Source organism: Dromiciops gliroides, chromosome 1, assembly GCF_019393635.1.
Source record: "Dromiciops gliroides isolate mDroGli1 chromosome 1, mDroGli1.pri, whole genome shotgun sequence".
Taxonomy (NCBI): Eukaryota; Metazoa; Chordata; class Mammalia; order Microbiotheria; family Microbiotheriidae; genus Dromiciops; species Dromiciops gliroides.
This window is the reverse complement of record NC_057861.1, coordinates 673,037,436-673,170,880: the sequence shown is the minus strand read 5'-3', so window position 1 is coordinate 673,170,880 and position 133,445 is coordinate 673,037,436. Positions and strand designations below refer to the sequence as shown.

General features: G+C 37.5%; 1 protein-coding gene across 1 annotated transcript; it reads left to right on the top strand.

The window, feature by feature from the left end:
* The first annotated feature begins 13,303 nt into the window (after nt 1-13,303).
* PRKAR2A (protein kinase cAMP-dependent type II regulatory subunit alpha) lies at nt 13,304-131,001 on the top strand. The gene is made up of 11 exons (XM_043964100.1): nt 13,304-13,910; nt 61,376-61,411; nt 67,323-67,372; nt 68,487-68,570; nt 73,115-73,221; nt 86,276-86,429; nt 100,799-100,900; nt 104,349-104,423; nt 115,647-115,712; nt 124,834-124,966; nt 126,765-131,001. Exons 1-11 carry the CDS (start codon nt 13,709-13,711, stop codon nt 126,896-126,898), a joined length of 1,143 nt encoding a protein of 380 aa, XP_043820035.1. The 5' UTR covers nt 13,304-13,708; the 3' UTR covers nt 126,899-131,001.
* The last annotated feature ends 2,444 nt before the right edge of the window (nt 131,002-133,445 follow it).

Sequence of the window (133,445 nt, the reverse complement as noted above, 5' to 3'; positions counted from 1 at the left end):
TGGTGTCCTTGTTCTTTCTGTTATTTGTTGATAAGAGTTTAAGGCCAGAAGCTCTGAAATCAACCAACTCATGTCTCTAGCTTCTTTCTCTAGTGGGAAACTCTCCCTGCAGCTCTTCTTGGCTTTATCAGGCCCCCTGAGGATGCCTGTGGGTGGGGGCTTTCCCGAAACCACTGCTTTTTCCCAGCCAATGTTTTAAGGTCACTTGTATTCAAGCCAAATGCCAGCTCTATTCCATGTCCCAGCACTGTTTGCTGGGAGAGTTGGGTCTGAAATCCATTTAGTCTTTTTCTAGCTGACAGCTGGGTTTTTTGCTGTGGAAGACAATGTAGGAATGTGAAATGTTTTGCAAACCATAGGGTACTATTTAAATGTGACCTGCTATAATCATCATCATTGTTACTATTACTACATTATAAAAGGGAGCATTCGTAATCCTCAAATACAACAGTTTTTTTGCTCCTTTGGGTGCTTGATGGATGATAAGTCTAAAAAGGAAAGCATTCTGGGAACATGTCTGAATGGCATCAAGCAGATGGAGGGAGTAACTTCTCCCAGGCCTCTGGAGCAGAAGCCTTCTTTTTATAACTGCACTCTAATGCTAGTTGGAGATATTTTCATTCTCTTCCTCCAGGAAGGGACTTGCCACCTCCCCAGCTTCTGTCACCTCCCAGACAGTCTCAGCGAGAATCCAGACAGTGATTATGAAGGCAACAGTGTAGCAGTTAAAGTCTGGCAAGTGATAGAAGATGAATGAAACTGGGTTAAGTTTTAGTGACAATTGAAGGGTCAGCAGGTTTCTCTCCCTAAGGGACAATGGCCTATTTGTTTAAAGCAGTCCTGTTTTTATGCTAGGGAAACCAAACTGATTCTCACACAGCCTTCTGATGTCAGTTGGGAAGGGGCATCATGTCACAGAAAGAGCGTGGGACTTGGAGTCAGGAGACCTGGGTTTGAATCTCAGATCTTCCAATTATTAGCTATTGACTTTAATTCAGTGACTGAGAAGTCAGGCCCAAAGAGAAGGGGAAGGGAGGGATGTCTAACTTACTGTGGTATTTCTTTTGAGGCCCCTGCAGGGTGGAGGGTACTAGGACATCAAGAGGCTGGGTGAGATTCTCGCTATTCAAGGCATGTCATGATGAGCCAGCCCCCTCCCTCTAATGACCTTCTCATTGCTGGACCTACCCCAGGCATGTGCTTCCAGACTCTCTTGCTCCAAGAGCCTTTACCCTTAGCCACAAAGGGTGAAGGATTTTGGCTGGTGCTTCATGCCTATCAGCTTTCCAGGCAGAAGTGGAGCTGGCTACCAGTTGGTGCCACCTACCATGATTTATTGATGGTTCTCCTATATAGGGCAATGGGTTTGTGTGTGTGACATGAGGAATGTGACCAGAGGGGACAAGATTAATTTGGTTTTATCTGGGGGTGGGTCAGAGACGAGAACTACAGGAGGTATCCTTATATTTTTGACAAGTTCCAAGACTGGATAAGTATGTGCAATTTTACGTGAATTCCTCCCCAAAAGGAAATTCAGTGAGGATAAGGAAGGGGGAAAAGCTGTCAATCAAAGTGGCTTCCTATCCCCAGTGTTGTGGGGGTGCTGATTATTCCATCCATTCATTCATTCAGCTGTTGTTTATTATGTACTTGGTATGTGCAGAGCAGGTTCAGATATTAATACCCATTCTTTATGTAGTATTTAATTTAGGAAGCACTGCATACAACTCTTTGATGTTTACAACTACCCTGTGAGGTAGAAAATAGAGTTAGTTTTATCTCATTTTACAGATGAGTCCAAGACTAGGTGAAATGAAATGACATGCTCTAAGATCTTATAGTTAATAAGGGGCAGAATCCCTTATTAAAAATACCCCAAAGATCAGAACATAATATGAGTGGTATCAAGGAAAGAGAGATGAGTTTGAAGTCAGAGTAACTAGATCCAAATCTCAGCTCTGCCACTAACTCCCCATGTTACCTTGGGCAAGTGACTTAACCTCATGCTGTTCATCTGTGAAATAAAAAGGACTTGGGCTGGAAGACCTCTAAGATCTTTTCTACCTTTAAATCTATAATCCTGTGGGGGAAGGCCATTCCTTCCCAGTTGGGGTCAGGGAAGACTTCACATATAAATCACCTTAAAGCTACCTGTAAAGACAGCAAACCTTTTGCAGCCCAGTGTACCTCCAAGGAGGTGGATTGAGATACCACAATACTAGGTCAGGGGCTTGGGCACAGGATGGCATCTAAAGACACTGCTGCCCAAAGTTAGCCCTTAGAGATGCGGGGAGGAGACCACTGCTCCCTTCCCTCCCTTGAGAACTGACTGGGTTGCTGGGATCAAGCCCATACTGGGAAGAGAGTGCCACTTAAGATGAGCTGACACTGGTTAGTCCCAGCTCCAAAGCCTGTTACTAATAGCATTTAGGAGCTGGGCAGCTTGGTGCTTTTTTTAACTATGATGCAAGTCTCTCAACTGTCTTTCCATGTCAGAATGCTCCAATCAGCTGAACATACCACATGGCTTAATGTAGATGTATTATTTGATCCAAAGACCCCCAGCATGGTCTGGAGCTGATTTTTTTTCTCCCCATGTGGGAGACTGTTTCTCTGTTTGCTTCTCAGGCATCTCTGTTTATGAATATGGGAGTTGGGGGATGATAAAGGGATAATGACATCCCTAAGGAATAAACTTCATTTTTGTGTTTTACTATCCTCAATGAATAATAATAATAATAATAACCATTCTCATCTATAAGCTTCCCAGTACCTGTTTGGTAATCATTTTATCTGAGCATGAAGCAACATGATTTGGTAGAGTGTTACCGTGTTGGACCTGAAGTCTAGAGACCTAGATTTGAATTCAAGTTCTAAATTTATTAGCTTTCTGGATAAATCCCATCTTTTTGAGCCAGTTTCCTGCTTTCTAAAAATGGGAGATCATTAATATTGGCACTGCTTACTTCGTGAGGTTCAGATAGGGGAAAGCATTTTGTAAACCTTAAAGTGGTATATAAATGTGAATAAAACTATCACCATCTTACAAATAAGAAATCTGAAGCCTAGGGAAGTATCGTGATTTGCTCAGAATCACACAACTAATCTGTGGTAGAGGTGGGATCTATACCCAATCTCCTGACATTTAGTGCAGTGTTCTTTCTACTTCTCCATCAAGTTATTGAACACCCACTATGTGCCAGGCACTAAGCTAGGTGTAGGAGATAACTGCTACAAAAGTGAGATTGAGGAGGTGCTAATCATGTCAACTGCTTTGAATGAGATTGAAGAATTGAGAATGACTTCTAGGTGAGCCTTGGTGACTAGAAGGTTGGTGGTGTCCTTGACAGAAACAGAAATTAGGAGGAGGGATGGGTTTAGGAGAAAGAATTCTCTCTCTCTCTTTTTTTTTTTTGGTTTTGTTTTAGTGAGGCAATTGGGGTTAAGTGACTTGCCCAAGGTCACACAGCTAGTAAGTGTTAAGTGTCTGAGGTCGGATTTGAACTCAGGTCCTCCTGAATCCAGGGCCCGTGTTCTATCCACTGCGCCACCTAGCTGCCCCAAGAATTCTCTTTTGAGGACAGCTAAGTGGCACAGTGGATAAAATACCGGCCCTGGATTCAGGAGGTCCTAAGTTCAAATCCAGCCTCAGACACTTGACACTTACTAGCTGTGTGACCCTGGGCAAGTCACTTAACCCTTATTTCCCCCCACACACACACACAAAAAAGAATTCTCTTTTGGACATACCGAACTTGATAGGCCTATAGGAACAAATGAGAGCAAGAGAAGATGTTCAGAGAGAAGAAAAGGGCACAGGATAGAACCCTGGGATATACCTATCTATGGGGACATAACGTAGGTCATGTCCTTCGAAAGAGACCAAAAAGGATCATTCTGATAAATCGGAAGAAATCTAGGACAAAGCAATGTCATTGAAATTCACGGAGGAGAGCGGATATAGAAAGAAAAGACCAACAAAAGGACATTAGATTTAACAATAAAGAGATCACTGGTGAATTTGGGGAGTCCAGTTTCAGTTGAGTAGTAAGGATGGGAAGCCAGAATGCAAGGGGTTGAGAACTTGAAAAAGTGGAAGCAGCTTTCCAAAATGGAGGAGTGATTTAGGATGATAGCAGGAGGGGATACTAACATTAAAAAAGGATTTTATTTTTTAAAGAACATGGAAGGGGCAGCTAGGTGGTGCAGTGGATAGAACACGGGCCCTGGATTCAGGAGGACCTGAGTTCAAATCCAACCTCAGACACTTAACACTTACTAGCTGTGTGACCCTGGGCAAGTCACTTAATCCCAATTGCCTCACCAAAAAAAAAAAAGAAGAAGAAGAAGAAGAAGAAAAGACCATGAAAGATGTGGGTATGTTTGAAAGTATCAAGGAAGGAGACAGTAGATAAGGAGAGGATGGAAACTGGGGAGAAAATGATGACTGAAGGGGCAAACTCCTAAAGGAGACAGAAGGAGATTAGGACAATGGCAACAATTAGAAGAATTAGCATTAACAAGAAGGGCTGCCTCATCCTGAGACTGAAGCAAAGGATGAGAGGATGGAAGAGGAGTGTGATGCGGTGATTTGAAGTGTGGAATTGAAGAGGAAAGGGAATTCTTGAAGGATGGATTTAATTTTTTCAGTGAAAGTATAAGGGGTAGTCCTCTGCTGAGAAGAAAGAGGAGTGGTGGAGAGAGTTTTGAAGAGAAGGCTCGGATCAGCTGTTCACAGCTGTCATGGAATAGAAGGTCAGTCAAGCAAATGTAAAAAGATTGCCTTGCTTCAGTGAGAGTCCAGTTGCCTCTATGCAGAATCTAAATGTAACCTTAATGTTATATGGAGCTAAATGCATCCTGCTGCATGAAGCATTTAAACAAAAATCAATACACATTTGCTAAGCATCAATCAATTAGCATTAAGCAATATTAAGCATGTATAATGTCACACAGTTGCAGAGCTTGGACCAGAACTAGATTCTCCTAAGTCCTAACTCAGTGGGTCTTACCTGTGCCTTAGATAACTCCCCTCTCCTCTCTCCCCGACCCCCACTCAGGTATGACCCTCCAGTTCTAAATCCTATGGTCCTATGTACTTTCTCTGACTGTCCTTGGAGAAAGACACAGGCTGTGTCAAGAGCTGGGGGCACGTGGAGGGAGGCCAAAACCAAACACTGGCTGTATATTTGGAAGGAAGGCTAAGCATTCTAAATCAGGCTGAGTAGGGAAGGAATTGGATAACCCAACAGGTGCTGCAGCGTGTCCAATGGATGTCCCATCTCTTGTATCACACACTTTTCCCCAGAGGGCTCTGCATTCAGCTCTTGTTCAGCCTGGGCTTGGGCCTGTTCAGAACTGGGGTGGGGTGAGGGTCTGAGACCACTTGAGCTGTCTGAACAGTAATTAATTTGGGTCTTCTTTGTGTGGAAGCTTTAATCTTTTTAATGTCATGGTCAGTTCTCAGAATGTTTTTCAGTTCATAAAATAAAACACACAGGATTACAAGGAAGCCAATATTAAAGTACAGTTATCAAAATATTTTTTAAAAATCCATTGGACCCCAGGTTAAGAATTTCTGCCGTAGTGCTTCAAAGACCCTAGTGAGGTGGGAGCTGCAGCTTGCCTCAGAAGGTCCTTAATATTGCACATGGTTTGAACAAAGGAGTCTGAAGTTTCATGTGAGCCCGGGGCTGCACACAGCTGTACCATGAATTAATTGCACTCCGATGAATGGATCTGAATAAATGAGCTCCCACAGACTGAAGCTCAGTGCAGCAGCTCAGGAGAAAGGAGGGTAGATGAATGTTAGTGTGACTAAGGGTAAGGCAATTTATGAGTTGCTCAGGAAGCCTTCAGGGAAATGTGTGGATACAGAGGGGGAAAAATCCAACCTTAGCCCTTGGACTCAGGGTTCTTCTATGGGGATCTGTGACCCTGGCTCTGAGGAGCCCCTACTCTGAGTGGAGTAAGGGCCAGGCACAATGCTCTTCCACTTTTAATTATTTTAATTTAATTTTTTCAATGAACAAAGTCCACTTCTCCATACCTTTCACCACCCCCATTCAAAAAGAAATAAAAATGAAACCCTTATAACAAAAATACATAGTCAAACAAAACAAATTTCTGCACTGGTCACGTCCCCCAAAAATGTTTCAATACTCACCCTGAATCCATCATCTCTCTGTCAGGCGGTTAACATGTTCCCTTATGAGTCCTCTGGTGTCATGGTTGGTCATTCTGTGCTTCTTTTCTAAGCATCAGAACAGAGGAATTCCAAAGGCCTTGCCTATACACCCAGCTTAAACTGTAAGCCTGGGACCCAAAGCTGGAGTAGAAAGAAATGTTCATGACTGGTCCAATTCAATGGTGCTCCACTCCAAGGAGAGGAGGGGTGGTATCCTAGGGGTTCAGTGGCCATATTTACCATATAAAAATTGTCATGAATGATATGCAAAAGGTATTTGTTTCCAAAAATTTTTATTATGACCCTAACTGGACAAAACCAAATATACAAAATAACGAATATACATTATGCAATAAAACAACTCCAGCCCACAGTTTGGTAAAGGAAAAAATATAAACTAATAAAATGATAGCAATAAGATAATATTTGCTTCTACTTCTCTTTCTGATGATATTCTTTTTTTAAAAAAATGGTGTGGGTTTTTTTCTGGTGACTTTTACTTTTATACCACAGGCCACACTATGGGGAGGGAAGGGAGAGGGGGCTAGCAATCCAGTGGCAGGTGCAGAAAGCAAGAGAATTTCAAGCCTCCTGATAGGAACAGGCAAATTCCCAACCTATAAGGGCTCACCCTCCTAACTCCTCCAGTGGATTAAGAATTCATACCTGGACACATGAAGGTAAGTATCTGTCATGCTGGAGAACATGCAGAAGAAAGCAGCCTATATTCTGAAGGGCCCAAGATCATTCGGCAGGAGTATCAGATGAAAGAACTGGGAATTTTTAGATGGAGACGAAATGATTTAAGGGTATACTTAGAATATGATTTGATAGGTATTTTGGAGGAGGAACATATCTTGTTGCTTAGAATAAAATTTTTGCACCCCACAAGCAAATTCTGTGCTGCTGCCAGTCCAGGGCTTGGAAAGGATACATTTGAGGTTCTTCTGTGTAAGGCCCTTGGAAACAGTTTCTGCTTTTCCATACTGCCCTATGTGAAAGCTGTGCTCAAAACTCATTGGTTCAAGACAATTGGAGCTCTTTTAGGAGGGCACTTCTAGTCACTATGGTCCAAGAGAGGTTTTTGATATGGTTTTTAATTAATTCTGTAAAACTGCTAGGCAGTTACCTTCCTCACAACTGCCTGCTAACTTTCCAAAGCAGGATTATCCTGTAATATGAAGTGGTTCCCAGCCTGGGCATAAAGAGAAAAAGTATATCCAAGATTTGGTGATGGTTGTGAAGGATGGTGAAGGCTGGGTTTCCTGTGCTAACTCCAGGGAATGTGGATAATTTTTTAAATCTCTTCTATTTTATCTTTGAATACATTTTCTTCTATTCACATTAATAACAATTGTGAAGAAATGACCCACAGATGATTCTGTGCAACAAGCCACATTCTCATCATCCTACAGTTCACTTAGAGGTGTGGAGAAATTTAGATCCCAGAAATCAAAGGCAGAATTATAAGGGACCTTAGAGATCATATAGTCTTCTCTCAAATTTTAAGGATGAAGCAAGTAAAACTCAAATAAAGAAAGTGACTTGTCTAAGGTCATAAATTAGCAGCTGAGCCTGAACTATATCCCAGGTTTCTTGACTCCCAGTTCAAAACATTGCTCTCTTGTGCTTTGTCAATTGTTGATTGCTTACCAAAAAAACATTTGGCTTCCTTGAGGAAAATACATCATGAAAGACTCTCTTCCATGGACATGTTGAAAGAATACAAGGTCCCATGACAGTTATATCCCGAAGGAAAATGTTGAATTAACATCATCAAGGTTTGCCTGAGGTTTGCCTCAGGTAGAGAGAGGTTCACCAAAGGTGTCCTCTAGAAAGTGTTCTGTGCTGTATTCAAATAGGAGAAACCTTCCAGATGTTTTTATTTGTAGATGATGTGATGCTGGTTCTTCCATTGACGTCATCCATTGATGCTTCCTCATGGTGTAGAGGCGACCTTGGGTTCTTGAAGGACGTTCCAGCAGAGCACAAGTTCTAGCAGGTCCTACAAAGCTGGAAAGATTTAATATATGGGTCCAACCAGAGGGCATACATATATCAGTCGTCTGGTGTTGAGTCTTGCTGTGTTTGGAGAGGCTGGCCAATGTCAGGGCAATAAATTCTTAAGCCATAGCAAGTTTCAAAGACCATCTACTAAGTTACAAAGGAGTTGTGATTTATAGTTTTGAAGGGAGTGCCCAAAGCAACGGAATTACAGATCCTTGAGATGTTGTGCGGATGGCATTGAGCCCTGGAACACTAACAGACCTCAGTGAGATAGATGTGGTCACTCAAAAGAGCCTGGCCTCGAAATCCACACTGAAAAAACAAAGGAGATGAAGTATACACATTGCCTAGATTGCAGAATGTGGGGTTGGGTAAGCAGCCCCTTGCTTGAGTTTATCAGGAAGTGGGTTTTGGACAGACATGGCAGATTGACAATGAGCTGGGTCCAGGCTTGAGGAGGGAGAGAGCAGGCTATATTACTCTTGATAGACTGTGCAGCTTTTAGTGATCCCAAGGTGCAATTCTTGAAAAATCCTCTCTTTTCAGGGCGGTTAGGTGGCGCAGTGGATAAAGCACCGGCCCTGGATTCAGGAGTACCTGAGTTCAAATCTGGCCTCAGACACTTGACACTTACTAGCTGTGTGATCCTGGGCAAGTCACTTAACCCCCATTGCCCCCCCCCAAAATCCTCTCTTTTTGACCCATATATTCTCTTGAAACTATATGGCCAGAAATCATGGAATACCAAGATGTCAGAAGACTAACATGTAATAGGTGATCTGAAGGTAACAGAAAGATTCATGGTGTGTGTGTAAGCTGGCTGGCTGTACCTTACTATCAATGTTGACTTGTGTTAAGCGTGGTGTAAAAGATGTCAAGAGGGTGTATGATTAGTAAATTGGATAACATATTCTGCAGAAAAAATTGGAATGGTATTAGGAGAAACACTAAAATGTCCATTTTACCCTTTGACTCAGAGATCTCACTGCTGAACATATGCCACAAGAAGATAAAAGGTAGGAAGAAAGGCCCGGTAGACAACAAAATATTTAAGCAGCATTTTTTCTATTGGCAAAGAAGTGGAAACAAAGTAAATCCCATACATGGGGAATAGTTAATTTGTGATATATGAATATGTTGGGTCATAATAAAGGATGGATATGAACAATGAAGAGAATAGAAGACTTATGTGACCTGATACAAAGTGAAGAAAGCACATCTAGGAAATAATCTACTCCATATACATTTATGGAAAGAACAATACTCCAAAACTCCATAAAATGTAACATTGTGTAATTATTGTGATTAAGCATGTTCCTGAAGAAGAGATATGAGAAAACATGGCTTTTTTTTCTTTGCAGATGGGGTGTAACTATGAGTATTCAACCATACATATACTGTCAGATTTGGTTTATGTACTGGTTGGTTTTGCGAAACTGCTGCCTCACCTTTTTTATCTTTTGTTTAAAGGTATGGCTATGGGTAAGGAGGGAAAAAGGGGATATATTAGGAAATTAAGAGGCTGTAAAAAGAAAATTAAGGTGGGGCAGCTAGGTGGCGCAGTGGATAAAGCACCGGCCCTGGATTCAGGAGTACCTGAGTTCAAATCCGACCTCAGACACTTAACACTTACTAGCTGTGTGACCTTGGGCAAGTCACTTAACCCCCACTGCCCCGCCAAAAAAACCAAAAACCAAAAACAAACAAACAAAAACAAAAAAAAGAAAATTAAGGAATTGTAAAAAGAAAGGAAAATATGACTAAGAAATAAGATAAGTTCATTGAGTAGACAGGGGTGAAAGATAAAAGGTGTGTGACTGAATTGCTGCTCTCATGCATGCTGAGTAGTAAAAGAATCTTCCTTGGAAGATTTATGGAAAGGCAGGGATGAAGAAGGTCTGTTCCAGGCACTGGAGACCTTTTAAGCATATCACCTGTTCTAGACTATTACTGCAACTTGTACTCACTATCTGCTGCCTTCCCTTGGCTTCTTTTAAATCTGGACTAATCTCATCTACAGGAAGCCTCTATAAATTTATCTTCTTTCTAGTGCCTTCCCTCTGTTAATTATTGCATTTGTCCTATTTACAGCATGTTTGTACATTTTTTTGGTTTGCTTTTTGTCTCCCCCATTAGATTGTGAGCTCCTTGAGGGCAGGAACTACCTTTTGCCTCTTTTTATATTCCTATTGATTCGCACAGTGCCTGGCACATAGTAGGTGCATAATAAATGCTTACTATCTATCATCACATCTGACTAAATCAGCTATTTAAAGCCCTTCAGGACGTGACCAATTTTCAGCTAGCAAATCCCAAGATGACGTCTCTGATTCCATCAGAGAAAGGTACTCACACTTTATAAAAGACAATAGGATCTTTATATTTCAATAATGCAAGAATATTTAGTTAACTCTATTACCTGCCCCTATACTTTCTGTAATTACATCATGGAGGGGAAACGAAATATTTCCCACTCCTTACATACCAGCAGAGCCAGGAGTCTGGAGAATTCAACATGAAACCCCAGGTGGAAAGGGTAGTAGTAGAAAGGGGGGAAAAAAGGGGATAACAATAGTCTAGTTTGGCTGTAACCTAGAGGGCATGGAGGGAAGTAAATTGAGATAAGGCTGTACAGGTGGGTTGGAGACAGATTGTGAAGCACTCCACAATGGTCTTTGGCCCATAAGATAGGAAGGGAAAATAATTCAACTAACTCTGTTTTTCTCCATCTCCCTGGACTAGTATAACATAGTGTAAAGCAGTTTGTCAGTGGGAAAAATGCTGGATTTAGAATCAGATTTCAGGATTGAACAAGTCTCTTCTCTGTGAACTACTCTGTCCACTACTCTGTAAAATGAGCAAAATATGAGAAAAGTACTTTGGAAAAATGGGGCCTATAATTATCATCTGTATTTTTTGTTTACAACCTTTGTTTTGTCCAAAAAGAGTGAAATCTTCCTACTTAGGATCTAATTCTGTTCAAACAGGGGCCTTTGAACAGTTCAGGGTAAATTCAAGTTTGTAGGGTTGTAGAAACAATCATAATGAGAGGGAATGGGAATGGCCTTTGGTAAACCTCAGTATAAGTGGAAAGAGCCCTGAATTTTAGAGTCAGGAAGCCTGGGTCTAAGGCCTGTCTAGTTCTGCTATTCAAATGAACATCAAAGATCAGAAGTGGATTAAACATTTGGACGAAAAATGTCAGAGTTAAAAACCACTTGAATAATCCCCTAGTTTACACCCCTTATTTTGTAGATAGAATAAGGACACAAACATTTTGCTCTCACAATAGGGTTGCCTAAAGCAGGTTCCCTGGGAATAGTCATTGAGAGCTGTTGTTTTCACTTGTTTGAAAATCTTTCAGAGAACCATAATTTATATATTCCAAACTGGTAATCCCAGAGGAAGATTGGACAGAAAACTGTTTAGAGAATGGGAATAACCCTCTGAAACCCAAGACTCAGAGGGAAGTGCTGAAATGAATAGGAGGCATGCCGTCTCTGATATAGGAAGAAGGCAAATTTGGGGGGGATTCAACATGCAGTGACTTGGAGTGGAAAACTGATCCCTTTGACCAATCCAGAATATGTAAAGGATGGGCAAATACGACCTAGGTATTTAAAAACAGGTTTCAAAATTGGAAAGTACTGTGGTATTGGATGCATATAAGAACTGTAACACTTATCTGAGGTGCTAGGGAAATCCCTTCATGGGCCAGCTGCTTCCAACCTGGTCTTCTGAAGAGGATTATGGAGATAAACACCATCTTGGTACAGAAGAGCAGCAGAATGTAAGGGATCATTAAAGCAAAGCTGAGTGATGCCATTAGAAGGAAGACTAGCACGAACTAAAGAAGCTATTGACCATAGCACCGGCAAAGAGGGGGATACTGGACATCTGAAGTAATGAAGAGCTGTATCTGAATACTAGTAGAGCATTGATAAGGATCTGCATCTAGAGGAGAACGATTTATTGGAAACCAAAAGGGCCTTAAAAGGAAGCACTGGCCTGAAATAAACCCAAACTTCCTCTGCTGGGATCTCAACCAGGGAAATACCATAACTGTACAGGTTTCTGAATGGAGGGTATCTTAACTGCAGAGCAGATTGTCAGGAGCATCAAGACAATCTCAGTGGGCTCAGATGAAAGGCCATTGGGTGTCCTTTAATTTTTAAACAAAAGTGTTCCAAATCTTGACCCTTGATTAGCAGATGAAATGCATATAAAGAGAAATATATCTACCCTTGTGGGATTACCAGATATTCTTATATTCTCCTTGGGTGCAAACTATGAGCCAGAAAATCAGGAAGCAAGCATCCAAAGTGTATCTGGGCTCTGTGCCTCTGCCCGATAGAGGGGTTATGCAAATGAGGAAACATGCCCATAGAGGAAGTGACTTGATTGAGGGCGCCCTGAGAGATAACAGGTAGCTGAGCTGGACTTTGAAACCAGGCCTCCAGACTGCAGATCTCATGCTCTTTCCATCACACCAGATTTCCCCTGTACTTGCAACTTGTTTTCCCTTGGGTAATTCACTTGACTTTCTGGGTCTTAGTTTCTGGAGGAGGCGGTGTAAGAGTTCTGGAAAGAGTCTAGACTTGAGTCTGGAAGACCTGGGTGTGAATCTTACTTCGGACATTTCCAGCTGTGAGCTCTTGCTGTTAAACTGAAATTTCAGTTTCCTTCTCTTTAAAAATAAAGACAATTACAATGCCTCCTTCCCGTATCTCAAACGAGATAATGTATGTAGGTATGTATGTAAAGGGCTTTGCAGTCGGTAGGTATGTTAATGTCAGTGATTCTAATATTATCGTATTGGAATGATACTATGATTAATTAAGTATTCCAGGCCGGTAAAATGAGGGAGCTGTACCAGATGATCTCCACAGGCACCTCCTGTTCTAACCCCTCCGAGAGTACCCGGCCTTGGGGCAGCCGCTCCTCCCAGCTGCGGGCTGCGGGAGCTCCCAGGCAGGGGAGCCCGCCCAGGGCGGGGGAGGGAGGCTGCGGAGGCGCCCGCACGCCGCCCGGGAGCGTGGGGAGACTTCGTACGCATGCGCCGCCCCCTCCCGCCGCACTAGTCCTGCCTTTCCTCCCTCCTGTCGCTCTTCCAGTGTGACAGCGGCGGCTGAGGCGCTCGCAGCCCGAGCCCGCGGTGAAGGGAAGGGGGCGGCGGCGGCTCGGCGGGGAGGAAGTACTGAAGGAGGAAGCCGAGGCGGCCGACGGGCACGGGCCGACGGGCGCACGCTGCGTCCTCGAGGAGAGCGAGAGCGGCGGTCCGAGCGAGGCCCCGGCCCGCGTGCGAGGACGAGCCGCTGCCCGGCGCCTGGGCCCGTGCTGCGGCTGAGGAACCGCCCCCTACGCGCCGGGAGGAGCGGCGTGTGAGCGCCTCGGCCTCGGCCCCGGCCCCGGCCCGCCCCAGCGTGCGGAGCCGCCGCCCCTGCGGCCCGGCCCCGACTCCGGCCCCGGCCGCGTGTGAGGGAGGCAGGCAGGCCAGCGGCCCCCGCCCCCGCCATGAGCCACATCGAGATCCCGCCCGGGCTCACGGAGCTCCTGCAGGGCTACACGGTGGAGGTGCTGAGGAACCACCCCGATGACCTGGTGGACTTCGCCGTGGACTATTTCACCCGCCTCAGGAACAGCCGCGGCCTCAGCGTAGACGGCGAGAAGGGCGAGGGGAAAGGCAACGAGGACGAGGAAGACGAAGACTTTGAACGTAAGAGTCGGGGCACAGCCCTCGGACCCCCGGGGCGCCGGCCCCTCCCCCCCAGCCTCTCTCCTCCCGGCCGGGTCCGCCCTGGCAAAGCAGCCTTCTCTTAGGTCCCGGGACCCCCATCCCTCCGTCCTCCCTCCCTCCCCCCTTCCCTCCTTCCACTGTCGTGGGGACTTCAGGGTCTCCTCCCCTCTTTCTCAGCCTCATAGTCCGCCTCCCCTCCCCCAGACTATTCTGAGTTCCTCAACGTTCTGGCAACGGCTTGTGCCCCTGGAGCCCAGAGAGCCGGGTGCCCCTTGGCACCCCTCAGGGAGGGAGAGCTCGCAGGTGGCCCCACGCAGCCCCCAGAGTGACCTCGCCGTGTCTGACAGCCACGGCCTCCGTCCCCCACGTACCCGAGGACCCGCTAGTTTGAGATGAATGCACCATGTGTGGTGTTTAAAATGGGGAACTCCAAAAAAAGCAGACCCATTTTCCGTATTAGACTATGTCATCTTTTGTCCCCGAGGCTTGGGGGCCACAAGGTGGGGGGTCCTCCACGGGAGTGTTTTGTTTTCAGAAAGAGCAAATGATAATAGGTAGCTAGCTGGAGGATTGGATTAATGCCCACCTTCCTAACCCAGGCCTACGGTTGGCATGCCGTGAGAGAAAGCATATGTAATCAGCGGGGGAAAAAATCTGTCAAAAGGACCAATTTAAAGACCTGATGGAACGTCTGGCAGTGCAGGTCTTAGCAGCTCACCATTTTGGAATTAACAAACATGTAATATTTAGGAACCCTGGTGTAGTTTAAGGACAATTTAAAATTTGCTAGTATTGAACCAGACCTTAGGTACCGTTTAAATTTTTAAAAAATTATAATTTTTCTTAGCACATTTATTTGGTTGTTTTAAGAAGGCCTTTGGAACAGTTGTGAAATATTCACTTGATTTTTGCATGTGTGTTCTGGTTCAATATTAATGAAACCGCAGGGAATTATACATTGAACAGTCTTTCAAAGCCACACACATTCATGTTGCAAATATACAGAGCTAGGTATAACACATACTTGACTCTTAAAACCCCCCAAATTTGCTTTCTTCCTTTCCAGGGCCCTCAAATCATGTCCCCCTCCCTTTTTTTTTAACACACCAACTAGGAACTAAAATACTGTCTAAATAGATGAATTAAAATTCTAAAATTTCAATCTCTTCTTTGGTTTTATTTTGAGATAATTAGGCACTGCAACAGGAAAAGCTTGTGCATTCTTTGTTTACATTTCTATCCCAGAATCGACTTGATTTGTTGCAATTTGAGAAATCTGGTACTGTGATCAGTTTTTTTCCCATTAACAACCACACGAATTTATATGTAGAAATTTCTCTTAATAAAATTTGGCTAATGTTTAACCAACTTGTTTAGTGCTTATAGCAGAAGAAAGGAGAAAAGCAACATTTAAGATGTCAAAAAATAAATTAAGTAATTCCTGGATTGCTTCAGAATATTTTATGGAGAAGGTAGTATGGCTTACCTTGAGAATAGATTTCAGGAGGGACATGTATTTTCAAGGGTGCGATTATCAACCACTGTCAAACTGTTATTTTTCAGGCATTTATATAGTAGTGTAAAGAGTATTTGGAGTTAGAGAACTTGGAACTACTTAAAAGTTATTGGTCAAGTTACTTCTCTCTTATCTTGTTCTTCATGTATAAAATAAGAACTTTGGTCTAGATGATTTCTGTTTAAGGTCCTATACTGTTTTAAATTCTATAAACCTATGAATTGCTAAGTTTTTAAGAAAACTGTCTAGAGGTGCTGTGAACATGGGCTAAAGTTGCCAAGTAGTTACTTGTTGATTGGCAGAGATTCAGTTTGAAAGACACGATTACATTCATGCTACGAAAGTCTTTAAAAAAAATGTTAAAACATTTAGGAGACCTTTAGCTTAACCAAGCAATTTTATGAGGTGTTTTTCAGAAGAGTGCCTGAAGTCAGGAGTTTCCTTGTTCCAATTCTGGCTGTTCCATTTGCTTGGTGTGTGGCCTTGGACAGGTTGTCAAACCTGTTCTTATTTCAAATTCCCTTATCTGTAAAATGGGGATAGCTCTTTTTGAACCTCAGAGCAATGCTTTACTTTAGGATTGTTAAAATTTTCCTTACTATAATTTTAAAAGTTTTTTATTGATGCCTCTTGTTTTTATAGTTGTCATTTCCACGTGATCCCCTATTGCTCCACCAAATGAACCCTTCTCTGTAACAAAAACAAAACAAAACGAACAAGGGGGCAGCTAGGTGGCGCAGTGGATAAAGCACTGGCCCTGGATTCAGGAGTACCTGAGTTCAAATCTAGCCTCAGACACTTGACACTTACTAGCTGTGTGACCTTGGGCAAATCATTTAACCCCCATTGCCCCACCAAAAAACCAAAAAAACCCCAAAACGAACAAACAAAAACCCCACAAAACCCTGAGACCTCATCTGGATAATGTATGTAATATTTCCCACCTTTAATTCCCCACTTCTCTACTGAAAGGAAGAGTAGCACTTTATCTCTTCTCAGGGTCATGGATTTTTTTTTAGTATTATTTTGATTTACATTACTGTGGTCATATTTTTCTCCTGGTTTTGCTTACTTCATTTGATAACATTTTAGAGAAACACTAGAAGACTAAATTCCTCATATTTATTCACTTATGGCACAATAATATTCTTTACATTCAGATATTATAATTTGTTCAGTTTCCCATTTGGTGGGTACATACTTTTCAGTTTTTTTCCCTTTTTCTTGCTTTTTTTTTTTTAATTGGCTGGGCAATGAGGGTTAAGTGACTTGCCCAGGGTCATACAGCTAGTATGTGTCAAGTGTGTGAGGGCAGATTTGAACTCAGTTCCTCCTGAGTCCAGGGCCGGTGCTCTATCTGCTGGGCCACCTAGCTGCCCCCTATTCTTTTTTTTTTTTAATTAAAAAAGTCTCTCCTATGTTATTTTGAACTTTACAAACATTAACAAAACATGACTGTTTTCATATATAAAGAAGAATAGAAAAGGAGTATTGCAAATGAAACCATGAATTGCTACCATGTACAGTTTTTACCCTTTTAAAGTATACAATAAAGTTAACACATGAATTTCAGAGCTGTTCTGCTTGTCTGTGGCTCTCTGAAAGGTGTAACTTTTTTTAAAAAACCCCAAACAAACCCCAACAACAACCTGATTTTCCCAGAATTTATCTTTTTTTTTTTTTTTAGTGAGGCATTTGGGGTTAAGTGACTTGCCCAGGGTCACACAGCTAGTAAGTGTTAAGTGTCTTGAGGCCGGATTTGAACTCAGGTACTCCTGACTCCAGGGCCGGTGCTCTATCCACTGTGCCACCTAGCTGCCCCCCCCCCCCGAATTTATCTTAATAAAAAAATTAGTAGTTCCTTAATTATAAAACCATTGAACATTGTTCTTTAATTTATTTTAAATGTTTTATTTAAGAAAAGCTCAGTATTGAGTTTTTGCCTGTATCAAAATGAGGTTGTATTACTTAGTATCAGAAATATTAATGCTTTATATAAGGCTTTGTATGAATATTGTTGAGCAATTGGCAAAAAAAATAGGAAAATATCAGTAATAAAGAAAAGAATTTTTAAAACTTTACCATTTAACTTATTTTGTTGTTGTTTTTTTTAACTAATGATTTTTTTTTTTAAGTGAGGCAATTGGGGTTAAGTGACTTGCCCAGGGTCACACAGCTAGTAAGTGTTAAGTGTCTGAGGCTGGATTTGAACTCAGGTACTCCTGACTCCAGAGCCAGTGCTCTATCCACTGCGCCACCTAGCTGCCCCGATTTTTGTTTTTTAAGCCATAGCATCCTTAGGTCTTGGAATTAGGAAGACCTGAGTTCAAATTCTGCTGTGTGACGAGGCAAGTCACTTAAGTTTTTCTCAGCTTCATTCTGTAAAATGGGGATAATAATAGCACCTAATTCATAGTATTGTAGAGAAGATCAAATGAGATAACATTGGTAAACCCAGTATTTATAGTTTAGTTTTATAAACAAATCACTTTAAATGCATCTTCATATGACTTGTAAAATGGTGTGCTATATTGAATCCTTTGTATCGTTATAGTTAACCTCTTTGATCAACTATAAAATTTTTTCTTGGAATCCGTTCATGTAGGACACTGTCATAAGGACATGAAAATTAACCCAGAATGAATTCTGTGTTTTGGGAGTCGGAAGGGATCATTGTTTTAAAGATTATCTATTATTTATATTTAATACATCTGGCATGATCATCTGATTTCTTTACTGACTATATGAAAACTATAAACAGGTGGCAAACTGATTTGAGGCCCATGCTTTGACAGCAAAATATCTTTACAGCAGAAAACATTCTGTGTTTTTTGCCTCTGTTTATACTTATTTATATAGCTCTGAAAGTAATCTTAAATTTTATTTTAGCTTAAATTCTTTAATGCTTAAGAGGGCTTAATAAGGTGATTATATATTTTACTCTCTTTTTCCTTTTTTTTTTTTTGACGTTGGAAAGTAGTTGTTAATTCCTAGGAAATGATCATGGAATTTGTTAGATACATAGGTTTAGAACAAAAAGTAAAAGCTGAAATATAAAACTCTTAGAGGAGAGGGCACAAAGTATTTGTGAAATACGTTCTTTATTGCTCTTTGGAAATAAATATATGTACATGGCACAGAGCCTTTGGGCAGGAAATTTTGTGTTTCTAATTGAAAAAATATTTGAGTATATAAAGGGAAACATTCACAATACTATGTCAATCTTTGCATTATGCTTTGTGCTACAAAAGTTGGTAATTTTCTTCCTGGAGATTAATTATTGAGAGATTAACAGTGGTTGTTAAATTTTGTTATCTTATAACACTATATACCACAATATACTGTGGTATATAGTGAAAAGAGAAGTAGACTTGGAGTTATAAATCCTATGCCACTTACTACTAGTCTGACCTTGAGCAAATTTTCTTTCCCTTTCTGTAACATCTGTTAACATGAGGTGAATGAACTATATTATCTCTTGAGCTCCTTTCTAGCTCTGACTTATATGGAACCCCTTGTATAGGTCATGCTCACCACAATGTAGTAATTTAAATGAGAATGGTAGTTATTTGATACATATGCTGTCATTCGATCTTCCCAAACACCTTGTGAATTAGGTGCTATTGCTATCCTCATTTTGCAGATGAAGAAACTGAGGTTGAGAGATAGTTAGTGACTTGCCTACAGTCACAAACAACTAAAGTCTGAGACATAATTTGAATTCATGTTCTCCTGACTCCAGGTTCAGCATTTTCCCCCTCTGTCATCTAGCTAGCTGCTTTTTAATCTGGACCTGTGATTTGACTGGTGTGTAGAATTCCCAGTGAGAAAACTCTTTCTACCATTGCTGATGGCAGCTATCCTGTAACTTAACATCTTAGTTTCCTGGGACAGGGAGAAATTAAGTCATTTGCCCAGGGGTTAGATGGCCACTTTGTGTTAGAGGTGAAATGTGACCCCAGTTGTCTCTGACTCCAGGGTTAGATGTTTATCCACTAAGCCAGGGGTTGACACACTAAGGCCCATAGGCCAAATTTGGCTAGTTGCTTGTTTTTGTATGTAAAACACATTCTTTGTGGGCCACACAAAAACAGGTTAGATTTGACTCAACAGCTGTAGTTTGTTGACCCCTACACTATACTATCCTATGCTGTCTCTTAAAACTTTCTTTTCATGGTATGGGTGACCTTGTGTTCCTGAGAGCTTTGTCAGTGGAGCATAATTTCTGGCAAAACTTGGCAAAATGGAAAAGCTTTGAATATGATGAACTCTTTTTTTTTTTTTTTTTTTTGGCGGGGCAATGGAGGTTAGTTAAGTGATTTGCCCAGGATCACACAGCTAGTAAGTGTCAAGTGTCTGAGATTTGAACTCAGTTTCTCTTGAATCCAGGGCTGATGCTTTATCCACTGCGCCACCTAGCTGCCCCCGATGAACTCTATGTTTTTGCAACTTAAGTCTAACTAAATTTGGAAAGAAATGTGTAGAGGTTGTTATCTGCATTGGAAGGAATACCCAGATCAGTAAAATTGCAGATCTTTTAAAGTATCAAAATATTTCTGTTAATCTACGTAACGTGGAACTAAGGTTTGTTGTGGTTTTTTTTTCTTTAAAGCAACTATTCAGATGCTAATTAATTTATTGGTAGAATTTTCCTACCCTGCTGGCAGTCTAAATAATGGGAGAAAACAGAGTTATTAGCTTTGTCTACTACCATAATAATTCTGTCATTGGCAGGGGGGGAGGTCTCATGCATTCTCTTTTAAAATTAAATTTTTATTGTTAATCTTCTGAACTTATCCTGTCCCTCTTCGGAGATCCTTATACACAGCGATTTATCTTTTAACAGAGAATAAAAAGGGGGCAGAGAGAAAGAAGAAGCACTCCAGCAAAATTAACCAGCATTATCAACCCAAGTCTCACAGTGTATGTCATATACTGTGTCAGTGTCTACACCCATAGTGCCCCACTTCTGCAAAGAAGATAGTTGTTGAATAGTCCTGTCCAAATCATTGTGACTCCATGTGGGGTTTTCTTGGCAAAGATACTGGACTGGTCTGCCATTTCCTTCTCCAGTGGATTAAGGCAAACAGAGGTTAAGTGACTTGTCTAGGGTCATACAGCTAGTAAGTGTCTGAGGACCGATTTAAACTCAGATCTTCCTAACTCCAGGCCCAGCCCCTCTACCCACTGAGCCATTTAGCTACCTCTGCAAAGAAGATAGGATAGTGCAAAGAAGATGGAATAGTATGTTTCATTTTATTTTTCTCTTCACAGAGGCCAACCTTGTTCACCATGACCACAGTGTCCCCCCCCTCCCCCTATTTTTATTGTGGTATTCATTGTGGGTTTTTTTTTATCTGTTTAGTTTTTATCAGTTTATCTTGCTTTGCTTCTCAATTTTTCATATTCTTTATTTCTTACAATACATTGCATTCATGTACTACTGTTTGTTTAGCTATTCCCCAGTTGATTGGCATCAACTTTGTTTCCAGTTCTTTGCTTCCATAAAAAGTAGTTCATAGGGGCAGCTAGATGGCGCAATGGATAGAGCACTGGCCCTGGAGTCAGGAGTACCTGAGTTCAAATCCGGCCTCAGACACTTAACACTTACTAGCTGTGTGACCCTGGGCAAGTCACTTAACCCCAATTGCCTCACTTAAAAAAAAAAAGTGGTTCATTACCTTTGTCCACTTATTCAGTGAAGAAATTATTCTTGGTCTCAAATATTTGTATATTATCACTGGTAGACTTCTGTACGGGCTAATTAATATTTTCCCAATTGACAGCTTCCTTTCTTATCCTAGTTATTGTAATTTTGTATGAAACATTGCACTGTGGCTAATGTGGAAATACATTTTAGATGATTTCATATGTATGATTATCATATTGCTTACCTTCTGAATTTGTGATGGAGGCATTGGAGGAAGGGAGAGTATTTGGAACTCAAAATGTAAAAATGAATAAAAAAGAAACATTTTGTTAAGCATTGAACTAGATAACCTCCCACTGCCTTCATAGAGCTTCATCTGATAGAGGGTTGAGTCTCCCATTAGAAGGTTACAAACTAGAATGTTTCATGAGATCTGGAGGAAGGTCAGTGATACATATCTTTTGTCAGTACCACCACCACTCTCCCAGGCATCCCATTGAGAAAGCTTGGAGTTTTCTCAAACTCATTGTCTTCTTTCATTTTCTATATCTAGCCAGTCACCAAATTTAGTTATTCTTTTCAAATGATTCATCCATTCTTGCTGCTACAATTCTAGCACAGACCTTTGTACAAAAGTGGGATACTTCCCACTCCCATGTAGCTTACATTAGACTAGGGGATACAGCGTGATCATAGATGAGTAAATACAGACAGTATACAAAAAATTCAGTGATTTGTAGGAAGGGGCATTAAATAAGGAGAATAAGGAAAGGGCTCTTGGAGGCAGTGCTTGCTCAGCCTTGAAGGGGAATTAGGATTTAGAAAAGAGTGGAGGTGAGAAAATAGGCTGAAGTAAAATTCAGTCAGTCAGAAAGTATTTATTAATGCCTAATATGTGCCAGGCACTATGCTAAGTGCTAGGTATATAAAAGAAAGGCAAAAGACAGTCTGTGCCCTAGAGTTCACAGTCTAATGGGAGAGACGACATTCAAACAAAGGTGTATAAATAGGCTATAAACAGGCTATATAGGAAATAATCAACAGAAAGAAAGCACTAGAATTAAAGGGGATTTGGAAAGACTTCCTGTAGAAGGTGGGATTTTAGCTGGGACTTCCCTTGGTAAAAGATTGTATGTGGGGGTGAGAGATAGGAGTTGAGGAATATACCCTAGTTTGGGAGCCTAGTAGACTGGGAAAATGGTGGTGCCCTTGACAGTAATAGGGAAGTTTGGAAGTAGGCAAGTCTGGAGGGAAAGCTAATGAGTTCAGTTTTGTACCTGTTGAGTTTAAGATGTCAATAGGACATCCAGTTCTAGATATCTGGTAAGTAGTTGGAAATGTGAAATGAGGTCAGAAGAGAGGTTAGGACTGGATCTGGAGCTTTGAGAATCATCAGCATTGTGATGATAATTGAATCCTTGTAATCTGATGAAATCAACAAATTAAGAGGGAGAAAAGGGAGGGCCCAGGACAGAGCCCTGTGGGACACCTTTGGTTAGCTGGAATGACTTGGATGAAGATCTAGAAGAGGAGATTTAGGAGGAATAGTTTGATAGGTGAGAGGAGAATCATGGAGAGAGTAGGGATCAACAGTGTCACAGTGTCACTTGCAGAGTGGTCAAAAAGGATGACTGAGAAAAGCCCATTGAATTTGACAAGAGATTATTAGTAATTTTAGAGAAAGCATTTTTAGTTGAATGATGAGGTTGAAAGTAACTGTAGACCATAGGTGGCACAAAATGCTTGGAAATATACCTGCCAAGACAAATCCTAATGAACATAATTATAAAACACTTTTTATACAGATAAAGTAAAATTTAAATAATTGTAGAAATAATAATTGTTCATGGGTAGAGTCAGTATAATAAAAATGGCAATTCTACCTAATTCACTTATTCAATGTCATCCCAATTAAACTACCAAAACATTCTTTTATTGAGATAGAAAAAAAAAATAAAATTCATTTGGATTTAGCAATAAAGAGATTAGTGGTGACCTTGAGAAAACAATTTCAGTTGAGTGGTGGGGCATAGAAGCAGATTACAAATTACTGAGAATTAGGGAGAGAGAGGAAATGATTGAAGAAGTTCTTGGATAAGACTGGGGAGGGGGTCAGAGGCAGAAGTAGACAGGTTAATGTTGGCAAGAAGAAAGGCACCTTCCACTGAGTCTGAAGCCAAGAAGGAGAAATTAGGGTGTGATGCTCAGGTGCTTTGAAGTATTCAAATAACCTTGTAGTTGAACTATATAACTACACACTTTCTTTCCTTTAATTCATCTTTCATGTGCATACCAGATTAATCTTCTGTTAACATGCTGTTGTCATATTATTCCTTTTATGTTGTCATATTATGCCTTATTGTTGCTCTGTTACTTGTGAAATCTAATCCAAACTGTTTCCTGATTGATATAGCTGACCTATAATCTGGTCCCAACTAAAATCATTCAATCTTTCTTCCTTTCTTCCTTCCTTCCTTCCTTCCTTCCTTCCTTCCTTCCTTCCTTCCTTCCTTCCTTCCTTCCTTCCTTCCTTCCTTCCTTCCTTCCTTCCTTCCTTCCTTCCTTCCTTCCTTTCTTTCTTTCTTTCTTTCTTTCTTTCTTTCTTTCTTTCTTTCTTTCGTGAGGCAATTGGGGTTAAGTGACTTGCCCAGGGTCACACAGCCAGTAAAGTGTGAAGTGTCTGAGGCCGGATTTGAACTCAGGTACTCTTGACTCCAGGGCCGGTGCTCTATCCACTCAATCTTAGAAAGATTGAATGATTTGGGGGCAGCTAGGTGGCACAGTGGATAGAGCACCGGCCCTGGAGTCAAGAGTACCTGAGTTCAAATCCAGCCTCAGACACTTCACACTTTACTGGCTGTGTGACCCTGGGCAAGTCACTTAACCCCCATTGCCCCACCAAAAAAAAAAATTAACTTTTAATGTTTTAATTTGCCTTTTCTTACATCACTATTGTTTCCCGTGTCTTTTCTCCTCACCCTCTCATAGAGCCTTCCCATATAACAAATAGTTATATTTTTCAGAAAAACAAAAAACACACAACATAACTGATCAATACAATAAAAAGCTTGAAAAGATATGAAATGTGTACTACACTAGAGAAGGCCACCATTTGAAACAAATATACATGTAAACTATATATAAAATATATGTGTATAAATATATACAACATACAAATAAATATATAAACTATATGTAAACTATATATAAACTACACATATATGTAAACTATATATTAACCATATATATGCATATTTAGCTTTATCAGTTTGTTCTCTGGAGGTAGACAGCATCTTCCTTCATAGGTTTTTTGTAGTTGATTTGATCTTTCATTCCTTCATTTGTTAGTTTATCTTTTTAGAATTAATTTATTTTAAAATTTTAATTTAAAATTTTTTTCCAATTACATGTAAAGATTTTTTTTGAGTTCCAAATTTTTCTCCCCCCCCCTCCCTACCCTCTCCCCATCAAGGCCAGCAAGCAATCTGATATGGGTTATACATTACAATCATGTTAAACATATTGATTTGAGTATTTATAATGTTCAGGATAACTTAGTGGTTCATAGTTGATCATTGTACAATATTGCTTCTGTTAATATTTATAATGTTGTTCTTATTCTGTTCATTTCATTTTGCATCAATTTGTGTAAATCTTCCCAGATTTTTCTTAAAGAATTCCATTCATTATTTCTTTTTTTGTTTGTTTTTTTGTTTTGCAGGGCAATGGGGGTTAAGTGACTTGCCCAGGGTCACACAGCTAGTTAGTGTCAAGTGTCTGAGGCCAGATTGAACTCAGGTACTCCTGAATCCAGGGCCAGTGCTTTATCCACTGCACCACCTAGCCGCCCCCCCATTCATTATTTCTTATGACACAACAGTACTCTATCACAATCATATACTACAACTTGTTCAGTAATTCTTCAATTGATGAGCATCTCCTAAAGTTTCAGTTCTTTGTCACCACAAAGAGATCTGCTATAAATATTTTAGGATAAAATATTTATAATAGTGGTATTTCTGGGTCATTTCCCCTTTCTGTTATTTTAGCCAATCTGAATGGTATGAGATGACATGTCAAAGTTCTTTTAATTTGCATTTCTCTAGTCAACAATGATTTAGAGTATTTTTATATGACTATATATAGTTTTGATTTCTTTATCAAAAAACTGCCTCTTCCTATCCTTTGTCCATTTATCAATTGAGGAATTACTCATTTTCTTGTAAATTTGACAAAATTCAGGGGCAGCTAGGTGACGCAGTGGATAAAGCACCAGCTCTGGATTCAGGAGGATCTGAGTTCAAATGTGGCCTCAGACACTTGACACTTACTAGTTGTGTGACCCTGGATAAATCACTTAACTCCCATTGCCCCCCCCCCAAAAAGACAAAATTCTCTATATATTTAAGATATAAGACCTTTATTTGAGAAATTCTCTAAAATTTTTTCCCTTAGTTTTCTGCTTTCCTCCTAATCTTGGCTACATTGATTTTATTTGTACAAACATTTGTACAAGTGTAACTAAAATTATCCATTTTACATTTCACAATGCTCTCTCTTATTTATTCATAAATTCTACTCTATCCATAAGTCTGATAGGTAATATGTTGAATGTTTTTCTAATTTTCTTATGTTATCTCCCTTTATATCTAGTTCATATAGCCATTTTGACCTTATTTTGGTAAATGGTGTAAGATACTGGGTTCTACCCAATTTCTTCCAAACTGCTTTCCAGTTTGCCCAGCAGTTTTTTACCAAATAGTGAATTCTTATCCCTAAAGCTTAAATCTTTACATTTGTCAAATACAAGGTTACTATAATAATTTACTACTGTGTATTGCATGTCTACTCTGTTCCACTGGTCCACCTTTCTATTTCTTAGCCAATACCAGATAGTTTTGATAATTACTGTCTTATAGTTTTTTGTTGTTGTTGTTTTTTAGTGAGGCAATTGGGGTTAAGTGACTTGCCCAGGGTCACACAGCTAGTAAGTGTGAAGTGTCTGAGGCCGGATTTGAACTCAGGTTCTCCTGACTCCAGGGCCGGTGCTCTATCCACTGCGCCACCTAGCTGCCCCTGCCTTATAGTTTAAAATGTGGTATGGCTAAACCTCCTTCCTTTACATTTTTTCATTAATTCCTTTGATATTCTTGACTTTTTGATGTTCTAAATGAATTTTGTTATTCTTTCTAGCTCAGGAAAATATTTTTTGATATTTTAATTGGAATGGCATTGAATAAATAGATTAGGTAGAATTGTCATTTTTATTATATTGTCTCTGCCCACCCATGAGCAAGTAATATTTCTTCAGTTATTTAAATCTGACTTTATTTGTTAAAAAAAAAAGTGTTTTAAAGTTATTTTCATGTAGTTCCTGGGTTTGTCTTGGCAGGTATACTCCCAAGGTATTTTATGCTGTCTATGGTTATTTTAAATGGGGTATCTCTTATGTGAGATTTAAAATTTGATATATGAGCATTAAACTCCCCCTTTTAACTTTTCCCTTATATATCTCCCAGACCATTAAGAAAAAGAAGCCTCTGAGCTTTAATTAGTGAGGGATTAGTTTTTATTGTTTGGGAATTAATTAGACAACAAAAGGTGATACCAATTAGGGAAACAGGAAAGTAGAAATACAAATGAATAATCTTAGATCTAAGCTTAGTCTATATTCCTTTATAAAACTCACCAAATCCCAAACTGCCTGCCAGGCCGAGAACCAGCACAGAACACCAAACAGGTGTGCTGCCACTGCTAAGCTGAAAAGCCAAGAGAGACCAAACTTCCATTCCACCCTCAGTTTTAAGCTGGTGTGCCAGAAGTTTGTTGCAGACTCCACCCCAAAAGGGAGGTCCTTCAAAAGCCGCTTCAATTGTATGCACTCAACTCTCAAATGATTCCCCTAAAACTTCCATTTTTTACCACACTTACTATCTCTTCTTGCAGGGTTTTGTTGGTAATATTTAGAAATGCTGATGATTTATGTGGATTTATTTTATATCCTGCTACTTTGCTAAAATGGTCTGCAAAAAGAGATAGTTTTGTTACCTTGTTGCCCATTCTGATTCCTTCCCTTTCATCTCTTATTGCTATTGCTAGCATTAAAAAATTATTTTAATATTTTCCAGTTACATATTACATATAAGGATAGTTTTCAACATTAGTTTATATTGGATTTTTAGTTCCAAAGTTTTCTTTTCTCCCTTCCCTCCCTCCTCCCCAAGACGGTAAGCAGTCTGATATAGGTTGTATATGTACAGTCACATCAAACATATTTCTACATTAGTCATCTTGTGAAAGAAGAATCAGAGCACAAAGGAAAAACCTCAAAGAAGAAGGAAAAAAAACAGTCCAAAAGTAGAAATAGTATGATTTAATCTGCATTCATAATTCATAGTTCTTTTTTCTGGATGTTGAGAATATTTTCTATCACGAGTTCTTTGAAACAGTTTTGGATTGTTGCACTGCTGAGAAGAGCCAAGTCTATCCCCATTTTTCATCACACAATGTTGCTGGTACTGTGTACAATGTTCTCCTGGTTCTGCTCCTCTCAGTCAGCATCAGTTCATGTAAGTCCTTTCAGGTTTCTCTGAACTCCTCCTGCTCATCGTTTCTTACAGCACAATAGTATTCCATTACATTCATATATCACAATTTGTTTAGCCATTCCCCTATTGATGGGCATTCCTTCGATTTCCCACCACAAAGAGAACTGCTATAAATATTTTTGTACATGTGGGTCCTTTTCCCTTTTCTTTGGTCTCTTTGGGATACAGACCTAGCAGTGGTACCACTGGGTCAAAGGATATGAACAGTCCCATAACCCTTTGGGCATAGTTCCAAATTGCTCTCCAGAATGGTTGGATCACTTCATAGCTCCACCAACAATGCATTAGTGTTCTAATTTTTCCACAGCTTCTCCAACATTTATTGTTTTCTTTTTTTGTCATATTAGCCAATCTGATAGGTGTGAGGTAGTACCTCAAAGTTATTTTAATTTGCATTTCTCTGATCAGTAGTGATTTAGAGCATTTTTTCATATGGCAATAGATTGCTTTGACTTCATCATATCCTTTGACCATTTCTCAATTGGGGAATGACTTGGATTCTTATAAATTTGATTTAGTTCCCTATATATTTTAGAAATGAGGCCTTTAGCAGAAATGCTGGCTGTAAAAATTGTTTCCCAGTTTTCTGCCTCCCTTCTAATTTTGGCTGCATTGCTTCTGTTTGAACAAAAGCATTTTAATTTAATGTAATCAAAGTTTTCCATCTTGCTTTTCATAATATTCTCTATCTCTTGTTTGGACATAAATTATTTTCCTCTCTATAGATCTGAGAGGTAAACTATTCCTTCCTCTCCTAATTTATCTATGGTATCACCCTTTATGTCTAAATCTTGAACCCATTTTGACCTTATTTTTGTATAAGGTGTAAGATGTTGGTTTTTTACTAGTTTCTCTTCTGTTCTTGAGAAGGATTCTAGCTTATCCCCATTACAAGTAATGCTTGCTGATGGTTTTAGGTAGATTATTCTTATCATTTTAAGGAAAAATCTATTTATACCTATGCTTTCAAAGGTTTTTTTTTGGGGGGGGCGGGACAGTGGGGGGTTAAGTGACTTGCCCAGGGTCACACTAGTAAGTATCAAGTGCCTGAAGCCAGATTTGAACTCAGGTCCTCCTGAATCCAGGGCTGGTGCTTTATCTACTGTGCCACCTAGCTGCCCCCTCAAAGTTTTTTAAAAAATAAGAATGAGTGTTTTGTTAAAAGCTTTTTTCTGAATGTATTGATAGGATTTTTGCTACTTTTGTTATTGAAGTAATCAATTATGTTAATAGTTTTCCTTATGTTAAACCACCTCTGCTTTCCTAGTTAAATGCCACTTGGTCACAATATATAATCTTTGTGCTATATTGTAATCTACTAGCTAGTATTTTATTTAGAATTTTTGCTTTCATATTCATTAATGAAATTGGTCTATAGTTTTCTTTCTCTGTTTTTGCTCTTTCTGGCTTAGGTATCATTACTGTATTTGTTTTATGAAGGAAGTTTGGTAGAACTCTTTTTTTGTCTTTTATTCCAAATAATTTATTTATTATCAGAATTAATAAGAGTTTGCTGGTGAATCCATCTAATTCTGGTGATTTTTTTCTTAAGAAACTCATTTATGGCCTGTTCAATTTCTTGTTCTAAAATAGGTTTATTTAGATATTCTATTTCTTCTTCTCAATCTAGGCAGTGTATATATATATATATTTTTTTTTGTGAGGCAGTTGGGGTTAAGTGACTTGCCCAGGGTCACACAGCTAGTAAGTGTTAAGTGTCTGAGGCCGGATTTGAACTCAGGTACTCCTGACTCCAGGGCCGGTGCTCTATCCACTGCACCACCTAGCTGCCCCTGCAGTGTATATTTTTGGAAGTTTTCTCCCACTTCACTTAAATTGTTAAATTTATTGGCATATAATCTGGCAAAATAATTCCTAATAATTGGTTTGATTTTATCTTTATTAGTGTTATATTTACCCTTTTCATTTTTATACTAGTGATTTAGTTTTTCTTCTTTCTCTCTTTTAATCATACTAACTGATGATTTATATTTTATTGTTTCCCCCCCCATAATACCAACTCCTATTTTTATTTATTAATTCAGTGGTTTTCTTTTTTCTTTTCTTTTTTTTTTTGCGCGGCAGTGAGGGTTAAGTGACTTGCCTAGGGTCACACATCTAGCAAGTGTCAAGTGTCTGAGGTCGGATTTGAACTCAGGTCCTCCTGAATCCAGGGCTGGTGCTTTATCCACTGGCCATCTAGCTGCCCCCTAGTGGTTTTCTTAAACTCAGTTTTCTTATTCTCATTTTTAATTTTTAGGTTTTTCAATTTGATGTTTAATTGGGGATTTAAATTTTTTTCTTTATACCCAACTCGCTGATCTGCTCTTTATTTTTTTGATATAGACATTTAGAGATATACATTTTACTCTGATTACTGCTTTTGCTGCATCCCATAAGTTTTAGTATGTTGTCTCATTATTATCATTCTCTTTAATAAAATTATTTATTGTTTCTATGACTTGTTTTTTAACCTACTCATTCTTTAAGATTAGGTTTAGTCTCCAGTTAATTTTTAATCTTTCTCTATGGTTCCTTATTTTTTTTGTTTGTTTGATTTTGTGGGTCAATGAGGGTTGAGTGACTTGCCCAGGGTCACACAGCTAGTAATTGTCAAGTGTCTGAGGCCTGATTTGAACTCAGGTCCTCCTGAATCCAGGGCCAGTGCTTTATCCACTGCGCCACCAAGCCACCCCCTATGGTTCCTTATTAAACCTAATTTTTATTGCATTATGATCTGAAAAGAATGCATTTAATATTCTTCCTTTTTCATTAACTATGAAATGTTTATGCCTTAATGTATGGTTAATTTTTGTAAAGGTACCATGTACTGCTGAGAAAAGGTATACTCTTTTCTATTCCTATTCAGTTCTCTCCAGATATCATATCTTGTTTACTTAAGATTCTATTCATTTCCTTGGCTATGCTATCTAAATCTTAATCATCTTCCAAGGCTTAAGTTGTTTCTTTTGCTTGAAGCATCTGATTACCTCATCCTTCATTGATCTCCTTTTTTGTGTTCTTATGATATTTTGTTTGATCTGCAAATGTATCTTATCTGTCTGTTTATTCATCTATCTGTCTAGAAAATCTTTCTAACCATGCAGGTCAGTATCTTCTCTGCAATTTAATCTTTAAAGAGTGTCCTACAGTACTGAGAGGTAGGTTAAGGGGTTTCCCATAGTTATGTAAGTTAGAAGTGGGACTTAAATTCAGGTCTTTCTGGCTCCAACTGAGCTCTTTATTCTCTACATCATTGTTGCCTCTTGTTCCATATACTTAGCACATAATTATAAATACTGCCTTGTGTTTACTATTTCATATTTGTTCATATAAGTATTTCCACATTTCTCTGAAATCTTCCTGCTTATCGTTTCTTACAGCACAATAGTATTCCATCACATTCATGTACCACAACTTGTTTAGCCATTCCCCAATTGATGGGAATTCCCTCAATTTCCAATTCTTTTCTACCACAAAAAGAACAGCTATAAATATTTGTGTTGGGGGGGGGTCCTTTTCCCTTTTTTATGATCTCTTTGGGATATAGACCTAATAGTATTCTTGGATCAAAGGGTATGCACAGTTCTATAGCCCTTTGGGCATAGTTCCAAATTGCTCTCCAGAATGGTTGGATCAGTTCACAGCTCCACCAACAGTGCATTAGTGTTTAAATTTTCCCACAGCTTCTCCAACATTTATTATTTTCCTTTTTTTGGTCATATTAGCCAATCTGATAGGTGTGAGGTGGTACCTCAGAGTTGTTTTAATTTGCATTTCTCTAATCAATAGTGATTTAGAGCATTTTTTTTCATATGGCAATAGATAGCTTTGATTTCTTCATCTGAAAGCTGCCTGTTCATGTCCTTTGACCATTTCTCAATTGGGGAATGAATTGGATTCTTATAAATTTGATTTAGTTCCCTGTATATTTTAGAAATGTAGGCCAAATATTTCTAAGCAGATGGCTGGTCCCTCTGAATTTTTTTTTAAAGTATGAATGAGCTTTGATTCTTATTCTATTAAAACTGATTCCCTTCCTCCACACATTCTTTTATGTAAAAATGAATGACAGGGGGCAGCTAGGTGGTACAGTAGATAAAGCATTGGCCCTGTATTCAGGAGGACCTGAGTTCAAATCCAGCCTCAGACACTGGACACTTACTAGCTGTGTGACCCTGGGCAAGTCACATAACCCTCATTGCCCTGCATTTAAAAAAAAAAAAAGAATGATGGACTTCCTGCTCTTTTACCAATGAAAGGGGTTGATAAGCAACCTTTCCATTCTCAAAAGTGTTATGTGTTTAATGGTAGGTGAATTAAAATAATTTAACACATGGCAGTTTTACATGTTTTTACATGTTGACATATCATTTGATGGCACACTTCCCACAGAAAGTGTTAGATTAAATCTGAATTAGAGAAAAGGTATTTTGGTAAAATAACTGACCAGACTCCCTCACAAGGTGATGAGGCTCTACAATTTGATAGGTAAGAGGTTTCATGAGCATATCATGAAATGCTTATAGCCATAAGTAAAAAAGAAAGCTATGATTGATTTATTTTCTCTCCAGAATTATTGTTTTTGGTGATGCCACTGAAGGGGATTTTCTAAGACCCAGTTGTTTGGGCAACAAATATTAAGGATTTGATCCACAAAGATTTTCTGTTTGCAGGACTTTTATAAAAATCTGTTATCAGGAAATAGTACAAAAGTAACAGTTAATTTATTATCATCTTGGCCATGTTATTTGGTTTATATTTTAGTTTCTCCAGCTGTAAAGTGGAAATATAATTAACTGCTTTATCTCCTCTGAAGATATGTGAAGATACAATAGGATACTATATATGAAAATATTTTGGAGACGTATAAAATATTTTACCATGCACAAGGCATTATTTATTGTACAGTCTCAGCAGATCTGGTCTATCAGAGATGTTATTTTCTTCCAAATAATATTGAAAAGTGGGGTATTTCATCATTTGCTTTATTTGTATACCTGCTGTGATTGTAAATTGTCAGGCTTAACATTTTGTTATTGGAGTTGAATCTCACATTAAACCATTTATTTGTTTACAGGTTTTTTTTTTCAAAATTTTATCTATTTATAACATTAAAAAATTTTTTCTTCCAAATTCTTTCCCTCCCTCTTGCTTTTCCCCCACCCACTGAGAAGGCAAGCAATATGATATCAATTATACATGTGAAATTATATAAAACATATATCCATATTATAGTTGCTTACTATTTGAAAAGAACATTTATCCAATGCTGGTCCAAGTTTTGAAGTCATTATTGCCCACTAAAATTTTTTTTAAAGCCTTGGAGACATTTTCCCTTCTGTAAAATAAAGGAGATTGAATATATTATGTCTGAGCTCCCTTCCTCCTGAATTAATTCAATATATGTTCTTTGTTAAAGAAAAGCTCTATGGGGCAGCTAGGTGGCGCAGTGGATAAAGCACTGGCCTTGGATTCAGGAGGACCTGAGTTCAAATTCGGTTTCAGACACTTGACACTAGCTGTGTGACCCTGGGCAAGTCACTTAACCCTGCCAGAAAAAAAAAAGAAAGAAAGAATGAAAAGAAACGCTCTAGTCAAGTATGCTTTATTAAATTATTTTAAATAGTCACTTTAGCTATTAGAGATTTTTTTGATTAAATTTTAATTTTGGGCCATGATGCTATAGAAGAAGCCTGGATGAAGTTGTAACAGCTTTCTTATATTAAATTAAAATGTTAAGTGTTTTCATATGTTTGCTTTAACATTTTCCCTTCAAAATAAAATTTTATACCAATTGATTTGAAGCCCTTGGAATTGTTTTTTCTAGCACTTGCTTTATGTGGTTATTCTGCATTAACTAGGTAAGAAATTATATTATCTTGATAATATAAGAATATAAGAAATCCAACATGGAGTTACTGTGAGATGAGAGAAGTCATATACATGTAATTACATTCTTCATGGCTTGCTCAGCAGTAGTGGAGTGCAAGTTGAATTTTGGTGTAGTCCTAAGTGGCAACATAATTAGAAGTTAGGAGCCCTGGGTTCATCTTCTTCCTTACAAACTACCTTTGTGACCTTGGCAAATCATTTAACTGTTAACATATATGTAAAAAGAAAGGGTTGGATTTTTATAATTTCTAAAAACATATGCTGATCCTAAATTGTATATGCATTCCCTATGTGCCTCCAGCACTGTTAGTTATGGTGAATAAAAACCCAAGGCTAATAGCAAATATTTGTCCCTCATCTAATCTCATAGCACTTAATGCTCCTTATATGTATTTGTTTCCAGTTTGTATTATAGTTGTCAGTTTTTGTTCAATTCTACAAATATCTTTTTTTGTCTGCTAAGTGAAGGGTTAGGTTAGATGGCAACTAAGGTTACTTTTTTTTTTTTGGCAGAGCAGTGAGGGTTAAGTGACTTGCCCAGGGTCACACAGCTAGTAAGTGTCAAGTGTTTGAGGTCAAATTTGAACTCAGGTCCTCCTGACTCCAGGGCTGGTGCTCTATCCACTGTGCCACCTAGCTGCCCACCCAACTGTTTTCACATAATCAATTACATGGTTGATTTGAGAGACCTCTGGTCCACCTGAATCCAGGGCTGGTTCTTATGCACTATGCCACCTAACTGTTCCAGGCATATTATAATTCTAAATGAATAGTGAAACTGCTCAGTGGAAAAAAGGTTTCTCTAAAGCCCAAGTAAATATAAGAATCAAGAGTTCAACTCTATTTTTAAAAAATCTTGGTGCTTTTAAAGATACCAGCTTTATTTCTAAACATTCTTCCCTCTCCCTACAGAATGAGCCATTCTTTATGATAAAGATTTTTTAAAAAGATGAAAAACAGTTGTGCAAAACCAACCAACATGGGAGGAGGGATCCCTGGTGCATTTTCTCAACTAGACTCTGGGACTAGGCTTAGTCATTATAATTACACAGTGTTCGTTTTTCTTTTCTTTTTTTTTTGTTCTTTCCATTTACATTGTTGTCATGTTTCCCATTAACAATCAACCAGAAAACGCAGCTCTTAGCAAAGGCAATTACTGAAATGGCATGGCAAGAACAGTAGCACAAAATTTGTGTTTCATTACCATCATACTTAGACTATGTAGGATACCCATGTGGCAAATGTAGCTTGCGGTTTCCTGCAATGCAAGGCTTGCAAGTTCATTCTGTCTTTGTATATTTTTCATGTGCTCCATTTGGGTTATTGCTGTTTTAGTTGTTCAGCTGGATTCCTAGGGTATGCTCCTCTTTTTTATTTATATAATATTTTAAATGAATATATTATTTATATTTTATTTTCCTCCAATTACATGTCAAAACAATTTTTTAACATTTAAAAAATGTTTTGAGTTCCAAGGATACCCTCCCTTCTTCTCCACCTTCCCTATGCACCTCTTGACAGTCCAACTCTCTTCTTTACTGTCAGGGATTATGATTCTTGAAGCAATTTCCTCCCAAGTGAAACAGACACACACAGAATTGAGGGGAGTGGGAACCCCCTCCCTTGTACTAGAAATGGTTTTAGACTGTCTTTCTCTAAACCAGGGGGTCTTAAACTTTTTTAACCTTTTGGCAGTCTAGTGAAACCTCCTTCTCAGAATACCTTTTTTTTTTTTTTAAGTGAGGCAATTGGGGTTAAGTGACTTGCCCAGGGTCACACAGCTAGTAAGTGTTAAGTGTCTGAGGCCGGATTTGAACTCAGGTACTCCTGACTCCAGGGCCGGTGCTCTATCCACTGTGCCACCTAGCTGCCCCTCAGAATACTTTTTTAAAACTCATAAGATAAAATACATAGTTTTACAAAGGAAACCAATTATATTAGAATCCAGTTATCAAAATATTAAAAAAAAACATCCACCCAAGTTCCTGGACCCTAGGTTTAGAACCCCTGCCCTTAACCCAGAATCAAATTGTATTTTCTTCTAACAAGGATTGGAAATAGAATATCAAGAAATCTTGGCCACTTATTTCCAGGTTTTCTCAGTGACTTCCTCATCTTGGTTACTTTTTTCTGTTTTTTCTGTGACTTCCCCATAACTACTCTTTTCCAATTAAAAGATTTTCTTTTATCTGACTTTGTCATTTGCCTTCTGTGCTTTTTGAAACTTAGAGGTGGTTCTTTTTTTAATCTGTCAGTTGCTTAGTACCTGTCTAATTTAAAAAGACTAGAGGGGCAGCTAGGTGGCACAGTGGATAAAGCACCGGCCCTGAATTCAGGAGTACCTGAGTTCAAATCCGGCCTCAGACACTTGACACTTATTAGCTGTGTGACCCTGGGCAAGTCACTTCACCCCCCATTGCCTTACTAAAAAAGAAAAAAAAACAAAGACTAGAATGCTTCACTTTTTTTTTTTTTTTTTTGCAGGGCAATGGGGGTGAAGTGACTTGCCCAGGGTCAAACAGCTAGTAAGTGTCAAGTGTCTGAGGCCGGATTTGAACTCGGGTACTCCTGAATCCAGGGCCAGCGTTTTAACCACTGCGCCATCTAGCTGCCCCCAGAGTGCTTTACTTTTTATAAAAGACTTTTCTGTTAAAAGAGCTTAGAGTTAGAATAATTCCCATCTGTATCAGGATTTCTGAAGTCCTAATCAAATAATTTCTCATGGTGGTAGAGATAAGCCTGGGTTTTCTAAGGTCATGCCACCAGAACATAAGCTCTGGAAATTCCTATATTAATTACCCCTAGGGAATCAGCTAAAGAGACTCATCACCCATAAGTCTGGCCATCTGGTTGGTGATCACTTTCAGTTAGAGGCAGAAATATAACATTGACATGACTCCTTCCCTTTTCCCTTGAATTTCTTCAGTCCTTCAGGTTGACATGGCCCTATATTAAAACTGTGTCAAATGCTATGGGAAGTGAAGTATTTCACTCAGTATTTCAGTAATCAAGTTAAACATGTTACTAGCATCTGTGCTGATTAAACAGCTCTTAAAATTCATGCAAAACCTTTTAGGGCTTGCCCTTTATAGGATTTGAGTTTTCCTATTGAACCATAGAGAAAGGTGAAGGGCATCATAAGCTAGCCTCTGGGTGGTTTTTCCTCTCTTAAGAAGTAGATGCCTGTAGAGAACAAAGCAACCTTTCCCTTGCCAGCCCTTAATGCAATTTAGGGAGCTGCTTTTGCTGATCAGCTTCCAGAATAATAGTATTCCTCCAATCAGATGATTTCCTTGCATCAGCTACAGAGCATAGCTTTTAGCTGTACCCTGTTCCTGTCAGCTTCTCAACTCCTTTGGCTTTTTTTACCTTCTTTTAGCTTTTCTGCTCTCAGCTCTTTAGAATTCTGAACTCTGTCTCCTTTAAACAGCTTCTCAGTGTTTTCTCAAGCTTCTCATCTGATTTCTAATGCCTCAAATCATGGCCTCTTCCTGTGTAGTAACCTATCTCAAAATTAGGTTAGGAAACCCCAAATCCACTTTTCTGTTAGAAATGACATCGTTATTATACAATATTTCCATAGCTCCAAAACATTTCTTGTATTTAGAGTTTTTCCAGCCATAAAGTCCTGAAAACAGCCCTATTGAAATTAGTTGCTGGTAAACAACACACTATAGCCTTCTCTAACAGCAGTAATTTCACTCAGGTCCTTTTATCTGATAGACTTTTCCTTCTCAAATGCTTAGAATTGTTTGTTTTTCCTCAAGCTGCTTTTCTCTGTGTTTATTATAGGGATATCCTTTTCTTCCTCTTTTAGTAAATAAAACATATAAGAAAATGGCAATGTTTTATTGCACTTAAAACATGAACTTTAGCTAGTACATAGCTGGATTTTTTAGTGATTACTTTTATGGAAATTAGCAGTATTACCTTGAAATAGTCCATTTTTGTTGTTGTTGTTATTGTAAACCTTATTTAAAATTTTTGGTTTTCCCTTTAAAATGTTATCTTAGAACCATCAGTTCTTTCTCTGTAGATGGATTGCATTTTTCCTAAGTCCTTCTGATAGCATCCTGCTCATCATTTTTATTTATTCATTCATTTATTTATTATTTATTTATTTTTGGTGAGGCAGTTGGGGTTAAGTGACTTGCCCAGGGTCACACAGCTAGTAAGTGTTAAGTGTCTGAGGCTAGATTTGAACTCAGGTACTCCTGACTTCAGAGCTGGTGTTCTAGCCACTGTGCCACCTAGCTGCCCCTCTGCTCATCATTTTTTACAGCACAGTAGAGTTCCATCCTAATCTTATCCCACAATTTGTTCAGCCATTCCCCAATTGATGGGCATCACTCCAATTTCGAATTCAACTTAAAAAAAAATCTTTTAGCATACCAATCTAGTAGTGGTATTGCTAGTTCGAAGGGTATGCATGGTTTTATAGCCCTTTGGCCCTAGTTCCAAATTGCTCTACAGAATATTTGAATCAGTTTACAACTTTACCAAGAGTGTATTAATGTCTCATTTTCCTCATATCCCCTACAACATTTTTTTTTTTTTTGGTGTGTGTGTTTTTGTGTTTTTTTTTGGTGAGGCAATTGGGATTAAGTGACTTGCCCAGGGTCACACAGCTAGTAAGTGTCAAGTGCCTGAGGTGGATTTGAACTCAAGTCCTCCTGAATCCAGGGCCAGTGCTCTATCCACTGTGCCACCTAGCTGCCCCATCCCCTACAACATTTGTCATTTTCCTCTGCTGTCCTGTTAGCCAATCCAGTAGGTATGAGGCAGTACCCAGAATTGTTTTGACCTGAATCTCTCCAGTCATTAGTGAGATAGAGCATTTTTTTCATATGACTATAATAGGTAGCTTTGATTATTTCATCTGAAAACTTCATGTCTTTTGATCATCTATCAATTGGGGAATGGCTTTTATTTTAACAAATTTAACCTTCCAGAAGGTTAGTTAAAACTTGCAGATTCTTATTGTGCTTTATATTAAAAAAGTATATGTTATACGTTGACCTTAGTGTTTAATCAGGATGATTTTAGTTGTTTCATAAGCTTTTTTAAAGCTAAAAGTACATTTCATTTTCATGTTTTTTAAAATTTTTAAATTTAATATCTTATTCTCTTCCCCAGTTGAAGTACATTTCCTTTATAGGTAACTGTGTGCACAATAAATTAGATTTCATTTTCTGTCTTTGCTTCTAGGAGTGTTTCCAGAAAGGAAATATTAAAATGTTGGTTTCTTTTTCTAATTCTTTTCTTGAAATTGGTATCCTTTTTAGCCTGTAGCTGGTTGTTGTGGAAACATACCCATAAACAAAAGGATTATGATCTGAATTATGAGAAATAGCATTAGCTTGTGAAACCTTAGATTTGATAAACTATTATGTTTTTCTTTTAAAAAATGTTTTTCTTTATATGGTTTGCTTTTTGTCATCCTCATTTCCCATTCTCCCTCTTCCATTTCCAGAGAGTCATCCTTTATATGAAAGAGTTAAAAAAAAGGGGGAAAAAATTTCTGTAAAACTAACCTACATATTAAAAATTTCTAATATTATATGCAGTATTCCATACCCATGGTCCCTCACTTGTACAAAGAAATGGGGAGAAATATTTTCTTATGACCAAGCCTGGTCATTATAATTTCACAACATTCAGTTTTTCTTTAATATGTTTTATTGATCTTTTTTGTTTTTACACTATCTAAATTCCCCCTGTATCTCCCTCCCATTGACTCTAATGAATTTTTTTGTAAAGGCAGAGGCAGAAAAAATTAGGTAAAAGCCAATCAACACACACAAAACCAGTGTGAAACAGTAATATTCTACACCTGGGAATTTCACTTCTGCAAAGGAATAGGTTCTTGTCTTGTATTTCTTCCTTAGGGCAGAGCTTGGTCTTCATAATTTCACAACATTCAGTATTGATTGTTCATTGGTGGTTCTCTCCTTTTAAATTGGTATGGACATTGTGTATATTGTTTTGCTAGTTCTGCTTCTCTCACTTTGTATCAGTTCTTAAAATCTTTCTGTGTTTCTTTGTATTTACATTTCTTAGAGCATGATAATATTTTAGCACTTTGATGTGCCACAATTTGTTTAGCCATTCTTCAGTTATGGCACATATTTTATTTCAAGTTCTTTGCTACCATAAAAGTGCTGCTATTAATTTTTCAGTGTTTATGGAGCCTTTCTTTCTTTTTTTCTTTCTTTTGTCAGTAACCTTCGCGGAGTATATTTGTGGCAATAGAATCCCTAGGTCAAAAGATATGGATATTTAATTCACTTAATTGGCAAAATTCGACATTATTTTCCAGCTCTACGAACATGCATTAGTAGCCTTGTTTTTCCACAACCCCTCCAATATTGACTATTTCTGGGTTTTTTTTTCCATCATTTTTGCCACTTTGCTGGACAGTGAGGAACAACCTTAGGCTTCTTTTGATTTCTATTTCATTTATTGGTTATTTGGACAATTCTTTCATGTGGTTATTGTATATTCTTTTGAGAACTATTTTTCCATAAACTTTAATTATTTAACTATTGGGGAATGGCTTTTTAAAAATCTTACATATTTCAATTAGTTATTTGTCTTTTGATGTATACTTTCTCTTAGGTAACAGCTTCCCTTCTTATCCTAGTTGCATTACTTTTCTTCATACAAAAGCTCTTCAGTTTTATGTATTCAGTTATTTCTTTTATCTTTTTAAATAGCTTCTCTATTCTTTTCCTTGTTTGGCTATGAACTTACCTTGTATGTACATTTTTGAAAGGTTTACTTTTAAAAAAAATATTAACTGCCTTACTAATCTGTAAACTGCTGGCTGTCTGAAAAACTATAGCTGGTAAAGCTATTAGCTGGCTATTAGCTGCCTAAGCCAGTCTGTAAGGGCTGTTTTAAAAAAATCCCCCAACTGCTTCTCCCAGACTGCTAAGAAACAGCCTCTTTTCAAATAAACAAAACAGAGGGCAGCTAGGTGGCTCAGTGGATAAAGCACTGGCCTTGGATTCAGGAGGACCTGAGTTCAAATCCAGCCTCAGACACTTGATACTTTCTAGGTGTGTGACTCTGGGCAAGTCACTTAACCTTCATTGCCCTGCAAAAAAACCCCAAAACAAATAAACAAAACTGAGTTTATTTATATGGAACAAACTTAGAGGTAAATACAACCTGACTGCGTTTTAACTTTCTCCCTGTTGCCGTGAAATTTCCTCCCTTCTCTCTCGCCTATGGGTGTGTCTGGCCACTCTGCTGTTGCAGCCATGCCTCATTCTATGTCTCTCCTTCAGTCCTCTAGCTCACCGCTTGTGCTTTCTCTACTTCATCTCTTGGTCGCATTCCCCTTTCTCTGTAGCGTCTCCCTGCATCTCCTTTCTCAGTCCTCCCTCTCACTGTCTCTTTTCTCTTTCATTCCTTCCCTTTCCGTCTCTCCCTCTCTCCCTCCCAGGCTATATAACCCTTCTCTCCCCTCAGAAACCTCAGGCCCAGGCTGCCCCCACCCCCCAAGCTAATTTGCTGACTGAGCCCAAGGGAGGCTGAGGCACTGAGTCTCTGTGCAGAGTGGGCCTGGAGCTGGGGGATGGGCAGAGGAAGCTGGCGAATGCCTGAGGCTTCCTGTGCGTATCCCCTCTTAGCAGGGCATGGGAAGTCTTGCTGGGGGAGGGGCGGCTCGTTCGGGGCGCTGAGGCTAATTTTAGCCTCTTACATACTTCTCTTCCAATTCTTTTATGGTATGAAATTTAAAATAGATAAAAAATGTATTAAATGCTTCTCCCCATACTAGTGTTTTTGAACCTTCATCTGTCATTATTCAAATACTGTTCTCTATTCCCCTCACCAGAAGTTCCCTTATTCCTACCCCTTCCATCTACCTTCCCCACTCTGTAAAGGTACTCACCCCTTCCATTCTGTTCTTTGTTATACTTGCTCTGCTCTGGAAGCAATAAACTTGCTCTCTTAAATATTTTCCTTTCCTACTCCTTCCTTCTTTCTCTCACTAAGAGCTGGTTCCCTTCTAATAACAGCCTCCCCGTCAGCCCTTTCCAGTACTTTTATTTATCCCATCACTGACTGGTTGAAATGGGGGAGTTGGTAGGCATAGACCAACATCTTACACTGTATACCAAAATAAGGTCAAAATGGATACATGATTTAGACATAAAGGGTGATACCATAGGTGAATTAGGAGAGGAAGGAATAGTTTACCTCTGAGATCTATAGAGAGGAGAAGAATTTATGACTAAACAAGAGATAGAGAATATTATGAAATGCAAAATGGATGATTTTGATTACATTAAATTAAAAAGGTTTTGTACAAATAGAAGCAATGCAAGCAAGATTAGAAGGGAAGCAGAAAACTGGGAAATAATTTTTATAGCCAGTGTTTCTGGTAAAGGCCTCATTTTCTAAAATATAGGGAACTAAATCAAATTTATAAGAATGCAAGTCATTCTCCAATTGAGAAATGGTCAAAGGATATGAACAGACGGTTTTCAGATGAATAAATCAAAGCTATCTATTGCCATATAAAAAAATGCTCCAAGTCACTATTGATTAGAGAAATGCAAATCAAAACAACTCTGAGGTACCGCCTCACACCTATCAGATTGGCTAGGATAAAAAAAAGGAAAATAATAAATGTTGGAGAAGCTGTGGGAAAATTGGAACACTAATGCATTGTTGGTGGAGCTGTGAACTGATCCAACCATTCTGGAGAGCAATTTGGAGCTATGCCCAAAGGGCTATAAAACTGTGCATACCTTTTGATCCAGGAGTACTACTATTAGGTCTATATTCCAAAGATATCATAAAAAAGGGAAAAGGACAAATATTCATAGCTGCTCTATCCACTGTGCCACCTAGCTGCCCCCTAAATAGACTTTCAAGAAAGATACATACAAGATAATTTGGGCAGAAAAGAGGAAGCCTAATGTAGGGACATTAGGAAAGACATGGCACATGTGCTAAGCCTTGAAGCTGGGGATTCTAAGGGAAGAGAAGATTGGGGCAGGGGTGGGGATGGAAGAGGAGATGAGTTCCAGTCATTCTTGATAAAGACCAGAGGGAAGACGTAGGTTATTTGGTTTTGGCTAATGGCAGTTAAGGTCTTTGGAGTAATACAGGTGTTATATCTTGTAGAGCCACCAGGTGGCACTCTTTTGAGTTGTTTCATCAACCCATTTTGTGGCCCACACAATGGGCACGCCTACCTTTTGATAGCTTGCAATATTCTCACTGGCCACTAGATGGTGTGCAAAGCCTGGAAAAAGTCCAGCAGGGGCATGAGCTACTTTTGAATTAGGCAGGAAAGTTTTTGAAACTACTATTTCCCAGTTTCTAGTCTAGGGGATGAAATACGAATATTTAAAATAATTGTTATAATTATCTTGGCTCTGGTTCCTACCTTTTGGAAGAACTGTTTTCTCTGTACTTATTGATTCAGATGGGCAACACATGGTTCCACTTCAATTTTAATATATGTGCAATTAAACAGGAAAAACCAAAGTTCCCTTACAGGCAGAGGTAGTCATCATTGCCAATTTCTTCCTTTTCCTTTTCTTCCCAGTCTTCTCTGTGGAGGGTAGGAAAGGGCTTTTGCACCATACCTCAGGGAAAAAGGAATGTGGGGAGAGCAAAAACTCCACAGTTCATCAGTTTGAAGACTTGAGTAGGTTACTATTCTGGAATGTCTGGATGGAAGTTTTGGTGTGATATTTTCTACCTATATGGTTCAGGTCCCCTCAGTACTCTGAAATCTCCTTCTGCTGCACCATTGGTTTTACTGCTCTGATCTGGATTTGACTATGCCAGCTGGACACAGTGACATCTTGCTTTTACTATTAAATAACCTGGCCCATTTTTTTTGCATCATCTAGAGGTAATTTGCCACTTAACCTCTTTCAAATGATGATAAATTAAATCATTTAAATAAATTAGTCTTCTTAGCATTGATAGATATCTTACTGAACTCCTTCTTAATCAATTCAAAGGCATTTATTAAAGACCTGCTTTGTGTCAGGCACTGTGGTATCCACTGTGGTATTCTCTAACAAGAATCTAACATCAGGGATAACATGGATAAGTATGTGTAAAATAAATGCAAAGAGGGGGTGGCTAGGTGGCGAAGTGGATAAAGCACTGGCCCTGGATTCAGGAGTACCTGAGTTCAAATCAGGCCTCAGACACTTGACACTTACTAGCTGTGTGACCCTGGGCAAGTCACTTAACTCCATTGTCCTAAAAAAAAACAGAGAGAAAAAATGCAAAGTAATTTTGGGAGGGGAATGCACCAGCAGCTGAGAATATTAGGAAAGCATTTGTTAAGCTTTATTTGCAGTCTGATTTGCATTTTGGATTGTATTGCTGTTAATATTTTGTATTTCTTTAATTACTTTGGCCCATAATCTTTGTTTTAATACTAGCAAGAATTTTTCTTACTGAAAATGTCTTTCTTAGTATTTGAGCTCTGCTAGGCTTTCTCACCAACTGTTTTTATTTTGGATTGAGTCAGTATAGGTGGCTTCACCGTCATTAATCTCTTTTAATCTATTTATTTTAACTCCCTACTGGTCACCTCTGCACTGCTGCCTCAGACTAGCTACTGAATGAGTTTACAGGTACTTTACACAATATCTATAGTCTGATCTGCGTATTTTTAAAGTATGTTCTATGATGATAAGAACTGTGATTTTATTGGTGATAGAGGGAACTCTGAGTGAGAAAGCTCCTTCTACCAATGTATCTACAACTGTTTTGCTAAATATATTCTTACCTCATTGCCTGTGGTACTGAGAGGTTAAATGACCTCCCTACTGTTTGTCAGAGGTAGGACAGCACCCTCTGTCTTCCTGACTCTAAGGTCAGCTCTCTTTCCATAAAGTACATTTTTGTAAATTGAATTATTTTTCTATCAATTTATGTCAATCAACTTATATAACTGAAGGTATATATACCACACTGGAGCTTCTGATCCCACTAGTGCTGATGCTGTTATTATTAACCTAGTAAATACAGGAAATATATAAGAACTAGTTTTCTTCAATGGTTTTATTGCCCAAAATAACTCAGAATAGTGTTAACTTTATTCTAGTTCTTTCTTTACCTCAATGGATCCCTATTTGCTTCTTACTGGACTATTTAAGTAATCTTTCACTTGGTCTCCTTGCCTCAAGTTTCACCACACCCCAGTCCCATCCTCCATTCAGTAATATTCCTAAACCACAGGTCTGATCATCCTATCACCACCTCCTGCCCCCAACTCAAGAAACTCCAGTGGCTTCCTATCATCTACAGAATCAAGTATAGAATCTGCTTATCTGTCTAGTCTTCTTATACTTTTCTCCCCTTTACATTCTCTACAAGTAGGCAACACTGACATTATTTACCCTTGAACATAAAACTCTTCACAATTCAATGGTTTTCACTGGCTCTCCCCCATGCCTGGAATGTTCTCATTTCTACCTCCTGGCTTTCCTGGCTGTCTTCTAGTCTCAAGTCTGCAAGAAGCTTTTCCCAGTCTCATTCAATACTTGCACCTTCCCTTTGAGATTACTTAGTTGTTTGTGTCATGTGAGCTCCTTGAGGGCAGGCTCTGTTTTGTCTTTCTTTGTATCTTTAGCATTTAACACTGTGCCTGGCACATAGTAAGTGCTTAGTGAATGTATAGTGACTTGACTGTTAGTTGATTCAAAATCCCAAAATATAAACTTAGGTATGATTAGAATGCTGTAGCTTTAAGAGTCCTCAAGTTGCCATCTGTTCCAACCCCATCAGTAAGCAAGATTATAGCTTTAGTCATAGAGAATAGCTAAACCAAGCAGAACATGAGTGTTTAGTCTTTAATCCTTCATATTTTATAAAACCTCATTAAATTCAAACCCCATTTTCAAGCACATAATAATTTGGAAGACAAAATGACAGATTTTTACTTTACATTTGGAAAAAGTGTTTACTAACAAAATTTAAAGTAAACAATTTTGGGGGGAAATTTCAGCAACTTAAAAATGACAAGCTATTGTAAACAGCACAATTTACAGATAATGACTTATTAGAAGTAAACATTGTCAGTTCATTAAAGCAAGTACAAGAGGACCTCTTATTGGTAACAAACCTGCCCTTTTTTTTTTTTTTTGTGGGCTGGTGCTTTATCCACTGAGCCACCTAGCTGCCCCATGATATACATCTTGCCATTGGACCCAGATGGTTCTGGAGGAGAGAGTGAGGTTGGTAACTTTGCACAATTTACTGCAAGTCATGACATCACCCCAATGTTATAGTCCTCTTCAAGAATGAAGGACAAACAACATTGATACCACAGCTTGTTCTTCCATTCCTCAATTGATGGGCATCATCTCAGTTTACAATTCTTTGCCACCACAAAAAGAGCTGCAATGGGGGCAGCTAGGTAGCACAATGGATAGAGCACCGGCCCTGGAGTCAGGAGGACCTGAGTTCAAATTCGGCCTCAGGCACTTAACACTTACTAGCTATGTGACCCTGGGCGAGTCACTTAACCCCATTTGCCTGTACATCTTCCTACTGCTCCAATAGCTTGACTGCTCTCTACTGACACCCCCATGCTTTTTAAGTTCTGTGATAACCGATATCCACAATGCTTCCCTGTTGTGTGTACTGCATGATCTTCAAGTGACTAGGTTGTGTAATGAATGGAATCCCTATTTCTGGGGAGGTTAAGGTTGGTAGATCGTTTAAGCTTGGGAATTCTAAGCTTTAGGGGGGCTAAAACTGATTCTGTGTGATTCTGGCGCCAGTGGAAAGACCTAGGGAGCAGAAGTTCTGAATCATTAGGTTACATCTAAGGAGGAGTGAACTGGCCCAGGTCAGAAACAGAACAGGATAAAGCTTCTATGCCACTGGTGAGCAGTGGGTTTGGCCAATGAGTGGCCACTGCACTTCCAATTTGGATGAGATAGGGAGACCCAGTCTCAAAGACTAAAAAAAAAAACATGTTTTAATCTTTGTGTCTGAATCATTCAAAATTATCTTTATGATTTTAATGTTTTATATTTTAGTTGTTTTATATTCTAATTATGTGAAAATTGTAGTATACCTATGCTATATATGTGGTAAATACATTAACTAGAATATTTAGCTCATAGGAATGTTGCCCTCTTTTTTTTATTCATTTGGATTTGCTTTATTGTGTCTTGGTTTCTCATAAAGTCACTGGCTTTTCCATTTGTTCAATCCTCATTCTTAGGCAATTATTTTCATCAGAGAGCTTTTGTACCTCCTTTTCCATTTGGCCAATTTGACTTTTCAAGCTGTTGACTTTTTTCTCATGTCTTTCTTGCATCACCCTCATTTCTCTTTCCATTTTTTCCTCTACCTCTCTAACTTTATCTTCAAAGTCCTTTTTGAGCACCTCTATGGCCTGAGACCAATTCATATTTTTCTTGGAAGCTTTAGATATAGGGGCCCTGATGTTGACATCTTCCTCTGAGGGTTCCCCTCGGTCTTCCTTGTTACTGAAGAAACTTTCTATGGTCCTCACCTTTCTCTGTCTGCTCATCTTGCCTTTCTTTCACTTGACTTTTAGCTCCTTAAAGTGGGGCACTTTTTCCAGACTGCAGTATCCCAAGCTTAAGAAGTCCCAGGTGGTATGATTTAAGGAGGATCAGGTTCTTCACTCACCTGGCCTGTTCCCTGGTCCTTAGATGACCCCAGACCAACTTGCTAATCAACCAGCTTTGTGTGTTGTGGTTGTTAGCTCTGACAAGCCTGTGCCCCTCCCCAACCTGGGCCACTGCTACTTAAGCCTACCTCCTGGTTCTCAGCAGGGGTGAAAAATCCAAGTTCTGCCTCAGCATCAGCATAGACCCCTGTAGTTTCCCTGCCCAGGGCTCTCACCAGACTGTGAGCTTAGTTCCAGATGACACCAGCATATGCTTAGTAGTAAATATTAAAAGCACTAAGAAGTAGTTACGGTTGATCCCTAAAACAAATGGATACACAGCTCGTTTACTTTTATAATTATGGTATTAGTCCCGTTGCCAAAGTTTGTCATTTTGGAAGAGGAGATCAGTTTAGAGTAAAAACTACTATTTAATCAATTTAGGCGCAAAAATGTGAACAATTTCTGAGGGGTTTTTTTGGAGGAGGGGAGGCACTTGGGCTTAAGAGACTTGGCCAAGGTTACACAACTGGTAAGGCTATGAGGCAGGATTTGAACTTGAGTCCTCCTGACTCCAGGGCCAGTGCTCTAGCTGTCCCAATAGTTTCTAATTCACCCCCCCCCCCCAGTTTCTAATTTAATTAGAATGGAAACTCTTAGGATGAGAACTTCATTAGTGAACATAACAGTTCATCTGTGATTTAATCGATGAGTTTTAGGAGTTGTTTGAGACACTACTTCAAACTTAACCAGAGTCAGGAAGTGTCAAAGGAAGGATTTAAACCCAGATCTTTCAGACTCTGAGCCTAACACTCTATCTGCTATGCCATGGTGCCTCTATCCACCTATAACTGATGACTCATCTGATGGAATTGTTTTGAGTAATAGGGCAACAAGGATTTAGGTGCATTATTCTTTCTTTAGTATTGATACAATTTTTTTGCTTTCCCATATGTTCTGCTTTGGTACTTCAACAGATTCTACTTTGAAAGAAATAGATTCCTAAAATCTAAGGCCAGTGTAAAAGTTATTCAAAAGGCCTTTATTTATTGCTTCCTATGTACAAAACACTGTGCCAAGCACAAGAGATTCAAATAATGGCAAAAACAGTCCCAGGTTTCAAGAAGCTTACATTTAACATGTAAATAATAGGGTGCATACAAAATATATACAAAGTAGATATAAAACAATCTTTGATAGTAAGGCCATTAAATAGCTGTTTGAGAAGGAGGGAACACAAAAAGTCCTTCTCTGGTTGATGACATTTAGGCTGAATTTTGAAGGAAGCTAAGAGGCAGAGGGGAAAAGAGGAGGTTGGAAATTCTTCTCAAGGGGAATAGAGTTGGGAGGGAGTTCTGTGTATGAGGAATAAGTAGGTGGATCATGAGAGTATGTGGAAGAGAGTGAAGTGTAAGAAGACTGGAAAAGAGGAAAAGGGAGCAAGTTGTGAAGGATTTTAAATGCCAAACAGGTTTTCTTTTATATTTGATCCTGGAGGTAATAGGGAGCCAATGAAGTTTGAGTAGGACAAAGATGTTTCTAATCTTAGACTTGCTTGCAGCTAATAATTGTAGGTAAATTTACACTGTTTATTTGAGGACATAAATATCCTTATCAGAGAGCAGTTAACCTAAGACAAACTTAGATTTCATTTAAGAAAGGATAGTAGATCAAATTTTAATAAGTTATCATTGAACTTAAATATAGCTAATTTCAAATTCCATTACTGAATTGTAAGCTAAGAATTATAATAAACACATTTCTCTTCTCTTGTTTACTTGACAGGTAAGCAGTGTACAGCTTATTGACATCAAATCAGTCTTTTGCAGTCTATTACATCAAATCAGTATATCTTTTGCAGGTAATTGTGGAAGTTTTATGGCTACTTTTAGAGAGAGTTAGGTTATTTAATCTGTCTGCCATTTAGCAAAGGAAAAGCAAAATTTGCCCTAGACTTTATGGTTAGGACTTTATTGTTATTCACATATTTCAAATAGGCTGCAGTGATTGTATGGTAATCAAGAACTATAATGTAAATTAATACAAGCCCTCTGGAGGCTTACCTTTGCAATATCTTCTCCCATCTGCCCTGTCCTTTCCAATCCTACTACTGCTTCCCTGATTCAAGCCTTGACCACTTCATTGATCGCTAGATTACTGTAATAACTTTGTAATTTGTCACTCTGGCTACTTTCTTTCAAATATTAATCAAGCACTCTACTCAAAAACAAAACAAAAAACCCTTTTCATTTGCTCCATATTGCCTGTGACATAAAAATTCCACCTTGGATTTCAAGACTTTCCACCGTTACAAACTTTTAATTCCATTTGTCTACATGATACAGTCTAGTCTAGTTTATGCTCTCCCAGTATTGCTTTTCTTTTCTCATCTGGATGGGAATCAGGTAATTAAGATGAGTTTGAGGGATAGGGAGATAATGATGATGGCCTGATTTGGTAGAGAATCATACTGACTTCCTTAAACATTTGTGTCTACACTTTTTTTATTGTGTACCCTGCCAGTAAAAAATTTTTGCATGCATATTCCCAATATACGTCTTTATTTATAAATTATTTAGAAGTGCAACTAAACTAGTAATGATGTACATTATAAAATCTAACCAAGGGCTAGTTTTTTTTTTAATGGGCAAGTAGCATAGTCACACCTATTTTTTAGGAAAATCATTTTGCCAAATGTATGGTTAGATTATACAGGAGAGAGACTTGAGGTAGGGAGACCAATTAGGAAGGTGTTGTAATAGTTCAGGTGACAGGTCATAATGTCATGAACTAGAGTGGTGGTTTTGTGAGTAGAAAGGGACAGATGAGCGAGTTTTTCTGGAAGTAGAGTTCACAAGATTTGGCAACTGGAAGAGGGAAAGTGAGGACACTGGAAGGAAATATGCAAGTTTGGAAGAAAGGTAGGTTTTTTTGAAGAAAGATCATATGGTCACCACTCGTGGTAATCTGGTGAAACCCTCTCAGAATGTTTTTAAATGCATGAAATAAAATAGAGGATTTCAAAGGAAACCAATTATATTGAAATATAATGATCAAAACATTTTTTTAAAGTTCACAGACCCCAGATTGAGCCCCTACTTTGTACCATTGATTTATGATGTAATAAAGTATCTGCCAAAATTCTTCAAACCCTCAGTCGCCAATCCACTTCTGCTTTTTGGCATTTCAAGACAAATGATCTACTCTGTTAAAATCTGGAATAAAATTCCAAATAGTTTGATATTCTGGATAGGAAAATTAAGAATTTAAAAGCATAGACTCTGCCTTGTGAAGACTAAAAAGAATGTTTATCACCAGGTTATTGATAAGACCAAGATACTTAGAGGAGGAATAAAGATTTAAAACAACAACAACAAAAACACCTAGGAATACCTACAGAATTGATTAGTGGAGGATTATTTATGTGCATCAGATTAGAGGTAGTGTCTAAGAATTCTTAGCGGAATAGAAAAAAGAAGTTGGTTTTGGAAAATATTTATGGGGATTTAGGGTGGGGAAGAGTCCTACTGTGCTATAGTTTCCTTACTGACACCTGCAATGGACAAAGGGGATCTTAAGATTTTAAGATTAAGATTAAGAGCATATCTGACAAGGCAGTGGCAGAAAGTGCCTAGAGGGGAGAACCTGGATTGGATACCTTGGAAGCTTTGATTGCATGAGTAATACAGAGAAAAGAGAGAGATAAAATAATTTTAGAGGTCATAAATCAGAGAATGTGTGTCTAGACCAAAAAAAAAAAGAATGGATAATGAAGATAATGAGAGAAATTATTTCGAGGAAGGGGCACAAAAATGAGTTTAAAAAACCCTGAGTGAGGGGCAGCTAGGTGGCACAGTGGATAGAGCACCAGCCCTGGAGTCAGGAGGACCTGAGTTCAAATCCAGCCTCAGACACTTACTAGCTGTGTGACCCTAGGCAAGTCACTTAACCCCAATTGCCTCACCAAACAAACAAACAAAATGAACAAGACAAGAGGAAGGAGTAGATCTAGTTAAAGGAAAAAAGGTAAAGGGAAGAATTAAATAACCAGATAAAAACAGGAAGGAAAAAAGTAATTGAAGCAACATGATATTGTTGTATACAGTGTTCTCTTTGTTCTGCTCACTTAACTCTGCCTCAGTTCATGTAAATCTTTCCAAGTTTTTCTGAAATCTGCCTGCTCATCATTTCTTTTTTTTTCCTTTTTTTTTTTAAGTGAGGCAGTTGGGGTTAAGTGACTTGCCCAGGGTCACACAGCTAGTAAGTGTTAGGTGTCTGAGGCCGGATTTGAACTCAGGTCCTCCTGACTCCAGGGCCGGTGCTCTATCCACTGCGCCACCTAGCTGCCCCATATCATTTCTTATAGCACAGTAGTATTCCATTACAATCAGATACCACAACTTGTTCAGCCATTCCCCAGTTGATAGGCATCTCCTCAATTTCTAATCCACCATAAAAGAGCTATTTATAAATATTTTTGTACGTGTAGGTTCTTTCCCCACTCCCCTCCCCCCTTTAAATATCTCTGGGATACAGACATAATAGTGACTGTATTACTGGATTTTATAGCTCTTCAGACATAGTTCCAAACTGTTTTCCATAATGGTTGGATCAGTTCACAACCCCACCCTCAGTGCATTAGTGTCCCAATTTTCCCACATCCCCTCCAACGCTTTCCTTCTCTGTCATATTAGCCAATCTGATAGGTGTGAGATGGTACCTCAGAGTTGTTTTAATTTGCCTTTCTATAATCAGTAGTGAGTTCAATCTTTTTTTTTGTTGTTTTGTTTTGTTTTTGGTGGGGCACTTAGGGTTAAGTGACTTGTCCAGGGACACACAGCCAGTAAGTGTCAAGTGTCTGAGGCCAGATTTGAACTCAGGTCCTCCTGAATCCAGAACCGGTGCTTTATCCACAGAGCCACCTAGCTGCCCCCAATTTCAGTCATTTTTTATGTGAATAGAGATAGTTTAGATTTCTTCATTTGAAAACTGCCTTTTCATATCCTTGAACTATTTCTCAATTGGGGAATGACTTTTATTCATACAAATTTGATTCAGTTCTTGATATATTTGAGAAATGAGACCTTTATCATAGGTACTAGCTGTAAAAATTGTTTCCCAGCTTCCTGTTTCCCTCCTAATCTTGGCTTGTTTGCAAAACCTTTTTAATTTAATATAATCAGGATTATCCATTTTACATCTTAAAATGTTATCTCTTTTTTTGGTTGTTAAGGGCTAAAATTCTAGCTAGTCTGTCTAAAATATCTAATGAGCGGTCGCCAGTAAATTATAAGCTTTAGCAAGAGTTAGACTTTTAAGCATTTATTAAGGAGAATAAGAATTTGGTAAAGAGAGAGAGAAAGGCCTAGATTTCTATCTATTAAAGGGAGAGAGCATTTCTAGCTCCACTCTCCACCAGTGTCCTCAGGAAAGAGCGCGAGACTGAGCGCCAGTCTCTTCCTTCTTCCTCCCACTAGCCCGCGTCACTTCCTGACGCCAAAGAAAAGACTCCTGGTCTTGCCCTCAAAGACCAGGCAGAACTCTTCTACAGTAAGTTTCCAGCAGGTGGCGTTATTCCAATCGTTACAAGAGCACATTTCTAGCTCTGCTCTCCGCCAGAGTCCCCAGGAAAAGAGAGTGAGTCAGAGCGCCAGGCTCCCCCTTCTTCCTCCCACAAGCAAACATCACTTCCTGACGCCAAAGAAAAGACACATGTTCTTGCCTTCAAAGACCTTCACCTCCTGGGTGGAGCTCTTCTACAGTAAGTCTCCAGCAGGTGGCGTCATTCCAATAAATTCTTCTCTTATCCATAGATCTGAAAGGTAAACTATTCCATGCTCCCCTAATTTGTCCATGGTATCACCCTTTATGGGTAAATCATGTAATTCTTTTTTTTTTTTCTTTTCCCTTTGACTTTATCTTGATATGGTGTGAGATGTTGGTCTATACTTAGTTTCTGCCAGTTTTCCCAGCAGTTTTTGTCAAATAGTGAGTTCCTGTTCCCAAAGCTTGGCTCTTTGGTTTTCTCAAAAAACTGGATTACTATGGTCATTTACTACTGTGTCTTGTGTGCCTTATCTATTCCACTGATCCACCACTCTATCTTTTAGCCAGTACCAGATTGTTTTGACGATTACCACTTTGTAATTAATTTGAGATCTGCTATGTACAGGAAACCTTCCTTCACATTTTTTTTGGTTAATTCCCTTGAAATTCTTTACCTTTTGTTCTTCCATGTGAATTTTGTTATTATTTCTTCTAGCTCCATAAAATAATTTTTGTAGTTTGTTATGGCACTGAATAAGTAAATTAATTTATGTATAATTGTTATTACAGGGGTTCAGCCTGTATTTTTCCAATTGTTCCAATTGTGTGAAAAGTGTTTTATAATTGTATTCATATAGTTCCTGAGTTTGTCTTGGAATGTAGACTCCTAAATATTTTATACTGTCTGCCATTATTTTAAATGGAATTTCCCTTTCTGTCTCTTGCTACTTGACTTTGTTGGTAATATATAGAAATGCTGATGATTCATATGGGTTTATTGTTTATCCTACAACTTTGCTACAGTTCTTAATCATTTCAACTAGGTTTTTAGCTGAATCTCTAAGTATAGCATCATATCATCTGCAAAGAGTGATAGTTTTGTTTCTTTGTGGCCTATTCTAATTCTTTTAATTTCTTTTACTTTAAATGCTACAGCTAACATTTCTAGTACAATAATGAGTAATAGTGGTGATTATAGGCATCCTTGCTTCACCCCAATCTTACTGGGAAGGCTACTAGCTTATCCCCATTACATATAATGCTTGCTGATGGTTTTAGATAGATACTGCTTATCTTTTGTGGGGGGGGTGTGTGTGAAGCATTTGGGATTAAGTGACTTGCTCAGGGTCACACAGCTAGTATCAAGTGTCTGAAGTCGGATTTGAACTCAGGTCCTCCTGAATCCAGGGCCAGTGCTCTATCCACTGTGCCACCTAGCTGTCCCACCGCTTATCATTTTTAAAGAAAGCTCCATTTATTCCAGTGCTCACTAGTGTTTTTAATAGGAATGGGATTATATTTTGTTCAAAGTGTTTTCTGCATCTATTGTGATAATCCTATTATATCTGTTTGTTTTGTTAATGATATGGTCAATGACGCTGATAGCTTTCCTAATATTGAAGCAGCCTGCACTTCTGGTATAAATCCCGCCTTGTCATAGTGTATGATATTTGCAATATATTATTGTCATCTCCTTGCTAGTATTTTATTTTGATTTTTTGCATCATTATTCATTAGGAAAATTGGTCTGTGGTTTTCTTTTTATGTTTTGCTATTCCTGGTTTAAATATCAGCACCGTAGTTGTGTCATAATAAGAATTCGAATTTCTTTGCCTATTTCCCCAACTTGTGTGTGTGTGTATGAGAGAGAGAGAGAGAGAGAGAGAGAGAGAGAGAGAGATTGAAATTAATTGTTCTTTAAATGTTTGGGAGAATTCACTTGTGAATCCATTTGGCCCAGGGGATATTTTCTTAGGCAGTTCATCAATAGCTTGTTCAGTTTCTTTTTCTATTTCATCTTCTGTCAATCTAGGCAACTTCTATTTTTGTAACTATTTTACTTAGATTGTCAGATTTATTGGCATATAATTGGGCAAAATAGCTCCTAACAAATTGTGCATGCCCTTTGATCCATCAATACCACTGCTAGGTTTATATCCCAAAGACATCTCCAAAAAGAGAAAAAACCTATATGTACAAAAATATTTATAGCAGCTCTTTTTGTGGTGGCTAAGAATTGGAGACTGGGGAATGGCTAAACAAGCTGTGCTATATGATGGTGATGGAATATTATTGTGCTATGAGAAATGACAAGCAGCATGATTTCAGTAAGGCCTGGTATGAACTTGTATGAACTGATTCTATAGTGAAATGAGCAGAACCAAAAGAACATTGGGCACAGAGACAACAATATTGTTTGATGAAGAACTGTAAATGCTCTAATTCTTCTTTCACAGCAAGACTAATGCAGATATATGTTTAATGTGATTGTATATATATAACCTATATCAGATTACTTGCTGTCTTGGGAAGGGGGGAGGGAGAGAGAAAAATTTTAAACTAGAAATCTTATAAAAACAAATGTTGAAAATTATCTCTAAATGTAACTGGAAAATAATAAAATACTTTTATAATGAAATTAAAAAAGAATTGTGAGTGACTTAACTATTCTCAGCAATACAATGATTCAAGGCAATCCCAAAGGACTAATGATGAAACATACGATCCACCTCCAAGGAAAGAACTGATACTGATTGAACACAGACTGAAGCATGCTATTTTTCACTTTTTTCTTTTATTTAAGTTTTCTTGTACAAAATTACCAACATGGTAATGTTTGTTTCGTTTTGTTTTGTTTTTGGTGAGGCAATTGGGGTTAAGTGACTTGCCCAGGGTCACACAGCCAGTGGTAGTATTTCTTTTAATTTTATTAATCTTTGATTTTCAGGATTTCCAATTTGGTATCTAATTGGGGGATCTTCAATTTGTTCTTTTTCTAATTTTTTATTTGCATGCCCAACTCATCACTCTACTCTTTCTCTAGTTTATTGATGGAAGCATTTAGAGGTATAACTCCCCCTGAGTAATGCTCTGACTTCATCCCATAAATTTGGTATGTTGTCTCATTGTTGCCATTTGCTTTAATGAAATTATTGATTGTTTTTATGATTTGTTCTTTGACCTACTCATTCTATAGGATTAGAGTATTTAATTTCCAATTAATTTTTAGTCATCTTTCCAAGGTCCTTTATTAAGTATAATTTTTTATTGCATAATTATCTGAAAAGGATGCATTTATAATATGTCTGCTTTTCTGCATTTGGTTGTAAGGTTTTTATGCCCTAATTACATAATCAATTTTTGTGTAGGTGGCATGTACCACTGAGAAGAAGATGTACTACTTTCTATTCTCATGTAATTTTCTCTAAAGTTCTGTCATATGATGTCACATTTTGCCAATACCCATCATTAAATCTAGATAATTAGGGCAAGACAGCCTTTTAATTCTTCTGTTTTGTTCTGCTACATATGTAATTTATTGGTTGAGGAAAGTAAGTTGTTCTGTGATGTAAGAACTGCAGTTTCAGAATTTAGCGCATTTAGCAATAACATAAGGTGTTTTTGCTTCTAATTAAATCCTATCTATTTGAAAAGCATATTTCTGGGGCAGCTAGATGGCGCAGTGGATTGAGCACCAGCCCTGGATTCAGGAGTACCTGAGTTCAAATTCGGCCTCAGACACTTAACATCTACTAGCTGTGTGACCCTGGGCAAGTCACTTAACCCCAATTGCCTCACCAAAAAAACCCCCAAAACAAACAACATAAAGAGCATATTTCTAAGGCCATTTCCTTAGAATTTCAAGTTTTTGTTTTTCTGAGAGCACTTATTTTTGATATAAATTTGATGAACATTGTAGAAATTATTTCCTAAGGCTTCATCTCAGACTTGTTACTTTGATTGAACATTTTACCTTAATGCTCACCCAATAATGCATAAAATTTTATAACTACTTCAGACATTTAGGAAATCAGAGGTTTGGTTGTTTTGTTTTGTTTTTTTCAGCTATTACATACATCAATTTTTTATTGAGCCACCTACTGTCTGGGCATATTACCATAGGGAATAGAAAAAATAATATCTCTTGAAGGGATGATTTGGGAGAAAAGAAAATTTAAATAATAAAAGATGTGTCACAAGGCGGTATTTAAGTGCCAATTGAGCACCACAGATCTTAAGGGATTTTGGCTCAGAGAAGGAGAGATTATTATGAGCTGGAGTGATCAAGGAAGGATTCACAGAGGGGATGACATTTGGGCAAGGCTTTGAAGAATGGATAGACAGAAAGGAGCAGGGAAATGATGTGAACAAAAGCCACCATTATTTCTTCCTCTATATTATTGTAGAAAATATGAATGATATGTTTGGGGAATGGTGAGAAGACTGACCTGGCTAGAACAGACAATGCTTCTATAGGGCATAGGTCTCCAATGAACCATAATTAGTAAAGTAGGAGCATTATATAATTACATTGCTTTGTTAACAAATATAATGATGCTGTAGAGAGAATTGAGGGAGGGGGAGCCGCAGGGCAATGAGGATTAAGTGACTTGCCCAGGGGTCAGGAGGCTGGATTTGAACTCAGGTCCTCCTGAATCAAGGGCTGGGGCTTTATCTACTGTGCCACCTCGCTGCCCGCTTGTAGAGATAATTTTTGCCCTGGTTGGAATAGATGGAAGCAATGTGGTTCCCTGTGGAGGATGGGAAAAGGTACTGCAAGTACAGGGCAGGAGATAATATATGTAAATAATTACCAAGATCAGAGAATTTTTAATTTAAAAATATGGATGCTTTTTTCTGATGTGGACTCAAATCTATTTTAGATCTGGATAGGAAACTTCCCCCACCCGCCACCCCCACCCACTTTGAAACATCTTGAGGTCACCTTTGCCTAGCTAGAAAAGAGAATCCTTAAGGAGAGTAGTCAAAAGGGGTTGAATGACTTTAGGAAAAATGATTTGCCAGAGGTGTTCCAACATTTTAAATGACCTTTTCTCTTTGATGCAATAAACTGTTAACTAAAATGTACCTTAAACTTTGAATCCTCGCCCATTCTTGACAGAAATATTCTATGTTTAGGAATGCTATAAATCACAACTTCAAAATGACCTCTATTGGAGAGATTTTGAAGGGCATGAGTGGGGAATTATGTCAATTTGGACTTTAAGCAGAAATGTTTTAGAATTTGTCTAATAAAAATTGTTTCTCACAGTCATATGTTTAAAATGCAGAGTACAGAATTTTCCACAGGTCATATATGATTATATTAAATTGATACTTCCTATCAAATCTAGAAATTAATCTGAGGGATATTGAAGAAATTTCAGATAGCTTTATATTAATATGGCATATAAGATGAGTTTGTTACTTTTAACATTCTTTTTTTTTTTTTTAAGTGAGGCAGTTGGGGTTAAGTGACTTGCCCAGGGTCACACAGCTAGTAAGTGTTAAGTGTCTAAGGCCGGATTTGAACTCAGGTACTACTGACTCCAGCGCCAGTACTCTATCCACTGCACCACCTAGCTGCCCGAGTTTGTCACTTTTATAATAAAGATTTGGTTTTTAAAAATTTGTAAAGTAGAAATAGTAGTATGTATGAGAACAAAACATTAGTTGTGAATATCTTGAAAATAAAGGAGAAATTTAATTATCCAGTTTTTAAAAATCTATACAACAAAAAAAAGGTTAACCAGAAGAAAAGTAACTATTGGGAAGAGAGTGTTTAAATAAATCAGACAAAATCCTGACATTTAGAATATGCGAGCAAATGATAACAAATTTAGAATGTTGTCAATGGATATGTGATTAAAAGGAAAATTAAGACAATTTATGAGAGAGGAATCATTGTAAATAATTTCAGTGCTCACTCTAATAATTAAAGATATAAAAATTAAAACACTAAGCTTTGCTTTTTTGTTGTTTTGGGGTGTTTTTTTTTTGCGGGGAAATGGGGTTAAGTGACTTCCCTAGGGTCACATAGCTAGTAAGTGTCTGAGGCAGGATTTGAACTCAGGTACTCCTGAATCCAGGGCTGGTGCTTTATCCACTGCGCCACCTAGCTGCCCCCCTAAACTTTACTTTTTACAGATCAATTAGAAAAAAAAACCTAAATGTCGATGTTAATGCCAGTGGTGCTTTTAGAGAGAGATATATTCATAAGTTGCTGGTAGCATCTACAAGTTGATGTAATACTTTTGAAGAGTAATCTGGCAGTGTGTAACAGCAGTTTAAAACTATTCATATTCTTTTCCCTAGTAATCTTGTTAGAAATATATTATAAGCTTATAATTAAAGAGAAAACTATTTGTGCATATGTGTGTACATATATAACAGTTTTATTTTTAATAGCAACCCCCCCCCCCCCGAAACTATCTACATGTCTAACAGTTGGGTAGTAACCAAGCAAATTGTGGTAGAACAACAACAACAACAAATAGAACCGTTCAAAGTGACAGTAATGGGGGAAATATAAAGCAATATAGGAGGACATACAAAGTAATGTTAAGTTCATGGAGCAGACCTTGAAGGGCAGTATACTTGTTAGCTACAATTAGGTAAAAATAGCGATGTTTACACATCTATATACAGATGTGAGTAAACACCGAGAGCAGTAAGAGACAGAGAATATGTAATAGATTTATTTTCATTTATATTTTCTAGTAAATAGTTTGAATATTTATGTTAAATTTTTGTTGGGTTTATAATTAATAAAAGATAAAGGAAGGGGGTTATATGTGGTGTTAAAGAATTAAAAAGAATGTGGATTTAGGATGTTTTAACTCAGCTATGCTTATGAAAAGAATATTCACAAATTGAGCTTTTAATAATCATAATTTGAAAAATCAATATAGGTAGGATAAGAGAAACCATAGTCTTAGGAGAAAAGAATTTTTCTTCAGGCACCTCTGGTAAGGATCTTATATCTAAAATATGGAGGAAATTAACACAAGTACTACAGTGGATAAATAGTTAAAGGATATGTACAAATAATTCTTAAGAGAATAATTACAAACCATTAACAACTTTATTAAAGGTTGCTCTATAGTACTAGTAATGAGAGAAACACAGCTCAAAAAAACTCTGTGGCTCATACCCTTCAAATTGGCAAATTTGAAAATAATTCTGTTTAGAAAGTCTGTGGGACATCTGACACATTGTTATGGAGTTATGAATTGGTCACATTGTTCTGGAAGGCAATTTGCGAATTATGCCTCCCCCCCAAAAAATTGCAGCTAGGTGGCACAGTGGATAGAGCACTGGCCCTGGAATCAGGAGTACCTGAGTTGAAATATGGCCTCAGACATTTAACACTTAGTAGCTGTGTGACCCTAGGCAAGTCACATAACCCCAATTGCCTCACTTTAAAAAAAAAAAAAAGACCATACCTTTTGGCCCAGAAATTTCACTGCTAGTCATTAATCCCAAGGAGATGAAAGAAAGAAAGAAGCTCTTTAACCCTCATTGCCCTGCAAAAATAAAAAAAATTAAATTTTAAAAAAGGGGGGCAGGGGCAGCTAGATGGTGCAGTGGTTAAAGTGCTGGCCCTGGATTCAGGAGTACCTGAGTTCAAATCCGGCCTCAGACACTTGACACTAGCTGTGTGACCCTGGGCAAGTCACTTAACCCCCATTGCCCCGCAAAAAAGGGGGGAGCAGCTAGGTGGCACAGTGGATAAAGTACCAGCCCTCAATTCAGGAGGCCCTGAGTTCAAATTAGGCCTCAAACACTTGACACGTACTAGTTGTGTGACCCTGGGCGAGTCACTTAACCCTCATTGCTCTGCAAAAATAAAAAAACTAAATTAAAAAAAAAGAAAGAAGCTCTTATATGCACTAAAATATTCAGATACTTTTTGTGATAGCAAAGAACTAGAAGGAAAATCGGTGCCCATTGATTGGGGAATAAGTAAACAAATTATTGGGTACAAATGTAATAGAATATTACTGTACCATCAGAAATCATGACTGTGAAGGATTCCAAGAGGCATGGGAAGAATTATGTGAATGGATACAATGAAAAAAGCACAACTAGGAAAATAAGACAATATATACAATATCTACAACAATGGAAATAGAATGAGGGGGGGAAAACCCAAGCCTAGTGGGCAATTATAATGATCAAGCTGGGCTGCAGAGGGGAGTTCATAAAATTCCTCTCTCCCTAGTTCATAGAGGTGATGTCTATGTCTAGATCTGTGAAATATTGTCAGGTGTGATTAATGTTTTGTCTAATCTTCCTGAACTTTTGTATTTTTTAAAAAAATCTTTGTTTCAAAGAATGCATGGGTGAAAAAGGGAGAAGAGTTATATAAGGAAATGTGATATAAAGCCAAAAGATGTTAATAAAAATACCATTAAAATCATTAGTTCAAAAGTTACCCTTGAATACTTAAATTCTATGTGTGGTATTCAGACACTTCTGTTGTCATCCATGTAAGATGAGAAAAGAAATTTCTTATTCTAAAATGTAATTTTATGACCTTATACCAGAATTTAAATATTTAGTGCTGATTGTTTTTTCTTTCTTTTGCAGCACCGGTTATTAACAGATACTGCAGAAGAGTGTCAGGTATGTCTGTTCCTCTCCCCACATCCTCATTGAAGTACCCGTTTTCTTTTAACTATATATGTTATACTTGTACTTCATATTATTTCCTTTAATATTTTGCAGTATGATTTATTGACTTTTTCACATGGTAGCATTACAGACAATATAAAATGAATATATTTTTGAATTTTGCTTTTTATTTTTGCAATCTAGTCTAGATTTGCTATTTATTTTACCAGACTTCATTTTCAAGGGAGCTAATTTTTACTTGTATTGGACGTGTACAATCAGAGAAATTTGTCAGCTTTCTTTTTAAATTGCCATATAATGTCCGTTTTCCAAGTTGTTAGTGTTTTCTCTAAAAATACAAAGTTTGGTCTCCTTTAGGGCTTTTGTCTCTGCTTCCCTTTTTTGGGGGGGGGGGTGAGGCAATTGGGGTTAAGTGACTTGCCCAGGGTCACATAACTAGTGAGTGTCAAGTGTCTGAGGTCACATTTGAACTCAGGTACTCCTGACTCTAGGACTGATGCTCTATCCACTGTGCCACCTAGCTGCCCCTTCTGCTTCCTTTTTATATACTAATGACTAAATTCCAGCTAATAAGAACAAAATATTAGACCTAGTTGTAAAGGCACGATTGCTTTCTAAGGAACAAGCAAGAAGATTTCCCTGAGATTTTTCTGTAAAAGTGTTAATGATTTCAGGTCTTTTAAGGAGCAAACTTGTTATGATGAGAATAGCATGAGATTTGGAATCAGGATACCTAGGTTCTGCCACTTACTAGCTATGTCATTTCAAACAAGTCATTTATCTTTTTAGACTCACATTCCTTATTTGTTCTTTTTTTTTTCTTCAGGGCAATGAGGGTTAAGTGATTTTGCCCAGGGTCACACAGCTAGTAAGTGTCAAGTGTCTGAGGCCAGATTTGAACTCAGGTCCTCCTGAATCCAGGGCCAGTGCTTTATCCACTGTGCCACCTAGCTGCCCCTCACATTCCTTATTTGTAAATGGGACAATAATATTTAACAAAGGATTTTTGTGAAGAAAGCACTTAGGAAATCTTAAAATACCATATAAACCTGAACTTCTTTTTACTAATGTTGGCTATTTAGTGCTGAATCTTGTGAATTTATTATTCTAACATGGAATGTTGGTAGAGCAGCCTTAGCTGCTCTTATGATAATGTAATGTTCACATTTGCCCCCATTTTGACTTTGGTTATAGTTATATTTGCATAGGCTTTCACAGTTTATAAGTTTTTTTTTTTTTAAATAAAGCACTTTCATATACATAGTTTCATTTGATCCTCTACCAACACTGTAAAGATAGGTGGTACAATTGCTATCATTCACATTTTACAGATAAGTTAGCTGATGCTTAGTTGGTATTGCTGGTGAATGGTGGAAGTAGGACTAGAATCCTTAAGTCCAATGTTCTTTCTAGTATCAAGCATTCAATCTATTATATATTAGGTATACAAATACAGAAATGAAATCGTTCCTGCCTTTGAGAAGCTCACAGTCTAGCCAGGGAAACAACAAGATATATGTAGGTCTATACAAAATAGATAGAAGATAAATTGGGCAGGGGCAGGGGTCAGGGAGAGCCACGGCGCTGAGGGGATCACGGAAGGCTTCAGGTAGAAGGTGTCAGCTGAAGTTTGTGAAGGAAAGTAGGAATTCTAAGAGGGAAAGGTAAAGAGAGAATGTGTTTCAGGCTTAGAGGAACAGCCAGTAAAGAGGTATGGAGAAGGGAGAGCAGAGAGTCATATGTGGAATAGTAAGACCAGTTTGACTGGACAGAATCAGAAGCGATGGGGAAGTAGTATGTAATAAGGCTGGAAAGGTAGGATGGGACCTGATGCACAGAACTTGAAATCTTTAACAGAGGATGTTATGTTTCATCCTAGGATTGATGGGGAGTCCCTGGAATGGGGCGGGGGGGGGGTAACCTGATCAGACCTGCATTTAGGAAAATTGCTTTGGCAAGTATATGGAGGATGAATTAAAGTGGAGAGAGATTTGAGATAGTGAAACCAATTATGTTCTTGCTGTAGGCCAGGTGAAAGATGATAAGGACCTGAACTAGGGGAATTATTGTGGAAGTAGAGAAAAGGGGACAGACAGAAGAGCTGTTGTGCAGGTTTAAATAAGACATATCAGCTCATTGGATATGTGGGGTGAATAGAAGTATCAGGGATGGGACTGAGGTATCAAACCCGATTAACTAGAAGGATAGTGATGCCTTCAGCAGAAATACAGGTTTGTATGGGAAGTTGGTTATGGGGAAAAGATAGTGAGTTGTTTTGGTCATGTTGAGCTTGAGATGCCTAGAGGATAATGCTGTGTGAGTTTGATGCTTGGAGGAGAGACTTGTTCTGGGTATATAGATATTAGAGTTATTAGCATAGAGATGACAGTTAAATCTATAGGAGCTGATAAGGTCAGTGAGAGAGCAGAGAAAAGGACTGAGGACATAGTCTTAAGGAAGCTTCTATAATTGGTGGGCATGGCGAGACAGAAAAGTGGTCAGACAGGAAGGAGAACCACCAAGAACAAGCAGGGTCATGTAAACTTAAGAGAAGAAAAAATTCAGGAGGAGATATTGTTCAGCAGTGTCAGTTGCTGCAGAGAGGTCAAGAAGGAAGACTAGTCATTAGACTTTGTAAGTAAGAGATCATTGGTAATTTTGGAGAAAGCAGCTTCAATTGAGCCATGAGTTATGAAGCCAGACTGCCAATCTGATAGGTGTGGGATGACATTAATTTGCATTTACTAATTAATGATTTAGGGCATTTTTTCATATGACTAGACTATTTTACATGACAAGAAACCATTGATAAAAACTTTCCCCCAATTCTTTGCTTTCTTTCTAATCTTGGCTACATTGGTTTTATTTGAATAAAAACATTTTAATTTAATGTAATCAAAATTTGTTCAATTTACATTTTGCAATGCTCTCTATCTCTTGCTTATTCATAAATTCTCCAATCAATTTTTGATGTGTAATATATTCCATGTTTTGATAATTACTGCCTGTTAATATGGTTTAAGATCTGGTACTGCTAAGCCTTCTTCCTTTACATTTTTCTTTCATTAATTCCTTTGATATTCTTGACCTTTTGGTCTTCCAAATGAATTTTGTTGTTATTTTTTTCTAGCTCAATAAAATTATTTTAGCAGTTTAATTGAAATGGCACTGATTAAGTAGATTAGTTTAGATAAAATTGTCAGACTGTCCACCCATGAACAATTAATTTTTTTCAGTTATTTGTCTGATTTTATTTGTGTAAAAAGTGCTTTATAATTATATTCATGTAGTTCTTGGGTTTGTCTTGTCAGGTATACTCCCAGGTAATTTATGCTGTCTTTGGCTATTTGAAATGGGGTTATCTCTTACTATCTCTTCTTGCAGGTTTTTGTGGGTGATACGTGGAAATGCAGATGATTTATGTGGGTTTATTTTATATCCTGCTACTTTGCAAAAATTATTGTTTCAGCTAGCTTTTTTTTTAGGTGAATCTCTTAAGATTTTCCAAGTATATCATCATATGTCTGCAAAAAGAGATAGTTTTATTACTACATTTCCCATTCTAATTCCTTCGATTTATTTTTCCTCCCCTATTGTTATTGCTAGCATTTTTAATACAATATTGAATAATGTTGGTGGTGATGAGCATCCTTGTTTGACTCCTGATTTTATTGGGAAGGCCTCTAGCTTATTACAGACCATCATAGATAATACTTGCTGGTAATTTTAGATAGATGCTTCTTATCATTTTAAGGAAAAATCCATTTATACCTATGTTTTCAAGTGTTTTTAATAGGAATGAGTGTTGGAGTTTGTCAAGAGCTTTTTATCATCTGTTGACATAATTATATGATTTTGTTGCTTTTTTTGTTTTTTATGTAATCAATTATATTAAAAGTTTTCCTTATGTTAAACCATCCCTGCATTCCAGATAAAAATCCCATTTAGGGGCAGCTAGGTGGTGCAGTGGATAGAGCACCGGCCCTGGATTCAGGAGTACCTGAATTCAAATCCGGTCTCAGACACTTAACACTTACTAGCTGTGTGACCCTGGGCAAGTCACTTAACCCCAGTTGCCTCACTAAAAAAAAAATTAAATTAAAAAAAAATCCCATTTATTCACCATGTAAAATCTTTATGACATATTGTTGTCGTCTTCTGGCTAGTATTTTATTTAAAATTTTTGCATCCGTATTCATTAATGAAATTGACCCCCTTCTCATTGAATTCCAATCTCCCTAATCTCCAGGATCAAATACAAAATCCCCCAACTGGTATTCAGAGCTTTTCATAAACTAGCCATCACCAACTTTTTCTGCCTTCTTACACCTGACATGCCACCAGTTAGTCTCTGTTATTTTTTGAATAAGAAATTATTTCTCATGATTCTGGGCATTTTCTTTGACTGATACCCATGCCTGGATGTTCTGCCTCCTCATCCTTGCTTACCGCCTTTTGGGGGCATCTTTCAAATCCCAGCTAAAATCCCAGCTACTGTAGGAAGCCTTTTCCAGTTCATTTTTTCAGTCATGTCTGACTTTTCATGACCCCATTTCGGGTTTCTTGGCAAAGATACTGGAGTACTTTACTATATCCTTCTCTAGATTGGGAAACAGACACACAGGGTTAGGTGACTTGCCTAGGATCATACAGCTAGTAAGTGTCTGAGTCCAGATTCAAACTCAGGATGATGAGTCTTCTTGACTCCAGGCCCAGTCCTCTATGTACTGTATCACCTAGCTGCCCACACCTTTCCCAATCCTATTTGATTCTAATGCCTTCCCTCTTTTAATTACTTTTAAATTCTATATGTAACTTTCATATATAGCACATAGCACAGTTCCTGAAACATAATAGGTGCTTAATAAATGTTGACTGACTGTTTTCTTCCTCCTCAGATTTTCCTAAAGCATTTTGTATTCTTTGTGTCCTCTTTAACTCAATTATATCTTCTCTCTCTCTTTTTTGGGGGGTGGGGGTGGGGCATTGAGGGTTAAGTGACTTGCCCAGGGTCACACAGCTAGTAAGTGTCAAATGTCTGAGGTCAGATTTGAACTCAGGTCTTCCTGAATCCAGGGCTGGTGCTTTATCCACTGCGCCACTTAGCTGCCCCCTCAATTATATCTTTATATTGGTTTTGTATGTGTTATCTCTCTATTCCTCTCCACTAGTAGAATATAAACCCCTATAGGGCTAGGACTATGCCATTGCTTATCTCTCTTTAGCACTAAAACTAAAGCGCTTTGTGCTAAGCACAGAAACAGAGTTCAAATGTAGCCCCCTAATGACTAAGAGGACTCTGGGTAAGTAATATGAACTTCAGATCTAATGATCTGGATTGCAGCAAGGATTGGGCAATAAAATTTTTGCATCAAATACCTCCGGTAAAAGTATGTGTTCCAAGATACAAAAAGAATGAACACAGATAGCATTACCCCCAGTGAATAAGTGGTCAAAGGATATGAACAAACAGTTCTAAAAGAAGAATTACAGACTATCAATAACTATATGAATCATTGATGCAAATCACTACTGAGAGTAGTACAACTCAAACAATTCTGAATTTTCACCTGATGCCTGGAAAATTGACAAAGAAAACAAAGATGGAGTAGTAAATTTGGATAGGCTGTAGCAAGATGGATACACTAATACACTGTTGGTGGATCTGAATTGGTTTAACCATTCTAGAGGGCAGTTTAGAATTATGCTCTCAGAGTGATTAAAATGTCTATGCCTTTTACTACATACAGGCTCTTACTAAATGTTTACTGTATTTTTCTTTAAAGGAAAAAATCATGGGTTTCAAGGAGAATGAATGAAATAAAATTGTATTTACTCATTCTCAGGTAGGAGAGAGTATACATATAACACTTTTTTCCCTCTCTTTTTTCCCCCTGTCAAGTATGTGCTGAATCTTTCAATCCAGATGACGAAGATGATATAGAGCCAAAGGTAAGAAAACTCAAGTTTCCTTTAGCTAAGTCTATTGCTTGGTAAGGCTGGTTTTTTGATAGATTTATTTCTCTTCAGATAAACTAATAAGATGTGTTTCTATCTAATTTAAAGAAAAGTTAAATGGTTTGTGATATACACATTGACATGAATAGCCTTTGGAAGAGTTTTGAAATGTTCTAATATTGAAATTCCAGGGGGCACCTAGGTGGCACAGTGGATAAAGAACCAGCCGTGGATTCAGGAGGACCTGAGTTCACATCCTGCCCCTCAGACACTTGACACTTACTAGCTGTGTGACCCTGGGCAAGTCACTTAACCCTCATTGCCCTGCAAAAAAAGAAAGAAAGAAAAATAAATTCCATTTATTGTTTGAAAATAATATCCATTTTTGTAACATGCATTGCAAAACTCTTGATCAGTTTTTTATTAAAGATATTTATGAGTCATTTGATAAGAAAAAAAGTAATTTTAAATTATTTTTCTCATTTTTGTCTGACATAGGTTTTATGGTATTTGTCATTAAATCAGTTGATGTCCTTTTTCTTTCCTTTATAGAGAAACTACTTAGATTATGAGCTAAATAGGTCTAACTTATGATCTGTGACTAAGTATTATTGATTGATTTGACTGAAATAATGAATAGAATAGATTTAGTGCCTCTTTTTTTCCACTTTTAATAAGAAAAAAATGCATCATAATTTTCTTGACCTGATGCTGTAATCTTGCATTCTTTCTTACTTTCTGGGGTTTTTTTGGTGGGTCAGTGAGGGTTAAGTGACTTGCTCAGGGTCACACAGCTAGTGTCAAGTGTCTGAGCCCGGATTTGAACTCAAGTCCTTCTGAATCCAGGGCCGGTGCTTTATCTACTGCACCACCTAGCTGCCACCTGCATTCTTTCTTAAGAAAAATAAAATTTGGGGCAGCTAGATGGCTCAGTGGATAGAACCCTGGCCCTGGAGTCAGGAGTACCTGAGTTCAAATGCGGCCTCAGACACTTAACACTTACTGGCTGTGTGACCCTGGGCAAGTCACTTAACCCCAATTGCCTCACCAAAAAAAAAAAGAAAAAGAAAAAGAAAATTCCTTTTTATTGTATTTGTTTACTTTCTAGGTGGTTCATCCCAAGTCTGATGAACAGAGATCCAGACTTCAGGAAGCTTGCAAAGATATCCTTCTCTTCAAAAATCTTGATCAGGTAACAGCAATATTAAAAGCATCTGTTGATAGTACAAATCAATTTATTTGTTATTTATTACATAGGTAGATTTAACTGCCACAGGCAGAACAGTAATTAGAGATTTCAAATGCATTTTACTTAGAACATTTTTCATATTAGCAGCAACCCAGCACAGGAGAATAAGCTCTGGCTTTTTAGTCAGAAAACCTGGCTTAAAACTCCATTTCTGGTGCTTACCTATGTGACCATGGTCAAGCACCTTCATTTCCTGACCTATTAAATGAGGAATTTGTACTAGATGATCTCCATAGTTCTTTCACACAGTCGATTTATCATCTGTAATCGTCTTATGGTTGCTGTATGAAAAAATGTAGAAGTAAATGTTGTTCACAAAATAATAGATTTTTTTTCTTTCAATATTTAATGTGGCGGCAGCTAGGTGGCACAGTGCATAGAGCATCAGCCCTGGAGTCAGGAGGACCTGAGTTCAAATACGGCCTCAGACACTTAACACTTAACTAGCTGTGTGACCCTGGGCAAGTCACTTAACCCCAATTGCCTTACAAAAAAAATATTTAATGTGGACATTGCTTAGTACTACTCTTATACCACCTCTTATGTATTCTCTTCCTATAAATAAGTCAAATTGAATACCATTTGAAAAAGACTTGATTGGTCAAATTTTCAAGTAAATAATCAACTGATATATTAACCAAATAGGGTGTTACATCTTGTTTCTATTCTATACCAGCTAGCAAGTCATCATTTAGTGGAATGTCTAGTCCCTGAAAAGTGGTAGTTCTAAAGGATAGGCTCTTCTTCTGAAGTATGATAATAGAAATATAGCTTCTCTGCTTTTCATCTGAAGACCCCAGGCATGCATCTTCATTTTGTAAACAGAGATGTTTGGGTTCCATCTTTTCTGTAAATCCTAATGCCTTGGTGGTAGGATATTGAAATAATTCCTTTTATAATTTTCTGTAAACTGTAAGCTCCTTTTTTTGTTTGTTTTGTTTTGTTTTGTTTTGAGAGGCAATTGGGGTTAAGTGACTTGCCCAAGGTCACACAGCTAGTAAGTGTTAAGTGTCTGAGGTTGGATTTGAACTCAGGTCCTCCTGAATCCAGGGCCGGTGCTTTATCCACTGCTCCACCTAGCTACCCCTTAAACTGTAAGCTCCTTGAAGAGAAGAACTATGTCTTAATTGGTTTTTAGATCTTCTGCATAGGCAGAATTTGGATTAGTGGGATTAATTTTTGTATTAGCATATGGACTTTAAACTGTTTTAGTCAGTCTTAGAAAAAAAGATTTGAGAGTTTTTCAAGAGGAATAGGTACAGAAGAAATTGGCCTTACTTGTTAGCTACCATTTTGTAAGATGCTTAAAAGGAAAAAGTAGCCATAACAATTTGGAATATCTCATCAGAAGTGTCAAGGAGTATTCAAAAATATACACCTTTAGTTTTCTTTATTAAGAAGTCATGGGGGTTGGCTAGGTGGCACAGTGGATAAAGCACCGGCCCTGGATTCAGGAGTTCCTGAGTTCAAATCCGGCCTCAGACACTTGACACTTACTAGGTGTGTGACCCTGGGCAAGTCACTTAACCCCAATTTCCCCACCAAAAAAAAAAAAAAGTCATGTTAAACATGATATTAGTTAATTTTTCTTTGATTAATGTGCCATATATAATCAGTTTATAATAAAATTTTGTAAAATGAATGAAAAAAAGAAATAAAATGAATGAGAAAACTGATTTTTAGAAAGATTAAGTGACTTACCTATGGTCACACATGTAGTCTTTATACTAGCTCGGATTTGAAGCAAGATGCTCTGACTCCAAATGCAGCACTCTTTCTTCTATATCAAGATGAATTCCAGTAAATCACTGGATACATGAATAAGTGGTTTTCATAACTTTGATTTGTCTCAGAGCTGTCATAAGACTTAGCTCGAGGCCCTATTACTAGGCACCCTCTGGTAGGAGTGGTGAAGCAGAGATACTTCCCTATAATGGGAAATCTTTCAGTTCTTATTATACTTCCATACTCTAGAAAATCTGCTGAGCCAGGGTCAGAAATAATTTATGCATTACCTATAGGGAACACAGTGGAGAAGAGAATCCCTGTTGCAATCCAGACCATTAGATTTGGGGTTCACAGCACTTACTCTGTCTTTGCTCCTGACCATTGAACATAAATAAGACCATATCTCTCTTCTTACATAAGTAAGGGATATTGAACATGATTTGTGAAATTATATTTCATAGCCTTAAAATTAGCAAAGAAGGGGGCAGCTAGGTGCCACAATGGATAAAACACTGGCCCTGGATCCAGAAGAACCTGAGTTCAAATCCGGCCTCAGACATTTGACACTTACTAGCTGTGTGACCTTGGGCAAGTCACTTAACCTTCATTGCCCTGCAAAAAAACCCCAACCAAACAAAAAAGAAAAATTAGCAAAGAAGTAGAAAGTAACAAAGAACTTCCTGGTACATAAAAGTCAGATATGGTAGTTTAGAGTAAAAATTACAAGTAAAAGGCTCTTACTCTTGCCAGATAGTTATGTACCAAAGGCCAAGCAGTGCACATTATGGAAGAACAGACTCTTCTTTTATGTGACATTTAATATCTACTGTTTTCTTTCAAAATCATGGAATAGAAAAATAAGTGTATGCAAAATCAATTAGCATTCAAACTCCCCTCAATTTTGAAAACTGATTTTGCCTTCATGTTTAAAATAATAATTCTGAATTTTCAATAAAAGATTAGTCACTATTTGGATCCTTTTTTAATGCCTGAGTTTAAAAAAGCTTTGATAATAATGACATATGATGATTCGAGTTAGGATTATAGTTATAAATAGTATCTGTGAAGTAACTTCATGTAGTCACCTCCCTACTTGGTTCTAGATACTAACACATTTTTTAAAAAATCCATGAGAAAGCATGTATCTTAAATTTAAAGGTCATTTTTATCATGTAACAAAGATTGTGATACATATGATATCTTAAAGGACTGCTTTCAGTTTGATTTTATGCACCAGTCAAAATGAAAAAAAGACCTTTTAAAATTGTATCATTATCTCCAAGGACATTCATTGTAACAATGTAGTAAGTGAAAATAATCAGACACTTTCACTGGATTACTTCATGAGGCTCCTTATGCCATCTAATGGAATATATTAACTGAAAGCAAGAATTATATAACCTCAATCCATATCTTTAAACTGCAGAGCTCAAATACTATTATTCACTGTATAAATTAGTATACAATGTAATGAGTATTTAATGAATTATACTTATTTCAATGCTGGGTTCTGGCTTTCATGAATTTCAGTTTAATGACACCTCAAAGTACTGAAAAACATCAACAGTAGACAGTTGCAGGTGTCAAAAGAGGCAAGGAATTAGATAAATAAAATGAAAGAAGTTAGGGAGTTAAGTAAATTCAAGAAGTTTGGGATAGGTCATATAAACAGAAGTGATGAGGAATAAACCAGCATCAAATTAGTATTACCAAAACTAATCATAGGCACAATGATGACTTAGTTGATTAAGGCAATTTTAAAAATCATAAAAGAAAGAAATGGCAACCACAAACTTAATAATCATAACTTTTTTGATGGGGGGGTGTGAGGCAATTGGGGTTAAGTGACTTGCCCAGGGTCACACAGCTAGTAAGTGTCAAGTATCTGAAGCCAGATTTGAACTCAGGTTGTCCTGAATCCAGGGCTGGTGCTTTATCCATTGTGCCACCTAGCTGCCCCTCCAATTGTGTTTTAATTTGCTTCAGGACCTACTACTTCTTGCCTAGAACACAAAGAGATTAAGTGAATTGCCCATGGTCACACAGGCACTACTTGTCAGAGGCAGGCTTTGAACCTAGGTCTTCCTGACTCCAAGCTTGGCTCTCTGCCTCTCTTATGTCCCTCTGCCTTTCTAATGATAATACTGCCTCAAAAGTCATTTGTGGGGGCAGCTAAGTGGCACAGTGGATAAAACACTGGCCCTGGATTTAGGAAGTCCTAAGTTCAAATTTGGCCTCAGACACTTGGCACTTACTAGCTGTGTGACCTTGAGCAAGTCACTTAACCCTCATTGCCCTGCAAAAAAACCCAAACAAAACAAACAAACAAAAAGTCATTTGCAGACTCACTTGTAATCTCTGTTGTACAAACATTTCAACATCTGATTTTAGTATACTACCCAATTTCTCTTGGGTAAAAGAAAAGCACATGTTTTAGAATCCAATGGAAAATGGCAACAAGAAAAGGTGGGACTAGCAAAACTATGGTGATATCTCCAGATAGCTCCTGACTTGGTTACAAGTTATTTTTAGTTCTTTCTTTCTTTCTTTCTTTTTTTAGTGAGGCAGTTGGGGTTAAGTGACTTGCCCAGGGTCACACAGCTAGTAAGTGTTAAGTGTCTGAGGCCAGATTTGAACTCAGGTACTCCTGACTCCAGGGCCAGTGCTCTATCCACTACGCCACCTAGCTGCCTCTAGTTCTTTCTTAATCCTTGTTATTGTCAACAAAATGTCTTCTTTGCTCTTTGTTTATGCTGTAGGAGCAGTTGTCTGAGGTCCTTGATGCCATGTTTGAGAGGACTGTGGTGTCTGAAGAACATGTCATTGACCAAGGGGATGATGGTGATAATTTTTATGTCATTGAACGGTAGGAAACTGAACCTTACAGGTTGTATAGTCAATTTGTTGCATAAATTATATAAATAAGATCCCTGATTCAAAGTACTTAGAGTAATGATTACCATCCAGAACCCAAGGGATTCTATTCAGACCAAAAACTTGAGATTATATCCTGGCTTAATTATCCTTGGTTAGTTTTTTGTCTCTCTCATAGTAACCCACTTAGAACCTCAAATCCCCTTTACTTAAATGGAGGAATTAGATAAATTCAAGCCATATACATCTTCTCCCCAAATCTAACTGACGTTAAATAAGACTTCTTTCCTCATTCTCTAGACATGACTCCAAGTTATCTTGAGTTGTTTTCATCATCATCATCATCATCACAAAAAACTCACAATATATTAATGAAACATTGGACCCACCACTCTAAGCAGTCTATAGAAAGATTAATGCTCTCTCATCAAAGCACTTGATAAACAGGTTAAAAACTTACAGATATTCTTTTGGTATAAACAGACATTACTTCACTGAGAAATTGCAGAATACAATAAAAACTATACATCATTTAATTTGCCTAAAGTAACTTAAATTGGTTTACTAGGAAATGGTGGTGATTCAGGAATAGAATCAAAAGATGCTCTGAGCAGTATCTACATGAACTGAGCCAACAATATGTTGACCAAGAAGCATCAAAGAACTAGCTAAGTAATATAAATTTATTTATGAAAGCAGATATGTTTATTTATGAAAGCAGATGGCAATTCAGGGCCAGGTTATTGCCACTAGAGCTTACTGAAGGTTATCCTTTTGGAGTTTAGATTAAATTATCAATGGAAGTTATGCAAGGACATAATAAGTGTTGTGCAACACAGTACTTCAGTCTATAAAATACCCAATAAAAGACATGACCTAGTGACTGGAATTATACATCAGAAGCTCACTATCTTTTCTCAACTGACTGACACATGACAAATTCTTGTACAATAATATAGACCTCAGAATGTCCTAGACAACTCAACCAATAAATAAACTGTACCATACTATTATTTTTTGTTTGTTTGTTTTGCAGGGCAATGAGGGTTAAGTGACTTGCCCAGGGTCACACAGCTAGTAAGTGTCAAGTTTCTGAGGCTGGATTTGAACTCAGGTCCTCCTGAATCCTGGGCAGGTGCTTTATCCACTGCACCACCTAGCTGCCCCACCACACTATTATTTAAAATTGAGCTATTGCCCAAAAATTACCTAGACTTTACATTGGTCCATAAAGCTCAAGAACATTGTTTTTTTTAAGTAGTGTTTTATTTTATTTTTTCCAATTACATGTAAACATAGTTTTTAATGTTCATTTTTGTAAGATTATGAGTTACAAATTTTTCCCCCTTACTCTCTCCCCACCCCTCTCCCCACCTATAGCGAGTAAGCAGTCTGATATAGGTTATACATTACAATCATGTTAAACATTAGTCATGTTTGAGAGATAAATCAGAACAAAAGGAAAAACCCACAAGATTAAAGAAACAAGAACAACAAAAGTAACAGAAATGAAAAAAGTATGCTTCAATTTTCATTTAGACTCCATAGTTCTTTTTCTGCATATGGAGAGCATTTTCCAACATGAGTCTTTTGGAATTGTCTTGTATCATTGTACCACAGAGAAGGGCTAAGTCTATCACAGTTGATCATCACACACTGTTGTTACTGTGTACAGTGTTTTCTTGGTTCTGCTCATTTCACTCAACATCAATTCATGTCTTTCCAGGTTTTTCTGAAATCTTCTTGCTCATCATTTCTTACAGCACAATAGTATTCCATTACATTCATATATCACAACTTGTTTAGCCATTTCCCAATTGATAGGCATTCCCTCAATTTCCAATTCTTTGCCACCAGAAAAAGAGCAGCTATAAATATTGTACATGTGGGTCCTTTTCCCTTTTTTATGATCTCTTTGGGATATAGACCTAGTAGTGGTATTGCTGGGTCAAAGGGTAGGCACAGTTTTATAGCCTTTGGGGCATGGTTCCAAATTACTCTTCAGAATGGTTGGATCAGTTCACAACTGCACCAACAATGCATTAGTGTTCCAATTGTCCCACATCATCTCCATCATTTACCATTTTCCTTTTTTTTGTCATATTAGCCAATTGAACAGGTATGAGGCTGTACCTCAAAGTAGTTTTAATTTGCTTTTCTTTAATCAGAAGTGATTGGGAACGTTTTTTCATATGGCTGTAGATAGCTTTAATTTCTTCATCTGAAAACTACCTGTTCATCTCCTTTGACCATTTCTCAATTGGGGAATGACTTGTATTCTTATAAATTTGGTTTAGTGCTCTATATATTTTAGAAATGAGGCCTTTATCAGAGACACTGGCTGTAAAAATTGTTTCCCAGCTTTCTGTTTTCCTTCTATTCTTGATTGTCTATCTCGTCTTTGGTCATAAATAAGAATATTATAATAGATGTAAGTATTCATAGTCTCCAAGGTACATGGGATGAAAAGCTTTTGGAATGTAAAAACCTAGAAGAAAACAGAGTGATAGAATGAGGCTCATTTCATCACCATCATTTAAGAGAAACCCAAAAGGCTAAGATGTAATAAGTAACAGAGAGAAGAAAACTGACAATTCAACTCAATCAAAAACTATATTAATGAGTATTGAGAAGTAAAGAAATTAGAGAGAATCCTTTAAAGAGAAATCTATATCTAGTCAAAAAGAAGTCCACCACAAAGAAAGGATAAATTGGATCAAATGTAAAACAAAGCTTGTGAACCCTTAATATGAAGAATGACAATTGCTAAAACTCTAGTTTGTCTGCAGAGCTGGAAAGCAGTGGGTTCAATTACTGATTGTAATCAGTAGTTACTGATTTAGAAAAGCTTTACAGAAGCACATGAATTACTAGCAGAGCACTCTACCAGATTCTTCTCTTGATAAAAGCCTGATCTCCCTAAATTTAGGCTAATTATATGTTCATGTACTTTATATAAAGCATTCACAGTTTATATCACTTTAAAATCTATAAATACCTTCAAGAAAATAATATATCAGCTGAAGAGTGAAAAAAATGTTTGCCAAGTTATCCCCATGAAAAACAAGTCACGATCAATTCAGTAATAATTAGAGAGGCCTTCTGAAAGCAACATAACATTTACATCAACTTTACTGATTGTTGAAAAGTCTTTAACTCTGTTCTGCTGTTATGGCTTAGTATTATACTACAAGCATATAAAGGAATAATGAGTACATTAGGTTGATGTCTGCATAGAAAACTATTATTTATTTATTTTATACCACCAGCACAGTAATGTCAAGAATAGTTGATATAAATGTATCATAAGCCAGATGTGGTTTTGCCTAGCTATAAATGCATCATCACTCCTGAGTAGAACTGATTACATCATTCAAATCAAAGAGAGAATTGTACCAAAGCATCTTGTTAGTCATTTGAGGTACATAAATGACATTTATATGGCTTTTACAGAAAGGGACATTGACCCACTACTTCATCTTTTGCATACTTTTCCCAATAGTATAAAAATGTCCCTCCAATAAGCATAAATGTCTTTATGTACACCAAGGAAGAAAAGAACTTAATTGTTTTGAGCTTGAATGTGGAAACCATATTGAACCAAAAGATGAACATGATGCTTGGAAATTTCTTGATCTTCTTCTCCAGGCACTATACAGTGAGCATAGACTATCAAGGATAAGGCTGAGACTATATCAAGAGACTAACTGGCATTCTGAAGTCAAAAGTGTTTTTAATGGGAAGAATACCTTTAGAGCAATTAACACCTATGCAATGCCAGTCAATATTTTTCGGCTTTGTAAAATGGATAATAATAGTTCCTGAAAGTGTCCAAACAGAAATCTGTACTTAATCTTTTTTAACAAATGGTGCTTATCAACCCAAGACAGCTATAGAAAGATTAACAACCAGGGCAGCTAGGTGGCGCAGTGGATAGAACACTGGCCTTGGAGTCGGGAGTACCTGAGTTCAAATCCAGCCTCAGACACTTGACACTTACTAGCTGTGTGACCCTGGGCAAGTCACTTAACCCCAATTGCCTCACTAAAAAAAAATTAAAAAAAAATATAGCACATGCCTAAAGAAATGACCTGGTATCTAGAATAGTACATCAGAAGCTCTCTATTTTCCGTGGTCTAACAGATGACAAATCTAGTACTGCATATACAGACCTCTAAGTACCTTACAGAACTCAACCAGTAAACTTTATTGGAACTGGATTATTATCACAGGTCAGGTTTGCCCAACATTAATGCTGTAACAGTGAGTCACAAAAACTTAACATCTTAAATAAATGTCACTATATCAAACACTAACAATCTCTAAGGTATGTGGAACGTCTTTCAAAAAGATTCTTAGAGGAAATCAAAGTCATGTGAGAAGAACATAAGGTATTATACATGATGCCTGTTGTCATATCTGCTACAAGATTTTTATTAGGGATGGTTCCTGCAGTTCTACAGAAGATAAATGTATATCCACATACTTTTATTCACCTACAAAGAGTTTTTCTGTTATCTTTAATAGTCCATAGAACTACAAAAATAACGAAGCAATTAAATATAAAGACTTATAGCTAGATAGCACCTTGTCCCAGGACCATTTCTATGTGAACTATATATCTCTTTGATGAGATAATAATTCACATTTGTATATAGTGCTTTTGGCTTTGTTAAAACACTTTATATATACTCTCATTCAGGCCTCCTTCTAACTCTGTAAAGCACGCAATGTATTATTTTGCCCATTTTACAAAGAAACAATTTGAGTTTCAGAGGTTAAATGATTTGCCTATCATGACATAGCTAATATGTTTCAGAGATAGTGTCTTTCATCTGATTATTTCCTATAGTTATAGCTCTTGTTTTTCATTCAGTTCATCCCTTTTCCTTTTAAGCCTTTTTAAAAATAACTCATCGTTCTCCCGAGGAAGCTGCTGTGCTCAATGGCATGTCATAAACTGAAGTTGCTAGTTTACAGTTCTTTTACATTACATTTTACAATAGTGCTTGTACAGCTTGCCAAAGATAGGATATGGCTCGCCAGTCTTGACACTGCACTTTCAGTTCCTCCATTTCGAATACAGAAAGGGGAGGGATCCTGAAGAAATCATATGTTAAAACATTCTTTGACACATACTGTGTTATAAACATATCATCAGATGTCCCTTGGGATAGTATATGTAACATTAAAAAGAATTGCTGGCTTAAAAAGACAAAACAAAACAAACAAAAAAAACCCTCATCATTAACTCATAAATCATTCCTACTTCCTTTTATTCCTTATCCATTCAGTCACATTTCTGAGCCTTCAGCTTCCTTAAGGCTGAAACTTCTTACATTTTGAATCCTATTATATCCTTAAAATTACTTGGCTACAGTAGGTAGGGTTATAATTATCTCATACCTAATTAGGAAATAGAATTATTCATCACAAACAGTAACAGTAATTAACTAGCAAGTAGAAGAGATTTTTTATTTTGTTCATGTACATTTCAATTTAAATGTTTGAATTAATTTAATTATATAGTCTCTTAGTATTCTAAGACAGTTTTCCCCATTTTTTAAGTGTAATTTTTCCTAAATAGTAATGGGTTCTAGAGAGTTTTTAGTTAGGAACTCACATATTCTTTCTTATATTTTAATACCTCCTCTATAAGAATTCCCTGTCTGCTCCATCTTCCTTTGCTTTTTTTTCCTCTTTTTTCCCCCCTTTTTCTTTTTACTTAGTTTTCTATTATTCTGTAATCCTTTTGCAAGAGATAGTTTTGTCTCAACAAGACTAAGGATAGAAAGCTAGTCTTAGAGCCTGGACAACCTAAATTCAAGTCCAGTCTCTGATACATACTAGATGTGTGATCCTGGGCGAGTCATTTAATTTCACAGTGCCCTAGGTAACTCCCTTACACTATCAGTTGTAGAGAAGGGACTGACCTGCATTAGTAGAGTTCCCTTTTCTGGAAAGTTTTCTTATCAATAAAATCACATGTTTGGTCACTATTCCTATTCCTTGTATTCTCTGCACCTGCCACAAGTCTGAACACTCAATAAATGTTATAAACATGTTATGTTCTTTTAGATTCTACTTCAAATGATCATTTTGTAAATAAATACCCATTTAATCCTTGTGTACCTTGGTCTTTGTGCTAGACAAATAAACTGTGAGTACTTTGCATGACAAAAACATATTTCCTCTGTTGATAAACATGTTGTCACTTGGAAGAGACTCAGTGCAGAACTTTTCAAATCTGAGTTCTGAATAGCAACAAAGCAAAATTATGAATAATTTTTGGAAAACAAAATCAAAAGACGGGAAGGTACAATATGGAGAAGACGGCACAGAAAGTTTGCAAGATTAATAAATCTATAAGAATTACTCATGAAATTAATGGATACATTAAAAGGTAAACCACTGAGGCATATAAGCTCAACGGTAGCCTCCAGAATATTGAGAGATTGGCAAAATATTAACAGATGTGTTCTAAAAAACTACCCAAGCAAATAGCTACAATTCTTTCTTTGTTTTTTGTAGAAATGGGAACTTTCTGAGAGTCCTTCAAAATACTACCATAAACTTTCTGAGCCATTTTTTACACAGTGCAATATTTCTAGATGCATAATAACATAATAAATGATTTATCTGTCTCTCTGTGTCTATATTTATATCTAATTACATCTTTATATCAGGATTCCAAGCCTACTGTGTTTATATGTACATGTGTGCGCATACACACACAAAGGGATATGTATATATGTACATACCACACATATATGCATATACATATGCATGCATACATGCATGCACGTGCGCACACACACACACACCCTTTAATATATACCATACATACCATACACATACACAGTAGGCCTGGCATTCTGATCCCACACTTGCAAACATGGGAAATTTTTAAATGACCTTAAACACATCAGTGGACACAGGAAGCAGACGTTGTTCTGAGCTTTCATCTAAAGCACAGGTCTGCTTTCTTCCTTGGATTGTTTTCAGATTTATTTGACAAGTACAGAGTGATATTTTTCAAGCATTATCTAAACACTTAGAATTACATTGGTTCTTTGGTTTACTGTTCATGGGATGTAACCTGAGATACTTGATGGAGTTGTTTTTAGAACCCTTAATGACCTAAACACAACTTAAATTATATGAATGAGGCTCTTATAATTTAAACTCCATAGCTTTAAAATGCTTTCACTCCTGTCCTCAATTTATAAACCTTCCTAGGTAAAGGGTAATGTAATAACTGGGATTACAAAGACAAGCCACAGTAATCTTAGAAGAAATAATGATATATTTTCTTACCAAGTAGGAGATGGGAAGGTTTAAGAACAAGGGTTGATTCCTCTTCCAGAGTCTGCTTTAAGTTGCCTTAGTTGTATGGCCCCAGAAAAAATGAGACAGATTGTAACACTGAACAAAATGAATGTCGTTCCTTTTAGTATATTTTTACAAGTACTTCCTGGAAAGTTATTTCACCTCATTTTGTTTGTAGACGGGGATTGTTGCTGTGTTAATTTCATTGCTTTCCATTCAAGCATATACTCAAATTTTAGGACACAGGGTTATATTCTAATTCCCCAGGAGACTAGATTATTTCTAGGCCCTTCTCCATCCTAAACCCACCTTTTACTACCAGGGCATTAGCTCATCCTAGTCCATAAACATCATAAAATGTTAAAGCTGGAAAGAGCATCATCTTCTTACAGGAGAAATCTGAGGACCAGAGAACCAAAGGAACTTGTCTGAGATTGGTTACAGTATCAGAGAATTTCAGAGCCGAGAAGGGACCTTAATGACCTCCTAGTCCAACCTTGACCTGAAAAAAAAAAAAGAAAATCCCTATTGCATACAAACAATCGTTTAGTTTTTACAGGGAGGCCTCTAGTGAGGGGGAAACCCACTACTTTCACTTTTGAATGCCTCTAATCATTTGAAAGTGGTTTTGTTTTTGTTTTTGTTTGCCCTTCCATCAAAACTAATTTTTCTTCTTTGCAACTTTTATCTGTTCTTGCTTTGTCCTCTGGGATCAAACACAACAAATCCCTCTTCCTCTGGAACAACCTTGCAGATATTTAAGTTTTTGGGGGGATTTTTTTTTGGTGAGGCAATGGGGGTTAAGTGACTTGCCCAGGGTCACACAGCTAGTAAGTGTTAAGTGTCTGAGGCTGGATTTGAACTCAGGTCCTCCTGACTTCAGGGCCGATGGTCTATCCACTGTGCCACCTAGCTGCCCCTTTAATTTCATCTTAATAGATTCATCCTAATGTTATAGTCTTTCAGGACCTTTTTGGAATCTAACTCTATCACTGTATGGACCATTTGATTTTAGGCCCATTCGTTCATTCATTTATTCTATTATTATTATTAATTTCCATAAGCATTTTAATCTTTGAATTTTAACAGTCCAAACAAAAGTCAGCTACATAACATAAATATAGGGTATATACATGCAATTTACAGCCACTCACATAGATGCAAGAATAGCAAACCTCACAAGAATGTTTCAGAGTATTTCGACTTTCAGGGAGTCAACTATTTAGGTATGACTGATGGTTCATAACTTAAATTCATATGTGCAGGAGTAAAAACTAAAAAAAAAAATCCAAACACTACACAAACTCATAGTTGATATTAGAACGTTCAGTTCCTGGAAGGATTAGCATAAAAAATGAGTACAGAGTTAAATAACATCAAGGATAAGCAAGAAGGTATGGCTGGGCAGAAAGAAAGTACATTTACCCAAGGGCATTTCATTTTAAAGAGTTTTATACAAAAAGTCTTTTTCCACTTTAAATTCTTTGGAAGTAATGTCTCAGGAAGGTTAAAAGTCATGATAACACCAGAATGGGAAAGGGATGACGTATGCTATCATAAAAGGTATCCCTACGGTACCAACAGAATAGGAGAGGGTCATGTAAACTACTAACAATGCCAAAAGAAGAAAGGAGTAGCTTGACTGGATTAACTTAAAAAGTTAATAATCATAAAATACATAACTTGGTTTTGGTTTGTTTGTTTTTTTTTAAAGTAGTATAAGGCATCCTAGAAACTTTAAAGAAATACTTATACTTCATTTAAAGGTAGATTATACATGATTTTTCTTTGTAATACCCAAACTCTGCTGGTCGTAATATAGTAATGCTGTTTCATATCTTGTATTAGGATTTATAAGGAGACAATGCCTTTAGATAATCCACTGATATATTTTCTATTGTGCTTTCAGGTTATAATTTTGAGGGGGCAGGGCAATATGAGTTAAGTGATTTGCCCAGGGTCACACAGCTAGTACATATCAATTGTCTGAGGTCGGATTTGAACTCAGGTCCTCCTGAATCCAGGGCAGGTGATTTATCTACTGTGCCACCTAGCTGCCCAAGTTATAAATTTTTGAGGTACTACTCTGTAATGTTTGTTCTACAAAGTCTTATCCATAATGAGAAGAAAAGGCTTTGGTGGTACAATTTTTTCATGGATTCATATACCATGATCAAAACTAATAAAACTCAAGTTTGGACAATAAAATTCAAGCATCTGTTTCTGTTTTTGTTTTGTTTTGTTTTGTTTTGCAGGGCAGTGAGGGTTAAGTGACTTGCCTAGGGTTACGCAGCTAGTAAGTGTCAAGTGTCTGAGGTCATATTTGAATTCAGGTCCTCCTGAATCCAGGGCAGGTGCTTTATCCACTGTGCCACCTAGCTGCCTCCCAAGCATCTGTTTCTATGACCCAGCATGTACTAGAATCCTATCCACTGTTCTATTAGAGTACTACAGAATGTTATTTCAGGACTTAATATTTCACCTATGATCACATACATACTAAATTTCTATGAGGATTACAATAAATTGGTACATTCTGAAGAATGCTAATTGGCTGCCTGTATCCCAGAAATCATATATTATGACCTAATTGCAAAGTTATGACAGAATATGAGACATAGTAAAAATAGGGTTCAGCCAATATTATTAAACAGATAGATGGATTGATGGATGAAGCATTTATTAAGCACTTATCATGTGCCAGTCATTGTACTAAGCCCTGGTGATACAAACACAAGAAAACAAGGTAGTCTTTAATATAGAGGAGCTTAGGGGGCAGCTAGGTGGCACAGTGGATAAAGCACTGACCTTGAATTCAGGAGGACCTGAGTTCAAATATGGCCTCAAACACTTGACACTTACCAGCTGTTGGACCCTGGGCAAGTCACTTAACCCTCATTGCCCCATAAAAAAACAAAAACAAAAATATAAAGGAGCTTATATTCTAATCTGGGAAGAAAACACATAAAAAGGAGCTGAAAATTGGGGTGGGGAAAAAATTCCTTCATGGTGGGTGCGTAACCAGTACATATGTAGAACAAACCTATTATGGGATTGTGAGCCCCTTTGTACATATACAGGTAGACCCATCTACCATGTGCTGGTAAGGCAGGCAAGTGGGTGAGCTGGAAATAGAAAATGAGCAATATAGTTGGGCCTTCTCTTCATAAGGCAGTTTCATGCAGGGGGTTTACTAAACATTGAATCATCCTGAAGATAGAACTGTTTCTAAGGAAGGCAGGCAACAGACCTGTGTGGTGGTAGTAGAGTAGGCCAGAGGATGAGCCAGAGGTGGAAAGTACCTACTTAATAAATGTAAAAGGAGGGCACACTACTCCGTGACAGGGAAGTTAAGAAAATTAGATAAGACTCAATTCCTGCCTTCATGAAGCTTATGGCCACAGGAAATTAGTAGTAGTAGAAATGGGTCTCAACTCTAGGCCTCCGACTTCCATTCCAGTAATTCTTAGGTTTTTTTCTTTCCTAAATTTCAACTGATCATTTGGAACCCATCATCCTTTGAGTGTAGTGTGCATATCTTCCTCTTAAATACATCGTATGTCACTATGAAATCTTGCTGAAGTTCTCACCATAGCCTTAGCATTTCCTTTTCAGAAGAGAACAGGATCTTCAGTAAAACTAGAGATATTTCTGTGTACCTACCTCTTCCAAGAACCCAGTTCATATTTTTTAAAATATAAAATTAAGGGGGCGGCTAGGTGGCACAGTGGATAAAGCACCAGCCCTGGATTCAGGAGGACCTGAATTCGAATATGGCCTCAAACACTTGACACTTACTAGCTGTGTGACCCTGGGCAAGTCACTTAACCCCCATTACCTGGCCAAAAAAAAAAATAAAAACAAAAAAATTAAATTAGTCCCTAGGGAGTCCCACTATTTCTATGATATGCAGAGAAGTTTCTGATTATTCTTCCTTTTTTTTTTCCTGTCTCTAAACTAGTTCTCTGTTTATATTAAAACAGTCCTGTGGTTACTTCATTAAAAAAACACATCTGGTACATATCATTGTCCAAGTCTGTTTGAAAGCCTAAATTGCATAGTTTCCTCATTTCTCCTTATCTGACTGTATAGTTTATTCCCTTTAAAATCTTTAGTGAATTAGTAAAACAATTTCTCTTTATAAAGCTCCTTTCTCCAGAAGGTTATGCTTGAATAAGTTTTCATTGGTGATTATGCCACCTTTCATTATGAGTTCAACCAGTTTGACTTGTGAGTCCCCATTAAACCTCTCTCTCCACCATTTTAGAACCTGCAATGTTATCCTACTTTATCCTGGCTTTTAGACCCATGGTTTGTTTAACCTGGTATTTGGTCCCTAACAACATTAACAATGGACGTTTTATGGTAGAGAGTATGGAAGGTTGTTGTCATCATCATATACTTAGAGGGACATAGATGGCTAATGCTAGGAATATATACTTCCCCTCCCCCATCCTCATTTTAGGTTGTTATTTCAAGGCCTCTTGTCATCCACTCCTATATATCTGATTTTATTTTCCACTCCTTGCCTTTCTACCCTGTTTAGCTTCATTTCAGTGTTCATTTTTATTTACATTATTATAGTCCCTGTGCGTATTATTCTCCTAGTCCTTCTTACTTCACTCTGCATCAGTTCATATAATTCTTCCCATTTGTCTATTCTTTATTTTTTATGGAAATTCACTCGTAGATATTTACTGTAAAATGCTTTCAGAGTTTAGTTAGGTCAAAGTAAGAAAATCTCTAGTTTTAAAGCTAGAAGAGACCTTAGGCTACCTAGTCCAGACCATTCATTTTAGAGAAGAGGAACTGAGGCTCATAGGTGTTAAGTGACTTGGCCATGGTTACAGGTAGTAAGTAAAACTTTTTAGTTATGAGCCTGGCAACAGTGTGGCTATGTGTTTCTTATCTGTGGACCAGCCTAGGTAAATTCAGGGAGGCTTATTATCATATTAGCCATAATAAAAACGTTATATTCTTTTGGCCATGGTCTCAGTGGTTATTCGGTAAGGTATGGAAGGATTGTACTATGTAACAGTAGAAGTAATTACCATATTAATGAAATTAGAGCTTCTCAAAGTATTGGAAGTACTTATTTCATTATTTTATTATTCCAAACTTAGTAGCAATCAACCAAAAAACTTTTAAGTAAACAAGTGATTACAAATATAACTATAAGGTCCAAGTTATGCACATATTAATCTGAACCAAATAATAAATGTTTGCTCCTATGCCTTTTTAAAAATGTCCTTTTCTTCTGCATCGTTTTTATTCTTATACATGGTTGTCATTAGTGTCTATGTTGGTCTTACTGCATTTGTTTAGTTAAGGTCAGGAGAGGTATAGAATGATAGTTGGCAGGCAAGGTGGGTTCTTGTGAGTGTTTTTATTGTTTTGTTTCTAGGCTAGGGGAGACGTAGGTAGCAATCAAGGAACTACTAGTTAGAAAGAAATGGAAGATTATAAAGAGAGAAGGGCTAATGATAGGAACGGATCCTTTAGAGAATATTGGAGGGGATGGTATAAATATAGAAACAGAAGAATAGTTTCTAATTCAGCTAAAGTAACAAGAGCTTTTAATGTCTGCTAATCAGGATGTAGAGCATATGCCAGGTGTACATTGTACAATTCATATATTTACCTAAAAGAGTTCATAAATATGTTTTTATTGTAAATCATTTCATCTAATAAACTATGTGTCATCTTTGTTCTTGCAGAGGCTCATATGACATTTTGGTAACGAAAGATAATCAAAGTAACCGTGTTGGCCAGTATGATAATCGTGGCAGTTTTGGAGAACTCGCCTTGATGTACAACACTCCCAGAGCTGCTACCATAGTTGCCACAACAGAAGGTTCCTTGTGGGGTCTGGTAAGTAGGGGGAAATGCTCTCATTTACCTGTCCTGTCCTACAGCTTTCTAAACCTCCTGTTCTCTATCCTTGTTTCTTTGCTATCATCATTTATCATTGTGGGTTATTTATTTATTTAGAATTTTATTTTTTCCCCAATTACATGTAAAAACAGTTTTAAACATCCATTTTAATTTATTTTTAAATTTATTTTTATACTCTACATATATACTCAATATATACAATATGTACAATATCTGCTCAAGGTAATACAGGCAATAAAATGTAGAGACAGGAGATGAACCTAGATTCTTTGATTCCAGAATTAGTGCTCTTTCCACATCTCTGCCTTCATATCTATATCTCAGTCCCAAATCTAGATTGCCAGTCTTAAACTTTCTCCTGAACTCCAGGCATGCACTGCCAACTATATGTTGAACATATCTACCTGGATGTACCAAATTCATCAAGTCTGAAATGAAGCTTATCATCTCAGCTTCTAAATCTATACTTGAGTCAACCTTTCCTTATTTCTGTGAAGTCATTATCACTGTCCCAGTCACCCAGCTTCAAAATCTCAGAATCATTCTTGGCTTTTCTTTTTCCTTTGCCCTCTCCATTCAACCTACTGTCAATACACTTACTAGCAGTGTGATGCTGTACAAGGTACTTAACCTCTGTTTACCTCAGTTTCCTCATGGAGAAATGAAAATAAAGAAATGGGGGGTGGGCAGTTAGGTGGCACAGTGGATAAAGCACCAGCCCTGGATTCAGGAGGACCTGAGTTCAAATCCGGCCTCAGACACTTGACACTTACTAGCTGTGTGACCCTGGGCAAGTCACTTAACCCCAATTGCCCTGCCAAAAAAAATAATAAATAAAAGGAAAAGAAAGGAATGGGAAATGGGATTAATAATAGCACCCACCTCCCAAAGCTGTTCTGAAAATAAAATGAGATCACATTTGTAATGTGCTTTGCAAACCTTAAAGTGCTATAAAATGTGAGTCGTTGCCGTCATCATCGTCATCATCCATCATCACCATTACCATTATCCTGTGCCTCTACATCATCTGTCCTATCACTCCCCTTCTCTTGACTCTTACATCTGAGTTCAGGTCCTTATCAAACTTGTCACCTGGATTATTTTATAGTTGCCTCCTATATATAGCCTCCCTCCTTCCAGTATGTCTCCATTCCCATCTCTACTCCACATGAGTCTTCCTGGCTTTCTCTGTCTCCTCTGCTAAGTTGTCTTTTCTTTTATTAGCATGTTAAACTTAATATACACTTAAACCATAAATAACAAGTAGTCATAGTTTTATATCTAGCTCCCTTTTATATCCTTTATTGTTCATGTTTCTTCATATGAAATATTGGAAACTTGGACTTTACCCTTGGCTCTCCCTGCTCTGTTATATGAGCTTTTTGCCTTACCTTGCTAAGGCCCTAGAATTCTATGTACCTTCTCCCAGTATCTTCACTATTCCCAAACTAGGACACCTTCCCTCCCCTACTATCTAACTCTCCTTTCTGGGTTGTCTTCCTGTATTAGAATGAAAGCTTCTGTAGGTAAGAGACTCTCTTGCTTGCTAGTAATTGTATATCAACCTTTATAAACATCTATTTGGGGGTGGGGGGGTGGGTAATGAGTGTTAAGTGACTTGCCCAGGGTCATGCAGCTAGTAAGTGTTAAGTGTCTGAGGGTGGATTTTGAACTCAGGTCCTCCTGAATCCAGGGCCAGTGCTTTATCCACTGCGCCACCTAGCTGCCTCATAAACATCTATTTTTAAAACATTGTGTTCCAAATTCTCTTCCTTCCTTCCCAAGCTCCCCTTTAAGAAGACAAGCAGTTCACCATAAGTTATACATGTATAGTCATGCAAAACCATTGTTGTGAGTTATCTGTTCCCCTAGACATGAGAGCATTAGATTTTTGTGCAAATATATTCTTATACTTCCCCAAAATGATTTAACTGTAAACCATAGTAAACACTTTCCAATTCTCACTTGGTTAGTTTACTGAAGTATACACCTGGTTTTCCTGTTCGTGTTTTCGTCAGAGAAAGCTGCCCAGGGAAATTACTGATAACTCCTATGCATTTTCAAGGATCACAACATACCTCACCATGAACAAACCTCCTTACCCACATTCTATCCATCTCCCAATATCAGTAGGCTATAAGGTTTAGATGGCAGGAAAAACTGATAACCACAGGATATGATACTTCCCAGTTATGCATTTTATTTAAGATGCTAAGATTAAAATTCTTTCCGTTGAGGAAAATTCCTTAAGTTTGTTGGGTGTTTTTTTTTCCCTAAAGATGGTCATTGATTGTTGACCATATCTCTGGAGGTACTTCTAATTATACCATTTTTTCACTTTCTTTATGGACTCTCTACAACTCTTGGGTGTTTTATCTTAGGTCAAAAGATATTATGACACATAATCTATAACCAACTCTGTTTTCTTCAGTTTAAATAAAGTTCCTTGATGTCTTTGCAGATGAACTGTCATCTTCTTTTTGTCCCTCATTATGAGTTTGGTCTACAAGATAGAAGAGACGTGAAAATTCCATAAATGGTTGAATAAAATTAAGTTTTTAAATGCTTAAATCTACTTAGCTTTTTTCTAGATTGATACTTCCTAATATCTGATTTAGCTAAATCACTAAAAGTTATTGCTATTGCTTTTAGGTCACTAGAGTTTAGGAGATGTTATTGTTTATAGAAATTCTTATTCCATGTATAAAGTGAGTTGCATTTTAGTCATCTGTCTTCTAAATCCACAGGTCTTGAAAATCCAAGGTATGGTGTCATTTTATGCCATTTTTTCAGTCTGATAGAAAGCGTTAGTATACAGATATAAAATTTAAAGGTTGGACTAAAAATTTTCTAGAAATAACAAAAATAGAAATCCTGAGAAATGTATACTGTACTTCATTAAACTGAATATTGCTTGAGTTGATGATTGCTAATGTACTATTTCCTGAATGGATCCATGATCTTATCAATATTTGTACTTCTTCTAGCGTTTATAGATTGCAATTCATCAGTACTTTCTTATCCTGTGCGATTCTTATTTACATCCTAAGTCCTCGGTAGAAGATCTACCTGGCTCACTAGAGTCCTTCCTCTAGGCCTTTAAACATTTTGTGAGTACGGTAGGATGACCAGTAGATGAATTCTTTGCCCAGGGCAACCCATAAAACAAAGAAAAAGATAATGACTGCTTGTGCAGTAATGTTGGCAGCATGGCAGAAAAGGGGACTGAGGATGCTATGAATCACAGAGTTCTTTAGATTATCTGTAAACATGAATTGCTAAAGTAACAATCTTCTAGATGTGAGGTGCTAATATGAAATAGATTTCAGTAGAATACAGTTCTGTCTATGTCATTAGCATCTATTTATTAACATTTATTGGCATCAGGGGGAAGCTAGGAGGCACAGTGGATAAAGCACTGGCCCTGGATTCAGGAGTAGCTGAGTTCAAATATGGCCTCAGACACTTGACACTTACTAGCTGTGTGACCCTGGGCAAGTCACTTAACTCTCATTGCCCTGCAAAAACCAACAGACATTTATTGGCATTCTTGTAAAGGTAAATTTTAAGTGCCTTATGTTATAGACTCAGTATTCAACAAATAGCAACAACTGTTCCTCAAACACCTATATGTAGAGTACTCTGAAAGACACAAAAAAGTATAAGATAAGTACCTGTTAAAACATTAGCATAAAATAGTTTGGCAGAGAAAATAGTAATGTATGAAAAGTTAAATAATGGTAACATTATGTACATGTTATACACAATATAGTAAGATATTTAATCAATTATACATAATATAGTGAGATATTTAGTCAGTTACTACAAGTTTTAGATAATAGTAGAAAGTTCTATCATTGTGCAAATAAATTGTTCCAGAAGGGAAAGCCCATTTCTGACTGACCTGATTAGGGAAAAGAGCTTTATGCAGGAGCTAAGATTTGAGCTGGATCTTGAAAGATGGACAAGATTTGGTAGACAGAGTAGGAGGAAAGAGATCATGTCATATGAAGGAAAGAGCTTTCAGGAAACACAAGCAATGTTCAGGGGACTGTGGCTATTTTGGCCAAAGCCAAAGAGTTAATGTAGAGGTATAATAATTTAGGATAGCTAATAGAAGGGTTTGAATATTAAACATTATAAATTTGGACTTGATCCAGTATACAATGGGGTATACTATTTACTATTTATTTAATATATTAAAGGCTTTTTCAGAAGAGGAGTGGTGTGATAAAACAATTTTGGTAGTGGCATCTTTTTAACTGTGATTTGAAGAAGAAATTTACTAGAGACAGGAGGAAAAATATACATAAATAAGGTGAAAAAAATAATGTCATGTTATTTTTTTTAATTAATAAAGTATTTTATTTTTTTCCGTTACATTTACATGTAAGATAGTTCTCAACTTTTGTTTATACAAGCTTTACAATTTCAGATTTTTCTCCCTCCCTCCCCTCCCTCCCCCCTCCCCTAGACAGCAGGTAATCTGATATAGGTTATATATATATACACATAATAACATTAATCCTATTTCTGCATTAGTCATGTTATAAGAGAAAAAATCAGAGCAATGATGAAAAACCTCAAAATAGAAAAAAAACAACAGCATCAAAAACAAAAGAAATGGTTCATTCAGCATCTATACTCTGCAGTTCTTTTTTTTTTTTTTTCCCTTGGATTTGGAGATCCTCTTCCATCACGAGTTCCCTGGAACTCTTCTGTACCATTGCATTGGTGAGAAGAATATAGTCCATCACAGTAGATCAACATTCAATGCTGATGATACTGTGTACAATGTTCTTCTGGTTCTGTTCATCTCACTCATCATCAGCTCACCCAAGACCCTCCAGGTTTCTCTGAACTCCTCCTGCTCATCATTTCTTACAGCACAATAGTATTCCATTGTATTCATATACCACAACTTGTCCAGCCATTCCCCAATTGATGGGCACCCCCTCAACTTCCAATTCCTTGCCACCACATAAAGAGCAGCTATAAATATTTTTGTACATGTGGGTCCCTTTCCCCCTTCCATGATTTCTTTGAGAAAAAGACCCAAAAGTGGTATTGCTGGGTCAAAGGGTATGTACAGCTTTATCGCCCTTTGGTCATAGTTCCAGATTGCTCTCCAGAATGGTTGGATCAGTTCACAGCTCCACCAACAATGAATTAGTGTTCCAATTTTCCCACAGCTTCTCCAACATTTATTATTTTCCTTTTTTGTCATTTTAGCCAATCTGATAGGTGTCAGGTGGTACCTTAGAGTTTTTATTTGCATCTCTCTAATCATTAGAGATTTAGAGCATTTTTTCATATGGGAATAGATAGCTTTGGTTTCTTCATCAGAAAACTGCCTGTTCATATCCTTTGACCATTTCTCAATTGGGGAATGACTTGGGTTCTTATAAATTTGATTTAGTTCCCTATATATTTTAGAGATGAGGCCTTTATCAGAAGTACTGGCCTCAAAAATTGTTTCCCAGCTTTCTGCCTCCCTTCTAATTTTGGATGCATTGCTTCTGTTTGTACAAAATTTTTTTAATTTAATGTAATCAAAATCATCCATTTTGCATTTTATAATATACTCTATCTCTTGTTTGGTCATAAACTGTTTTCCTTTCCAAAGGTCTGATAGGTAGACTATTCCTTTCTCTCCTAATTTACCTATGATATCACCTCTTATGTCTAAATCATGTATCCATTTTGACCTTATTTTAGTATAAGGTGTAAGATGTTGGTCTATGCCTAATTTCTGTCATACTATCTTCTAGTTTTCCCAGCAGTTTTTGTCAAATACTGAGTTCCTATCCCAGAAGCTGGAGTCTTTGGGTTTATCAGACACTACATTACTAGTGTCATTTACTACTGCATTTCCTGAGCCTAGCCTATTCCATTGATCTACCACTCTATTTTTTAGCCAGTACCAGATAGTTTTGATGACTGCTGCTTTATAGTAAAGCTCCAGGTTTGGTACCGCTAACCCACCTTCCTGTGAATTTTTTTTCATTATTTCCCTGGATATTCTTGATTTTTTGTTTTTCCAGATGAATTTTGTTATTATTTTTTCTAGCTCTATAAAATAATTTTTAGGTAGTCTGATTGGTATGGCACTGAATAAGTAAATTAATTTAGGCAGTATTGTCATTTTTACTATATTAGCTCTGCCTATCCATGAGCAATTGATATCTTTCCAATTATTTAGATCTGATTTGATTTGTGTGAAGAGTGTTTGGTAGTTGTGTTCATAGAGTTCCTGGGTTTGTCTTGGCAAGTAGACTCCCAAGTATTTTATATTATCTACCGTTACTTTAAATGGAATTTCTCTTTCTATTTCTTGCTGCTGGACTTTGTTGGTCATGTATAGAAATGCTGATGATTTGTGTGGATTTATTTTATATCCTGCTACTTTGCTAAAGTTGTTAATTGTTTCAAGTAATTTTTGAGTTGATTCTCTAGGATTCTTTAAGTATACCATCATATCATCTGCAAAGAGTGATAGTTTTGTTTCCTCCTTGCCTATTCTAATTCCTTTAATTCCTTTCTCTTCTCTGATTGCTAAAGCTAACATTTCTAGGACAATATTAAATAATAGGGGAGATAATGGACATCCCTGTTTCACCCCTGATCTTATTGGGAAGGCCTCTAATTTATCTCCATTGCATATAATACTTGCTGATGGCTTTAGGTAGATACTGTTTATTATTCTAAGGAAAGCTCCACCTATTCCTAAACTCTCTAGTGTTTTTATTAGGAATGGGTGCTGTACTTTGTCAAAAGCTTTCTCTGCATCTATTGAGATAATCATATGATTTTGGTTGGTTTTCTTATTGATGTGGTTGATTATGTTAATAGTTTTCCTAATGTTGAACCAGCCCTGCATTCCTGGTATAAATCCCACCTGGTCATAGTGTATTATCCTGGTGATCACTTGCTGTAATCTCCTTGCTAATATCTTATTTAAGATTTTAGCATCAATATTCATTAGGGAAATTGGTCTATAATTTTCTTTCTGTTTTTGCTTTGCCTGGTTTTGGTATCACCACCATATTTGTGTCATAAAATGAATTTGGTAGAACTCCTTCTTCACCTATTTTTCCAAATAATTTGTATAATATTGGAATTAATTGTTCTTTAAATGTCTGGTAAAATTCACCCGTAAACCCATCTGGCCCTGGGGATTTTTTCTTAGGGAGTTCATTAATGGCTTGTTCAATTTCTTTTTCTAATATGGGTTTATTTAAGGATTTTATTTCCTCTTCAGTTAACCTGGGCAGTTTGTATTTTTGTAAATATTCATCCATTTCATTTAGATTGTCAAATTTATTGGCATACAGTTGGGCAAAATAATTCCTAATTATTGATTTAATTTCCACTTCATTGGTGATAACATCACCCTTTTCATTTTTGATACTGGTAATTTGGTTTTCTTCTTTCTTTTTTTTAATCAAATTAACCAGTATTTTATCTATTTTATTGGTTTTTTTCATAAAACCAGCTCTTAGTTTTATTGATTAATTCTATAGTTTTTTTGCTTTCAATCTTATTAATTTCTCCTTTGATTTTCAGGATCTCTAATTTAGTATCTAATTGGGGATTTCTAATTTGTTCTTTTTCTAGCTTTTTAAATTGCATGCCCAATTCATTAATTTCCTCTTTCTCTTTTTTATTCATGTAAGCATTTAGAGCTATAAATTTTCCCCTAAGCACTGCTTTGGCTGCATCCCATAGATTTTGGTATGTTGCCTCATTATTATCATTTTCCTGGATGAAGTTATTGATTGTTTCTATGATTTGTTGTTTGGCCCATTCATTCTTTAGAATGAAATTATTTAGTTTCCAATTGATTTTCATTCTACTTTTCCCTGGCTCTTTCTTACATGTAATTTTTATTGCATCATGATCTGAAAAGGATGCATTTACTATTTTTGCCTTTCTACATTTAACTATGATGTTTTTGTGCCCTAATACATGGTCAATTTTTGAAAATGTGCCATGTACTACTGAGAAAAAGGTATATTCCTTTCTATCCCCTTGCAATTTTCTCCAGACATCTATCATGTCTAACTTTTCTAGTAATCTATTCACCTCTTTCACTTCTTTCTTATTTATTTTTCGGCTAGATTTATCTAATTCTGAGAGGGGGAGATTCAGATCCCCCACTAGTATAGTATTACTGTCTAATTCCTCTTGTAACTCATTTAACTTCTCCTCTAAGAACTTGGATGCTATACCACTTGGCACATACATATTCGATATTGATATTACTTCATTATCTATAGTACCTTTAAGCAAGATGTAATTTCCTTCCTTATCTCTTTTAATGAGATCTATTTTTGCCTGCACTTTGTCTGAGATAAGGATTGCTACCCCTGCTTTTTTTACTTTAGCTGAAGCATTATATATTCTGCTCCAGCCTTTTACCTTTACTCTGTGTGTATCTCTCTGCTTCAAATGTGTTTCTTGTAAACAGCATATTGTAGGATTCTGGTTTTTAATCCACTCTGCAATTTGCTTCCGTTTTATAGCAGAGTTCATCCCATTCACATTCACAGTTATTATTACTGACTGTCTATTCCCCTCCATTCTATTTACCCCCTTTGTACTTTCCCCCCCTTCTTTCACCCTATTCCTCCTCACCGACACTTTACTTCTTACCCCTGCCTCCCCCAGTCTGCCCTCCCTTTTTATCACCCCCTCTCTTTTCTTTACCCTTTTCTCCCTTGCTTTTGTCCTCCCTTCTATCAGTCCCCCCCTTTCCCTTCCCCTTTTGCTTCCCTAAAGAATGAGTTGTTTCTTTATCCCAATGAACGTATATGTTATTCCCTCTTTGAATCAAATCTAATGAGAATAGGGTTAAAACAATGTTCACCCCTCCTTTCTTTCCCTCTATTGTAATAGGTTTTTTTTCCACCTCTTCATATGATATAATTTATCCCCTTCTACCTCCCCTTTCCTCTCCTCCCCATAGACTGACTCCCTTTTTAACCCCTTAATTTTTTTTTGTATCATCACATCAAAGACAATTTATATTTATACCCTCTGTGTAAAGTCCTTCTTTCTGCCCAAATACATTTACAATTCTTAAGAGTTATAAGTATTATCTTCCCATGTAGGGATATAAACAGTTTAACCTAATAGGGTAACCTTTTTTTTTTTCCTCCCCCTCTGTTTACCTTTTTAAACTTCTCTTGAGTCTTGTGTGTTGAGATCAAATTTTCTATTCAGTTCTGGTCTTTTCACCAGGAAAGATTGAAAGTCCCCAATCATTAAATGTCCATCTTTTCCCCTGAAAGAAAATGCACATTTTTGCTGGGTAATAGATTCTTGGCTGCAATCCAAGCTCCTTTGCCTTCCGGAATATCATATTCCAAGCCTTGCGGTCCTTTAATGTTGAAGCTGCCAGGTCCTGAGCAATCCTGACTGTGGTTCCATGATATTTAAATTGCTTCTTTCTGGCTGCTTGGAGTATTTTCTCCTTCACCTGATAATTCTGGAATTTGGCTACAATATTCCTTGGAGTTTTCCTTTTGGGGTCTCTTTCAGGAGGTGATCGGTGGATCAATGATGATTTATCTTCTGATTCTATGATATCAGGGCAGTTCTCCTTAATAATTTCCTCGAGTATGGTGTCTAGATTCTTTTTCTGGTCATGGCTTTCAGGCAGTCCAATGATTCTCAAATTCTCTCTCCACGATCTGTTTTCCAGATCAATTGTCTTTCCAATGAGGTATTTCACATTTTCTTTTATTTTTTCATTCTTTTGATTCTGCTTGACTGATTCCCAGTGTCTCATGAATTCCTTATCTTCCAAGTGTCCAATTTTAATTTTTAAGGCATTGTTTTCTTCAGTAAGATTATGCACCTTTTTTTCCATTTGGCCAAGTGAATTTTTTAAGGCAGTGTTTTCTTCGATGAGATTATGCACCTTTTTTTTTCCATTTGGCCAGATGAATTTTTTAAGGAATTGTTTTCTGCAGTCAATCTTTGTGCTTCCTTTTCCAAGCTGCTGATTCTTTTTTCATAGTTTTCTTGTTTTGCTTTCATTTCTCTCCCCATTTTTTCTTCTACCTCTCTCAATTGATTTTTAATATCCTTTTTGAGCTCTTCCAGGAAGGCTTTTCGTTCTTGAGACCAATTCACCTTCCCTCGTGAGGCTTCACATGTAGGCAATTTGAGGGTATTGTCCTCATCTGAGTTTGCGTTGGCTTCTTCCCTATTGATACAGAAGCTCTCAATGGAGAGGGCTCTTTTTTGCTTCTTACTCATTATTGCAGCTTATTTATTTATTTTTTAAATTGAGGTCTGCTCTGGGGCATCAGGGTCCCTGTTTTGGGCTTCTTGTGCAGGGGTATAGGTGCTGTGTGACCGGCTTTTTACTCTGAGGCCTTTATGGTATGTGGAGATCCCTCGCCCTGCACTTCCTGTCTGGGTGCGCTAGGCCAGCCAGGCTCCCCCCTCCAGGCATCCGTTCCCGCCTGACCCATGGCCCTCCCGGCCAGTGCAGATAGGTTTTTCCACTGTCCTTCTTGGCCACCAGATTTTTGAACCAGGTTCCAGGGGCCTCAGTTGTTCGGCTGTGGCCCGCAGCTCCTGCTGACTTGCCCTGACTCCCTCGGCTCTGGGTTGCTGCCCTGCGCTGGGCCTCTCTTTTGCCCGAGTCAGACCGACCTTTTCCTGAAGTCTTCTAAATTATCTCTGGTTGGAGGACTGTGTCTCTCTGTCCCTTTGCAGGTTCTGTAGTTTCAGAATCCGTCCAGAGGCTTGATTTAATGTTCTTTTTGAGGGAACAGAAGGAGAGCTCAGGCAGCTTGCTTCCTCTCTGCCATCTTGGCTCCGCCCCCCAAGAAGCCACGTTATTTTTTAAAAAATATTTTTGGGGCAGCTAGGTGGCGCAGTGGATAAAGTGCCAGCCCTGGATTCAGGAGGACCTGAATTCAAATCCGGCCTCAGACATTTGACACTTACTAGCTCTGTGACCTTGGGCGAGTCACTTAACCCTCATTGCCCTGCCCCCCCCAATATATATGTGTGTGTATATTAAGTTATTGTTTATTTTTAACAATATAAGTAAATTGAGTTCCAAATTCTCTTCCCCTCACTGATCTCCAACCCACTGAGAAGGCAATTCACATTCACAGTTATGATAACTAGCTGTGTATTTCCCTCCATCCCATCTTCTTTTTTTTTTTTTTTTGTGGGGCAGTGGGGGTTAAGTGACTTGCCCAGGGTCACACAGCTAGTAAGTGTCAAGTGTCTGCGGCCAGATTTGAACTCAGGTCCTCCTGAATCCAGGGCCAGTGCTTTATCCACTGGGCCACTTAGCCGCCCCCCTCCCATCTTCTTTTTATCTCTCTTTTTATCCTGTCCCTCCTCAAAAGTCTATTTTGTTTCTAACTACTGCCTCCTTTAATCTATCCTCCTTATAGTCCACCCCCACCCTCTTTCTCTTATCCCCTTCCCCCTCCTTTTTCCTGTACACAACTGAGTGTGTATATCTAGTCTTCCCTCTTTGAATCATTTCCAATGAGAGTGAAGTTCAAGCATTGCCTCCCTATCCCCATTTCCCCCTCTACTATAAAAGCTCTTACTTGCGTGCCTCTTTTATATGAGAAAATTTTCCCCATTCTGTCTCTTCCTTCCATTCCATCACCCCTTCATTCATCTCCCCAAAAGAGATCATTCCAACATAATCAACTAACACCCATGCCTTCTGTCTATGTAAATTTCTCATACTGATAAAGTTCTTAGGAGTTCCACATATCATCTTTCCATATAGGAATGTAAACGGTTTGACTTTATTGAGACCTTTGTAATTACTCTTTCATGTTAGCCTTTTTATGCTTCTCTTGAGTCTTGTATTTGACTATCAAATTTACTATTCAGTTCTGGTCTTTGATAGATAGATAGATAGGCTTGAAAGGCCTCTATTTCATTAAATGTCTATTTTTCTCCCCAGGAAGGATTATACTCAGTCTTGCTGGTATGTGGTTCTTGGTTATAATCTTAGCTCCTTTGCCCTTTGGAATATCATATTTCAAGCCCTCAGCTTCCTTAACATGGAAGCTGCTAAATCTTATGTGATTCTGTGGCTCCACAATATTATAATTGTTTCTTTTTGGCTATTTTTTCTTTCACCTGAGAGCCATGGAATTTGGCTATAATATTCCTGGGAAATTTCATTTGGGATCTCTTTCAGAAGATGGATCTAAGCTATTGGGGTAGTTTTCCTTTATAATTTCTTGAAATGTGATGTCTAGACTCTTTCTTTGATCATGATTTTGAGGTAATCCAGGAATTCTTAAATTATCTCTCCTAGATCTTTTTTTCAGGTCACTTGTTTTGCCAGTAAGATATTTCACATTTTCTTCTATATTTTCATCTTTTGACTTTATTTTATTCATATGTCTTTTTAAAGATATAAATTCTTCATCCTTCTATGAAGGATCCTATATTTCATTATATCTCCCAGATATATACAAGATTAATTTTTAATTGTTTTATAATCATTTTTTCATGTTAAACAGGGATTGCAAATTCTTTAATACTTAGCCTCTATTGTAATTTTATTTTATTTTATTATTTTATTTTTTGCAGGGCAAGAAAGGTTAAGTGACTTGCCCAGGGTCACATAGCTAGTAAGTGTCAAGTGTCTGAGGCCAGATTTGAGCTCAGGTCCTCCTGAATCCAAGGCCAGTGCTTTATTCACTGTGCCACCTAGCTGCAGCCCCTCCCCCCAGCCCCCAATTAAAATTTCTACTCAAAACTTAGCTGCCATTAGCCCAGGAAGCATGCAACTTTTTGAATGTTGATCATTTTGGTTAAATATTTCAGAAATACACTGAAAGGGGCGGCTAGGTGGCGCAGTAGATAAAGCACCGGTCCTGGATTCAGGAGTTCCTGAGTTCAAATCTGGCCTCAGACGCTTGACACTTACTAGCTGTGTGACCTTGGGCAAGTCACTTAAGCCCCATTGCCCTGCCAAAAAAAAAAAAGAAGAAAAGAAATACACTGAAAAATAAGTAGGAAAGGGAGTTTAGCCTAATGTTTAGAGAACTGGACTTGGTGTCAGGAGACCTGGCTTCACTTACCACCTCAGGTATGCTTAGCGGGTGCTGCCATCATAATCAAGTTACTTAACATCTCAAAGCTTCAGTTTCCTAATTTGTAAAAGGTGGACAATAATAATTGGCCAACCTTACAGGATTGTTGTGAGGAAAGTGCTTTCTACACATTAAAGCACTATTTTATAATCTAAATTAACACTTTAATAGGAAATAAGTATAATTATGCTATAATTAATATAATAGTATAAAAAATAAAGACATGGGACAGCTAGGTGGTGCAGTAGATAAAGTACCGGCCCTGGATTCAGGAGGACCTGAGTTCAAATCCCGTCTCAGACACTTGAAACTTACCAGCTCTGTGTGACCCTGGGCAAGTCACTTAACCCTCATTGCCCCACTTTTAAAAACAAAAAATAAAGATAGTATAATCTCCCAAAATCCTATTTTCAAGACTGACCCGGCTGCTGCTGAATCTCAGGTTATCATGACCTTATTGCTCATGCTAGTTTGTTCATTCTTTCTTTTTCTTTCTTTCTTTCTTTCTTTCTTTCTTTCTTTCTTTCTTTCTTTCTTTCTTTCTTTCTTTCTTTCTTTCTTTCTTTCTTTCTTTCTTTCTTTCTTTCTTTCTTTCTTTCTTTCTTTCCTTTTTTTCTTTTCTTCCTTCCTTTCTTTCTTTGTGAGGTGATTGGGGTTAAGTGACTTGCCCAGGGTCATACAGCTAGTAAGTGTTAAGTGTCCGAGGCTGGATTTGAACTCAGGTCCTCCTGACTCCACGGCTGGTGCTCTATCCACTGCGCCATGTAGCTGCCCCTTAACATTACGTTTTGTAGATGAACATTAATATTCTAGTGTGTCTGGAGAAAGAGAACATAAGAACAGTAGTTGTTACTCCAAGTCACTTCTTGTCTCTGTGGAAGCTGGTGGATCTTCTTCTTTGAAGTTTCTTCAGTTCTATTACAGCATATTAGCATTAGATAAAGAAATTTGGGGCTGGCTTATTTTGTTTTCTGTTTGTATTTTATATTTTCTTCATTTTACTCTAGTAATTCACAGAATTATAATTGAGGGTATCTGGAACCCCAGTGGGCTTTAGACAAAATGACAGGTTTTTTCAGGTTTTCGGCTGTGCCAGACATTTTGGCTTTTCCTCTCAGTACTTTTGCCAGGATCATTCCATGACTAAAATGACATTTTTATAAACATTTTACTCAATACAACTTGCAACTCAATAAACATTAACATTTATATGTAAAAGTTAAAATTTCTATATTTTTCTTGTAGGACCGAATAACATTCAGAAGAATCATATTGAAAAACAATGCAAAGAAGAGGAAAATGTTTGAATCATTTATTGAATCTGTGCCCCTACTGAAATCCCTAGAGGTAAGGCCTGTTTGAGAAAGAGACTGTTAGGAGATGAAAAGGATGCCAATTTGAGGAAGCATTCACCTACCAAACATCATGGTAAAGGTCACATGGATATGTTTTAATTCCTGAGAATGAGCCCCTGAGGAAACTCATTTTTCTATCTGAGAGAAGATTTTACGTAAAGTATAACATATTCATCAAGCATTTATTAAATGTTTACTATGTGCCAGGCACTGTGGTAAGACCTGGGGATTCAAAGAAAGGCAAACACTATTCCTGCCCTCAGAAGGTTTACATTCTTTTGGAGAAGAAAACATGCAAGCAACTCTGTACATACAAGATATATGCAGTGTAAATGAAAAGTCAGTAGCACAAACAGTAGGGCTTTGGAAGAAGGGAGAGCTTGGTGGCAGAAATAAGTTTAGTTTTGAACCCATTAATTTTAAGATATCCAAAAAGCAATTGGCAATGTGGAGAGAAGTTCAGACTGGATATATAGATCTAGGAATCATCTACATAGAGATCATTATTTAACTTATAGAAAATGAGGGAATCGCCAGGCAAGATATTGTAGAGGAACAAAAAAAGATATTGTAGAGCGAGAAGAAAAGAGAACCCAAAACAAAAACCTTTGAAGCTCCACAACAGTGTAACAGTTGTAATAATTAGTGGCTATGACCTGGTTGAATATCTGGCAAAGAAAACTGAGAAGGAGCTGTCAAACAAGCAGGAAGAGAACCAGGGAGAAAAGTGTTGTGAAATCCTGCTGAGGAAGGAATATCCAGGAAAAGGGGACGGCCAGTAATCTGCAGTGTCAAAGGATGCCACAAGGTCAAGAGAATGAAGTCTAGAAGGATTGAGAAATGGCCATTAAATTTCACTATGAAGAGATCATTGATGACTTCAGAGAAGCAGTTTTAATTGAATAATGAATGAGGCTGGAAGCCAGCCTTCAGAAGGTTTAGAATTGTGGGCGAGGAGAAGGAAGTGAAGCAATGATTATTGATAGCTTTCTCAAGGAGATTAATAGGAGAAAAAGGAGAACTGTGTAGCTGACAGACTAGTAGGATCAGTGGGGCGGGGAGGGGGTTTAAAAATGGAGGGAACCAATTGATAAATGGTCAGCAGATATGAACAGGAAGTTTTTAAATGAAGAAATCAAAGCTATCTCTAGTCGTACAAAAAAAATGCTCTAAATCATTATTAGAGAAATGCAAATTAAAATAACTCTGAGCTACCCCCTTAATATCTATCAGATTGGCTAATATGACAGAAAAGAAAAATGACAAATGTTGGGGGGGGTGAAATTGGGATAATAATGTACTGTTGGTGGAGTTGTGAACTGATCCAACCATTCTGGAAAACAATTTGGAACTATGCCCAGAGGCCTATAAAATCATGCATACTGCTTGATCCAACAATGCCACTACTAGGGTTGTATTCCAAAGAGATCAAAGAAAAAGTAAAAAGACCTATAGGTACAAAAATATTTATAGCAGCTCTTTCAGTGGTGGCAAAGAATTAGAAATCAAAGGGATGCTCATCAATTGGGGAATGCCTAACAAGTCATCTTACATGATTGTAATGGAATACTATTGTGCTATATGAAATGATGAGCAGACTTATTTCAGAAAAACCTGGGAAGACACAAAGTGATGCAGAATGAAGGGAGCAGAACCAGAAGAACACTGTACCTAGTAACAGCAATATTATATGATGATAAACTGAATGGCTTAGTGATTTTCAACAATACAGTGATCCAAGATAATCCCAAAGGATCCATGATGAAGAGTGTTATCCAGCTCTGAATGCAAAGTGAAGCATATTTTTTGTTTGTTTGTTTGTTTGTTTGTTTTTGCAAGCAGTGGGGGTTAAGTGGCTTGCCCAGGGTCACACAGCTAGTAAGTGTCAAGTGTCTGAGGCCAGATTTGAACTCAGGTACTCCTGAATTCAGGGCTGGTGCTTTAACCACTGCGCCATCTAGCTGCCCCTGAAGCATACTTAAAAAAAAAAATTCTTTATTTTTCTTAGGGTTTTTTTTGGGGGTGGGGGGCAGCCTGTGCTTTCTTTCACAGTATGACTAATATAGAGATATGTGTTGCATGACCACATGTATGATCTGTGTCAAATTGCCTTCTCAAGGTGGAGAAGAGGAAGTAGGGAAGGAGGTAATTTGGAATAGATTGTTTTTAAATGAGTGATTAAGATTGTTTTTACATGTAATTGGGAAAAGTATGTTTTGAAAAATTTTTAAGTCATTGGACCCCCTGAAAAGCATAATTTTATTTTATTTTATTTTATTTTTTGCAAGCAGTGGGGGTTAAGTGGCTTGCCCAGGGTCACACAGCTAGTAAGTGTCAGGTGTCTTAGGTCAGATTTGAACTCAGGTCCTCCTGAATCCAGGGTCGGTGCTTTATCCACTGCGCCACCTAGCTGCCTGGAAACTACAAAATCCTAGGTGAAAACTTCCCAGATCTATTGGAACCAGGGGGCGAAGATAGAAAGCACTGATAAACCCCTTGAAAGTTCCAGAAATGTTATAGCAAAAATCCAGAGCCTCCCACATCAAAGCAAAAAATACTGTTATTATACAGAAAGAAACAGAGTACCAAGGAACCGCAGTCAGGATCACATGAGACCTGGAAGCTTCCAATAAAAATGAGAGATTTTATAATATATCCAAAAACAAAAGATAGAGGTTTAAAACCAAGAATAACTCACCCTGCAAAGCTGAGTATAATCCATATAAATCCAGGGAGAAATATGAACCTTTAATGGCAAGGAGGACTTTTAATTCTTTCTGATCAAAAAACCAAAGCTTAGTAGGAACTTTGAAACACAAACACAAATGTTTAGAGAAACCCAGAAAGCTAACTTTTTCTGAGAAATTGGCCTCATATTTTTAATGAATTTTCAACAACAAAAGAGTAGTAATATAGTAGAGTCCTATTATGATCTTTTCCTCATAGTCCTTGCCATGGGTTCCCTTGTTATAAAGATAAAACTACCTTTATAACAGGATCCTTTTGATAATAGAACCTTTGTGCCTTAGCCAGTGTCCTCTATGGAATGAATACCGTGAACCAGTTCCTTAGGTTCCTTATACGTAAAATGAAGGGGTTTGGACTGGATGATCTCTAAAGTATTTTTCAACTTTGAAATCCTTTCTTTGTTGTTCTTTGTATCTAAAATCACTTCTTGATGATAGTATTTTAATGCTTTTATATATTTGATGGAAGCTGGGGCAGCTAGGTGATGCAGTGGATAAAGCACCGGCTGTGGATTCAGGAGGAATTGAGTTCAAATCCGGCCTCAGACACTTGACGCTTACTAGCTGTGTGACCCTAGGCAAGTCACTTATCCCTCATTGCCCTGGGGGAAAAAAAAGAATATATTTGATGGAAACTTACAGTGTTTTTTCATTTGAATTATCCAATAACCAGTGGGTTGTGGACTATTGCAGGTCTCAGAGAGAATGAAGATTGTGGATGTAATAGGTGAGAAGAACTATAAAGATGGAGAACGAATTATTGCTCAGGTAAGCATGCTTTGATTTGCTTTCTGGTTTTAACTTTAATTTCATTGACTATTATCTGATTCTGGGATTTTTATTAGATCTACCTTATCAGTCAGTCAGCAAGAATTTATAATGTTCCCAGTACTGAGCTAGGCCCTGAGGGATACAGAGATGGGAAAATGGAACAGTCTTTTCATGCAAGTACATCTTTTCAAGGGAGACAACACATACATATATGTCTATATAGAATAAATACAAAATAAACACAAGATAATTCAACTCAAAGTTAAGGAGGGAGGACAGGAGCAGTTGGGGCATGATGATACTCTTGGTGTAAACGCTAACACTTGAACTGAGTCTTGAAATAGATGAACAGTACTGTAGGCCACAGGTAAAAAAAATGTCTTCTGGATGTGGAGAAGATGAGATGGAATACTTTATATGAGGATCAAAGAGAAGGACAGTTATGAAAAGGTTAGAAAAACAGACTAGAACCAGGTTGTAAAGAGTTTCATATGCCAAATAAGTTTATATTTTGTTCTAGGGGCATTGAAGTTTTAGGAACAGAATGGGGAACCATTGGAGTTTGAGTACAACTGGGAATCTGAGTTGGGAGGATGAATTGAAGTTGGAAAAGACTTGAGAGAGAGGAGGCTTAAACTAAGTGTGGAGGCTTGAACTTAAGATGGGAGCTATGTGAGCAGTGATAAGGGAGTGAAATCAAGAAATATTGTTGATATAGTAATGTCAAGATTTGTGACTTACAAGATTTTTGGGGTGAATGATAGTGATGGTTTGAGCATAATGCCAAAACCTAAGAAATTGGAAGACTGATGGTACCCTGTGCAGAAATAGAAACATGTGGTAAAGGAGTATAAAAGAAAAGATAATTTTATTTTGGACATGTTGAATTTGAAATGTCCAATGTAGGTATTTGATGATGTAGGCCTAGAGTTCAGGAAAGATGAGGGGTAGGATATGTAAATCTGGGTGTCAAATGCATGGGGATAATAATTCAACTTATGGGAGCTGATTTGGTTTCCAAGGGAGAGTGTAGAGAGAAGAAAATGCAAAGAACTTTCAGGTATACCAATGGGTAATGTGATATTGATGATGATCTTGCAAAGGAGACTAAGAAGCAGTGGTCAGAGAGGTAGTAATTGCTTCTATCTCTTGTTTAGTTAAGAATACATCTTCTGCCCATAGCTTTGAGAGGTATGTGTGGCAAGTGAAAGATGAAATGCCTGAGGAAACAAAGGTTTGCTCTTCTTAGCATTTCAATTTATTAAGCAGTGCATGCCAATGGCCTAACAAATGAGACCAAGCCTCTTCCTCAGTTCAGGGCTAGACCCTGAATATATACATTAAAAACAATCAAATAAGACCAAATAATTAAAAGGTGGTCCAGTTTACCATCCATTCAGGGCTAGGTTCAGACAATACTATAAGGGTTTTTTTCCAGTTTCCAAAATCAAATAAAGTTTTCTCACAAGACAGCATTTGGACTAGACCTATAATTGAATAGAAAGGAAACTAAGCTAGCTCCAGAATTGAGTCACAAGGTAGAGTCAGTATAGTTCATTCAATTCCCACAGCTAACCACTTGCTGTCCTAATTTCCTCAGTTGCCTCAATTTCCCCCTTTTTATTTCATGGGGGAAATGGGCAGCCCACAGCTCCCTAGATCAGTTATCTGTTTGCCAAATCTTTAAGGTTTTTCATATATTCATAATCAGAATTACATAAGGCATGTTACAGATCAGACTACTTAGAGTCCTCACAGTGGACTAATTTTGAGAAAGGAGATTTACATGTCACCAAGGAAACCAAGAAAACTTAAACAATACCATGAAACAAAAGACCAGAGCAACTAACATGAACTTTCCTTGTATTTTAATAACCCCTTCCTAATGTCTATTTAATCAGCACATTTTGATTCCCAGATGTCTCACGTAGTAGTCTGGTCCCTTAATATCTTTTCTTGGACATTCTGGAAAAGGTTTCATTCTCAGGGTAACTGTGAAGAGGGGTGGGCTCTGCTTCTCTGGTTCCGAATTACTTGACAAAGTTCCTAGATAATTCTGCTAGTAACAAGACTTAATACAATCTAGAACAATCTGTTAAATTTTGTTCTCCAATCCTGAAACTTCAGAGAATTTCTTTTTTTTAATGTATGTTTCTATCTTTACCAAAACCCTGTACCTGATATAAGAATCTTTTAAAAAATAAAATAAAATCACGAGGGCCTAATTTGTAATCCTCTCCTGTATTTTAAAAAGGGGAAATAATTTCACTTTCTTTAAAATATCAATACATTATATTCAAAATCCTTGATCTAATTTTGAGAGCTTATTATTAAAACCTGTTCTAATAATCAAATAATCAAAGCCTGGATTTCCATACTGGATACATTTGGTAGTCAACCATATACACATGTATATAGTTCTTATTCTCTCTCTCCCTCTCTTTTTTTGGGCGGGGCAGTGAGGGTTAAGTGACCTGCCCAGGGTCACACAGCTAGTAAGTGTCAAGTGTCTGAGGCCAGATTTGAACTCAGGTCCTCCTGACTCTAGGGCTGGTGCTTTATCCACTGTGCCACCTAGGTGCTCTGTATATAGTTCTTGGAGAAAATATTCTAATCCTGTTGCTTTTTCAAAATTTAGTATTCTATTTAATTAGAGATCTTTTACATAATATCTTTGTCTTATTACTTTGTCCAATTTCTCCTCTTAGAGGATATCATTCCTATATTATAATTTGAACACAAATACAGATTAAAATTAAAAGATTTTTCATACTTGCACCTTACTATAGTAACACAGAGAGATATTCCAGTACCAGTCTATTAATTAATTAATAAATTTAATATAGTCCTTACAAAACTTCTACTGCTCACTTGCCCTGATTAATGAAATCTGCCATGAAAGGAAAAGGAAGGACCTAGTTATAACAGTGTCAAGATTCATTCTCTCAGGGGCACAGACTGACTTGACATATAGCACAACAAGGGAGAAACTTCTTTAGCTCTGTTTTAGTCTAGGCATGAATCAGATCCGACAGCCAGTCATATCATTACAGGGTACCTAAGCAAGGCTCAGTACTATCCAGGTGGGGAAATGTCCTGTTCAGAAAAGGAAATAACACAATAGGGAAACTGAGTCAACCTCTTATCCTGCCTTAGTCCTACTTTAGGTTATACCAAGGTCATTCCTTCAACTTTTCCCAGAGAGAGACATCTACCTCTAACAGTTCTCAGACTGTAGCACATCCCATTTTCTGCTATTGGTTTTATGACAATTCAGACAACCATCCCTATAATCAAAACTCAAAACAATAGAAAATTATAGTCCCAAGAATTTTTTGTTTGTTTGTTTTGGAGGGCAATGAGGGTTAAGTGACTTACCCAGGGTCACACAGCTAGTAAGTGTCAAGTGTCTGAGGCGGGATTTGAACTCAGGTCCTCCTGAATCCAGGGTCAGTGCTTTATCCACTGAGCCACCTAGCTGCCCCCGTCCCAAGAATTTTTACCTCAAATAGCAAAATTTCACTAACTACAACTCAGGATTTGAAAACTATTAATTTTTCATGTTTCCCTAATTATTACATTTCATTTATCCTTTACTTTTGCTTTTTTTTTTTTTTTTTTAGTGAGGCAATTGGGGTTAAGTGACTTGCCCAGGGTCACACAGCTAGTAAGTGTTAAGTGTCTGAGGCCGGATTTGAACTCAGGTACTCCTGACTCCAGGGCCGGTGCTCTATCCACTGCGCCACCTAGCTGCCCCTTATCCTTTACTTTTAAATTAAAACTAACTACATTCTGTGGTATCAAACATACAGAAAATACCTGATAGTTGACTCATTGAAGTTATATCTTTGAAACCACCCAATATATATTTTTTTTTAGTGAGGCAATTGGGGTTAAGTGACTTGCCCAGGGTCACACAGCTAGTGTTAAGTGTCTGAGGCCGGATTTGAACTCAGGTACTCCTGACTCCAAGGCCGGTGCTCTATCTACTGCGCCACCTAGCTGCCCCACCCTATACATTTTCATAATTTTAATAAGTGATAGCCAAATATTTTCAAAGGAAAACTCACTATTATAGTAAAACTTATTGTTATTATGTTTTAAAACAAAATATACCACATTAAATATTTAACAGTTTCTAAATATCTCTTTTTAATCACATTCTTTTAAAAGCTCAATTCATAATCTAACTGCATCAATATTTTTTAAAGTTATCTAACAGTATTTCTGATATAACAATTTCCCAAATTTCACAATATGAGAAAACATTTTAGAAAGCCAATAAGAACATACACAATGGGGCAGCTAGGTGGTGCAGTGGATAGAGCACTGACTCTGGATTCAGGAGGACCTGAGTTCAAATCCAGCCTCAGACACTTAACACTTACTAGCTGTGTGACCCTGGGCAAGTCACTTAACCCCAATTGCCCAGCAAAAAAAAAAAAAAAAAGAACATATACAATACTGTATATTTAGAGTGTAAAACAAAACTTATCACCAGATGACATGAGTTCAGCTAAATGCATTTCCAAATTATTTCACATAGAAAATCATTAATCTTATTGCCTTTGGCATTTTATGCTAATCACATTTCAAAGCTAGTATGGAGTCATCAAGTATAGAACAATTGCATCCAATTAAAGAATTAATAATAAGATCTGCTTCTCTTTTAATTTTTTATAGTATCTTTATATTTTATATGTATGACTTTATATTTATATATTTGTATTACATAGTTTATAGTTTCTTTAATGTTTTTTTGGGGGTTTTTTTAGTGAGGCAATTGGGGTTAAGTGACTTGCCCAGGGTCACACAGCTAGTAAGTGTTAAGTATCTGAGGCTGGATTTGAACTCAGGTACTCCTGACTCCAGGGCCGGTGCTCTATCCACTGCGCCATCTAGCTGCCCCTAGTTTCTTTAATGTTAAGGTCACATATCCATTTACACTGTATTATGGAATGTGGCATAAGGTATTAGTACTATCTTGCATTCATATTTTGTATTAAATGAGTTTTATAGTTTTATTATATTGTGCAAAATAGGGATATTCTTGAGTAATCATACAACCAACTTTCAAATGAACTTCTGGAGTATAGTTTATTCATAAGTCAGTGGCAGGGCAGCTAGGTGGCACAGTGGAAAAAGCACTGGCCCTGGATTCAGAAGGACTTGAATTCAAATCCGGCCTCAGACACTTGATACTTGCTTTGTGACCCTGGGCAAGTCACTTAACCCTCATTTTTCTGAAGGAAAAAGAAAAAAAAAAACCATAAGTCAGTGGCTATGTGTATTTTTATTTTGCCATTTTGGATTCTAGAATAATTTTTTTATTTAATTTGATGCTTTGCTTTTTGTAATTTAGGATTATATTCAAATGATATAATAAAATGATTTATTTATATTTACATATCATGTTATGTTTACAAAGGTACTTTCTCACATGTTTTCTCATTTGATCCTCAAAACAGTTCTATGAAGTAGGCAAGACAAATGATAGTGTCCCCATTTTGCAGATGAAGAAACTATAGTAAGATATCAAGTAATTAATAGAGAGGTCTTCTGACTGCAAGTCCAGTTATCTTTGTACTTACTATATCAGTATCTTTAAATGTATATACTTTATCTATTCTTCAAAATATTTACTTTTAGTATTTTTAGCTATCTGGATACTTAAATACTTCAGTGATGTGTTATTTCATTGTTACAGTTATTCTTTCCACCAGCATAAATCTCAAATCTTCTTCGACTTAGTAGAAGGTGTGTAAGAATTGCTATGGCCAAAAAAAAATTACTTTATGAACAATTGGGTCTTCAATATCTCAGACTAAATTAATTTATCTTGGCCCAACATATGTCCAGTCTATTACCAGGCCTGCACTATGCACCTTAATAGGTAACTAAAATACATAGAAGACATACAGAAGCAATCAAGTCATTTATCTAAAAACGTTTTGTGTGCCATAAAGCATTGTATAAGCCGCATTTTTAGCAAGTTTTTAGCTCTTTTTTTCTCTTGTTCATAAGATAAACTAGAGGGAGTAACAGTTATACCAAAAAAACAAGAAATGCAAGAACTAATAGAAACTTAGGCTGATCTTAAACTCTTCCTTTTACTCTCAAATTGCTTCAAACTTTATAGATCATCTTTCTGTGAAGTATTATACTTAAGCACTTATACATATTTGACACCCATAGTTTAGCACTTGATTATAAACGCTCACCTTCTTTCTCTCCTTTCTTTGTGCTAGTCTCCCATCCCTAAGCTAACTACAAGTGTACTGCAGGACAACAGCTACATGCCTCGTATCTCCCATCAATCAGCCATAGTAGACAGGAAAGAGTAAGAGGGAATAGTGATATAGAGAAATAAGAAAAAAGATTACCCAGTGTCTATTCATTTCAAGTGGATTATCCACTCAGCTCTATAAATGAATGGGGAGCTAAGGCCAAGACTACAAAGGTTTACTACAAAGGTACTCAAGTTTAGAACCAGTAAGAATTTTAGTTAGGGAGCAGAGTCCCTATTAGGAACAAAATAGGGGCTGCTTACTCAAAAATATTGCTACTTGTTTTTGGTTAAGTGAGCAATTTATTCCTTCAACTTTTTTTTTTCCCCCAGGGCAGTGGGGGTTAAGTGACTTGCCCAGGGTCACCCAGCTAGTAAGTGTCAAGTGTCTGAGGCCAGATTTGAACTCAGGTCCTCCTGAATCCAGGGCTTTATTCACTGTGCCACCTAGCTGCCCCATTTCTTCAACTTTTTAAGTGTCACATATTGTAAAATGGGTCATGTGAACATTCCTTCTTCTTCTGGAAATTCCATTATCAAAATGAACATGAGATCACTTGTTCCACTGACTTAGTCTGGCCTTTCTGTATTCCATGCTCCCCTCATTTCATCCATTAGTGAATAAATAAAATTCACAGATAATTCCCCAACCCTTTAACAACTAATTTTAAAAAATTGATTTGAGTTTCATCTTTCCCTTATTATTTTTATGTGGCAAAAGTGGTAAATAGTTTTTAAAAGTAAGACAGGAAGTTTGATGTAATAGAATAAGTAATTTAATTGGAGTGAGGAAAGACTTGCCTTCTTATCCAGCATATGCTGGGCTGTATAACCATATGTCAATCACCAAATTTCTGGTAGCCCCATTTTCTTTATCTGTTGTAAACTGTCTTTACATGTAATTGGGAAAAAATAAAATACTGTTGAGTGGGGGGAAAGAGAAAAAAGATACAAATTCATTAGCTTAGTTAAAAAAAAACAACTGCATTCCTCTAGTTCAAAAAAGAAAGATTACAGGGGCAGCTAGGTGGTGCAGTGGATAGAGCACCGGCCCTGGAGTCAGGAGGACCTGAGTTCAAATCCGGCCTCAGACACTTGACACTTACTAGTTGTGTGACCCTGAGCAAGTCACTTAAATCCAATTGCCTCACAAAAACAAACAAACAAATAATATATACACATGTATATATGTGTATGTTCATGTAAATAATAATCTTAGCTAGCATTTATATAGAACTTTAAGGTTTGCGAAGTGCTTTATGTGTTATCTCATTTGATGTATAGACATGAAATGTATAGATCAATAATTTCATTGATGTAGGGAATTCCCAATGAGTAAATTCCCTTTATCAACATAGACCTGGATTTGCTCTTCAACACAGGCATACATTTCTAATTGATGCCACCAAACTTCCAATGGGGTCCATGACACTAAGAAAAGTTAAAAGCCCCAATATAATACTTCCCATGCATCTTGGAATTCTTCATTGTTCTTTACATGCAGTGATATTCCATTTCATTTGTGTACAACTCTTTTAGCCATTCCTCAATCAACCATCATCATCTTTGTTTCTAATTCTTAACTACCACAAAAGAGTATTTTGACTGTTTGACTTTACCTTCTTGGACATATATATGCTTAGGAGTGGGATCTTTGTAAAATAGGTGGACATTTTGTCAGACAGACATTCAGTCATTAAGCATTTATTAAGTACAACTGTGTCTCAGTCATTTTGCTAAGTGCCAGGCATACAACCAAAGACAGAAACATACCCTGTCCTCAAGAAGTGTGCAGTGTAATGGAGTAGACATGTAAATAGTGAGGTACATAAAAATATATTCAGAGTGGATAGAAGGCAATCTGAAAAAGAAAGTCATGAATAGCAAAGGGGACTAGTTACAGACACTAGCACTTGCAGTAGAAAGTTTGATTTGATCTGAGTCCTGAAAAAAACCAAGGAAACCTAAGAAATGGAAGTGAAAGGATAGAGCATTTCAGGCACAGGGAACAACCAGTGCAAAGCTACAGAAATGAAAGTTGAACTGTCATATTCAAGGAGCTACAAGTAGCCTGTATAGCTGAATTATATAGTACATGGAAGATAATCAAGTGTAAAAAGCAGAGTAGGAAGGTGTCAGGTTATTAAGAACTTTAAATGCCAGGGAAAGGAGCTTATATTTAATTCTGAGGTAGTAGGGAGCCACTGGAGCTCATTCCAGAGAGGAAGAGTATTAGTAACATGGTCAGACTTAAGCTTTAGAAAAATTATTTTAGCAGCTAGCAGAGGATAGAGTGGTATGGAAGACTATGAGACCAATTCAACTACGGTAACAGTTCAGGAAAGAGATGAACTGGAGTGGTGGCTGTGTGAGTATGAAAGATGTTGTAAAGGTAAAGTAATAAGATCTGGCAGCAGATGAGATTTCTTAGCATAATTCTGAAATTGTTTTCTGGAATGGTTAATCAATTTATGGCTCCATCAACGTGGAACAGTTGTCTTTATGTAGCCTCTCCATCATTGACTGTATGCCTATCTTTGCCATTTTCTTGAATGAGATGAAGCCTCAGATTTTGTTTTGATTTATGTTCGTCTTATTATTTCAAAAAGTTTAGAACTTTAAAGGAAATGATGAAGACTGTAGGAATGAAGAATGAATATTAGTTCCAGACCTCAAATCATATTAAAAAGCCATATTCATCAAAACTATTTGGTAATGAGAGGTCATAGAGGAACCTACTTCTCCCACATAAACCCAGGCATTCTAAAAAGGGGACCAGAGAGAGCAGTTATACAGTAAACCAAACTCCTCCATTCCTATCTAGAAATTAACAGAAAAATCTCCACTAGCCAACCAGGTTCTGGAAGAGAAGTCTCACTAGAGAAACCTGTACAAGTTCTGATAAAAAAGACCCGAAGCCATGGGGAGAGGGGTCACACCAGGAAAGCCAGCTTGCACTTTAGTAAATTGGTATGGAGCCACTACGAAGAAGTAAATTCTCCAGGAAGATCCTAGAAGCCAACAGGATGTTTGGTAATCAGGGCCAAAAGCCAGCAGGACCATGACTTTGGCCTGTTGGGACAGAAGTAACAGAACCAGACCCTAAACGTCACTACACAGAAAGACAATGTCTGACTGCATTCCTAGGATCCATAGCAGGAGACAGTTCCAACTCAGTTGCAGGATATATGCCAGGAGGGGACTTTACAAAAGGCTCAAGACCAGTGTGATCTCCAAAATCCAACTGGGTTTTGTCAGGATCACAGCAGGAGAAGAAACCAAGTCCCATTTTGAACTTATGCTAGGAAGAAATGGAAGTGGATTGAATCCAACACTCACATTTGACCACCAATAGAAGAAGGCAGAAACCAGGGATTGAAGTATAGGGTGGGAACCCATTATTAGCCATCCCATCCAAAACAGTAGTAGGTTTTAGCCTACAGAAAAGACAGGACAAAACAGGGCCAGTGGAGGTGGTAGGGATGGGGGAGAGAGGGACAGGACCCTTGTACAAAGTCCTAATCCAGGCACTGAACCCAAAAGTAAGAGTAATAAGCAAAAGGAAATGCCAAAAGCCATGAAAAAAAGTTTTGATTAAGAGAAGTCCAAGAGATAAACCCAGAACATAGTCACTCCATAAAAACTATAAGCAGTGCCTTGGGAAAAATGTCTTGTGTACAAGAATTAGGGTAGCTAAAAGAAATGAAGCTAAAAAATCAAAATGGCAAATGAGAGTAAACAGTTAAAAATTATGACAAACAGTAGAAGTAGAAGAAAATTTGACAGAAGAGAATCAAAAAATTACAACACTGAAAGAGCATGTGAATTCTATGAAAATTATAACAACTGACCTTGGGGTTGTAATGCCTGGAGTTATTCTCAGGTCCATAGGTCTGCCAGAACAACACTATGAAATAAGTAGGAGTTGGGAAGAAAGTTAAGGCCTGCTATGTGCTACAGGCACTGTGCTTAGTGTTTTTTGCAAATATCATCTCATTTGATCCTCACAACAACCTTCCAGGTTTGGTGCTGTTATTATCCCCATTTTACAGTTGAGGAGATGGGCTAATAGAGATTAAGTGACTTTCCAGGGTCAGCCATAAATCAAACTAGTTAATTCTTGAGTGTGGATCCAGTACTAGAGAGGATAAGCTAGATTTCCATTGGTTAAAAATAGAATGTCAGTTCCGCTGGCAAAATGGAAAGGGCAGAGCATGATAGGGAATGTATAGGAGTAGGGGCAAGGGAAGTAGGGAAAGAGTTTTTACCCAGGCAGCCTTCAACTCTGAATTATAGGGATTTAAAGAAAAGGGAAGAGGAAGCTTGCTAACTGTAGGGCTTGTCTTTTTCTTAGTCTTCCCAATAACCTAACTCAGCTCTTCTCTAAGCCTACTCACTCCAATGACTGGAGCACTCAGATATCTAGGCTCTTCATGGTTCTCTCCTGACTCCAGTTCTAGCACCATTTATGTTTCATTATACTTCCCCTTTTATCCAATATCCCCTAAGTAAACATGTGACCACAAAAGACAGTATTTTTTGTACCATACGTTAAGAATGTCTTTTTATTACATCAGTGCCTATATTATTATAATATGCCATTGTTAAATGAATTGGGGGTGGGGGGAAGGTGGATAATGCTTTGTGTACAATGACAACAGGAATGTGTTTGGACAGATGTGTGTGTTAAATGTCCAACATTAGGAGACTGAGTGCTGCTGAGGGGGCTTGACTAGCTTATGTCATTCAGGCATAGCTTGGTTGATACCCTCAGGTACAAAGAACTTCTCTTTTAGGAATCATAGCTCATTAGCCCATAAAAAATGTTGTCAATAGGAGGTGGAGAAAATTGCAAAGGATACAATAAATTAGGATGTGACTATATACTATTAATAACAGACATGATTCTCTCCTTTTTCTTCCCCATATTGTAGGGTGAGAAAGCAGAGAGCTTTTATATTGTGGAGTCTGGAGAAGTGAAAATAATGATTAAAAGCAAGGTAAGTTACATATAAGCTCATGCCATTTTACTGGAATTTTAAATAATGGTATAGATGAAGTATAAAGTTAGCAATCCACATAATTTCGATTATGCACTGTTTTCTTTTGTTTTTTTAAATTTTAATTTATTTTATTCTGAACTTAAGAAATAAAGCAAGCATTTCCATAACATAGTGGAATAGAAAAACAGGACTGCACCTGAAATTGCTGATCCATTATAAACAACTTGCTATTCCTTTCAAAAATATACAACAGTTACCATGTAACTTTATTCCCCCCCCCCCAACTCCAAGATGATTACCATTAGATACAAATATATGTGTTTGTATATGCATTGTTTTCCAGAATTGTCGATTTTATTACGAGGTATGAAAATGACATTGTTTCAATGATCTTATTTTCACTATGCATATTTTGGTTACTGATATCTAAATATTATTTCCCTTTATTGAATTGAAAGGAAGTCTCCAACTGAAAAATTTAGGCTTTGGATTTTTAAATGTATCTGAATACTTAGAGATGGGCAAAGAGTACATCCAGACAATTAAATGTGTTAAGTATTACTGTATTCTAATCATTGACATACATATAAAGTTCCAAGGCAGAGAATCTCATCAAAATACACAAGTCTTTATAACAGCTATTTCTTTTTTTCTTTTCTTTCTTTCTTTCTTTCTTTCTTTCTTTTTTTTTTTTTTGCAGGGCAATGAGGGTTAAGTGACTTGCCCAGGGTCACACAGCTAGTAAGTGTCAAGTGTCTGAGGTCAGATTTGAACTCAGGTCCACCTAGCTGCCCCAGTTTAACAGCTATTTCAATAGATAGAGCTTTTAATAGTGTTTACTTGTTCATTTCATGTTGCATATTTTCGTTTTAAATCGTTCTTCAGGCATTTTTTCTTCACATTTTAAAAATTCTGAATTAAACACCACATAAAATGAACATTTTCATATACATAGAACAGAAAAAAGAAGACTGAACATAAAACTACAAATCTGTATTATGTATGCTTGTTTTTAAAATATATAATCAATTCATCATATGTTAGCTATATTTTTATGTACTTCCATCACAGCCAAACTGGCCTTTGTTGTGGGAAAACCCTACAGCACATACAAAATTTAGAGTACAGCCTAGTGAAAGTTTTATTGATAGTACAGGGCATGGCAGGGAGAGGAAAATGGCTGTCAGTTAAGTGAGTACTCTCTTAAAGCCATTTTCAGCTTTACTTCCAGAAGAAGGAAAAAGCAAGGACATTTATGGCTATTAAGTACAAGGGAGCAATGTTTCAAGTTTGTGTTTGTAAACACCATCTGTCTTAGTTGGGCACTGTGAAAAAGACATTGGTATTGGTGAGAATATATTATGAAAATCTTAACAAGAGACCTGGTCAGAAGTAAAACCCAAACACAAGGAAGTAGACACACCCGCTCAGTTTACACCAAAAGAGAGGTTGGTTTAAAGATTAAATCACTCAAGTCAAAAGAGGGAAAATAAAGGGCCATTCTTTCTTGTCCTTCTTGCTTTTCCTAACAAGACTTGCCCCCCTCGTCTAAAAGCTTGTTCATTGTCTTACTCCCCCAGAAGGCCTTCCTTCTTCACCTCCACCTCTTTGTATTTTGGGTTTTTGTTAAGACTCAGCTCAGGGATCACCTTTTTCATAAGACTACTGTAGGTTTCCCTGGTTGAAACTTCTTACCAAGATCTCCCACTCCCTGCTTTGTATGTGTTTTGCGTGTTCTTGTACATATGCATAGTCTCCTTAGATATAACATAAACTCCTTGAGAGCATGAACTGTTCTGTTTTAATTTTTGTATTCCTAGTGCTTAGCAAAGTGCCTGGCATGCTTATTTATTTATTGATTAATTAATTAGAAAAGCTAGTCCTATTCTGTCATTTAGTGTTTTCTCTGATTCCTATCCCTTTTGACAGTCACTCCATAAAATATTTGAGAATATACTGTTCACTTGGTATTAAAGAATAAAGGAAAGCTCTCTAGGATTCTTAGGAATCGGTAATCACATTAACATTTACCTCATCTTACATATTCTTTACTTCCAAAATAATTATACATCATGTCAGATTGATCAAGTTTGATTGGGTAATGAGCTGTTCTAGGGGGGGAAAAAGTAATGTTCTGCATAATTGAAAGTTTAACTCTTTGAGTGCTAACACTTCATTTGAGCCATTTTTTATGGAAATCTCTCTAGAATTACCATATTTCCCTACCATCTTAAATACCATGTATAGAGCATAATTTATTTCTTAATTAATAACTCAAGTCATCATTGTTTACATAAAGTTTTGATACAGTTATGTCCTCAGGAACTATTGAGGTATGTAGGATTATTCATTCCTACACACTGAAGAGTCACCAGACTACTAAGCATTTATGGTTCTTGTCTCCTTTTTATAGTTTTAATGTCTTTTTTTTTCACTAGCAACTCCACATGTTCAGGGGGATATGAGTAGCATAGTGGGAAAGTGTGGTGAATTTAGCATTAGAAAACCTAGGTTTGGTCTCTACCCCTCACACTTGCTAACTTGTTATGTGACTTCTCTGAACCCTCCAAGTTTCTTCATCTGTATAATAACATTTGCACTCTCTATACTCTCTACTTCTTGTGAAGAAAGGGCTTTCTAATGGTAAGGTGGTAAAGAGATGTTAGTTGCAACTGTTATTACTGCTGTTCGTAAACCAGCCCCTAGCTGTCCTCAAGCCTTTTAATTTGCTGTTTCTGACCCACTATGATAGGAGAAACCAGCAAGCACAGTCTTGCTAGAATTGTATCATAAAATAAGAACACATAAACTTCAAGTTAGAGCTTTGTTGAACTCTCCTTTAAGTAAAATTATGAGGATGCTTTATTTCATGGACTTTGGGTTGCTCAGTGCCTAGCATAACATCCAGCACATAGTAGGAGATTAAAAAAATACTTGTTGAGGGGGTAGCTAGGTGGCACAGTAGATAAAGCACCGGCCCTGGATTCAGGAGGACCTGAGTTTAAATCCAGCCTCAGACACTTGACACTGTGTGACCCTGGGCAAGTCACTTAACCCTCATTGCTGCCCCCCCCCAAGTTGATTCATTGTTTGTTCAAAGGCCTTTTTTTTTTTTTTTTGGTGGAGCAGTGAGGGTTAAGTGACTTTCCCAGAGTCACACAGCTAGTAAGTGTCAAGTGTCTGAGGCCGGATATGAACTCAGGTACTCCTGAATCCAGGGCTGGTGCTTTATCCACTGTGCCACCTAGCTGCCCCGGGCCTTTTTTATTTTATGACTTAGAAAGTTGGAATGGTGAGATAAATGGTATATGCAAAGTGTTAACTGTATATAATGCCCTACATTCATGTGGTATTTAATGTTTTCCAGAATTCTTTCACATACATTATTTCATTTAATTCTCACAGCAGCCCTGTGATATAGGTACATTGAACAGATAAAGAAACACACAAAAAGAACAGAGAGCTAGAAATGAAAAGGAATAGCAGTGATATGTGTGTGATATATTCCCCTCTCTACTGTTGAAGGTACTGCTTGTCAGTTAATAATTCACACAGATTGAGGTCAGCTCAGTTTCATTCTATCAACACTGTCCTCATAACAAACTCCACCACAAAAAAGATCCTTTGTAGTTTGTCATAATGAGATATCATTTGTAGTAATCATTCAGACCTTTTGTGAGAACTGTTGCCATACACTGTTCATAGAAGTAACAGTCACTTTAAAAGTTTAATAAATATGCAGAGAAAATCTATACAATCATACCAACAAGGTAGATTTGTTACCATGACTTAGTACCAGATCAGAAAGTTCTCCAACTATTATGCCAGAGGAACTGGTAGCTAGTTGGAATCTCAGTTTAAAACTATTGTTTATCTTATCAGAAGTTTTGGTTAACAGTCATTCATTTATTCATTCATTCAGTATTTACTGAATGCCAACTATTTATATATACACGTGTGTGCATACGTGCAAGACCCTGTGCTAAATCATTTGGGGTGCACATAACCCTGAAAAAAATTCCAATGCCACTCTCTTTATTTTTTTTTTTTTAGTGAGGCAATTGGGGTTAAGTGACTCGCCCAGGGTCACACAGCTAGTAAGTGTTAAGTGTCTGAGGCCGGATTTGAACCCAGGTACTCCTGACTCCAGGGCCAGTGCTCTATCCACTGCGCCACCTAGCTGCCCCCAATGCCACTCTCAAGGAGCTCTTAGTCTACAGATTAAAAGATTTTTCATACTTGCACTTTACTATAGTAACACAGAGAGATATTCCAGTACCAGTCTATTTATTAATAAATTTACAAAACTTCTACTGCTCACTTGCCCTGATTATTGAAATCTGCCATGAAAGGAAAAGGAAGGACCTAGTTATAACAGTGTCAAGATTCATTCTCTCAGGGGCACAGACTGACTTGACATATAGCACAACAAGGGAGAAACTTCTTTAGCTCTGTTTTAGTCTAGGCATGAATCAGATCCGACAGCCAGTCATATCATTACAGGGTACCTAAGCAAGGCTCAGTACTATCCAGGTGGGGAAATGTCCTGTTCAGAAAAGGAAATAACACAATAGGGAAACTGAGTCAACCTCTTATCCTGCCTTAGTCCTACTTTAGGTTATACCAAGGTCATTCCTTCAACTTTTCCCAGAGAGAGACATCTACTTCTAACAGTTCTCAGACTGTAGCACATCCCATTTTCTGCTATTGGTTTTATGACAATTCAGACAACCATCCCTATAATCAAAACTCAAAACAATAGAAAATTATAGTCCCAAGAATTTTTACCTCAAATAGCAAAATTTCACTAACTACAACTTAGAGAAAGTGGTAACCCAAAAACCTAGAGAGAAGAAAATATCAAGGAGTTGAATGATAGTATTAAATGCTTCAGAGAGCTCAAGAAGAATGATGTATTAAGAAAAAAAAACACATTGGGGGCAGCTAGGTGGCGCAGTGGATAAAGCACCAGCCTTGGATTCAGGAGGACCTGAGTTTAAATCCAGCCTCAGACACTTGACACTTAAGTAGCTGTGTGACCCTGGGCAAGTCACTTAACCCTCCTTGCCCTGCCCCCAAAAAAAAGAAAAAAGAAAAAAACCACATTGAGTTCGGAGAGAGACTCTAACAGTATATTAAAAAGACTACAAAATATAACCATTTTTTATTTATGCCCAAAATGCAAGGTTGATTCATTACTAAAAAACTCTAAACATAGTCCATGTTAATAACAAAGCAATAAAAATAGCATAATTTTATCAACAGATGCAGGGGGGGACAAAGCACATTACCTTTTATGTTAAAAACTCTTTAAAATATCAGAAGAAACAAATATGACAGAATAAGGCAGAAACTTGCCTGAATTCTCCCAAATTCACTTCCACATAGCTATAAAATAATATCTAAAAACGAATTTTGGAGTGGCAGAACCCACAAACAATTTTCCAGCCCAAGATATCTTAGAAGGTAGCAAGAAAGGCCTATCTCACCCAGATAAAAGGAGAGAACAGCCCGGTGCACACAGTTTCTAGGCAAGCCAATAGGAAGCCCCGGGTCCCAGCATAGGTTAGCAACAGAGCAGGCCAGTGGCACAGAAGACCAGCTGTGAGGTTACCATCCCCCAGCATAGCAGACTAATGGCCAGGCCCGCTAGTCCCTAGCACAAGAAGCTTAGGAAAGTGCCCCCTGTATCCAGGAACTGAGCTCAACTTTAAAAAGCACAAAACAGGCTGGAAAAAATAAGGAAAAGAGAAGGGAAAAAAAGAACTTGACCATTAAAAGTTATTGTAATGGGGGCAGCTAGGTGGCGCAGTGGATAGAGCACTGGCCCTGGAGTCAGGAGTTACCTGAGTTCAAATCCAACCTCAGACACTTAACACTTACTAGCTGTGTGACACTGGGCAAGTCACTTAACCCCAATTGCCTCACTAAAAAAAAAGTTATTGTAATGACTGGGAAGATCAAAACAAACTCAGAGGAAGAGTACAGCAATGTCAAAATGCCTGCATACAGAGATAAAAATGCAAATTTGTTTCAAGTCTACAAAGAACTCCTGGAAGAGCTCAAAAAGGATTTTAAAAATCAGAGACGTAAAAGAAAAATTGGGAAAAGAAATTAGGGTGATTCAAGAGAATCATGAAAAAACTCAACAACTTGGTAAAGGAACTGGAAAACTATGTACAAAAATAACACTGGAAAAAATAAGCCCTTTAAAAGTAGAATTGGCCAAATGGAAAAGGGAGTACAAAAGCTGACTGAAGAAAATAATTCCTTAAAAATTAGAATTGGACAAGAAGTAGCTAATAAGACATCAAGAATCAAATCAAGCATGTACATATATAACCTATATAAGGTTGCTTTCTGTCTTGGGGAGGTGGGAGGGAATGGAGGGAGGTAGAGAATTTCGGAACTCAAAATCTTATAAAAACAAATGTTGAGGGGCAGCTAGGTGGCGCAGTGGATAGAGCACCGGCCCTGAAGTCAGGAGGACCTGAGTTCAAATCCAACCTCAGACAATTAACACTTACTAGCTGTGTGACTCTGGGCAAGTCACTTAACCCCGATTGCCTCACCAAAAAAACCCCAAAAAACCAAATGTTGAAAACTATCTTTGCATGTAACTGGAAAAAAATAAAATACTCTTAAGGCTGAAACAAAAGTAATATTAGCCAATGATGAAATGTAGAGCTGAAGTGATTTAAAACTACCTGAAAATGGGGCAGCTAGATGGCGCAGTGGTTAAAGCGCTGGTCCTGGATTCAGGAGTACCCAAGTTCAAATCCAGCCTCAGACACTTAACACTTACTAGCTGTGTGACCCTGGGCAAGTCACTTAACCCCCATTGCCCCGCAAAAACAAAAAAAAAACAAAAACAAAAAAACTACCTGAAAATTAAATGAGTACCTTTAATTCAAATGTTGGTATGTTGTCTCATTATAGTCATTAAATTGAAATTGTTGCTTCTTTAAAAAAAGAATCAATCAAGCAAAATCAAAAGAATGAAAAAATAGAAGAAATATGAACTACCTCATTGAAAAAATAACTTTCCTGGAAAATAGATTGAGGAGAGATAATGTAAGAATTATTGAACTACCTGAAAGCCATGATCAAAAAAAGAACACCACTATTATCTTATATAGTTCTAGAAGTGTATATTGTTAAAACAAGAAAAAGAAATTGAGGGAATAGGTTAAGGCAAAGAGGAAGCTAAATTAATACTTTTCACAGGATGAAATGGTTTACTTGGAGAACCCTAAGATTCAACTAAAAGTTACCAGTGATTTTTTTTTTTTTTGGGTGGGACAGTGAGGGTTAAGTGACTTGGCCAGAGTCACACACCTTGTATCGAGTGTCTGAGGCCGGTTTTAAACTCAGGTCCTCCTGAATCCAGGGCCAGTGCCTTATCCACTGTGCCACCTAGACCAATGATTCTTAATTGTCAAATCTAATGGCCTTTTTTTGAGCCTCAATCCTTCTTGACTTCTTCCTAGCCTTTGACAATGTCAGTCATCCTCTTTTCCTTGATACTCTCTTCTCTGTAGATTGTCATGACTCAACTCTCTCCTGATGAGGCCGGATTTGAACTCAGGTACTCCTGACTCCAGGGCCGGTGCTCTATCCACTGTGCTACCTAGCTGCCCCATAATGTATATATCTTAAAGAAACTAAAAGGGTCACGTACAATATTTTTGGTATAAGGAAACTTTGTGTTTATTGGGTTTTGTCAACTTCATTATAATAAAAATAATATGAGGGGGGATTTTGTGAAGGGTATTTGGGGGACTATGCATTAGTACCTAGGGGAATAAGGAAAGGTTTCATGTAGAAGTTTGTGATTGACCTGAGCTTTGAAGAAAACCAGAGATTCTAAGAGGCTGAGATGAGTAGTAGCATTCCATGTGCAGAGAACAATTTGTACAGTGGTACAGAAATAGGAGGTGGACTATCATGTGTAAAGAACAGCAAAAAGGCCTTTTTGGTTAAACTACAGAGTGTGAGTAGAGGGAAGTAATGCATAATATAGATGGAAAAGGTAGGTTGGAACCAAGTTGTAAAAGACTTTAAATGCCAAAAAGAGAAGTTTGTATTTGATCCTAGTGGTAAAAGGAGCCATTGGAGTTTGAGCAAGGAAGTGACACATGGTCAGACCTCTACTTTAGGAAAACCACTTTGTCAACTACATGGAGTATAGTTCAAAGGCAGAGAAAGACTGGAGGCAGGTTAAACAATTAAGAGGCTCTTACAGTAGTCCAGGTGAAAGGGCCAGGACTAGGGTGATAGTTGTGTGAATAAAGAGAGAAAGGTATGCATATGATATTATATTGTGAAGGTAGAATTGACAAGATTTATCAATTGAATGGTAAGGAGACAAGGATAACAGTTTGCAAACCTGTTGACAGAAATAGGAAAGTTCAGAAGAGGGGTGGGTTTTAGCAAATAAAAACAATACCAATAACAATTATAATGGGTTCTGTTTTGGAAATGTTTGGTTTAATATATCTGTAGGACAGCCACTTCATAATGTCTTTTAGGTGATTGTCTGATGTGCTTTGTGTACCCACAAGGGTACTTTATGGTAACTAACAGCATATGGTTGATTAATAACACAGCCCCGACTATGTTAAAAGTCCTGGCTTGACCCTGTGTAAGTGTTGCTTAAGGAAGTTAAATTCTTAACATAGACTGAGAAAGTCTCTTTGTGACCCTTTGTCAAGAAGAAGTCTTTATGAGTTAGCTAGGGTCAGTTTAACTTATTTTCTTGTATTTTTGCCCAAGCTTCAAATGGTTATCATTCACAAAGAGTATCCTACCTTTTAACCTACAAAAATTCACCCCAGAATACCTTTCCAGGAATGTTCTAATTGCTTTCAGTAGCTGAGAAGCTACCCAAAACAAACTTCTCAGGCTTCTGAGGATGATCTGATAAAAGTTCCTTTAAACCATAACATAATTGTTATTCTGTATAAATTATAATGTACAGTAGAAGTGTAATTTTCCATGTTAGAACTACTCAGTAATCACATTGAATACACTGTATATTATGAAAATGTTCATGTCCATAACTAAAATTTTCACAGCATATTCAACAGGGTAACTGAATGTTCTCTACCTACTTTAGACAAATAAGGACACAGAGGATGAAGTGGAAATCGCCCGGTGTCAAAAAGGACAGTATTTTGGAGAGCTTGCTCTTGTCACCAACAAACCCAGAGCAGCTTCTGCTTATGCAGTTGGAGATGTCAAATGCTTAGGTAAATCATTAGTTTTTTGTGTACTGTTTTTTTTTTTTCTTTTCTCAAAAACTTTTTTCCTCTCATCTGTCTGCTAACATCTAGGCCTAGATTTTTTTCTGAAAGCGAATCAGATCTTCACACAGATTTCAATATGGAAGGCTATCATTTTTGTTTTCATGGTCTCAGTCCTAAGAATTGTCATTGTATTGCTACTCAAATATGTTCATGTAGTCTTGGCAGATGAATCACAGTCTCCTTTAGATCCCCATTGTATCTAAATCAGTATCTAGCTTCCCCATTGATCCTAGAGTGATCTGAAGCCCTATGGGCACATGAATGCAGAACACACTACAGTGGAAAGGACCTGGGTTCAAATCCCACCCCTCCTGTTCAATAACTGCATATGGCTTTGGCAATATCACTTCTCCCTAGACTCCTTATCTGTACAGTGAATATTAGACTAAACAACCTCCAGGCCCTCTCCAACTCTAAACCTTACTATAGTGATTTCTGCTGTCTACATGATATTTAAGTTATATCATACTTATTTTTCCCCAAGTGCATAGGATTAGGAAAATTGTGTAAAATGTGGATTTGAAATCCATTTAGCAAACATTTTTAAGTTCCTACTACTTTTTTTTTGGTGAGGCAATTGGGGTTAAGTGACTTGCCCAGGGTTACACAGCTAGTAACTGTTAAGTGTCTGAGGCCAGATTTGAACTCAGGTACTCCTGAATCCAGGGCTGGTGCTCTATCCACTGTGCCACCTAGCTGCCCCCGTTCCTACTACATTTTAAGGCCATGTTATGCTTGGAAATAAGAATACAAAGATAAAAAACAGCATTGCCCCTGCCCTCAAAGAGATTATAGTGTAATAACCTATATCCGATTGCTTGCTGTTTGGGGGAGGGGAGTGAGAAAAATTTGAAATTCAAAATCTTACAAAAATGAATGTTGTAAACTGTCTTTACATGTAATTGGGAAAAAATAAAATACTGTTGAGTGGGGGAAAAGAGAAAAAAGATACAAATTCATTAGCTTAGTTAAAAAAAACAACTGCATTCCTCTAGTTCAAAAAAGAAAGATTACAGGGGCAGCTAAGTGGTGCAGTGGATAGAGCACCGGCCCTGGAGTCAGGAGTACCTGAGTTCAAATCCGGCCTCAGACACTTGACACTTATTAGCTGTGTGACCTTGGGCAGGTCACTTAACCCTCATTCCTCAACTTCTTTTTTTTTTTTTTAATTTTTAAGTGAGGCAATTGGGGTTAAGTGACTTGCCCAGGGTCACACAGCTAATAAGTGTCAAGTGTCTGAGGCCGGATTTGAACTCAGGTACTCCTGACTCCAGGGCCGGTGCTCTATCCACTGCGCCACCTAGCTGCCCCCATTGCCCAACTTCTTAAAAAATTTTTAAAAATAAAAATAAAGAAAGATTACAGTGTAATGAGACAGAGCATTATCGAAGAGGGATCTGACATTTTGTCTGTCTCTATGTATATGAATGTATGTGTGTATGGCATACACACACGCATGCACACATCTACATAATCCATGCATGCATACATACATAATAACAAAAAGTATAGTGTAATAGGAACAAAGGAGAGGCCCAGACAAATTGCTTTGATAAAATTTGTAAGATCATCTTCAGGAAATATTTCATGGAGGTGGTGCGGTACCTGATCTGAGCCTCAGATTTTAATTCCTAGAAATGAAGAATTGTGTTCCAGGGACTGAAATGTATAAGGAATGATTTGCAGACATGCCATTATTTTAATCATTTATCCATTTGTTTCTCTCATGTTTTAAATGCAGTTATGGATGTCCAGGCATTTGAGAGGCTGCTTGGACCCTGCATGGACATTATGAAGAGGAATATTTCCAATTATGAAGAGCAGCTGGTGAAAATGTTTGGTTCAAGCATGGACCTGAAAGATCCAGGAATTTAAGGCACAGCATCTCCCTTCTCCCCCGTGCCTTCTCAGTTTGACACAGAAACTCCTCCTGTCAACAACACAACACATAAGGAAAACAGACACTACAGAACAGTTCCTGCCATTGCTGCTGCTGCTGTCGTCTTGGGCATTTTAGAAAACATGTCTCAGCATATTTGGATGGGTAGAGGCTGAATCTATGCCTCCACTTTGCTACAGAAATTCCATTTATTAGACTTAATTTCGTAATGTTTCTAACCCATTTTTCACACCTTTGGTTCAGAATGGCATGTCTCCAGCAATTTAAGTGCCTGATAAAAGTCCAAAGTGTAAAATCCTCTTTTTTTCCCTCTTGCTGCTGCTACAGCTATTGGCTATTCTTTTTTTTTTTTTAAACAAGGCTGCAGAAACTGGTTCTGTCCCCATTTTCCCAGGGAAAAAAGATTTACAGCCTCTGATCTCTTACTTTGTTGTTACCTCTGAGAATGTCAAAATCTGCTCTGAATTGTAGCTTTTAGATTTGAAATTTAAAATTACCTGGGTATTTTTAACTCTTTAGCGCATTATGGTACTGTGATGTCTGTGCTATCTACTGAAAGCTACACATGTTACAGGTGATCTCAAGGCATTTGGAGAGTCTTTGAAGAGAGTACAATGCTGAAACATAGGTCATAGTCACAGGTCATTCATCAGTAAGTCTTTAAGGAGGAAGTAAGGAAGAGAAAAGGGACAATCTGAGAGTTTGTTATTTCAGCCCTCTGTGGATGACAGAGCCAATTAAAAAGAAAAGTTTCTCTGTGCAGTTAATGACCGAATTGTCATCCATTTAGAACAAAGGGTTGGAGGTGTCATAGCTTTTAACTTCCTAAAAAACTTCTCTATTAAGCTGCTGCCACCTTTTTCTTTCCAGTTGTCCACATCGGCAGGTGGCAGTAATACTGCTGAGAAGTTGATGTATTCCTTCTGCAAAGAGAGCCCTTTCTGTTGTTCAGAGATATCCTGTAGTTTTGCTGTTGAATGATCAGTTTTAAAAATCTTTTTAAAGAGGAAAGTTATTTTTTTGTAACTTAAAAGTAAAAAATATTTCTGGACTCAAGGGAGTTCCCTTTAATTGTATTTCTTTTGCAATGTTCTCTCACTCAACTAGACATTCCCAGATGTCAACTGTATTTGTTAAAGTTTTCAAAAAGTTGACAACATTTACTATTTCAAGGAATTTAAAAAAAAATACTTTGTAATTGGGGAGTTCAAAATGTCTGGTGTTCTAGTTTTCTTTTTTTGGGAGGTAATTTAGTTTGTGTTTGAAGAGAACACCTCTTTAACCTTTAATACATATCAAGTACAATTTTGAGTTCCCTTGACTGTTTGACATGCTTTGCAATAAGATTTTTTCCACCAGAGTGATTGAGAATCTCTCCTAAGGGGATCACAGAAGCAGCACACAATTTCATAAGGATTATTAAATTTATAGCAGGGTAATAGTAGAGGCTCTTCCCATTTTCCATTTTCTTTTGAGTTGTATGATTCACTGGGACCTGCCCAAGTGATTATGTACCTGGGGTTGTATAATTCTCATTGTGGATGATGATGCTAATAGAGCTGACCTAATCATTTACCTTTCATCACCAGGTGAGCCAGTGCTCTGTCATGGGCATATGGCCAGTATGGCTTACACCTGTGAAAAGCATGACAGCATGTACTTACCCCACACACACATACGACGACAAACTTTCAGCCAGCAGCAATCCTGATTCATTCATCTTAAGGTGTTTTTTGTTTGTTTCTTTGGGTTACATGAATTGGAAGCAGATTGAGTTGAATCTTTACTAAGGGCACTGTGTTAGCTCACAGCATGGTTTTCATAATTGTGATCTGATTTATGATTCATGCTGATAAAACAGGGATATAGCATTGTTCAAAACCATTTCATGTTTTGATGTTTTCCTGACTCCATTCTTTTCTGCAGTGTCTGTTTTGTATCAGATGAATCCAGAAAGCAACAGAAATGTCATTAATGTTTCCAAGGTTTTGCACCTTTTTTCTAATTTTTGGATCTTGAATTTTAAATGGCATGAACAACAATAGTTCTTTGCCACAGGTAGCTGGGTTATTTGGCTATTTAAATAAATGAACTTGGTCTTTTAAAAGTAATAGAGAAAAGGTGCTTTAAGAGACTAGATATATGTGTATTGTCAGAGCAGACCTAATGTTGATTTCCAAAATAAAAGCCAAAATGAGGTGCTGTTTGTTAACCATGCATCTATATCACTTAGACTGTCTAGCAAACTGCATGCTAGGGATAGATGTGGATTATGTCCAAAAAAAAAAGTTTTAAGCCTTTCATTCATAGTCTAAATCTGTTCTATAAAATCTCTTCCCAGTACCCCAGTCTTACTCACATAGTTGTGCTGTATGACTGTGGAACCCAACAGATTTCAGGCCTTTTTTGTTGGTCTCAGTTGTTCTAATTTAAAACAACATATGGCTCAGAAGACCAGATCTCTCTGTTTTTATGAACAATTGTGGGCCTGTAGTTGAGCTTCAAGAGTGAGTAAACAGGGATGTACATAAAAGAATGAAGGGGAAGAATAGCAGCCAAGCTGGATTTTTGAAAATGGGGGGTTCTGAGGATGTATCTTTTTGCAGCGGGGAAAAGTCAAGTTAAGCAAACCAAACAGTGTTGTTTTCTAAGTCACACTGGTACATGAAAATGACAGTGACACTGTGGTAGAACTCAGTGATATCTCCTGTGTTTGGTGAGGGCTGCAGGTAGCCAGTATGGAACAAAAGGAAGCTCCACCTTAGCTGGTTCTTGTTAGCCCTTTTATCTTCTACTCTCCCTTGGGAGAAGGCTGATTCAAGCAATTCTTTCCAGGCCTTGCCATTTCCTTTGCACTGAGGGGAGAAGGGGCTTGATTACTTGGAAATTTGGTTAGCAGTATTGATATACATCTTCTGAGCCCAATTTTATTCCAATGACTTTGACTCTTCTTTTAAGTCTCTGAAGGATGAATTTGTGTGGTTTTGTTTTCTGGATTGATGTTGCTCTGTGTTCTGTTTTTTAAAAAAAGGCAAAAACTAAAAACCCAACTGCTGTGGATCCTTGGAGATGATTGTGAAGAGAGCTCTGCATTTGAGCATGTTAATAAAAGAACCCAGCAGTAAAATGGGCAAGAGACAGTGTCCTTGAGACTAAAAGAAACAATTTGTCCTGCTGATGCTCTGCTTGTGATTTTTGTGAAGTCAGTGAGAAGAGCTTTTCTTGGTCGGCAGTGTCCTTGGCTTATGATATTTCTGTTTGATGTCCCAGCCCAGGCTTTTCATAATGTATTTAAAAAAAAATGAATCCTGTCTCTTTTTTTTTAAAAAGTGCATTCTGCCCTGAGAAAAAGGAAAAAGAAAAAAAAAACAACCTTTGAAGTGACATCCTTCATACTTTGTTTTCAGTTAGTTGATGTTGTCATTTTTGTTCTTAAATTGTATTTGTAACCAGCCTTGCCAAAATAGAAATTGTTTTGGTTTTTTTCACTCCACTTACCTATTGTTGTTCTTGCAGTTATTACTGCTTATGGTCTTCAGTCAAGTCAGTCATCTGTTGTACAGTCAGAGACCCTCCTGTTTGTTTTAATACCGTACAGGATTGTGTCTGTACTATAAAGATAGAAGAGGAAAATTTCACTAACCTCATGGGAGACTTCCTTAACTCCATTTAGCCTGATTCTGGCTAAAAATGGGTAACTAGGGTTTCTTCCTCCATTCACAGTAATAAAAAACAAAACAAAAAAAATCTAATTCAGCATAATTATGCTACCTCAAGGCTAGAAGTGCTTTAAGGGTATTTCACCTGAGTTCTAAACATGACATCAAAAGTGTCGCATTGGATTTGTGAGAATCCCCACCCAAAGTAATTTAAAGGAGGGACCCCTTATTTTGGCCCATTATAAAATAGTATTTGACTCTAAATAAGAAGAGTTGTTCTATAGTATTCAACATATAAATGACCATTTTTAAAGAGTCACCGTCTACCACAAACAAGCTTTGGGTTTTAAAAGGGAAAGAACTCACCGTCTCGGGTTTGCTTCATCTTTGATTAATAAATGCTGACATGTTGTGTCAAACTTGTGTTTGGTGTTTTGTTCTCTGGACCTCTTTTTCTTCACCTGTTAAACTACATTAGGGGTGCTTAACCTAGGGTCCATGAACTTTTAAATATATTTTGACAACTGCATTTCAGTATAATTGGTTTCCTCTATAGTACCATGTATTTTATATACATTTAGAAACATTGGAGAAGCCTTCACCAAATTTCCAAGGGTGTCCTTGACACCAAAAAGATCAAGACCCTAGATGATCTACATGGTGTTTTCCAGCCCCTTTAAAGTTATGAACCTTTTATTTCATTATGAATTCCTTGTAAGGTTCTATCCCCACAGAGGCTAGAACTCTTGGAAGGTAGGTAATTTACTCATTAAGGGGTGGGGAATGGGGGGACCACAGGGTAGTGCAAGAATGGCGTGGCTCTTAATTTCATCATCTTTGACCTCAACAATCTTTTGTTCAACAGAAAACATGGGTGATTTCATTAAGAAAGCCTCCATTCTCAACACCATCTTCATTGTGATGACTTTGCAGGTTTGCTATTGGACCTCACTTTATAATTAGGTTATAAACAGATCAAGACACCTGTTTTTGAATTGTTTATAACCCTAATACAAATGTGGCCATGGAGTTGTCGCCTCTTTCTGAGCCCTAATTTCTTCTGTAAGATGAGTTGGCTGCACTAGGCCCTTTCTAAGATCCCTTCCACTTCTACCATCTTTTATCATTTGAACAACTGGTCTAAACTAAGTACTATACTGGGATTGAGGACAGTCAGTATGCTGATACTGATATGCAATTAGAGGCTCACTTTACTATCTGGATACAAATACGAGTTATGTGACCATGTCATAGTCACATCTCTTCTGAATCTTAATTTCCTCTGGAAAATGATGAAATATATATATTGTAAATTACAGAGTTAGAATGGCATTGCCTGGATTTGGGCCCAGAAAACCTAGCCCTGTGTGATCTCAAGCACATCCTTCTCTGGGCTTCGACTTCTTCTGTAAAAATGAAGACAATAGGCTAAATTATCTACAAGGTTCTTTTTCCAAGCCCTCAGGCCTATGATCTGTGATCCAGTTAAAAATAGACTTTTGTCTGTGGCGTTTGTTCTTAAAAGCCAGGGCAAAGTTAGTTCTGCAGTAGGCCATTTTCCAGAAGCCTCATCATTCAAGCAGAAATGAAAGTTTGTTGAGGGTTTTTCCTCTGAATATTCACCAAGAGAAACTTGGTTCTGAATCCAGTAGCTGTCAGATCCACTGGGATAGGTTGGTTTTGAAGCTTCCAAATAAAAATGGTTGTTTTCATTTGCTACCAATTTTCTTTGCCATTTCAGCAAGGACAGTCCAGATACCCTTCCCTCTTAATATGAAGTAATAACAAACTGAAAGAAATGTTGGTCAGCAATTCCTCCCTCAGAGAAAGTATTACTTTAAGCATTATCTTTTCATGTTGAAACAAGAAGGTAGAAATTACTCCTCTTCACGTGTTGACTGTAGTCAACAATGTTTCAGCAAATCTAACCTTGTTCCATCAAAAAATCATCTTAGAGTTAAAAACCAAAAATACTGGGGAACTAGTTTAGCAAGATTATTTGGTTAGGTGATAACTTTCTTTTCCACACCCACTCTTCCTCATAGAGATCATTTAGTTAATGCTGATAACCAACTCATTTTTATACCCACAACCAAATCCAGAGGGTGACCTTGGGATGCATATAGATCTGAGTTGTGAGCTTCTCTGTAGCAGCACTTCAGTGACTGAAATCAGAGTTGGAAGGGCCCTCAAAGGGCATCCCCACTAAAACACCACAGCCACTTCCTAGTATACTCCATTCCCCATGGAACTTTGCTTTGTAACAGAAAAAGTGAGAGGCAGCTAGGTGGCGCAGTGGATAGAGCACCGGCTCTGGATTGAGAAGGACTTGAGTTCAAATCCGACCTCGGACACTTAATTACTAGCTGTGTGACCCTGGGCAAGTCACTTAACCCCAATTGCCTTACCAAAAAAAAAAGTGATTGAACCTGATTCTTCACCCATAATCTCCAACCTCTACCATTGATTAAGGAAAGAAGTTTCATCATTTGTGCTCAGAGCAAGATTGCTCATTATATATTTTTTTGTTTTGGGGGGCTTTTTTGGTGAGGCAATTGGGGTTAAGTGACTTGCCCAGGGTCACACAGCTAGTAAGTGTCTAGTGTCTAAGGCCAGATTTGAACTCAGGTCCTCCTGAATCTAGGGCCAGTGCTTTTTCTACTTCACCACCTAGCTGCCCCAATTGCTCATTATATTTAAGCTGAGTTTAACTGCCTTTTAGAGTTATTCTTCTCTGTGTTATTGTGGACATGTTTATTATACTTTTGGTCCTGTTTAATTCACTATATGCAAGTCTTCCCCATTTCTTTGCATTCCTCATATTTGTCATTTCTTTCAGTACAGTAATATTCCGTTATAGTCA

What these genes read in the sequence shown, in the direction of transcription:
- PRKAR2A (XM_043964100.1), top strand. Translation starts at nt 13,709, where the DNA reads ATGAGCCACATCGAGATCCCGCCCGGGCTCACGGAGCTCCTGCAGGGC. An exon ending in GGAAGACGAAGACTTTGAAC is followed by an intron (nt 13,911 to 61,375) that starts GTAAGAGTCGGG and finishes TTTCTTTTGCAG; the next exon opens with CACCGGTTATTAACAGATAC. An exon ending in TGGAGATGTCAAATGCTTAG is followed by an intron (nt 124,967 to 126,764) that starts GTAAATCATTAG and finishes TTTTAAATGCAG; the next exon opens with TTATGGATGTCCAGGCATTT.